Here is a 144179-nt window from a genome sequence, read left to right as displayed (position 1 = left end):
TCACAGTGGGATGGAAGGGTCACCAAAGAGAGTCCAGATGAAATGGTGAGGCAGGGAGATGGAAGCCAAGCAGGCAAGTCACAGAGGTGCCCATTGAAGGGTGAGGGCAGCTGCATTTGGAGGGCAGCCTCTTGCAGTAGAGGTGGCTGTCCTCTCCCCTGTGCCTGTCCCTGGTCCTGAGTGCTGCATGCAGGTTACTGTGTGCCAGGTGTCCACAGGATCAGGGTATGCAGACCCTGAAATTGTGCAGACACTCTACTTGCTGTGTGGTACTCGCTTATCTGGGTACCTCCAATGGCCCACAGGCAGTTCACAAATCAGGCAAGATTCCCTGTGTTGGAATCAGTAGAGGCAGCTGTAACAAAGAACCAACAGCTGGGTGAACTTTACACTACAGAAACTTATTTCTCACAGATCTGGAGGCTGGAAGGCCAAGATCAGGGAGCCAGGATGACAGGGTCTGGCTAGGGCTCTCCCCAGGTGGAAGAGAGACTGCTTCTCATTGTATACTCACCCTGTTATTTTTCCACAGCAACTCGGCACTCCTCCCTGGTGCTGGGGAGATCACAGTGAGCACGAGAAAGGACTCTGTCCTCCTGGAGTTCATGGTGTAGAAGGAGGGACTGAGAGAGGACAAGTGAACAGATGAAGAACTAGGATGAATTTAGAAATGGGAGGGAGCTACAGGCCTTGGACACCAGGATGCTGTGGTCTTGGGATCCCTTGCTGTGTACCCACATCATACAATGGGAAGAGACATTGGGACAATCCTGAATCTCACAGGAACCATTGGCAGTCTATGGCAAAGAGAAGGCTCTCTCTGAAATTCACATTAGAGCTTTCCAGTGGAGCAGAGTAGGAACAGTGTGCAGGGGAGGAGTTGACTTTCCCTCTCTCACTGTGGGACTAGGTCATGGTAGAGCAGCATGTCATCCTTTGTCCATCTGTATGTTTGTGCATTACAGACACATGACACATTAGGGTTTCTCAGGGAATCCATGTATATAAGGACACATACACCTAATGCCAACCTCAATAGCAGATGCTAAAATGATCCCTAGGGAACATGGTGGGAAGTCATGGAGGCCCTGCAAGGCACAATTACATCTTCATGGTCACACACATAACCAGCAGGAGGGGATGGGTCTGAAACAAGGTTTGTCTCCCCAATTGGGTGTGCTGACTATCCCAGGGCCTGTCTGGGCCCCTGATTCAGGGTGTGTTGAGGTAACTGAATCCACTTGTGCATATGTCATTAGAAGAAGGGCACATCCTGCATCCCAGTGGACCTTTGGCACCATCCTGTATGAGATAAGGAGTCCACAAGGAAGTGCCCTCACTTCCTTGGCAATGGAACACACAGAACGTGGAACCCTCGTAGCTAGGCACCCCCATCCACACACAGTCTCAGGCTGTTCTCTGATGTTGAGACAGGAAGCCCACAGCCCTGACTTCTAGTGGTCTACTAATCTGTGGATACTCAGGACTCAGGAAAGAACAGAGTAGGAGACTTTCTGGAGTGGAGTTGCTGGCTCAGGACTGGGTCCCAATGACTGGCAATTGTTCCCAAGCAGACATGAGGTGATACAGGACAGATCGCTACAAGTGAAGACACTCTTAACCTACCACTTAGAATCCCCTTTTGATAGCCCCAGACCCTCACCAGGTTTGTTGTTATTGTTGTGTGTATGTGTGTCTCATATCCCCTGAGAATATAGAGGGAAAATCTTTTGTTTTCATTTGGCATATGGCAGTGATTCATTTTGCAGATTGCTACTGTTTCTATCTTGAAATGTCCCTCTTTGACACCCCAACCTAGGGAGAAGATGACCAATTTCATCAGTCTAGTGTCCTCACTAGGGGAAAACTTGACAGCACTCATTCTACAGAGCCCTGTAGAAGGTGAACACCTCCTATATCCATGAATTTCTGTATTCCTAACAAAATTCATCCAGTACCCAGAGGGTATTGCAGCTGCTGTGTAATAGGTATTTATCACCTCCAATCCCTGGCACATGGCCATCTCCTGGATAGGTGTTGGGAATGGCAGGCATCCCTCTGAATATCAGTCAGCTCTGTGGAAAGTAGGGTTTTCAGAGGAGAGCCCTGCTAGTTGTTTAGGAAACCAAGTAGGATGAGCCCCAGGTCTGTTTGCCTCAGGCTGGGTCCTGTGGAGCAGGCCGCCAAGGGTCCAGGCCTTCCCCTTTTGTCCTGTCCCTCCCTGTGAGGAAGTTCTCTTCCTCAGGTCTCACGAATCTGAGGCCTCATGAAAATTAGTTTTCACATTTGGGAAGGCTCCTGACCTGCATGTAGCTAGAACAGAGCCCTGGGAGGATGGAAGGGGCCCAGGCCTGAGGCAGCTAGGCAGTAGGTATTGGGTTGATTCATGACTCAAATGTATGTGAAGCAACTACCATTGGCAGGAACTTGGCCCATCACTTAGGAACAAGTACAGACAAACCTCAAGCCCTCATGAAGCTTCCAAGATTTTCAGGTAGCTAGTTTTGCCCGATGGGCATCTAGGTAGATGAGGGTCAAAGGATGTTAGAGGTGACAGCCTCCTGGCCTTCTCTAGGCCTGGAAACCTCCAGCCAGAAGCTGAGGGGGACCACGTTCAAGGAAAGGAGTGACTGGTCTTTGGGCCAAGAGGGAGGGCCCCTGTCTCCAGAGATGTCACTTGGGGGTTTGTTGGAGAGGATGAATGAGTGAACCCCAGATTCCACCCTGTGTGGTTCCCAGAAGAGGACTGAGGTAATCTGGGGCTTACCCTGTAGAGGGATCATAGCAAGCTCAGTGGGATTCTGGGAACCCAAAGAACAGAAGAGTGACTAGGGCCTCAGAGCCAGGCCCTGTGAGGATCGCTCTCCAACACAGTCAATCCCAGTCAGAATGCCCACGCTTTTCTGTGTAGAGACTGGGCAGCAAGTACGGGGAGCCCTTTACCCACAAATGTACCTCACAGTTTTCCCCTTTGCTCTGCTGCATGTGACCTGCTTGGGCACCCTTTGGGAAGCCCACAATGTAGGGAGTCTTGGGAGGTTCCAGTTAAAGGAGACCTGGCCCCTCATCGCTCCCTACCTCACCCCAAACTCCACAGCACCCTCTACTCCATCATTGAAGTGTGACTACACCTCAATCTAGAAGATATTTTGAGGTCCTGGGACCTGGACAGCCTGAAGCTTCTCAGGACCTTCTTGTCACTCACCATGCCTGAATCAGAGGTGACCCTCCATGTTGAGACTCCTTACACAGCTGGAGAACTGAGATCCCAGTGAGTCTGAGCCCTCTGATGATGGGGTCTGTGGTGGTGACTGAAGTGTGTGCAGAGGAATCTGCTGGTGCCAGTGGGATCTGGCTTTGGTTCCAAGCCAGACAAATCTGACGTCCTGCAGCTGGTGAACCCTCGTCTGGGAAGACATCCTGTTGTGGGGAGAGGGGCCGGGCTGTTCTCAGAAGCTGGGTTCTAGTGTGAATTGGGATAAGGCCCAGGGAAAAGCAGTCCTGTTGGGGTGCTTCTCCTGCAGCTCTAGCACCACTTCAAGTGATAGAACAGCCTCCAACAGCAGTGGCCCAGGTCACCTGCTTACACTTCAGACAGCATATCACCAAAGTCCCTGTGATGGAGGAAGGATAGCCCTCAAACCTGGAGGATGGCCCAACTCTAGCACCATCCACACAGGGAGAGACTGAGCCACCAGCAGCCACTGTGACCCTTCAGGAAGAGGAGGCAACTCAGCTGTCACTAAGCAACCCAGAGGACACTGCACATTGTCTTCCAGTTGGTATAGATGGTGATCCAAGCTGCCATCCCACCCTTTCCATGAGAACCACCTCTCCTGGCAGCAACATAATTTTCAGACACCAAAACACCAGAAGCAGGAGGTCAAGAAACTATCAGGTCAGCAGCCTTCCTTCTCCTGGAAGGTTTTCCCCCTGCCCTAGTCCTGAAGTCCCCTATGACACCCCCACCTGTGAACTCTGAGCTCCCAGTCCCAGATCCACGACCATTGCCATCCTTCCTCTCCCCTCTGAAAATTTCTTTTAATTTTTGTGATGGTAATTATTTTATTTGTTCAGGATGGCATTGTGGAATTTTAGTAACTTTACATTGATATAAAACTGCTCAGTCCATTCACCAGGCTGTGCCACCACCACCACTGTGTAGCTGAAGATGGACCCCTGAAGAGCACAGGGGTCCTGTGGGGGAAGATGCACACAGGCCATCCTGGAGGAGGTGAGCTGGAGGCCCCTGGGTATGGGGCACAGGTGACTGCATAAGGGGTGGTGAGGATCTCAGGCCTTCAGATCTCTTATTGAGACCTGTGATGTTAACTATGTTAACTGTCACGTGCCACTACACACCCTGTTCACATCAGACAGCAAAGTTAGTATGTGTGTTCCTGTTGCTCCACAGAACATGTTTCGCCATCCTCTTATTGCCTACGACCCAACATTGAAATTGGGCCAGGTGATAACTCAGTAATGGCCTGTACTGTTTGAATCAAGGGAAGAGTCTCATGTTTTGTACACTAAATGACAAGCTATACCACTTGCACTAGTCAGTCCACTGAGGATGCAAAGGAAATGTTCCTGAAGGAAATTCAAGTGATGCTCCAGGCAATATGTGAGTGATAAGAAAGCTAAAGAGTCCTATGGCTGATATGGAAACTGTTTTCATCGTCTGGAGAAAAGATGAAACAAGGCACATTCCCTTAATCCAAGGCCAAATCCAGGTAAGACACTAACTGAGATTGTTCTATGCTTAGAGAAGAGTGAAAGCTCCAGAGGGAATTTGAAGGGGGCAGAGTTTGGTTCATGATGTTTAAGGCAAGAGGCCATCTCCATAAGATAAAAGTGCAAGGTGAAGCAGCAGGTGCTGAAGGAGAAGCTATGCTCTTGCTCAGTTGTTTGATGAAGTCGTGCTGTGGTTCAGGTACTAGGAGTCTCCCAAAAGCTCGTGGGTGAGACAGTGCAAGAAGGGGTAGAGGTGAAACGATTTGGTTATGAGAGACTGAACCCAATCAGTGAATTACTCCCCTGGCAGGGATGAGCAGGCGGCACGCATGGAAGGGGACGCCCTCGACCCTCTCCAAGCATGGAGATGTAGGTGGCACCTGTGGAGGCATCCAGTGACTGTGAAAGAAGTCCAGTTGCAGGTTCTGAAGTGCATAGTGGCCATCCTCAGCTCCACAACAGTTTCACAGCAGGGTTCCATATTGGAGGTGCCAGCAACCATGGGTGGTGTCAGGATCCAGCAGCAAGGGCATCCATCTGCAGGAAAGGCACTGATCAGCGAGCCTCGGTGTCTAAAGGCAGTTTGGGGAGTCCTGTTGTATCTTTGGTGGCAGGAGACTCACCTCAGGCTGGGAGGAGGACCACAGGAAACTGCAAAGGGTAGTGCAGCCTTGGCTTTGGGCATACATGGAGGCATCAGTGTCTGGAGTCTGGCTATGGCAGTGTTGGCAAGGCAAGTGAGGAGTATGGAGGCAGCAATGGCAGGCGAGGTGTCCAGCTGGGAGCGTCCTCCACCTTTGCCAATGGAGGGAGTCTGGTTACAGTGCAGCGGGGGTGGGGGTGGCATTGTGGGTGGCCATGTGGTGACTCCTGTGGCTGCATTGTGGAGCACTGGTGGTGGTGGTGGGGACAGCTTCGGGCAGAGGGCCTCAGAGTCAGAGGTTGACTGGAGGCTGGGGTGGACTCTGCTTTGCTGCTCCAGCCACTGGTCTTGCTCCTGGCAGAACCTGTGTGCTCGGGAGGATGGACGCAGGAGGCAGTGGTACCCAGACAGCCTCTGCGGACCTTATGCTGCCCAGTCTAACTGTGCCTGGCACTGACCTGGAGCCCAATGGGTGGTCGCTTGCCCCACCCCCGGGTCCACCCTGCCCTTCCCGCGGTTTCGGCCTCTGCAGGGGGAGTAGGTTGACTGCCAACTGGTGCAGCCCCCCTTTTTTATTTTTGAGCAATGCTTTTATTTTTATTTTTACAGATTGAATTCTGATTAATTGTACACAAATAGGGTACAATTTTCATTTCTCTGGTTGTACACGATGTGCAGCCACACTATGTGTGTAATCATACATGTACACAGGGCAATGATGTTTGTCTCATTCCACCATCTTTTCTTCCCCCACCCACTCCCTCCCCTCATTTCCCTCTACACAATTCAGTGTTCCTCCTTTCTTCCCTTACCTCCTCTGTGCCCCGCTTCTTGTATCAGCATCCACTTATTCATTTGTCCTTTGGTTTTGGGGGATTGGCTTCTTTCACTTAGCATATTTTCCAACTCTATTTACCTGCAAATGCCATAGTCTTATTATTATATTTGAAATTCATTTTTATTGTAAACAAATGGGATACACCTTGTTTCTCTGTTTGTACATGAAGTAGAGGCATACCATTTGTGTAATCATACATTTACATAGGGTAATAGGTTGTGATTCATTCTTTATTTCCCCCCCAACCCCTCGCACCATATTTTCCCTCTATACATTCCCTCAATCCTCCATTCTTGCTCCCCTCCCACCCCCATTATGTGTCATTATCACTTAGCATTGCACAAGAAGCATTTCCCCTGCCTAATAATTTCAGTGGAAGTCATGGGATTGGGTGTGACTGGACCATCCTGGGTCAGTGCTCCTTTGTGTCCATCACACGGGATAGATTGCTCTGGAGGGTCAAGTCTGGAGGGTCAGAGTCATCCTGTGAGAGAAAGAAGGGACACCAAAGAGAGTCCAGATGAAATGGTGAGGCAGGGAGATGGAAGCCAAGCAGACAAGCCACAGAGGCACCCACTGAAGTGTGAGGGCAGCCTCTTGCAGTAGAGGTGGCTGTCCTCTCCCCTGTGCTTGCCCTGGTCCTGAGTGCTGCCTTCAGGTTACTGTGTGACAGGTGTCCACAGGATCAGGGTGTGCAGACCCTGAAATTGTGCAGACATTCTACTTACTGTGTGGTACTCAGCTTTCCTGGGTACCTCCAATGGCCCACAGTCAGTTCCCAAATCTGGCTCAGATGCCCTGTGTTGGAATCAGTAGAGAGTTGTGAAAAATAACCATCAGCTGGGTGACCTCTACACTACAGAAACTTATATTTCACAGATCTAGAGGCTGGAAGGCCAAGATCAGGGAGCCAGGATGACAGGGTCTGGCTAGGGCCCTCCCCAGGTGGAAGAGAGAGTGCTTCTCATTGTATCCTCACCCTGTTATTTTTCCACAGCAACTCAGTCTTCCTCCCTGGTGCTGGGGAGACCACAGTGAGCACGAGAAAGGACATTGTCCTCCTGGAGTTCATGGTGTAGAGGAGGGACTGAGAGAGGACAAGTGAAAGATGAAGAACTAGTATGAATTTAGAAATGGGAGGGAGCTACAGGCCTTGGGCACCAGGATGCTGTGGTCTTGGGATCCCTTGCTGTGTACCCACATCATACAATGGGAAGAGACATTGGGACAATCCTAAATCTCACAAGAGTCATTGGCAGTCTATGGCAAAGGGAAGGCTCTCTCTGAAATTCACATTAGAGCTTTCCAGTGGAGCAGAGTAGGAACCGTGGGCAGGAGAGGAGTTGACTTTCCCTCTCTCACTGTGGGACTAGGTCATGGTAGAGCAGCATGTCATCCTTTGTCCATCTGTATGTTTGTGCATTACAGACACATGACACATTAGGGTTTCTCAGGGAATCCATGTATATAAGGACACATACAACTAATGCCAACTGTAAAAGCAGATGCTAAAATGATCCCTAGGGAACATGGTGGGAAGTCATGGAGGCCCTGCAAGGCACAATTACATCTTCATGGTCACACACATAACCAGCAGGAGGGGATGGGTCTGAAACAAGGTTTGTCTCCCCAGTTGGGTGTGCTGACTATCCCAGGGCCTGTCTGGGCCCCTGATTCAGGTGTGTTGAGGTAACTGAATCCACTTGTGCATATGTCATTAGAAGAAGGGCACATCCTGCATCCCAGTGGACCTTTGGCGCCATCCTGTATGAGATAAGGAGTCCACAAGGAAGTGACCTCACTTCCTTGGCAATAGAACACACAGAATGTGGAACCCTCGTAGCTAGGCACCTCCATCCACATACAGTCTCAGTCTGCTGTCTGGTGTTGAGACAGCAAGTCCACAGCCCTGACTTCTAGTGGTCTACCAATCTGTAGATACTCAGGACTCAGGAAAGAACAGAGTAGGAGACTTTCTGGAGTGGAGTTGCTGGCTCAGGACTGGGTCCCAATGACTGGCAATTGTTCCCAAGCAGACATGAAGTGATACAGGACAGATCGCAGCAAGTGAAGACACTCTTAACCTAACACTTAGAATCCCCTTTTGATAGCCCCAGACCCTCACCAGGTTTGTTGTTATTGTTGTGTGTATGTGTGTCTCATATCACCTGAGTATATTGAGGGAAAATCTTTTGTTTTCATTTGGCATATGGCAGTGATTCATTTTGCAGATTGCTACTGTTTCCATGTTGAAATGTCCCTCTTTGACCCCCCAACCTAGGGAGAAGAAGACCAATTTCGTCAGTCTAGTATCCTCACTAGGGGAAAACTTGACAGCACTCATTCTACAGAGCCCTGTAGAAGGTGAACACCTCCTATATCTATGAATTTCTGTATTCCTATCAAAATTCATCCAGTACCCAGAGGGTATTGCAGCTGCTGTGTAATAGGTATTTATCACTTCCAATCCCTGGCACATGGCCATCTCCTGGATAGGTGTTGGGAATGGCAGGCATCCCTCTGAATATCAGTCAGCTCTGTGGAAAGTAGGGTTTTCAGAGGAGAGCCCTGCTGGTTGTTTAGGAAACCAAGTCGGATGAGCCCCAGGTCTGTTTGCCTCAGGCTGGGTCCTGTGGAGCAGGCCGCCAAGGGTCCAGGCCTTCCCCTTTTGTCCTGTCCCTCACTGTGAGGAAGTTCTCTTCCTCAGGTCTCACGAATCTGAGGCCTCATGAAAATTAGTTTTCACATTTGGGAAGGCTCCTGACCTGCATGTAGCTAGAACAGAGCCCTGGGAGGACGGAAGGGGCCCAGGCCTGAGGCAGCTAGGCAGTAGGTATTGGGTTGATTCATGACTCAAATGTATGTGAAGCAACTACCATTGGCAGGAACTTGGCCCATCACTTAGGAACAAGTACAGACAAACCTCAAGCCCTCATGAAGCTTCCAAGATTTTCAGGTAGCTAGTTTTGCCCGATGGGCATCTAGGTAGATGAGGGTCAAAGGATGTTAGAGGTGACAGCCTCCTGGCCTTCTCTAGGCCTGGAAACCTCCAGCCAGACGCTGAGGGGGACCACGTTCAAGGAAAGGAGTGACTGGTCTTTGGGCCAAGAGGGAGGGCCCCTGTCTCCAGAGAGGTCACTTGGGGGTCTGTATGAGGTATGGCTGGGTGAACCCCAGGTTCCACCCTGTGTGGGCCCAGAAGAGGACTGAGGTATATGGGGCTTACCATATAGAATCAAGTTGTGGTGGGATTCTGGGAACCCAAAGAACAGAAGAGTGACTAGGGCCTCAGAGCCAGGCCCTGTGAGGATCCTCCCCAACACAGTCAATCCCAGTCAGAATGCCCACGCTTTTCTGTACAGAGACTGGGCAGCAAGTGTAGGGAGCCCTTTACCCATAAATGTACCTCACATTTTTCCCTCCTTTGCTCTGCTGCATGTGACCTACTTGGTCACTCTTTGGGAAACCCACCATGCAGGGGGTCTGTGGAGGTTACAGTTAAAGGAGACCAAGCCCCTCATTGCTCCTTGTCTCACTCCAAACTCCACAGCACCCACTGCTCCATCATTGAAATGTTGCTACACCTCAATCCAGATTTTTTGAAGTCCTGGGACTTGGAAAACATAAAGCTTCGCAGGACCTTCCTGTTGCTCACCATGCCTGAATCAGAGGTGACCCTCCATGTCCAGAGACTCCTTAAAGAGCTGGAGAACTGAGATCCCAGTGAGTCTGAGCCCTCTGATGATGGGGCCTGTGGTGGTGACTGAGGTGTGTGCAGAGGAATCTGATGGTACCAGTGGGATCTGGCATTTGGTCCCCAGCCAGACAAGACTGACATCCTGTAGCTGGTGGACACTAGTCTGGGAAGATGTCCTGTTGTGGGGAGAGGAGATGCGCTGTTCTCAGAAGCAGGGTTCTAGTGTGAATTGGGAAACACCCAGGAAAGGCAGTCCTATTGGGGTGCTTCTCCTGCAGCTCTAGCACCACTTCAAGTGATAGAACGGCCTCCAGCAGCAGTGGCCAGTTCACCTGCTGACACCTCAGACAGCATATCACCAAAGTCCCTGTGATGGAGGAAGGATAGCCCTCAAACCTGGAGGATGGCCCAGCACCATCCACACAGGGAGAGACTGAGCCACCAGTGGCCACTGTGACCCTTCAGGAAGAGGAGGTAGCTCAGCTGCCACTAAGCAACCCAGAGGACACTGCACATTGTCTTCCAATTGGTATAGATGGTGATCCAAGCTGCCATCCCACCCTTTCCAAGAGAACCACCTCTCCTGGCAGCAACATAATTTTCAGGCACCAAAACACCAGAGGCTGGACGTCAAGAAACTATCAGGTCAGCAGCCGTCCTTCTCCTGGAAGGTTTTCCTGCTGCCCTAGTCCTGAAGTCCCCTGTGACACCCCCCACCTTTGAATCCCTGAGCTCCCAGTCCCAGATCCCCCACAAGAGCTATCCTTCCTCTCCCCTCTGAAATTCTCTTTTATTTTTTGTGATGTTAATTATTTTATTTGTTCAGGATGGCATTGTGGAATTTTAGTAAATTTTCTATTGACATAAAAATTCTCAGTCCATTCCCCAGGCTGTGCCACCACCAGCACCGTGTAGCTGAAGATGGACCCCTGAAGAGCACAGGGGTTCTGTGGGGGAAGATGCACACAGGCCATCCTGGAGGAGGTGAGCTGGAGGCCCCTGGGTATGGGGCACAGGTGACTGCGTAAGGGGTGGTGAGGATCTCAGGCCTTCAGATCTCTTATTGAGACCTGTGATGTTAACTATGTTAACTGTCATGTGCGACTACACACCCAGTCCACATCAGACAGCAAAGTTAGTATGTGTGTTCTTACTGCTCCACAAACCATGTCTCACCATCCTCTTATTGCCTAAGGCACAATGTTGAATTTCGACCAGTTTATAACTCAGTAATGGCCTGTACCATTTGAATCAAAGAATGAGTCTCATGTTTTGCATGGTGTATGACAAGCTGTGCCTCTTGCACTAGTCAGTCCACTGAAAGTGCAAAGGAAATTCAAGTGCTGCACCAGGGCATATGTGAGTGATAATAAAGCTAAAGACCTTTATGGCTGATATGGAAAAGGTTTTCATCATCTGGAGAAAAGATGAAACAAGGCACATTCCGTTAATCCAAAGCCAAATCCAGATGAGACCCTAACTCAGATTGTTCTAATGCCTAGAGAAGTGAGAAAGCTCCAGAAGGAATTTGAAGGTGCCAGAGTTTGGTTCATGGTGTTTAAGGCAAGAGGCAATCTCCATAAAATAAACATGCAAGGTGAAGCAACAGGTGCCGAGGAGAAGCTACGCTCTTGCTCAGCTGTTTGATGGAGACGTGCTGTGGTTCAGGTACTAGGAGTCCCCCAAAATCATGGGTAAGACAGTGCAAGAAGGGGTAGAGGTGAAATGATTTGGTTATGAGAGGCTGAACCCAATCAATGCATTACTCCCATGGCAGGGATGAACAGACAGCACGCATGGAAGGCGACGCCCTGGACACTCTCCAAGCCTGGAGGTGTAGGTGGCACCTGTGGAGGTGTCCAGTGGCTGTGAAAGAAGTCCGGTTGCAGGATCTGAAGTGCCTATTGGCCATCCTCAGCTCCACAACGGTTCCACAGCAGGGTTCCACATTGGAGGTGCCCAGCAACCATGGGTGGTGTCAGGATTCAGCAGCAGTAGCATCCATCTGCAGGAAAGGCACTGATCAGCGAGCCTCGGTGTCTAAAGGCAGTTTGGGGAGTCCTGTTGTATCTTTGGTGGCAGGAGACTCACCTCAGGCTGGAAGGACAACCACAGGAAGCTGCAAAGGGCAGTGCAGCCTTGGTGTTGGGCATCCATGGAGGCATCGGTGTCCGGAGTCTGGTTATGGCCATGGTGGCCAAGGCAAGTGAGGAGTCTGGAGGCAGCAATGGCAGGCGAGGTGTCCAGGTTGGAGTGTCCTCCTCCTTTGCCAGTGGAGTGAGTCTGGTTACAGTGCAGCGGGGGTGGGGGTGGCATTGTGGGTGGCCATGTGGTGACTCCTGTGGCTGCATTGTGGAGCTCTGGTGGTGGTGGCGGGGACAGCTTGAGGCAGAGGGCCTCAGAGTCAGAGGTTGACTGGAGGCTGGGGTGGCCTCTGCTTTGCTGCTCCAGGCCAATGGTCTTGCCCCTGGCAGAGCCTGTGTGTTCTGGAGGCAGGACACAGGAGGCAGCGGTACCCAGACAGCCTCTGAGGACCTTATGCTGCCCAGGCTAACTGTGCCTGGCACTGACCTGGAGCCCAATGGGTGGTTGCTGGCCCCACCCCCGGGTTCACCCTGCCTTTCCCTGGGTTTCGGCCTCTGCAGGGGGAGTAGGTTGACTGCCAGCTGGGGCAGCCCCCCCTCTTTTTCATTTTGAGCAACCTTTTTTTATTTCTACAGATTGAATTCTGATTCATTGTACACAAATAGGGTACAATTTTCATTTCTCTGGTTGTACACGATGTGCAGCCACACTATATATGTAATCATACATGTACACAGGGCAATGATGTTTGTCTCATTCCACCATCTTTTCTTCCCCCACCCACTCCCTCCCCTCATTTCCATCTACACAATTCAGTGTTCCTCCTTTCTTCCCTTACCTCCTCTGTGCCCCCCTTCTTGTATCAGCATTCACTTATTCATTTGTCCTTTGGTTTTTGAGGATTGGCTTCTTTCACATAGCATGATATTCTCCAACTCTATTTACATGCAAATGCCATAGTCTTATTATTATTTTTTAAATTCATTTTTATCATAAACAAATGGGATACATCTTGTTTCTCTGTTTGTACATGAACTAGAGGCATACCATTTGCATAAGCATACATTTACGTAGGGTAATAGGTTTTGATTCATTCTGTTATTTTTTCCTCCCCCCCACTCCTTGCACCATATTTTCCCTCTATACATTCCCTCAATCCTCCATTCTTACTCCCCTCCCACCCCCCATTATGTGTCATCATCCACTTAGCATTGCAGGAGAAGTGTTTCCCCTGCCTAATAATTTCAGTGGAAGTCATGGGATTGGGTGTGACTGGACCATCCTGGGTCAGTGCTCCTTTGTGTCCATCACACGGGATAGATTGCTGTGGAGAGTCAAGTCTGGAGGGTCAGAGTCATCCTGTGAGAGAAAGGAAGGGACACCAAAGAGAGTCCAGATGAAATGGTGAGGCAGGGAGATGGAAGCCAAGCAGGCAAGTCACAGGCGCCCACTGAAGGGTGAGGCAGCTGCATTTGGAGGGCAGCCTCTTGCAGAAGAGGTGGCTGTCCTCTCCCCTGTGCTTGCCCTGGTCCTGAGTGCTGCCTGCAGGTTACTGTGTGACAGGTGTCCACAGGATCAGGGTGTGCAGACCCTGAAATTGTGCACTCTACTTACTGTGTGGTACTCAGCTTTCCTGGGTACTTCCAATGGCCCACAGGCAGTTCCCAAATCTGGCTCAGATTCCCTGTGTTGGAATCAGTAGAGAGCTGTGAAAAATAATCATCAACAGGGTCGCATTCACACTACAGAAACTTATATTTCACAGATCTAGAGGCTGGAAGGCCAAGATAAGAGAGCCAGGATGACAGGGTCTGGCTAGGGTCCTCCCCAGGGGGAAGAGAGACTGCTTCTCATTGTATCCTCACCCTGTTATTTTTCCACAGCAACTCAGCCCTCCTCCCTGGTGCTGGGGAGACCACAGTGAGCATGAGAAAGGACCCTGTCCTCCTGGAGTTCATGGTGTAGAGGAGGGACTGAGAGAGGACAAGTGAAAGATGAAGAACTAGGATGAATTTAGAAATGGGAGGGAGCTACAGGCCTTGGGCACCAGGATGCTGTGGTCTTGGGATCCCTTATAGTGTACCCACATCATACAATGGGAAGAGACATTGGGAGAATCCTAAATCTCACAGGAGCCATTGGAAGTCTATGCAAAGGGAAGGCTCTCTCTGAAAACCATACTAGAGCCTTGTAGTGGAGCAGAGTAGGAACCGTGGGCAGGAGAGGAGTTGACTTTCCCTCTCTCACTATGGGACTGGGTCATGGTAGAGCAGCATGTCATCCTTTGTCCATCTGTATGTTTGTGCATTACAGACACATGACACATTAGGGTTTCTCAGGGAATCCATGTATATAAGGACACATACACCTAATGCCAACTGTAAAAGCAGATGCTAAAATGATCCCTAGGGAACATGGTGGGAAGTCATGGAGGCCCTGCAAGGCACAATTACATCTTCATGGTCACACACATAACCAGCAGGAGGGGATGGGTCTGAAACAAGGTTTGTCTCCCCAATTGGGTGTGCTGGCTATCCAAGGGCCTGTCTGGGCCCCTGATTCAGGGTGTGTTGAGGTAACTGAATCCACTTGTGCATATGTCATTAGAAGAAGGGCACATCCTGCTTCCCAGTGGACCTTTGGCGCCATCCTGTATGAGATAAGGAGTCCACAAGGAAGTGACCTTACTTCCTTGGCAATGGAACACACAGAACGTGGAACCTTCGTAGCTAGGCACCCCCAGTCCACATACACTCTCAGTCTGCTCTCTGGTATTGAGACAGCGAGGCCACAGCCCTGACTTGTGGTCTACCAATCTGTGGATACTCAGGACTCAGGAAAGACCTGACTAGGGGCCATTCTGGAGTGTAGTTGCTGGCTCAGGACTGGGTCCCAATGACTGGCAATTGTTCCCAAGGAGAAATGAGGTGATACAGGACAGATCACTGCAAGTGATGACACTCTTAACCTACCACTTAGAATCCCCTTTTGATAGCCCCAGACCCTCACCAGGTTTGTTGTTATTGTTGTGTGTATGTGTGTCTCATATCCCCTGAGAATATTGAGGGAAAATCTTTTGTTTTCATGTGGCATATGGCAGTGACTCATTTTTCAGTTGGCTACTGTATCTATGTTGAAATGTCCCTCTTTGACACCCAAACCTAGGGAGAAGATGGCCAATTTCATCAGTCTATTGTCCTCACTAGCGGAAAACTTGAGAGCGCTCACTCTACAGAGCCCTGTAGAAGGTGAACACCTCCTATATCCATGAATTTTTGTATTCCTTCCAAAATTCATCCAGTACCCAGAGGTTATTGCAGCTGCTGTGTAATAGGTATTTATCACTTCCAATCCCTGGCACATGGCCATCTCCTGGATAGGTGTTGGGAATGGCAGGCATCCCTCTGAATATCAGTCAGCTCTGTGGAAAGTAGGGTTTTCAGAGGACAGCCCTGCTGGGTGTTTAGGAAACCAAGTCGAATGAGCCCCAGATCTGTTTGCCTCAGGCTGGGTCCTGTGGAGCAGGCCACCAAGGGCCCAGGCCTTCCCCTTTTGTCCTGTCCTTCCCTGTGAGGAAGTTGTCTTCCTTAGGCCCCACTAATCTGAGGCCTCTTGAAAATTAGTTTTCACATTTGGGAAGGCTCCTGACATGCATGTAGCCAGAACAGAGCCCTGGGAGGACAGAAGGGGCCCAGGCCTGAGGCTGAAAAGCAGTAGGTAGCTGGGTTCTTTCATGGCTCAAATGTATGTGAAGCACCTATCATTGACAGACACTTGGCCTATCACTTAGGAACAGGTACAGACAAACCTCCCAACCCTCATGAAGCTTCCATGATTTTCAGGAAGCTAGTTGAGCCCAACGGGCATCTAGGTAGATGAGGGTCAAAGGATGTTAGAGGTGACAGCCTCCTGGCCTTCTCTAGGCCTGGAAACCTCCAGCCAGATGCTGATGGTGACCACCTTCAAGAAAAGGAGTGAGTGGTCTTTGGGCCAAGAGGGAGGGCCCCTGTCTCCAGAGAGGTCACTTGGGGGTCTGTTGTAGAGAATGGCTGGGTTAACCCAAGGTTCCACCCTGTGTGGTTCCCAGAAGAGGACTGAGGTAATCTGGTGCTTATCCTGTAGAGGGATCATAGCCAGCTGTAGTTGGATTCTGGGAACCCAAAGAACAGAAGAGTCATTAGGGCCTCAGAGCCAGGCCCTGTGAGGATCCCTCCCCAACATAGTCAGTCCCAGTCAGAATGCCCATGTTTTCTGTATAGAGACTGGGCAGCAAGTATGGGGAGCCCGTTACCCACAAATGTACTTCACAGTTTTCCCTCCTTTGCTCTGCTGCATGTGACCTGCTTGGCCACTCTTTGGGAAGGCCACCATGCAGGGTGTCTTGGGAGGTTCCAGTTAAAGGAGACCCAGCCCCTCATTTCTCCCTGTCTCACTCCAACTCCACAGCATCCTCTGCTCCATCATTGAAATGTTGCTACACCTCAATCCAGAAGATTTTTTGAAGTCCTGGGACTTGGAAAACCTAAAGCTTCGCAGGACCTTCCTGTTGCTCACCATGCCTGAATCAGAGGTGACCCTCCATGTCCAGAGACTCCTTAAACAGCTGGAGAACTGAGATCCCAGTGAGTCTGAGCCCTCTGATGATGGGGCCTGGGGTGGTGACTGAGGTGTGTGCAGAGGAATCTGCTGGTACCAGTGGGATCTGGCATTTGGTCCCAAGTCAGAAAATCCTGACATCCTGCAGCTTGTGGGCCCTCATCTGGGAAGATTTCCTGTTGTGGGGAGAGGGGCCGGGCTGTTCTCAGAAGCAGGGTTCTAGTGTGAATTGGGAAACACCCAGGAAAGTCAGTCCTATTGGGTTCCTTCTCCTGCAGCTCTAGCACCACCTCAAGTGATAGAGCAGCCTCCAGCAGCTGTGGCCCAGGTCACCTGCTTACACTTCAGACAGCATATCACCAAAGTCCCTGTGATGGAGGAAGGATAGCCCTCAAACCTGGAGGATGGCCCAACTCCAGCACCATCCACACAGGGAGAGACTGAGCCACCAGTGGCCACTGTGACCCTTCAGGAAGAGTGACTTAGCTCAGCTGCCACTAAGCAACCCAGAGGACACTGCACATTGTCTTCCAGTTGGTATAGATGGTGATCCAAGCTGCCATCCCACCCTTTCCAAGAGAACCACCTCTCCTGGCAGCAACATAATTTTCAGGCACCAAAACACCAGAGGCTGGACGTCAAGAAACTATCAGGTCAGCAGCCGTCCTTCTCCTGGAAGGTTTTCCCGCTGCCCTAGTCCTGAAGTCCCCTGTGACACCCCCCACCTTTGAATCCCTGAGCTCCCAGTCCCAGATCCCCCACCACAGCCATCCTTCCTCTCCTCTCTGAAATTCTCTTTTAATTTTTGTGATGGTAATTATTTTATTTGTTCAGGATGGCATTGTGGAATTTTAGTAACTTTACATTGATATAAAAGTTCTCAGTCCATTGCCCAGGCTGTGCCACCACCAGCACCGTGTAGCTGAAGATGGACCCCTGAAGGGCACAGGGGTCCTGTGGGGGAAGATGCACACAGGCCATCCTGGAGGAGGTGTGCTGGAGGCCCCTGGGTATGGGGCACAGGTGACTGCATAAGGGGTGGTGAGGATCTCAGGCCTTCAGATCTCTTATTGAGACCTGTGATGTTAACTATGTTAACTGTCACGTGCCACTACACACCCTGTCCACTTGAGACAGCAAACTTAGTATGTGTGTTCTTACTGCTCCACAGATAATGTCTCGCCATCCTCTTGTTCCCCAAGACACAACATTTAAGTTGGACCAGTTGATAACTCAGTAATGGCCTGTACTCTTAAATCAAGGGAAGAGTCTCATATTTTGTACACTAAATGACAAGCTGTGATTCTTGCACTAGTCAGTTCACTGAGTATGCAAAGGAAATGTTCCTGAAGGAAATTCAAGTGCTGCTCCAGGGCATATGTGAGTGATAAGAAAGCTAAAGAGTCCTAGGTCTGATATGGAAACAGTTTTCATCATCCGGAGAAAAGATGAAACAAGGCACATTCCCTTAAGCCAAGGCCAAATCCAGGTAAGACCCTAACTCAGATTGTTCTATGCCTAGAGAAGAGAGAAAGCTCAAGAAGGAATTTGAAGGTGCCAGAGTTTGGTTCATGATGTTTAAGGCAAGAGGCCATCTCCGTAAAGTAAAAGTGCAAGGTGAAGCAGCAAGTGCTGAGGAGAAGCTTCGCTCTTGCTCAGCTGTTTAATGAAGACGTACTGTGGTTAGGGGACTAAGAGTCCCCCAAAAGCTCATGGGTGAGACAGTGCAAGAAGGGGTAGAGGTGAAACGATTTGGTTATGAGAGACTGAACCCAATCAGTGCATTACTCCCCGGCAGGGATGAACAGACGGTACGCATGGAAGAAGATGCCCTCGACCCTCTCCAAGCCTGGAGATGTAGGTGGCACCTGTGGAGGTGTCCAGTGGCTGTGAAAGAAGTCTGTTTGCAGGATCTGAAGTGCATAGTGGCCATCCTCAGCTCCACAGGGGTTCCACAGCAGGGTTCCACATTGGAGCTGTCCACAAACCATGGACAGTGTCAGGATCCAGCAGCAGGGGCATCCATCTGCAGGAAAGGCACTGATCAGCGAGCCTCGGTGTCTAAAGGCAGTTTAGGGAATCCTGTTGTATCCTTGGTGGCAGGAGACTCACCTCAGGCTGGGAGGATGACCACAGGAAGCTGCAAAGAGCAGTGCAGCCTTGGCTTTGGGCATACATGGAGGCATCAGTGTCTGGAGTCTGGCTATGGCAGTGTTGGCAAGGCAAGTGAGGAGTATGGAGGCAGCAATGGCAGGCAAGGTGTCCAGCTGGGAGTGTCCTCCTTCTTCGCCAGTGGCCGGAGACTGGTTAAGTGCAGCGGGGGTGGGGGTGGCATTGTGGGTGGCCATGTGGTGACTCCTGTGGCTGCATTGTGGAGCTCTGGTGGTGGTGGCGGGGACAGGCTTGAGGCAGAGGGCCTCAGAGTCAGAGGTTGACTGGAGGCTGGTGTGGCCTCTGCTTTGCTGCTCCAGGCCAACGGTCTTGCCCCTGGCAGAGCCTGTGTGCTTGGGAGGCAGGACGCAGGAGGCAGAGGTACCCAGACAGCCTCTGAGGACCTTATGCTGCCCAGGCTAACTGTGCCTGGCACTGACCTGGAACCCAATGGGTGGTCGCTTGCCCCACCCCCGGGTTCACCCTGCCTTTCCCTGGGTTTCAGCCTCTGCAAGGGGAGTAGGTTGAATGCCAGCTGGGGCAGCCCCCCCTCTTTTTCATTTTGAGCAATCTTTTTTTTAAATTTCTACAGATTGAATTCTGATTCATTGTACACAATAGGGTACAATGTTCATTTCTTTGGTTGTACACGATGTGCAGCCACACTATATGTGTAATCATACATGTACACAGGGCAATGATGTTTGTCTCATTCCACCATCATTTCTTCCCCCACCCACTCCCTCCCCTCATTTCCATCTACACAATTCAGTGTTCCTCCTTTCTTCCCTTACCTCCTCTGTGCCCCCCTTCTTGTATCAGCATTCACTTATTCATTTGTCCTTTGGATATTCGGGATTGGCTTCTTTCACTTAGCATGATATTCTCCAACTCTATTTACATGCAAATGCCATAGTCTTATTATTATTTTTTAAATTCATTTTTATTGTAAACAAATGGGATACATCTTGTTTCTCTGTTTGTACATGAAGTAGAGGCATACCATTTGCGTAATCATACATTTACATAGGGTAATAGGTTTTTATTCATTCTGTTATATCCCCCCCATCCCCTCGCACCATATTTTCCCTCTATACATTCCCTCAATCCTCCATTCTTGCTCCCCTCCCACCCCCCATTATGTGTCATCATCCACTTAGCATTGCACGAGAAGCATTTCCCCTGCCTAATAATTTCAGTGGAAGTCATGGGATTGGGTGTGACTGGACCATCCTGGGTCAGTGCTCCTTTGCGTCCATCACAGGAGATAGATTGCTCTGGAGGGTCAAGTCTGGAGGGTCAGAGACATCCTGTGAGAGAAAGGAAGGGACACCAAAGAGAGTCCAGATGAAATGGTGAGGCAGGGAGATGGAAGCCAAGCAGGCAATCCACAGAGGCGCCCACTGAAGGGTGATGGCAGCTGCATTTGGAGGGCAGCCTCTTGCAGTAGAGGTGGCTGTCCTCTCCCCTGTGCCTGTCCCTGGTTCTGAGTGCTGCCTGCAGGTTACTGTGTGACTGGTGTCCACAGGATCAGGGTGTGCAGGCCCTGAAATTGTGCAGACTCTCTACTTGTTGTGTGGTACTCAGCTTTCCTGGGTACTTCCAATGGCCCACAGGCAGTTCCCAAATCTGGCTCAGATTCCCTGTGTTGGAATCAGTAGAGGGTTGTGAAAAATAACCATCAGCTGGGTGACCTTTACACTATAGAAACTTATATTTCACAGATCTAGAGGCTGGAAGGCCAAGATAAGAGAGCCAGGATGACAGGGTCTGGCTAGGGTCCTCCCCAGGGGGAAGAGAGACTGCTTCTCATTGTATCCTCACCCTGTTATTTTTCCACAGCAACTCAGTCCTCCTCCCTGGTGCTGGGGAGACCACAGTGAGCACGAGAAAGGACCCCGTCCTCCTGGAGTTCATGGTGTAGAAGGAGGGACTGAGAGAGGACAAGTGAAAGATGAAGAACTAGTATGAATTTAGAAATGGGAGGGAGCTATAGGCCTTGGGCACCAGGATGCTGTGGTCTTGGGATCCCTGTTGTGTACCCACATCATACAATGGGAAGAGACATTGGGACAATCCTAAATATCACAGGAGCCATTGGAAGTCTATGGCAAAGGGAAGACTCTCTCTGAAATTCACACTAGAGCTTTCCAGTGGAGCAGAGTAGGAACAGTGTTCAGGAGAGGAGTTGACTTTCCCTCTCTCACTGTGGGACTAGGTCATGGTAGAGCAGCATGTCATTCTTTGTCCATCTGTATGTTTGTGCATTACAGACACATGACACATTAGGGTTTCTCAGGGAATCCATGTGTATATGGACACATACAACTAATGCCAACCTCAAAAGCAGATGCTACAATGATCCCTAGGGAACATGGTGGGAAGTCATGGAGGCCCTGCAAGGCACAATTACATCTTCATGGTCACACACATAACCAGCAGGAGGGGATGGGTCTGAAACAAGGTTTGTCTCCCCAGTTGGGTGTGCTGACTATCCCAGGGCCTGTCTGGGCCCCTGATTCAGGGTGTGTTGAGGTAACTGCATCCACTTGTGCATATGTCATTAGAAGAAGGGCACATCCTGCATCCCAGTGGGCCTTTGGTGCCATCCTGTATGAGATAAGGAGTCCGCAAGGAAGTGACATCACTTCCTTGGCAATGGAACACACAGAACGTGGAACCCTCGTATCTAGGCACCGCCAGTCCACATACACTCTCAATCTGCTCTCTGGTGTTGAGATAGCAAGCCAACAGCCCTGACTTCTTGTGGTCTACCAATCTGTGGATACTCAGGACTCAGGAAAGACCTGAGTATGAGACCTTCTGGAGTGGAGTTGGTAGCTCAGGACTGGGTCCCAATGACTGGCAATGTTTCCCAAGGAGACATGAGGTGACAGATCACTGCAAGTGATGACACTCTTAACCTACCACTTAGAATCCCTTTTTGACAGCCCCAGACCCTCACCAGGTTTGTTGTTATTGTTGTGTGTATGTGTGTCTCATATCCCCTGAGAATATAGAGGGAAAATCTTTTGTTTTCATTTGGCATATGGCAGTGATTCACTTTGCAGATTGCTACTGTTTCCATGATGAAATGTCCCTCTTTGACTCCCCAACCTAGGAAGAAGATGACCAATTTCATCAGTCTAGTGTCCTGACTAGGGGAATACTCGACAGCACTCATTCTACAGAGCCCTGTAGAAGGTGAACACCTCCTATATCCATGAATTTTTGTATTTCTACCAAAATTCATCCAGTACCCAGAGGGTATTGCAGCTGCTGTGTAAAAGGTATTTATCACCTCCAATCCCTGGCACATGGCAATCTCCTGGATAGGTGTTGGGAATGGCAGGCATCCCTCTGAATATCAGTCACATCTGTGGAAAGTAGGGTTTCAGAGGAGAGCCCTGCTGGGTGTTTAGGAGACCAAGTAGGATGAGCCCCAGGTCTGTTTGCCTCAGGCTGGGTCCTGTGGAGCAGGCCGCCAAGGTCCCAGGCCTTCCCCTTTTTTCCTGTCCTGCCCTGTGAGGATTTTTTTCCTCATGCCTCACTAATCTGACGTCTCATGAAAATCAGTTTTTACATTTGGGAAGGCTCCTGACCTGCATGTAGCTAGAACAGAGCCCTGGGAGAACTGAAGGGGCTGAGGCCTGAGGCTGCTAGGCAGTAGGTAGTGGGGTTGATTCATGGTTCAAATATATGTGAAGCAACTACCATTGGCAGGAACTTGGCCCATCACTTAGGAACAAGTACAGACAAACCTCCCATCCCTCATGAAGCTTCCATGATTTTCAGGAAGCCAGTTGAGCCCAACGGGCATCTAGGTTGATGAGGGTCAAAGGATGTTAGAGGTGACAACCTCCTGGCCTTCTCTAGGCCTGGAAACCTCCAGTCAGATGCTGAGGCAGAGCACCTTCAAGGAAAGGAGTGAGCGGTCTTTGGGCCAGAGGGAGGGCCCCTGTCTCCAGAGAGGTCACTTGGGGGTCTGTTGGAGAGAATGGGTGGGTGAACCCCAGTCTCCACCCTGTGTGGTTCCCAGAAGAGGACGGAGATAATGTGGGGCTTATCCTGTAGAGGGATCATAGCAAGCTGTGGTGGGATTCTGGGAACCCAAAGAACAAAGAGTGACTAGGGCCTCAGACCCGGCCCTGTGAGGATCCCTCCCCAACACAGCCAATCCCACTCAGAATGCCCATGCTTTTTTGTATAGAGACTGGGCAGCAAGTATGGGGAGTCCTTTACCCAGAAATGTACCACACAGTTTTCCCCTTTGCTCTGCTGCATGTGACCTGCTTGGCCACTCTTTGGGAAGGCCACCATGCAGGGGGTCTTGGGAGGTTCCAGTTAAAGGAGTTCTCCCGTCATTGCTCCCTATCGCACCCCAAACTCCACAGCACCCTCTGCTCCATCATTGAAATATGGCTACACCTCAATCCAGAAGAGTTTTTGAGATCCTGGGATTTGGACAACCTGAAGCTTCTCAGGATCTTCCTGTTGCTCACCATGCCTGAATCAGAGGTGACCCTCCATGTCCAGAGACTCCTTAAACAGCTGGAGAACTGAGATCCCAGTGAGTCTGAGCCCTCTGATGATAGGGACTGGGGTGGTGACTGAGGTGTGTGCAGAGGAATCTGTGCTGGTGCCAGTGGGATCTGGCATTTGGTCTCCAGTCAGACAAGCCTGACGTCTTGCAGCTGGTGGACACTAGTCTGGGAAGATGTCCTGTTGTGGGGAGAGGGGCCGGGCTGTTCTCAGAAGCAGGGTTCTAGTGTGAATTGGGATAAGGCCCAGGGAAAGGCAGTCCTGTTGGGGTGCTTCTCCTGCAGCTCTAGCACCACCTCAAGTGATAGAACGGCCTCCAGCAGCTGTGGCCCAGGTCACCTGCTTACACTTCAGACAGCATATCACCAAAGTCCCTGTGATGGAGGAAGGATAGCCCTCAAACCTGGAGGATGGCCCAGCACCATCCACACAGGGAGAGACTGAGCCACCAGTGGCCACTGTGACCCTTCAGGAAGAGGAGGCAACTCAGCTGCCACTAAGCAACCCAGAGGACACTGCACATTGTCTTCCAGTTGGTATAGATGGTGATCCAAGCTGCCATCCCACCCTTTCCAAGAGAACCACCTCTCCTGGCAGCAACATAATTTTCAGGCACCAAAACACCAGAGGCTGGACGTCAAGAAACTATCAGGTCAGCAGCCGTCCTTCTCCTGGAAGGTTTTCCCGCTGCCCTAGTCCTGAAGTCCCCTGTGACACCCCCCACCTTTGAATCCCTGAGCTCCCAGTCCCAGATCCCCCACCACAGCCATCCTTCCTCTCCCCTCTGAAATTCTCTTTTAATTTTTGTGATGGTAATTATTTTATTTGTTCAGGATGGCATTGTGGAATTTTAGTAACTTTTACATTGATATAAAAGTTCTCAGTCCATTGCCCAGGCTGTGCCACCACCAGCACCGTGTAGCTGAAGATGGACCCCTGAAGGGCACAGGGGTCCTGTGGGGGAAGATGCACACAGGCCATCCTGGAGGAGGTGAGCTGGAGGCCCCTGGGTATGGGGCACAGGTGACTGCGTAAGGGGTGGTGAGGATCTCAGGCCTTCAGATCTCTTATTGAGACCTGTGATGTTAACTATGTTAACTGTCACGTGCCACTACACACCCTGTCCACTTGAGACAGCAAACTTAGTATGTGTGTTCTTACTGCTCCACAGATAATGTCTCGCCATCCTCTTGTTCCCCAAGACACAACATTTAAGTTGGACCAGTTGATAACTCAGTAATGGCCTGTACTATTTGAATCAAGGGAAGTGTCTCATGTTTTGCATGGTACATGACAAGCTGTGCCTCTTGCACTAGTCAGTCCACTAAAAATTCAAAGGAAATTCAAGTGCTGCTCCAGGGCATATGTGAGTGATAAGAAAGCCAAAGAGTCCTATGGCTGATATGGAAAAAGTTTTCATCATCTGGAGAAAAGATGAAACAAGGCACATTCCCTTAAGCCAAGGCCAAATCCAGATTAGACCCTAACTCAGATTGTCCTATGCCTAGAGTAGAGAGAAAGCTCCAGAAGGAATTTGAAGGTGCCAGAATTTGGTTCATGATGTTTAAGGCAAGAGGCCATCTCCATAAGATAAAAGTGCAAGGTGAAGCAGCAAGTGCTGAGGAGAAGCTACGCTCTTGCTCAGCTGTTTGATGAAGACATGCTGTGGTTCTGGTACTAGGAGTCTCCCAAAACTCGTGGGTGAGACAGTGCAAGAAGGGGTAGAGGTGAAATGATTTGGTTATGAGAGGCTGATCCCAATCTGTGCATTACTCCCCTGGCAGGGATGAGCAGGTTGCACTCATGGAAGGGGACGCCCTCGACCCTCTCCAAGCCTGGAGGTGTAGATGCCACCTGTGGAGGCATCCAGTGACTGTGAAAGAAGTCTGGTTGCAGGATCTGAAGTGCATAGTGGCCATCCTCAGCTCCACAGGGGTTCCACAGCAGGGTTCCACATTGGAGGTGCCCAGCAACCATGGGCAGTGTCAGGATCCAGCAGCAGGGACATCCATCTGCAGGAAAGGCACTGATCAGCGAGCCTCGGCATCTAAAGGCCATTTGGGGAGTCCTGTTGTATCTGTGTCAGCAAGGAGACTCACCTCAGACTGGAAGGACGATCACAGGAAGCTGCAAAGGGCAGTGCAAAGGGCAGTGCAGCCTTGGCTCTGGGCATCCATGGAGGCATCGGTGTCCAGAGTCTGGTTATGGCAGTGGTGGCCAAGGCAAGTGAGGAGTCTGGAGGGAGCAATGGCAGGCAAGGTTTCCAGCTGGGAGCGTCCTCATCCTTTGCCAGTGGTGGGAGTCTGGTTACAGTGCAGCGGGGGTGGGGGTGGCATTGTGGGTGGGCATGTCCGGACTCCTGTGGCTGCAGTGTGGAGCTCTGGTGGTGGTGGTGGGGACAGCTTGGGGCAGAGGGCCTCAGAGTCAGAGGTTGACTGGAGGCTGGGGTGGCCTCTGCTTTGCTGCTCCAGGTCACTGGTCTTGCTCCTGGCAGAGCCTGTGTGCTCGGGAGGCAGGACACAGGAGGCAGTGGTACCCAGACAGCCTCTGCGGACCTTATGCTGCCCAGGCTAACTGTGCCTGGCACTGGCCTTGAGACCACTGGGTGGTGGCTTGTCCAGCCCCCGGGTTCACCCTGCCCTTCCCTGGGTTGCAGCCTCTGAGGGGGAGTAGGTTGGCTGCCAGCTGGGGCAGCCCCTCTTTTTTATTTTTGAGCAATGTTTTTTATTTTTACAGATTGCATTTTGATTCATTGTACACAAATAGGGTACAATTTTCATTTCTCTGGTTGTACACGATGTGCAGCCATACTATGTGTGTAATCATACATGTACACAGGGCAATGATGTTTGTCTCATTCCACCATCTTTTCTTCCCCCACCCACTCCCTCCCCTCATTTCCCTTTACACATCCAATGTTCCTCCTTTTTCCCTTACCTCCTTTGTGCCCCCCTTCTTGTATCAGCATCCACTTATTCATACGTCCTTTGTTTTTTGGGGATTGGCTTCTTTCACTTAGCATGATATTCTCCAACTCTGTTTACCTGCAAATGCCATAGTCTTATTATTATTTTTTAAATTCATTTTTATTGTAAACAAATGGGATACATCTTGTTTCTCTGTTTGTACACGAAGTAGAGGCATACCATTTGCATAAGCATACATTTACATAGGGTAATAGTTTTTGATTCATTCTGTTATTTTTTTCTGCCCCCACCCCTCCCACCCCTATTTTCCCTCTATATTGTCCCTCATTCCTCCATTCTTGTTCCCCTCCCAACCCCCATTATCCGCTTATCACCAAGATCATTCGTCCTTTGGTTTTTTGAGATTGGCTTATCTCACTTAACATGATATTCTCCAATTTCATCCATTTGCCTGCAAATGCCATAATTTTATCATTCTTTATGGCTGAGTAATATTCCATTGTGTATATATATCACAGTTTCTTTATCCATTCATCAATTGAAGAACATCTACATTGGTTCCACAGTCTGGATATTGTGAATTGAACAGCTATGAACATTGATGTGGCTGTATCTCTGTAGTATGCTGATTTTAAGTTCTTTCGGTATAGGCCAAGGAGTGGGATAGCTGGGTCAAATGGTGGGTCCATTCCAAGTTTTCTAAGGAATCTCCACACTGCTTTCCAGAGTGTCTGCACTAATTTGCAACCCACCAGCAATGTATGAGTGTACCTTTTTCCCCACATCTTCTCCAACACCTATTGTTGCTTGTGTTCTTGATAATCACCATTCTAATTGTGGTGAAATGGAATCTCAGTGTAGTTTTGATTTGAATTTCTCTTATTACTAAAGATGGTGAACATTTTTTCATATGTCTGTTGATTGCTTGTAGATCTTCTGTGAAGTGTCTTTTCATATCCTTAGCCCATTTGTTGATTGGGTTATTTGTATTCTTCATGTAGAGTTTTTTGAGTTCTTTTTTTTTTTTTTTTGGGGTGCTGGGGATCGAACCCAGGGCCTTGTGCTTATAAGGCAAGCACTCTACCGACTGGGCTATCTCTCCAGCCCTGGGCTATCTCCCCAGCCCGAGTTCTTTATATATTCCGGAAATTAGTGCTCTATCTGAAGTATGAGTGTCAAAGATTTTCTCCCACTCTGTAGTCTCTCTCTTCACATTGCTGATAGTTTTCTTTGTTGAGAGAAAGCTATTTAGTTTTAATCTATACCAGTTATTGATTCTTGCTTTTATTTCTTGTGCTATGGGAGTCCTGTTAAGGAAGTCTGATCCTAAGCCAACAAGTTGAAGATTTGGACCTACTTTTTCTTCTCTAAAATGCCGGGTCTCTGGCCTGATTTCAAGGCCCTTGATCCATTGTGAGTTGAGTTTTGTGCAGGGTGAGAGATAGGGGTGTAGTTTCATTCTGTTGCATATGGATTTCCAGTTTTCCCAGTTCCATTTATTGAAGAGGCTATCTTTTCTCCATTGCATATTTTTGGCACCCTTGTCTAGTATGAGAAAATTGTATTTATTTGGGTTTGTGTCCGTGTCTTCTATTCTGTACCATTGAGCTACCTGTCTATTTTGGTGCCAATACCATGCTGTTTTTATCACTATTGCTTTGTAGTATAGTTGAAGTTCTGGTATTGCGATACCCCCTGTTTCATTCTTCCTGCTAAGGATTGCTTAACTATTTTGGGTTTCTTATTCTTCCAGATGAATTTCATGATTGCTTACTCTATAAAGTATTTCATAAGGTACATCATTGGGATTTTAATTGGAATTGCATTGAATCTGTATAGTACTTTTGGTAGTATGGCCATTTTGACAATATTAATTCTGCCTATCCAAGAACATGGGAGATCTTTCAATCTTCTAAGGTCTTCCTCAGTTTCTTTCTTCAATGCTTTGTAGTTTTCATTGTAGAGATCTTTTACCTCTTTGGTTAGATTGATTCCCAAGTATTTTGTTTTTTGAGACTATTGCAAATGGAGTTGTTTTTCTCATTTCCCTTTCAGGTGTTTCATTACTTGCATATAAAAATGCTTTAGATTTATGCGTGTTGATTTATAGCCTGCTATTTTGCTGAATTTCTTGATGAGGTCTAGAAGTTTTCTGGAGGAGGTTTTTGGATCCTCTAAATATAGAATCATGTCATCAGGAAATAGTGACAGCTTAAGTTCATCTTTTCCTATTCATATCCCTTTAATTTCTTTAGTCTCCCTAATTGCTCTGGCTAGAGTTTCGAGGACAATGTTGAATAGAAGTGGTGAAAGAGGACAACGCTGTCTTGTTCCCATTTTTAAAGGGAAAGTTCTCAGTTTTTCTCCATTAAGAATGATGTTGGCCATGGGCTTAGCTTAAATAGCCTTTACAATATTCAGGTATTTTCTTTCTATCCCTATTTTTTCTAGTGTTTTGAGTATGAAAGGGTGTTGTATTTTGTCGAATGCTTTTTCTGCGTCAATTGAAATAAACATATGATTCTTATCCTAAAGTCTATTGACATGATGGATTATGTTTATTGATTTATGGATGTTAAACCATCCTTGTATTCCAGGGATGAACCCCACTTGATCATGGTGCACAATTTTCTTAATATGTTTTTGGATATGGTTTGCCAATATTTTGTTAAGGATCTTTGCATCTATATTCATCAAGGATATTGGTCTAAAATTTTCTTTCCTTGATGTGTCTTTGCCTGGTTTTTCAAAGAACCAACTTTTTGTTTTGTCAATATTTTGAATTGTTTCTTTTGTTTCAATTTCATTGACTTCAGCTCTGATTTTAATTATTTCCTGTCTTCTACTACTTTTGCTGTTATTCTGTTCTTTTTCTTGGGTTTTGAGCTGTAATGTTAGTTCATTTAGTTGTTGACTTTTTATTCTTTTCTGGAATGCACTCCATGCAATGAATTTTCCTCTTAGTACTGCTTTCTTAGTGTCCCAGAGATTTTGATATGTTGTATCCTCATTCTCATTGACCTCTAAGAATTTTTGCATCTCCTCCCTGATGTTTTCTGTTATCCATGTTTCATTCAATAGCATATTATTTAGTCTCCAATTGTTGGAATAATTCTGTTTTTTATTTTGTCATCAATTTCTACTCTCAATCCATTATGATCTGATAGAACATAAGACAGTATCTCTATTTTTTTGCATTTCCTAAGGGCTGCTTTGTGGCATAACATATGGTCCATTTTTGAGAAGGTTCCATGTGCTGCTGAGAAGAAAGTGAACCCGCTCATTGATGGATGGAATATTATTTATATGTCTATTAAGTCTAAGTTATTGATTGTGTTGTTGAGTTCTATGGTTTCTTTGGTTGGTTTTTGTTTAGAAGATCTATCTAGTGGTGACAGTGGTGCGTTAAAGTCACCTGAATTATTGTGTTGTGGTCTATGTGATTCTTGAAATTGAGAAGGATTTCTTTGATGTACAGGGATGCACCATTGTTTGGGGCATAAATATTTACTATCGTTATGTCTTCCTGATTTATGGTTCCCTTAAGCAGTATGAAATGTCCTTCTTTATCCCTTCTGACTAACTTTGGCTTGAAGTCCACTTTATCTGATATAAGGATGGAAACCCCTGCTTTTTTACTGAGTCCATATGCATGGTAGGTTTTTTTCCCATCCTTTCACCTTTAGTCTGTGGATGTCTTTTTCTATGAGATGAGTCTCTTGCAGGCAGCATACTGTTGAGTGCTTCTTTTTAGTCCATTCTCCCAGTCTATGTCTTTTGATTGATGAGTTTAGGCCATTAACATTCAGGTTATTATTGAGATATGATTTGTATTCCCAGTCATTTGGCTTATTTTTGGTTTTTAATTTGACTTGGTTTCTCCTTTGAGTGTTTTCTTCCTTAAGGTAGTTCCTCCCTGTGCTGACCTCCATTGTTGTTTCTCATTTCCTCCTCATGGAATATTTTGTTGAGAACATTCTGTTCTGCAGGCTTTCTATTTGTAAATTCTTTTAACTTTTGTTTATCATGGAAGGATTTTATTTCATTTTGAAATCTGAAGGTTAGTTTTGCTGGGTATAGGATTCTTGGTTGGCAACCATGTTCTTTCAGAGCTTGAAATATGTTGTTGCAGGACCTTTTAGGTTTTAGAGTCTGGGTTGAGAAGTGGGCTGCTATCCGTATTGGTTTCCCCCTATATGTAATTTTTTTTTGAAGGCCGCTTTTCTCTCATCTTTATTTTGAATGTTAGACATTTTCATTATAATATGCCTTGGTGTGGATCTGTTGTGATTTTGTGCATTTGGTGTTCTGTAAGCCTCTTGTATTTGATTTTCCATTTCATTCTGCAGGTTTGGGAAATTTTCTGATATTATTTTATTGAATATGTTGTTCATTCCTTTGGTTTGTATTTCTGTGCTTTCCTCAATCCCAATAATTCTTAAATTTGGTCTTTTCATGATGTCCCATAGTTCTTGGGACATGATTCTGTTCATGATTTCTTACCATCTTCTGTGTTTGGACAACTTTATTTTCAATATTAAATATTTTTTCTTCATTGTCTGAGGTTCTGTCTTCCAAGTGGTCTGGTCTTTTGGTGATGCTTTCCATTGAGTTTTTTATTTGGTTTATTGTTTCCTTCATTTCAAGAATTTCCATTTGCTGTTTTTTGAGAATCTCTATCTCTTTTTTGAAATGATCTTTTGCTTCCTGCAAGTGCTCTTTCAGCTTATTTGTATTATCATTCATTGTCTGCATTTGCTCTCTTATCTCATCCTTTGCTTCATGAATCATCTTAATCATGTATAATCTGAAGTCCTTTTCTGACATTTCTTCTAACATACTGTCATTGGATTCTACTAATATAGAATCTAGATTTGTTTGGATCATTTTCTTCCCTTGTTTTTTCATGTTGTTCATGTATCTTCCCCTCTAGCAGTGCAGATCCGGGGTATTGCAGTTTTCCCCCATAGACTTATAGTGGCCCTATAGGTTCCCCATACCTTTTCTTTAAGGGGAGATCAATATTAGCAGTGCCCAATTCAGACACTATGCAATCCTAGATCAAATAGCCCCTTTGAGGACAATAACACAATTGTCATAATAAACAGAATGAGTTCAAATATTATCTTCAGTAAAACAAACAGATTTGCTATAAGATCTGCAGTTTCTTATGGAGGACAAAGAGGATGCAGAGGGATGTAGAATGTGGCTGTAAATGGGATAAGAAATGAATATACAGAGGTTCTAGATAATAGAAAGGGTGAGGGTATAATCAAAAGAAATTGAATGTTAGCAAGTAAAAAAAGGAGAAAGGGACTCTGAGGGAACAGGTAAACAAAAGGAAAAGAGAGCAAGACAAGTAAAGAAATAAAAACTTAAAATTTTTCAATAAGGAGAAAAAAGAAAATCTACAGTATAACACTTGTATAGTAATGAAACTTCCCAGTCTTCAGTCGCCTGATGCATGAGAGGTACCTGTCAATGAGCTTCAAGTCTCCAGCAGGCGTCTCAGGATGGGATTTGCCCCACCTAAAGATCGGAGCTACGGCTTCCAGGATTATTTAAGATGGCCGCTCTGGCTTCCAAATGTGTTGGTAAATTGGGAGCTGCAGCTCAGTGTGTGGACGTGGTCAACTGAAGGTTCTGGAGGTGGGATAAGGTTGGTCAGGCAGGGGTCCTGGAGGTTGGGTGTGTTTGGTGTGGTTGCGGGATCCTGGAAGCCTGGTGTAATCAGTCAGTCTGGCGTCTCGGTATCCTGGAGATGGGGCTCAGTCAGTCTGGCCAGAGGTCCTACGGGGCTTGGCTGTTGTCTTAAAATGGCGGCAGCCACGCGTAATCAAACCTGCAGGTACTGTAACAGTGAACTTCCAGGCAACAGCAGGCAGCTGGCGCTCCACTGGCGGTCGGCGATCAGTTTGCTGACTGTTGTCGGATGATTGGGTGGTGAGCCTTGTGCATTGGGTGATGGATAGGTTTAAGGCAGGTGATGGGCAGGCCAGGGGCAGGCAAATGGCAGATGATAGGCGCCTGACAGTGAGCAATCTGCACTCAAAAAAGACGTTGATATGCTAGCAGACTGCAGGTGATCACAGCAGACAAATGGGGTAAACAGCAGGGGATCGATAAGCAGCAAAAACTGCCTCACCAAGAAACAGATATCCTCTGCTTGAAATCAGTTACGGAGTGACAAGGAACACAGTCTCCCTGTAGTCCGCCATGTTGGATTTGCCAGTATGGCCATTTTGACAATATTAGTTCTGCCTATTGAAGAACATGGGAGATCTTTCCATCTTCTAAGGTTTTCTTTAATTTCTTTCTTTAGTGTTTTGTAGTTGTCATTGTAGAGGTCTTTCACCTCTTTTGTTAGATTGATTCCCAAGTATTTTATTTTTTTCAAAGTTAGTTTTCCTAACTTCTCTTTCTGAAGATTCATCACTTATGTATAAAACTGCATTAGATTTATGAGCACTGATCTTATATCCTGCTACTTTACTGAATTCACTTGTGAATTCTAAAAGTTTTCTGGTGGAATTTCCCAGTACCTCTTAATATATAATCATGTAATCAGCAAATAGGGATAGTTTGAGTTCTTCTTTTCCTATTCATATCCCTTTAATTTTTGGTCTGTCTACTTGTTCTGACTAGAGTTTCAAGGACAATGTTGAATAGAAGTGGTGAAAGAGGGCATCCCCAACTTGTTCCAGTTTTTAGGGGGAATGCTTTCAGTTTTTCACCATTTAGAATGATATTGGCCATGGGCTTAGCATAGATGGCCTTTACAATGTCAAGGAATGTTCCCACTATCCCTATTTTTTCTAGTGTTTTGAGCATGAAGGGATGTTGTATTTTATCAAATGCTTTTTCTGCATCTATCAAAATAATCATGTGATTCTTGAATTTAAGTTTGTGAATTACTTTTACTGATTTCCGAATGTTGAACCAACCTTGCATCCCTGGGATAAAACCCACTTGATCATTGTGCAGTATCTTTTTAATATATTTTTGTATGCATTTTGCTAAGATTTTTTTGAGAATTTTTGCATCAATATTCATTAAGGATATTGGTCTGAAATTTTGTTTCCTCCATGTGTCTCTGTCTGGTTTAGGTATCAGGGTGATATTGTCTTCATAGAATGAGTTTGGGATTGTTCCCTCCTCTTCTATTTCATGGAATACTTTTAGAAGTATTGGAATGAGCTCTTCTTTAAAGGTTATGTAGAACTCGGCTGAGAATCCATCTGGTCCTGGACTTTTCTTTGTTAGTAGGCTTTGATGACTTATTTTCATTACTTGAAATTGATCTATTTGAATTGTGTATGTCTTCCTGGTTCAGTTTAGGTATTTCATATGTCTCTAGAAGTCTGTTGATGTCTTCGAGATTTTCTATTTTGTTGGAGTATAGATTTTCAAAATAGCTTCTGATTATGTTTTGTATTTCAATCGTGTCTGTTGTGATATTTCCTTGTTCATTCTGAATTTTAGTAATTTGGGTTTTCTCTCTCCTTCTCTTTGTTAGTGTGGCTAAGGGTTTATCAATTTTGTTTATTTTTTCAAAGAACCAACTATTTATTTTGTTAATTTTTCAGTTGTTTCTTTTGTTTCAATTTTGTTGATTTCAGTTCTGATTTTAACTATTTCCTGTCTTCTACTACTTTTGGTGTTGCTCTATTCTTCTTTTTCTAGGACTTTGAGCTATAGTGTTAGCTCATTTATGGTTGATTTTTTCTTCTTCTATTGAATGCACTCTACAAAATAAATTTTCCTCTAAGAACTGCTTTCATAGTGTCCCAGAGATTTTGATATGATGTTTCTTTGTTCTCATTTACCTCTAAGAATTTTTCAATCTCCTTCCTGATGTCTTCTGTTATTCATTCATCATACAATAGCATATTATTTAATCTCCAGGTGTTGGAGTTGTTTCTGTTTTTTATTCTGTCATTTATTTCTAACTTCAATCCATTATGATCTGATAGAATACAAGGTAGTGTCTCTATCTTCTTGTACTTGCTAACATTAGCTTTGTGGCATAAAATATGGTCTATTTTAGAGAAGGATTCATGTGCTGCTGAGAAGAAAGTGTATTCGTTCTTTATTGGATGGTATATTCTATAAATGTCCATTAAGTAAATGACTGATTTTGTTGAGATCTATGGTTTCTTTGTTCAAGTTTTGTCAGGAAGATCTGTCCAGTGGTGAGCGAGGTGTGTTAAAATCACCTAGTATTATTGTGGTGTGCTCTATTTGATTTCTGGAATTGAGAAGGATTTGTTTGATGTACATGGTTGAGCCACTGTTTGGGCATAGATAATTATGATTGTTATGTCTTGCTGATTTATGCTTCCCTTAAGCAGTATGAAATGTCCTTCTTTATTCCTTCTGACTAACTTTGGCTTGAAGTCCACATTATCTGATATTAGGATGGATACTCTGGCTTTTTTGCTGTGTCCATGTGCATAGTATGTTTTTTCCCATCCTTTCACCTTTAGTGGGAAATCCCTTTCTGTGAGATGAGTCTTGTAGGCAGCAAATTGTTGGATCTTTCTTTTTAATCCAATCTGCCAGTCTATGTCTTTTGATGAAGGTGTTTAGGCCAGTAACATTCAGGGTTTTTATTGAGATATGATTTGTATTCCTGGTCATTTGGCTCTTTTTTTTTTTTTTTTTTTTGACACAACTTGGTTTCTCCTTTATTTGGCTTGTCTTTCGGGTAGTTCCTCCAGTGTGGTTCCTCCCTTTGCTGATTTACATCATTGTTTTTCATCTCTTCCTCATGGAATATTTTGTTGAGAATGCTCTGTAATGGTGGCTTTCTTTTTGTAAATTCTTTCAGCTTTTGTTTATCACAGAAAGATTTTATTTCATCGTCAAATCTGAAGTAAGTTTTGCTGGGTATAAGATTCTTGGTTGGCATCCGTTTTATTTCAGGACTTGAAAAATGTTGTTCCATGCCCTTCTAGCTTTTAGGGTCTGGATTGAAAAATCTGCTGATATCTGTATTGGTTTCCCTCTGAATGTAATTTGATTCTTTTCTCTCACAGCCTTTAAAATTCTGTCTTTATTTTGTATGTTAGGTATTTTCATTATAATGTGCCCTGGTGTGGGTCTGTTGTAATTTTGTGTATTTGGCATCCTATAAGCCTCTTGTTCTTGATTTTCTATTTCATTCTTCAAATTTGGGAAATTTTCTGATATTATTTCATTAAATAGATTGTTCATTCCTTTGGTTTGTTTCTCTAAGCCTTCCTCAATCCCAATAATTCTCAAATTTGGCCTTTTCATGATATCCCATAATTCTTGTAGATTCTGTTCATGATTTCTTACCATCTTCTCTGTTTGGTCAACTTTGTTTGCAAGATTAAATATTTTGTCTTCAATATCTGAGGTTCTGTCTTCCAGATGTTCTATCCTATTGGTTATGCTTTCTATGGAGTTTTTGATTTGATTTATTGTTTCCTTCATTTCAAGGATTTCTGTTTGTTTCTTTTTCAATATCTCTAACTCTTTATTGAAATGATCTTTTGCTTCCTGCATTTGCTCTTTTAACTATCAATTGGTGTAATCATTCAATGCCAGCATTTGTTCTTTCATCTCATCATTCAATGCCTGCATTTGCTCTTTCATGTCCTCGTTTGCTTCTCTGATCATTTTAATTATGTACATTCTGAACTCCCTTTCTGACGTTTCTTCTGCCATGCTGTCATTGGATTTTATTGCTATACCATCTAGGTTTGTTTGGGACATTTTCTTCCCTGTTTTCTCATATTGGTCAGGTATCTTCCCCTCTAGTAGAGAAACTCTGGGATATTGTAGATTTCCTCTATTGACTAATATTGTCTCTGTAGATTTCCAATAACTCACCTCTTAGCCTTTAGTAGCCTGCAGTCTTGGAGGAACTTGATAATGTGGTGCTCCACTAGGAAGCTGCCCCTCTAGGGGTGGTGGCCTTCAGGTGGGGTATATTCCCTGTCAGTGGGCAGAGGCGCCTCCACTTGTTGACTGATGGTCAGTCAAAGGGGGACTAGACTGCAGAGTCGGGCACGTCTGATCTGGGTCTGTGTCTCTGGTTCTACTGCCCTGGTGGGAAAGCCTTGCCCTGCGGGGATGAGTAACCAATGGGGAGGTTTTGCTGGGCAGCTCTCCTCTGAGAAGTTCCCTTCAGTCCAGAACTACCAACTGGACTGGGAAGCCTTCCTCTGTGATGTTCCCAGGGGTCCTGACCTACCGCCTGGGCTGGGGAATCTGTCCCTGTGAGGGACTCCCTCTCTGAGCGGCCCTCCTCTGCTACATTCCCTGGGGACCGGAGCTACCACCTTGACCTCTGACCCTCTGTGTCAAAGCCTCTCACTGTGTGGCCCTCCTCTGCAATGCTCCTGGTTGACTGGGTTCTCGGCTCCAGCATGGGAGTCTCACTGGGCCACTCTACTCCATGAAGTTCCCTGCATTTCGGGACTACTGCCCCATCAGGGGAGCCTGACCAGTGGGAGAGACTCACCTGGTCTGAGTTGGTCCCGAGTCTCTCAATACCTCCTCTTCTTGACTCCTGGGTCTTGTCAAAGGTCCTCTAATCTCCTGTAGGTGTCTCAGGAAGGGAGCTGCCCTTCCAATGATGATGGCCACGCCCTCAGGAATAATTCAAAATGCCTGCACCAGCCTATAAAGAAGCCTCTGGCTAGCTCCGCAATGTAGGTGGGCTGGCTCATCTGCCAGCTTGCTCCGTGATGGCAACAGACCTTGGTGTGGTGGCTGGGTGGGTTTGCTCAGTGATGGTGTCTGTCTTCACCTGGTGGTTAGGTGGGTTGGCTGCCTGCTCCCTAGCTCCACAAGGCAGGCGGGTTGGGTTGCCCGCTTGCTACTTCTGCTATGCAGGTGGCCTGACTCACCCGCCAGCTCGCTCTGTGACTGCCATAGTCTTTTTATTCTTTATGACTGGGAAATATTCCATTTTGTGAATGTACCAGTTTCTTTATCCATTCATCTATTGAAGGGTATCTGGGTTGGTTCCACAATCTCTTGCTATTGTGAATTGAGCTGCTATAAACATTGATTTGGCTGTGTCACTGTAATATGTTGATTGTAAGTCTTTTGGCTATAAACAAAGGAGTGGGATAGCTGGGTGAAATGGTGGGTCTATTCCAAATTTTCTGAGGAATCTCCGTACTGCTTTCCAGAGTGGTTGCACCAATCTGCAGGCCCACCAGAAATATATGAGTGTACCTTTCTCCCCACATCCTCAGCTATTGGTGTTTCTGCCAAGTCCGCATGTCTGAGAAGAGGGTTACCTGCCAGAGGATGATGTTGGCTATAAATAAATTGACTACCCATAAACTTATCTAATCAATAAATACACAAGAGCCAATATTCTTTTTAAATGAGAGGGGCGTGATGGGTCTGGCCATGCCAGTTCTGGCTTCTAACAACCTGGAGTAGCCCAACTCTCTCTTATTTATAAAAGACACAGGTAAAGGGGTCCAGAATGGGAGGGGCTTCTTCTGTGATGGACAGGATGGGGTGGAGTTAGGGGATCCATTTTCTCAGGGAAACTATCTCAGGACCAGAGAAGGAACCACTCCCACACAGCGCCACATACATCCCAGCAATCTGGGACAGACCTCTGTGGCTGCCAGTTCCTAGAAGCCAGGCCTCTGTGTCCCATGGCTCAACCTTGTCTGATTCTGCTAGAGAAGGATGGCTCCCCACACTTATTGTTGCTTGTATTCTTGATAATTGCCATTCTGACTGGAGTGAGATGGAATCTTAGGGTAGTTTTAATTTGCATTTCTCTATTTACTAGAGATGTTGAATGTTTTTTCATATATTTGCTGATCACTTGTATAATGTGAAGTGTCTGTGTAGTCCTTTAACCCATTTATTGATTGGGTTCTTTGTAATGTTTTAGTTTTTTTTTAATTAAGCAGAGAGACAATGTTTGCATCAACATGTTACTTATAAAAAATGAAATTTGCCTGTGAATTTTTTTGACAGTGATACTTTTAAAAAATTTTATATTTGTATATAGGGTAATAATGTCTGTCTCAATCTATTGTCCTTTCCAATCCCACCCACCCCACACCTCCCCTCACTCCCCTCTGCATGATCCACAGTTCCTTTATTCTTCCCTACCCACTCCCCACTATGGATTAGCATCTGCTTGTCCGAGAAAACATTTGCCTTCGATTTTGGGGATTGGCTTATTTCACTTAGCTTGTTATTCTCCAGTTCCATCTGTTTACCTGCAAAGGCCATAATTTCTTTCTTCCTTAATGCTGAGTAATATTCCACTGTGTGTGTGTACCACAATTTCTTTATCCATTCATCTGTTTAAGGGCATCTAAGTTAGTTCCACAATTTGGCCATCATGAATTGAGTTGCTATAAACATTGATGTGACTATGTCACTGTAGTATGCCCATTTTAAGTCCTTTGAATATAAACCGAAAAGTGGGATAGGTGGGTCTATTCCAAGTTCTCTTAGGAATCTCCATACTGCTGTCCAAAATGGTTGCACCAATCTGCAGTCCCACCAGCAGTGTATGAGTGTACCTTTCTCCCCAGATCCTCAGAAACACTTATTGTTGCTGTATTCTTGATAATTGCCATTCTGAATGGAGTGAGATGAAATCTTTGGGTAGTTTTGATTTGCATTTCTTTAATTGCTAGAGATGTGGACATTATTTCATATATTTGTTAATCGTTTGTATATCTTCTTCTGTGAAGGGTCTGCTCAGTTCCTTAGTCCACCTATTGGTTGAATTCTTTATATTTTTTATTATAAAGAATTTAAAAAACTTTACACCAAAAATACAAGGACCCAATCAATACATGGGCTAAGGAACTGGGGCAGCCTTTGGGGGGGACACCCACCTCCCCAACCCCATTTCCCCTGGGCTGTGGTGGAGAGCAGTAGTTGGGGGGGGAGGTGCCTAGCAAACCCTCACCCTCAAAGCGCATCCCTGTGGCGGGAGGAGGGTGGAGGGCAGAGGCGGCAGAGGGAGAGTGAGGCTCAGAGTCCTTGGTCTTGGTCTTCTGCCACCCTCAGCCACAGAAATGCGCTTTGAGGATGAAGATGTCCTAGGTCCTCGGGGCTCTGCCCCACAGCCCACGTGGGATGTGGCTGGGGAGGGAGGGGGTCCTCTCCCAAGGTGCCACACCTGGCAGATGGCCTAGCTCCCCTGCAGAGGTCGTAGCGGGGGTGGGGCGAGCAGCCACCCAGTGGGCTCAAGGCCAGTGCGAGGCACAGATGTGTGGGCAGCATAAGGTCCTGGGCAGCTGTCTGGGCACCTCCGCCTCCTGTCCTGCTTCCTGAGCAGGCAGGCTCTGCCAGGAGCAAGGCCAAGGCCCTAGAGCAGCCACCTCGAAGGCCGCCCCAGCTACTGGTGGCTGTCTGACTCTGACGCCCACGGCCCCTCGCCCTCGTCGCTGCCACTAGCCTGGAGTTCCTCGCCGCAGCCACTGGACTCCCCACAAGGCCGCCGGATGCCGCCTTCACCGCCACTGCAGCCGGACTCCTGTCGCCACAGCAGGATGAAGACGCTCAGGGCTGGATGCCTCTGTGACCGCTGCCCCTGCTTCCAAACTCTTCTGGGACCCCCACCCTGCCCAGTACCAGACTCCCAAACCCCAGCTGGACGCCGATGCTGCCCACCAAAGCCCAATGTCAATGCACGTCACCCCACGGCCACATCTAGCGCCCTGCAACTGACCAGACCCCGATGCAGCTGCGTGTGGCTGCCACTCTGGAGCTCCAGGCTGCTGCCACCGGACCAACAGGGACACCAGACAGCGGCACTCAGCACTGGACACTGACATCATCACAACTGCAGCCAGACGCCTGTCAGCACTACAGGACAAAAACGCTCCTGTCTGGACACCTCCGTTGTCCCCACTGTGACTTCCATACCCCTCTGCTGCCATTGCCACGTAACCACACGGCCACCACACTCCCATACAGCAGCTGGACGCACCTCCACAGACGCCCTGAGCCAACACTCAACTCCTGACCTTGGGCACAGGACACCTTATGCCCAAAGCAGCTGCGTGTTGCTGCCGCTGCCACTAGAGGCCGCCATTCCACGATGCTGTTGCTGTAGCCACTCGACCCCAAGGCTGCTGCTGTGCTGCCCAAGAAGGCAGGAGCTGGAAGCTGGGCATTCTCCATCACAGTCGCCTCAGCAGCATCCACTGCATGTCACCTGCCTTTCATCCCCCAGGACCAGAACCCATCCTTCTGGCTCCTTGAGGAGTTGGGGCACTAACTCAGGGAACTCATCCAAGAAAAACAAGTGAGTACTTTAAATAGAGGCTGCAGTGCACACAGCAGGCAGTAGGCGGGGCTAGGTGGGTCCAGCCCAGTGGTGAGGGGGAGGAGCCGGGCCTGAGGGCTGCTGGCCAGGTCTGGACCTTGACCCAGTGGGGCAGGCTGGAGAGGGATCTCTGGCTGCTTTGGGAGCCCAGCCCTGGGAGCACCTTCTGGTTCTGGTCTTTTCTCCTGAGCTTCCCACCCATCCCCTTCCCCACCACCCCCACTCTTCCCTGAGCAGGACTCTGGGTTCTGGAGACAGGGCCATCTGGGCACTGGGCTTCTGGGCAGCAATGCGAGGCCCAAGTACATTGCTCAAGACTGGGGACGCCAGACTTGCCGGACTCCACACACCTGAACTTGAGGAAAAGCTGCCACTTGGGAAAATACGCTCTTAGATCTACCAAATTTAGCCTGATATGGCTTCTTCCAAGAGATTATCTAGGAAGAAAAAAATATGTTAGCAAATTTTGTCATGCTGAAGGGTAGTGTGAGGAGAGGCAAAGACTTCGGGGTTCATAGAGCTGGATTCAAATCCCTCTTAATTGGGTGACCTTGACCAGGGCACAGAACTAGGTACAGTCTTGGTTTTACATCTTGTAAAATAAAGATGGTGAGGATGATAAGCCAGGTGTAAATTAAGCTGTTGTGCTCTACCTGAACTTGGAAGCAAGATAGGCATTCAGCATTATTTCCATGCAAAAATATGCTGAGATTAAAGGTGACACATTTAGAAATGTACTTTTGGAAGACAACTGACCTGTGAGGTAGGGAGTCAAAATTCACTTTACAATTTTAGATGAAATAATAATATGTGGAAGATCATAAGATAAAGCAGGAAATGTTGGGTCAGGCTCATGAAATGATAAACTGTTTTCAAATTTGTTGAAAGTTACATTGAGATAAATCTGTGTAGTTTAAGCCTCCTGGGTTATCCCCCTGCTCTGCCACACACACTGCCCACAATTTTTTACTTTCCTTTACAGTGTCACCGAATATATGAATATGTGTATATACATGTACACAGATATACATTCTGTATTTTGCTCCCTTTTGGCCTGTTTTGGGACCTTTTGAAAACAGAATCTCTTATTTGCATATATGTTCTTTTTCAGCTTTGCCCCTTAATTTGCACCCCTTCAGCTGACCATCAGGAAGAAGGAAACAGCAGACAAGCTTGAGAATCAGAAGGACACCAACCCTGCTCTAGTCACTCTGGAAGCTGACCAGCCTGTGCTCGCCCAAAGCTTGAGGAAACACCAGCCCTTCTTCAGCTTGGGGGCTGGCTGCCCAATGCAAGGTGGAAGATAAAGTAAGCAGCAGAACAAATGGACTGATTTGTCCTCTAAGATGGCTCTCATACTGTGACCATTGACACCCATTGCTTCTATCATCTACATTGTCCTTTCCTCCGTCTTCACTACAGGACTGAGAACAATCAAACACAAGGCTGACAATGTCAGGAAACAAGCACGTGTACCAGTTCAAACCTGAAAGGCCATCGAGGCTTGGGGTCCAAGCTCACTATGTGGAGGATGGTTTCCTGTTCTTGGTGGATTCAAAAGCTGAATTGACATAATAGAGATTATGCTATTGTTTTTACTTTGTCTCCTCTAACATTAAAACTATTGAGATTACTGTGGGAAGCAGCTATTTAAAGAGAGAGAAGAGAAAAAGAGAGAGAGAGAGAGACAGCACCTAAGATATGACATGATGTAAAACTTTCAGCCAAGAAGATAATGATGCTCTTTGGTTTGAGCACCTCTTTGTTGTTAAGGCCAGGTTTCTCTCTCTTGTAAAGTTAGGGCTGGTATTTTGGTTCATTGCTAGAACACTTGCCTATCATGTGTGAGGCACTGGGTTCAATTCTCAGAACCACATAAAAATAAATGAATAAAATAAAGGTATTGAGCTCTTTTACAGCAAAAAAAAAAGAAAAGAAAAGAAAAGTTAGTCATCAATCAAGCTTGTTGTTAGTGTTTCTCTTTTCTTAGTAAAATCTTGTGAAACCTTCTAAGAATGTGGAACGAAGAGTAACTGTTATGTTAACCATCCTGTTGTGTAACCACCTACACAGTGTAAATCTCAGAGAATTTCCAGATCTGGGGTCCAGAGACTTTTTGGCTTTAGCCATGCTGGATTGCTGAAGCCTAAATAAACCTGCTTCCTGCAAGTTTCTCAGATGTCCAGCCTCACCTATTCTACATCAATGCCTGCTTGAAATGCTAAAGTGTCCCCATTTTCCACAGGCACACAGAGACCATCTCTCTCACTCTGCCACAGTATAAATTCTATGCAAGTCATTAATCACAAAAAAAAACTCATAGGAGTTTACACTATAGTGACCTCCTGGAAGTAAATTCAATGTTGCATGATAAAACTTGTATACATATATTGAATTGCCTTGTTAAACCCGCTAAAGATATACAAATGATATATCTGAATAAACATTTTTTAATCTGGGGGAAAATGTGTTTTGTGAGAAATCAGAATGCCATGTTTGCATTTTGTATTTTTCTAATATCATGCTGTAATAATATTTAATGATATAATTCCATTTTTAACAGGAAAACCTTAAATCATATTTAAGGCAAGTGGGTAATCAGATAATGCAGTAAAACAACAGGTGTAGAAACAGAACAATGAGATCCAATTAAGATATACATCAAGAAAGACTAGTGAGGCTATTACTAACTCTTGACAGGGTCAGTTGTGGTCATTGTGAAGCTAGAATTTATGGCCATGGGTGTCTCAATATATTTTGGAAGAGAAATTTTCTTAGTGCAGGAGCACAAAAGTAAATTCTGTCTGGTCATTGACACCAATACATCAACATAAGATTAACTTGTAAATGAAGCCCCCTCACTAAATAAGATGGGCACCATGACAGTTCTGGAGAGGACCAACTAGGATCAAAAGTCTTCCTGATTGAAGGAGTTGACACCTAATTGGCAAAGAATGCTGAAGGTGGACCACAGTTCTCAAGGCAACCCCAAAACCATAAATTGGGAGACAGCAAATTTGTCATTCTCTGCCAGGAGATGACCCACTCTCAAAGGGTGTTCCTTGTTTGAGCCTCACTTTACTTTTACTTATAATAAAGTTCTCCTGCATGGCTTGCAGTGTCTGTCTTTAAAGTTTCTCCCTTTGGAACACAATAACTGAGGTTTGGAGCTCCAACTCCCCAATGTCCTGTTACATCTAACCCAGTGCCTCCACTCAGATCAACAGTCATCTACAGGACAGGTATTTGAACTTCACCTTGTTACTCTCCCAGCTTTGGTTGAGATGATGTCTATCTCAGCCTCTGATATCTTGCCTTTTGCTTTGGACTTCTCTGTGTTCTTTCCTCTTCCAAAAGCTCTTCCATATGTCACAGCTGTGCTCTGATGTCATCTGTGTTGTCTTTGTTCATCTTTTCTTCCAGTCAATAAAGGCAGTGACACCTTTATTTTTCCTGCTGACAGGCAGATGTACACCCTCTCATTTTTTGTGGCATCTTTTTGAGCAAGGCCACCAGAGAGGCAATGAGACTCCACTGTTTTGGCTGTTGCCTTACTGTGTCCCCCTGACTCTCTTCAGTAATGAGCATCATACACCTTCTTTAGAGGCTGTGTCCAGATCTGGAGGGCAGTGAGTTCTCCATCTTTACCTACTTACAAATCACCTCACGGGGCATTTGTTAGTTTAAGATTTCTCACAGCTGATTTCTTTTCTTAACCAAAATGGCAGGTTTTATCCTTACTATGTAGTGACTCTGTATGGACACTCTGCCCCCAACAGGTCATATTCCAAGGGAAAACCAAGCAATACAATGGTGCTTGTTCTTTGTCACTTATCATGTTATTATTTTTGGGACTTGCTATGTTTCCAGCAGAGTGGCACAAAAGCCTCTTTTCAGCATCAGGCCCATCCTATTCTACCAATTCTCTGCAAAAAAATTAAGGGTCACTTCCCTAAGAGATGTCAATTGGGTGGCACATGTTTCTTCAATAAGACTACAGGCTTGAGCAATAGAGTTCAGCAAATAAGGCATGAGTTGCTCAATTTGGACAGGCATGCTACACCGAGTCCTGGGGAATCACAGAGGGATGCCTCCTGGTTCTGTGTGTGAAATGAAATGTATGGGTGGATTGCCTTCCTATATTCCTCTCTCTTGCATGTCAGTCCTGCTGAGAGACTCCTGGTGTATTGATAGGCTCTGTCATCCATCCATTCATCCACCCATCCATTTATTTATTCTCTCTTTCCCTCCCTCTGTGTGTGTGTGTGTGTGTGTGTGTGTGTGTGTGTGTGTGTGTGTGTGTTTTGTATCAGGGTTTGAATCCAGGGGTACTTAACCATGAGCCACATCCCAAGCACTTTTAATTTCCTTAATTTGAGGCAGGTCTTGCTAAGTTTATTCAGACCCTGCTATGTTGCTGAAACTGGCCTTGAACTAACAATCCTCCTGCCTCTCCCTCCCTTGACCCTGAGATTACAGGAGTGTGTCACCACATGTGACTGGCTTTATTTTACACACAGGAAATCAACCATTGATATAACTGCCACCTCCTTGGGGTACATTATGTAAAACTGGGACCATTTTTGCCTGGAGACCCTAAAGAAGAGATTAATGTTCTTTTGTAATATTGATTGGCCTCAATATAAATTAGGGGATAAAAAGAAATGACCACTAATGGAAGTCTAAACTATATTTTTCTTTCCCCATGACATTAGTTGCAGAAAGGAAGGAAAATGGCCAGAAGTCCCTACATACAGGCTTTCATTTTAGTAAGGGATCAAAAAGATTTACGTGCTAAGTGCAGCATTGATGATGCCCTTCTAGCAATGAAGAGTCACAACATTGCTTGTTGCCGCCCGCAGCAACAATTCCGCAGGAATTTATCGGAGGTGGACTGGGAATGAACTACTTCTATTATCTTTCTCTAGGCTACTTCCTTGCTTACTTGCTTGTTCGCTAGTTTATAGAGGAAGAGAGGCTTTGCTTAGAGGAAGAGAGGCTTTGAGAGGAAGAGAGGCTTTGCTTAATTTTAGAGGTGCTACGCTTTCAGAGGTCTGCTTCTTAGAGGTGAGTTGCTTCTTGGAGGTGTGGGGTGTGGTGTATGGAATATGGCCTGTGGCCTGCAGCCTGGAGCCTGCAACCTAGAGGTGTCTGCTTAGACCTGCATTCTGCGATCTGCAACCCAGAGGTGCGTTCTTAGTGGTGCGTCCTGCGTACTGCCAACTCCTCCCAGGTGAAGAGAATGTCTTATATACCCTAAGGCAGCGAATCACCTTAGGATTAAGTAGCATGGTTGGAGCATGCACCATGGTACCAATCAAGAAAGAATGAGGAACATCTGTTGACCACTAGCACAAAGGAGACATTAACTAATTAGGCAAAAGGTCATAAGAGATCGCGCCATATTAACACTAATTATGCGCCACCTCTTGGCTCAATGCCAGCCGCCATCTTAGAGTTGCTTAAACATGTCTCTGCAATTGCTGGCCTAGGGGATCCCTCAGAGCTACACCTTCCTTCCTCTCAACAATGTACTCCACGCTCAGGTCTGCCAAAACCTCATTCTCCCACTCTCCTCTGTAGGCACCATAACTATTTCTCCCATTTCCCACCTCCTGGTTTTCCTCAACATAAGCCTATCTCTACTGAACCCATTGCCACATCACACCCATGACAAGAGACAAATGGGGAATCAGAATACAGGTGCCTTTTTCTATGCAAGATCAAAAACAAATCCAACAGGATTTGGGAAGTTTTTCTCATGACCCTAACAAATATACAGAGGGATTCCAACATTTAACCCAGGTTTTGAGGTAATCTGGAGAGATATAACAGTAATTTTGTTGGAAGCAAGCCCTGGGACTTCTCTTGAAGGTAGGCACTCAGGGTTTTTATGATTACACCAGAAGAAAACGTTATGGGACCAAAGAAAGGATAAAAGAGGGACAAGAGACCAGAGTACTTACTGACTGCAGCTCTTAATGGCCATGCCTTTCCTCCTCTGCAGAACCCCTGAGCCTTGAAGATGTTTGTTATCATTCCAGAAAGAAAGGACATTAGAAGAAAGATCACCTAATTAAGGGCAGGCTTCTAAAAATTTCTTTCCCTTGTGTGGTAGGAGAGGCCACTGGATAATTCACCACTCTGAGGGTAGAAGCAGCCTCAGATCAGACACTCTCAAAATGATGACCCAAGAGACAGGAAGACTTTGGAATCAGCCAGCACCCTCGTCACCATCACAGGGTCTGAACAAAGGCTAACTCTGGAGGTGGGAAATAGGGTCATTCAATTCCTTTAGGATACTGGTACCACCTACAATGCTTCAACCTTGTTCCCTGGACGCCTTTCCGCTGATTCCTGCTTGGTAGTAGGAGTTGATGGAATACCCAATGTAAGACATTTTAGTTCTTTTCCATGTTGCAATTGGAAAGAAAGAATATTCTCTTATATTTTTTGCTAATGGCTAAATATCCACCTCCATTAGTGGATCATGATATCTTAACAAAATTAGAAGTTTCTCTAAGTTTTCCATCAAGGCACCAAGTTCTTTTCTTTTGATGTCTGGAGTCAAACAGTCAGAACAACTGGTTGACCCTATGTTGTTGGGTGTCTCCCTACAAGGGAATGAGTAGGGTGGAATTATGGTCTCTAATGCTAGAACAAAAGGGAATGATGGACTCACTATGAAACACTTCTTCTGCAGATGTTAAATCATGAGTGTCACTCTGTCATGGAAAATCTTCACTTTAGAGCAAACCAATTTCCAAGCTTTTGCAGTCATTAAGCCACATTTGAGTTCATTTTCACATTATCTTCCACTCTTAAGGCCAGAATAGCATAGATATAAGGATGGTTACCATGAAATTTTGGATGAATGCATATGACTTAAATCCACCACAGGACATCTAAATCAGAAGACCCCAATCTGTTCCAAGCAACATAACCAAACTTAGAATAAGTGACCTAGCTCCATTTGGGAGTCAGACTAGACCCCCAAATCTCAATGTCAACATATTGTGATTTTACATGCTGATGATTGAATTGGGACTAGTTGGTTCTTCAGATCTGGAATTAGATGACCAGCACCAAATGGGACCGAACTTATGGGTGGGACTAACTTACCGGCCTGGCTTCCTCTAGGCTGCAAGAGAGGATATACTATGGTGTACCCATGGATGCAAGTGAGGTGAACACAATAAACAGGTCACCCTGCACAGTTCTCCAGTCTCAAGAGAGCATTGATGGGGATGATCTGTTTTTCACTGGTAGGATTGTAGAGATATGTTTGAGTAGCCCTAAGATGGCGGCTGGCGTTGGGCCAAGAGGTGGCGCATAATTAGTGTTAACACGGCGTGATCTCTCATGACCTTTTGCCTGATTGGTTGATGTCTCTTCTGCACTAGTGGTCAACAGATGTTCCTCATTCTTAATTGGTACCATGGTGCATGCTCCAACCATGCTACTTAATCCTAAGCTGATTGGCTTAGTATATAAGACATTCTCTTCACCTGGGAGGAGATTGCAGATTGCAGAATGAAGATCACAGAACGCAGGATGAAGGACACACCTCTAGGTCGCAGATCGCAGATTGCAGAACGCAGGACTAAGCACACACCTCTAGGTCACAGGTTGCAGGTTGCAGGACGCAGGCTGCAGGCTGCAGGCTGCAGGCCGCACGCCGCACCCTGCACCTCCAAGAAGTGACTCACCTTTAAGAAGCAGACCTCTGAAAGCGTAGCACCTCTAAAATTAAGCAAAGCCTTTCTTCCTCTGAAAGCCTCTCTTCCTCTAAGCAAAGCCTCTCTTCCTCTATAAACTAGTGAACAAGCAAGTAAGCAAGGAAGCAGCTCAGAAATAGAAGTAGTTCATTCCCAGTCCACCTCTGATTCCTTCCCGCGGGATTGTTGCTGTGGGTGGCAACATAGGATCATTAACTTCACTGTTTATCCCAACAACTGGTCTAGAGGATGTAACCTGGAATGTGGAAACCCTGGCCAATTACACTCAGAAAGCTCTTGATGTCACTGAGAAAGGTATTTCTCTTCTTATTGCAGAGATGGCACTCATAAAAAAGCTGTTTTACAACACTGAATGGCCTTGGATGTTCTCACAGCAGCTCAGGGTGACACAAGTGCCATCAATCAGACTGAGTGTTGTGTTTACATTCTTGACAAATCTGGCACCGTGACTCAAATCCTCAGTGGTGCATGCCTCTAATCCCAGCAGCTGGAGAAGCTCAGGCAGGAGGACTGCAAGTTCAAAGCCAGCCTCAGCATCTTAGTGAGACCCCAAGCACCTTATCAAGACCCTGTCTCTAAATAAAATATAAAAATGGGGTAGGGTTGTTGCTCAGCGGTTAAGTGCCCCTGGGTTCAATCCCCAGTACAAAAGAAAAGAAAAGACTTGCATTCCCCACTAGATGCTATGTTCTCAGCAGCCTTGCCATGGGGACAACTTTTTAGTTGGATTTATGGCACTTCCAGTGGAGGAAATTGCTAGTGTCTAGATACAATTCATTATAGCTAATCAATCTTATTCTGATACTTATGTCTTCTCATTTTTCTTGTAGAACATTTGCCTCTAAGTTGGGTTTAAATTGTTTCTCCTGTATCAGATATCATGGCCCCCTGGATAGACCTTAACTCAAAATGTAGAGCACTTCACTGACAACAAGTATTGGAGATACCTACCCTGATCAGCAGGAAGTAGATAATAATTTGATTTCATCACCCCTTATTCCCTATATTATTGAGGGTTTCCGACCTTGGTCAGGGGTGTGGTTACTAATGAGCATTGAAATGCAAACCAACAATATGGTAAGGTCATGGGTTTTCTTGAAGTTACTTTTAAGGCAGTGGATGATCGGATAACATAGAAAAACAACAGGTGGGCAAACTTTGTGAATAAATAGCACCAAAGAGAGTCAAATAATAAAACATGCAGAAAGAAAGATTAATGGGGCTATTACTAACCCTTGGCAGGGTCAACTGGGGTTGTTGTAAAGCTAGAGTATATGACCACAGGTGTCTCTATATATTTCAGAAATTGTCTTAGTAGTGAAACTGTGCTAAGGTCAATTCCTTGTGGTCAGTGACCCCAATACTCATGTTAACATAGGATTGACTTATAAATGAAGCCCCCCAAACAGAATGACCACCATGACAAGCCTGGAGAGGAACAACGAGGGTCAAAAACTCCACCGATCAATGTAAATTAGAAGTTGAACCCCTGATTGGCAAAGAGTGGTGAAGTTAGACCCAGTTCTCAAGGCAACCATAAAACATCAATAAATTTGGAGACAGCACTGTTTTCTTTGTTGTTCTCTGCTGGGAGACAACCCACTCTCCTGAGAGTGCTCTTTGTTTGAGCCTTACTTTACTTTTACTTAAAATAAAGTTCTCTTGCGTGGTTTTTGTTTTGTGTTTCCTTGGAACAAAGAACAAAGGTTTGGAATTTCAGCTGCCCATTCCTGTGACAGGTTATAACCTTAACCTAATCAGTGAATTAATTCCTAATGGGATTAACTGAGTGGTACCTGGAGGCAGGTGGGGCATGCCTGGAGGAATTAGTACATTGGTTTTGGGGTATATATTTTGTATCTGAGAGTGCAGTCTCTCTCTCTGCTGCCTGATCATCATGTGAGCCACTTCCCACTGCTAGACTCTTCCTCTATGATACTTTGCTTCATCATCAGCCCTGAGGAATGAAGCTGACCTTCTATGGACTGACCTCCAAAACCATGAGCCCTCAAATAAACTTTTCCTCCTCTGTAATTGTTCTGGTCGGGTCTGCCAGTTGCAGCAGCAAAAAAGTTGACTAAAACAATGTATGTTTTCTTTTATTTTATATACCATGATTTTAGAAAATGTTGCATTTAATTCTTTGCATTCAATAGTTGCATAACACTTAGTCTTAACTGTGAGCCTATAGTATACATTTAGTTTTAATCAGCAATTTTGGGTATAGAATATTATGAATGGTGTTAAATTTTAGTTAGTTTTTTGTGATATAGTACTAGAAGTGGAAATTGTGAGACAATGAATACAAGGTTTTGGAACTTCTCGAAACCTAATGGTGTATTTTATTTACTATGTTGTATTATCTTGAGTAATTAAGTCCTGAAGACTCATCAGGAAGATGGGCCAAACTCTTTAAACTGATTTGTTGGTGTATTATTATCCATGTGGAAGATTTATAGCTGGATGAAATGAAGCATGAAAAAGGTAAAGATTCATTGGAATAAAAAAGAGTAAAAAATCAGGGCTTGACCGCATCCCTTATGGAAATTATCAATTCGGACCTTTGGGAGACACCATAAAAATCGTAAGAAATATCAAATTCATTTTAAATCCACTCATCTTTGCTTTCACAGTATAGACAATAGTTATAAGGAGTTTGTTCCCTTACTGTATGTTAGGAGAAGGCAAGGTAAGAAATGTAGCTTTGTAAGCAGAAAGTGAAGTCAAAGTAATTCAATTTAATTACCTTGTGATAGATATGAGTAAATTTACTTCAAAGCAATTCTTCAGAAACACTGGTTCTATGGGGCCTGAGTTTCCAGCCATATTCAAAAGAGCAATTCAGGTTTACATTGCATTTTTAAGGTTTTTTTTTTAACGTCAAACTAGAGTTACAATATTAATTTTATAACAAATTTTTATTATTTAAATTATTACTAAGTTGTTGCATAAATCTGGCCAAAATAAAATATAGTTAAATGCAAATCCATTTATTCCTACCTAACAGGAAAAACACGTCTTTCAAGTTTGTGTATTTACATTAAAAAATCAAAAACCAATAAAACTGAGACCTTGGAATAATTATAAATCTTACTGAACCTTTTGCAGTTCTAAATCCAAGTTTAATTTTAGACAATGCTATTGTTCTCATATTGTATTGCATTGGTACTATTTATAGTGAATATTAAATTTGTAGGGTTTTGGTAGTGTTTCTTCAAATTTGGAAATTAAAAATAAATGTATTGGAGTACTTTAACTAAAAAGAAGCATGTATTGATAAGGAAAAATATGATTCTCACGTTAGAAAATACCAAATTTATCAAAGCTTATTTTCATTATTCAAGTATCCATCATAATAATGAAATATGCCTAAATTCAAAACTGGGCAAGTCTTTCTACAGGACAGTGACCCTGGAATCCTAGCCTGGATCATTATAGCCTCTTCCTCCAGAATAAAACTGAAAGGGATGCACATTCTTTGTGGCTTGCACTGTCTGACTCAGGCACTGACCTGGCTTCTTAATTCTGAGGTACATTTATCAGTTGTTCCCATCCAGTAGTTATTGCTGCCACCAGAATGCTTCGCCTGGTGGATTATTCAGTATAACAGAGCAAATCATAGAACACTTTCCCAGCCTGGGTTCCATGAAAGTTGAGGCTGAGATGGAGATTATTAGCATGCAAGAAGTTTTGTAGGAAGCTTTAAAGGCCAACACCTGTGGAAAGGATGTGGTAGAAGCAGGACTGGACAGAAGTTGAAGTTTGACAAGGTCTCAGTGGATGCTGAGGCCGAACTATTCATTCAAAATTATCCTCAGTGGGGGTTAAAGGCCAGGGCTTGACAAAACACATTGATCCAGCATTGTTCATTGTCTGCCTAACTTGGGGGTCTGACATAAAATAGTGCTTCTCGAACTAGTCAAGCCTCAAAGGTGACAATACTTCCACAGGGGGAGAACAAATCCTTAATTTCTGAAGGGGAATCTATAGTGTATCATAGTGTGCATCCTAAATACTATGAATTCATTCACAACTGGTTCTGCAGAAAAAAATTTTAAAAACCCTTCTGCATTTGTTCAGAATGGCTTCACTAAGAGAAATCAATTTGCTGTTCTCCTATTTTGAGACTAGTTATTGTCCCCCCCCCTTTCATTTTGGTAATGAAAAGAAGCATCTGTGTATTATTGACTTTCCTGCTATAGGGCTTAAATTGTGTATTTTTTGCATATGTGCTTTCTGAATATTTTTGCATAGGTAAAAACTTACTAATACGATAAAATTTTCTCAAAATATGTAATAAAGAAAGTATTTGTATATTCAAAGCATTTCACTTTCTTACTGTATCAAACTGTACACTTTTTATTGTGCTCAGTATTATAGAAGATTATAAAATTTTAGAAAGTAAAAAAATAAAATAAAATAAAAAGTAAACATATTTTTGGGTGACTAAAAAAGTAACTCTTGATAATCATTGTGGAACATATAAGAAATAGTCCTGGGAAAAAAAATGGAAAACTCTGAGGTACAAATTATACAATGAAATTTTTTGAATTAACAAGTATTTTAGGATTGTATAATTAAAACTATTTCCATTGATGTAAAATCCCCAAAGTATGTAGTATAACATACTATAGCTAGATGTTTTATTGATTTAAAAAATGGCTGACTATCATGTCTTTAGTCACTGTCTTAGAAAATTTTTAATATTTTTACATGAAATTACTAATACCTGCCTTTTCCATGAGTGATAATGACTTGTCAATGGTAAAATGAAGGTAATAAATAGTAGCAATCTCATAGGATTATCATGAGATTCAATAAATAATAAATGTAACATACTGAATACCATCCCTTATGCATTGTTACTCTCCAATAAGGGTTAATTCTTGTTTTTATTTGTGTTTTATTACATTACAAATATAGTTAAAATGTATTGAAGCATTCCTATGTATTTGTCAATAATGAGTGACACTCACATACTCCAAAGTTTAAATGTTAATTAAAAAACATTTTAAAATGCTTGTATTTACTTTTGTTTCTGGATATGAAAATACTTCATAAAATGTGTATTGTTGTCACAATTCACTAGGCACATTCTACATATGACATTTGCAGTGCTTTTTGATGTAACTTATCTTTTTAAATTATGGACATTATATTTCTAAATCAGCTATTTAAGTAAACAAGACGTTTATTTGCTGAATAAACATGGGAATTTCAATACCTCAGTTACTGCTATTGATTTTGTTATGTTGTCTTTCCCTCTTCCTACCAGTTGATGTACTCCCTCGATGACATCTCATCTGCTCTCATAATTTGGCTTCATATTTGGTTATAATCACATGCTATCTACATCTTAGGTGGGACTGACTTCCTTTGTGTCTTCCAGCCTGAGTCTGTTGGCAATATTTCCACTGCCATTTGGTACGGGAGAATAGCAACTCATTCTGCTTCTCTTCAATATTTCATCGATAAATCTAAAAAACATTTCATCCTCTCACATCAAGAGTCAGACAAAGCATATGAAGTCAGGGAACACCAGGTCTTTTAAAAACTTGCCTTGGAGAATTCAGTAATTTTGATATCAACAAGGTGCTCACTGACTCTACCCCAACTGGCATTCTCTGGCATAAGATATGGAGACCAGACAATATGCCAATCTGCACCTCATACAAACTGTACGCCATAAAGTCGTCATACATGAGGAAGTATATAATGAAGGGAGAAGGTTGTTAATTAGTGTAAAATTGTATAGTGGCCAGAAAAAAAACAATGAATTTGGAGGTAACTTGAAAGAGAGAGGACCCAGTCAGAAAACTCCGATTCAGAGGCATTCATTCCTTCATCCAAACATATCTTCTTTTGTTTTTTCAACAGTTATTCTTTGAGCTCTTATTGTATATAAGGTACTATGATAGGAGTATGGAGGTTATAGGACATACTCTCTTTTAATCAACAAATGTCCAGAAATGGACAATCCTGCATTAGTTTTGGAACAAACTTTCAGCATGAAGAAAAGAATATAAAAACCCCTGTAGAAGATGTCCCTGTAGAAAGATCATTTATCCTGCCACTGTTTAATGGTAACTTGGAAACATAAACCTTTTATTGCTCATTTTCTTTGGAGGAATTTCCTGAACATATATAGCAAATGTGTGTAATGTGTGGTGTGTGTGTGTATGTGTACATTAAGTTAATGCAAACATACCAACTAATATCCTGTGAGAGTAATTTTTATGTCCACACTATGGAATATTTAAAGAGATTAGAAAATAGTCACATACTAGACATATTTAATAAGTATTTTAAATATAATTTGTAAGCCTGTAGTAATGCTGAAATATTTAATACACCTAAATTTTATAAATTGTAATACTCTACATAAGACAAAATATGAATTAATTAAATTAAATTAAATCCTTCGCATATATTTTAGTTTTTATCACACATACAAAAGTCCAGTTTGCAATGTGATATGTATTTTCAAATGATGTTATTGCTATTAACTACCAAAATCTAAAAACCAATAGAAAATTCTACAAAGCAACCGAAGGATACAAAGGACACACTACCTTTGAGTGAGCCCTAGTAAAACAAAACAAAGATATTTGCAGCTAATAAATGCTAAAAGATTAATGCACCAGAAGAACTTTAGTAAAAGGTATTATAAAATGGAGTTTTTAGTTCATTCCTTTCAGTGGAAGGAATATAATCTTTAGAAGAAACACAGAACTCCAAGATGCGATCAGGACAGCCAAAGGACAAATATGTAGATAAATAAAAGCAGATATCACTTATACAAAATGTCAGTAGCATCTTGTGCTATTTAAAATACATGTACAGTCAAGGTACATGAAACAATAACAATCAAGGTGGGCATACTGTAATTAAGGGTTTCAAATTTTATAACATTTGATTGGAGAGGAGATAAACTTTGTATTCAATTAAAATAAATCTAAGGATAATATTATGATCTCTAGATAATCCACAAAGGAAAAGAGGATAAAAACAATTTTAGATGATGTTGAATAAAGCAGGAAGGAGAAAAGAAATTTATTTCATTTTTGAGTAAAGAAATAAATAATAAACAGATAAGATGTATTCTGTTCATTCTTTATTCAACAACAAAAAAGTAATTGATGTCTTGATAGGTCCAAGAGAAAATAAATAGAAAAATTGTTTTGATAATAAATTTTAGGTTTAGACTATATAGTTTGTTTAGAATCTAGAATTCTAAGTTTGGATTAAACATAAAATGCACACATATGTTACTTACAAAAAATACAAGAACACAAAAATGTTAAAGGATAGGAAAATATAATTAGCATCAACCTAGTCAATGAAAGGTGGCATAGTTATAATACCATCAGACTAAAGAGACTTGGGGACAAACAAAATTTTTTAAAAGGCAAGGATGAACCTTTCATGAAATGATCCTCCAGCAAAATACAATGATTCTAAGTCTATATGAATGGAAGCTCTTAAGGTTAAACTAAAATAGGGAAAAACCTAACAAATAGAGAAGAAATAGGCAAATCCAAAATCCTAGCAAAACTCTCAATAGGTGATAAAATAAGCAGAAAACCCAGTGAGGACTTGGCGGGCTCAGTATTGCAATTACCAAAGGACCGTTTTGATGTTGTTCATGCACACCTGTAGCCAATGGTGGCAGAGCAGGTTGTCTGCGTGGAGCTTCTCATGGAGCTTCATAGAGAACCACATATGTGGCGATTACTAAAATATTGTAGCATTGTAATCTATCAGTCTCTATTCATTGGCAACAGTTCAAAAAGCTAATGATATTGGAAGATAACAGGAAAATGGAGTGGCATAGCGAAATACATACAGATTCTATGATAAAAAAGTATACTTAGGGGGAGAGAGGAGATACAAGAAAAGAGAATGGTGGAATGAAATTGCTCAAACTGTGCTGTGTGCATATAAAAATACACCACAGTGAACTTTACCTTCATGCATATCTATAAAGCAATGATTTTAAGAAAGTATAAATAAACCAGTAGTATAGAGAAAAGGGAACAGAGGGAGAGAGAATGGGAGGGAAAAGGAGGAGTATTGAGGTCTGATGTAGAAATTATATTCCATGAATGTACAATTGTATCAAATATGAATCCCAATATTATGTATAACTATAATTCAATAATAAAAAACAAGAAGTTGCTTTTCTAAAATTTCTGAATAGACATCTAATCAAATTTAAAATCAATACCTGCCATATATAAAATTTTCTAAAAGGTTTTAAAACATCAGCTTTTATGAAGTAACTTCATTCAACTTGAAGTTTCCTATTCCTCTTACTCAGAGTCAGAATTGGACAGTAGGTAAGCAAAGAAAGTAAGTGTGACTGACATTTTGGCATAGCTGCTTGCTGACCAGGTGATCTTAGGCAAATTACTTAACCTTGCTAAATGCCAATAAACTCATCTCCAATATGGGATAGTGATGGTACTTATTTGATAGCCTGAAGATTTAAAAGGTAATGCTTATGAAATGTTTTGCACAAAGTACAAAATAATATTTCCAGATTATTTACTCCATTATTTATCATATTTTACATGATTTATCTTAAAGTATTATAAAACTGACATTAAACAGGGTCTACTATATATACACAAATGTTATCTGTGTTTCTCAATGTATGATCCTAACATTGGCTTTCTTCTTTCTGTTCTTTTCCATTTATTTAACCTAAGATAATCAGCTAATCAAATCTCAGTTTATTATGTGATTAACAAATTCTTTAATTTTCTTTACTTCTCTTTCAGGAAAATGCAGTCAGAATAGCTAAACATTGATTAAATACATAATAAAATGTACATAAATAGCCTATCAATAAGGGGCCAACTACCTTTTTTTCCTCAAGGGCCAGAGGGTAAAGGTTTTAGGTTTTACAGGCCATTAGATATTTGCTACAGTTTCTTCTTCCTTCCTTCCTTCCTTCCTTCCTTCCTTCCCCCCTTCCTTCCTTCCTTCCTTCCTTCCTTCCTTCCTTCCTTCCTTCCTCCCTTCCTTCCCTTCCTTTTTTTCTTCCTCTCTCTCTCTCTTTCTTTCACCACCCTGTAAAAAACATAAAGAATATTATTGTGTCCTGAGTCATATCAAGTCAGATTTTGAATAGAATATGGCCTGGGGAAAAGATTCATATTTGTCCAAAAAGGTAAAAGAAAGAGTGAAGAATCAACTGGAAATCTGAACATCATCATCATACTATTACTTAAAATCGATTTAGTATTTATTTATGACAGTTCTGATTTACTTGTAGTATATCAAAATGAAGGCATGGATTTTATGCATGTAATACAAATAAGAAAAGTTAGTCTTAGAGAATGAATTGCTGTGTCATCATCCACTTATTAGCGATATCATTCGTCCTTTGGTTTTTTTGAGATTGGCTTATCTCACTTAGCATGATATTCTCCAATTTCATCCATTTGCCTGCAAATGCCATAATTTTATCATTCTTTATGGCTAAGTAACATTCCATTGTATATATATACCACAGTTTCTTTATCCATTCATCAATTGAAGGGCATCTAGGTTGGTTCCACAATCTGGCTATGGTGAATTGAGCAGCTATGAACATTGATGTGGCTGTATCTCTGTAGTATGCTGATTTTAAGTCCTTTGGGTATAGGCCAAGGAGTGGGATAGCTGGGTCAACTGGTGGTTCCATTCCAAGCTTTCTGAGGAATTTCCATACTGCTTTCCAGAGTGGCTGCACTAATTTGCAACCCCACCAGCAATGTACAAGTGTTCCTTTTTCCCCACATCCTCTCCAACACTTATTGTTGCTTGTGTTCTTGATAATCACCATTCTAATTGGGGTGAGGTGGAATCTTAGGGTAGTTTTGATTTGCATTTCTCTTATTACTAGAGATGATGAACATTGTTTCATATATCTGTTGATTGCTTGTGCATTTTCTTCTGTGAAGTGTCTGTTCATTTCCTTAGCCCATTTGTTGATTGGATTATTTGTATTCTTGGTGTAGAGTTTTTTGAGTTCTTTATAGATTCTGGAAATTAGTGCTCTACCTGAAGTATGATTGGCAAAGATTTTCTCCCACTCTGTAGACTCTTTCTTTGCATTGCTGATAGTTTCCTTTGCTGAGAGAAAGTTTTTTAGTTTGAATCTATCCCAGTTATTTATTCTTGCTTTTATTTCTTGTGCTATGGGAGTCCTGTTGAGGAAGTCTGGTCCTAAGCCAACATGTTGAAGATCTGGACCTACTTTTTCTTCTATAATCTGCAGGGTCTCTGGTCTGATTCCAAGGTCCTTAATCCATTTTGAGTTTAGTTTCATGCATGGTGAGAGATATGGCTTTAGTTTCATTCTGTTGCATATGAATTTCTAATTATCCCAGCACCATTTGTTGAAGAGGCTATCTTTTCTCCATTGCATATTTTTGGCCCCCTTGCCTAGTATGAGAAAATTGTATTTATTTGTGTTTGTGTCCGTGTCCTCTATTCTGTACCATTGATCTACCTTTCTATTTTGGTACCAATACCATGCCATTTTTGTTACTATTGCTTTGTAATAGAGTTGAAGATCTGGTATTGCGATACCCCCTGCTTCACTCTTTCTGCTAAGGATTGCTTTAGCTATTCTGGGTTTCTTATTCTTCCAGATGAATTTCATAATTGCTTGCTCTATTTCTGTAAGGTACATCATTGGGATTTTAATTGGAATTGCATTGAATCTGTATAGCACTTTTGGTAGTATGGCCATTTTGAAAATATTAATTCTTCCTATCCAAGAACATGGGAGATCTTTTCATCTTCTAAGGTTTTCTTTAATTTCTTTCTTTAGTGTTCTGTAGTTCTCATTGTAGAGGTCTTTCACCTCTTTTGTTAGATTGATTCCCAAGTATTTCTTTTTTTCGATGCTATTGTGAATGGGGTAGTTTTCCTAACTTCACTTTCTGAAGATTCTTTACTTATGTATAAAAACACATTAGATTTATGTCATTGATCTTATATCCCGCTACTTTACTGAATTCACTTATGAGTTCTAAAAGTTTTCTGGTGGAATTTCCTGGTTCCTCTAAGTATATAATCATATCATCAGCAAATAGGGATAGTTTGAGTTCTTCTTTTCCTATTCTTATCCCTTTAATTTCTTTGATCTGTCTAATTGCTCTGGCTAGAGTTTCAAGGAGGATATTGAATAGAAGCAGTGAAAGAGGGCATACCTGCCTTGTTCCAGTTTTTAGGGGGAATGCTTTCAGTTTTTCACCATTTAGAATGATATTAGCCATGGGCTTAGCATAGAATGATATTTCTAATAAGTGGGTGATGACACATAATGGAGGGTGGGAGGGGTTAGTGTTAGGGTTAGAGTTAGGGTTAGGGAGGGGAGCAAGAATGGAGGAAGGAAGGACTGTATAGAGGGAAAAGAGAGGTAGGAGGGGAGGGGGGAAGAGAAAAAATAACAGAATGAATCAAACAACATTACCCTATGTAAATTTATGATTACACAAATGGTATACCTTTATGCCATGTACAAACAGAGAAACAACATGTATCCCATTTGTTTACAATAAAAAAAAGAGAGAATGAATTGCTGAATTGCTAAGGACACAAAACTCTACTGAATAGCAATTTCAGTACTTGACAACAGACTCCATATTCTCAACCTTACCATGGAACTGAAATTTTAATAAGCATAAGGAAATACATTATGATTTAAATAACAAGAAAAGTAACAAAATAATCAAATAATCCCCCAAACAGATCTTACACAAATCTTGAAAAAAATTAATTAACTTAGGATTTTTGGTTATAGAAAGTTTCATTTTTCTGAGGCTGTTGTATAGCTCTGAAGCCCAGAATAAAATTTTCTCTTTCGACCATGAAAAAATACAGGATTTCAAAGACTAAATGTTTGTGTTAAAAAATAACTTGTATTATTATTTTACTCTGCTTATTAGCTCCTCTTTGAAAAGTATTAATCAACTGTTTTTTGATGCCTTGAAAAAGGGCTAGTGCCCTTAATTTGCCTTCAAAATAATAAAATGTAGAACTCGTCCAGGTGTGGGTACTATGAAATAGTAAGATTTTCTTTTCTCTCAGGATTTTCTAAATAATTCTTATACACCTAACAAAAATAAATGGTCTATGTATTTCTTCACATAAAAGATCATTTATATTACTGACAAAATGAGCATGCAATGATCATGTCTTTTAGACATAAATGCTTTACAAGGAGAATTATTGAAAATTTATTGAAACTATTGGGAAAATTCCTAGAACAACTTGGTTCAGAGAGAAACAAGGTATATACTTATTGATGCTCTAAAATAGCATGGTAGAAAAATCAGCCAATTTTAAAAAATTCCTTTGAGTATCTGAGTTGGAGAACTCAAAGACTGGAGTGGAGCTAGATTAGAGTTCTTATAAATTATAAGTTACATAATGTATACAATAAGTTCTACAACAGATTAAATAAATAAATTTAATAAAAATACTAAAAAACTGAAACAAAAATGAATAGAAAATTCAATGCCATAAAGAAAGAAAATTTTAACTGAAAGTCCATCTTATGAATGAAAACTCCAAGTGGAGTTCCCTTTATTGGTGAAGTTTCTTAAACACTTAATATTACAAAATCTTGTTAATAAAATAAGGATATTAGAAACATTTCTAAATTTTGGGGTCACTGTTACTTGATATTAAAACTTTAAAAATTCATTAAAGATGTTTAAGAAACCTGACAGACCCATATGCTAAAGGAATGTAGAAAGAAAAATTCTCCAAAAATACTAGAAATTATACCCAACTACAGCTAAGAACAGAACCTTATAAGCAGGAAGACTATCCTAGGAACATCAAGTAGTTGAAAAATCTAAAAACAAAACAGTTAATATGACTTATTTTAGCATAAAGTACAGTAAGTACCTGAAAACAAATTTTAAAATGTTAACACCATTCATGGTGAAAACTTTAGCAAAATGGTAATAGAACAAAACTCTGAGTTTTCAAATATTTTATGTGAAACCAGAAACTGTCATCAGACTTAAATGATATCCACATAAGTAAGATCAGGAAAAAATACCATTTCAATTTCACTCCTTCTATTTGGTATTTATTTGGAGGCCTATCTGTGTAGCAAGTAAAAAAAGTAAAAAACAGATAAATAAGCATTCAAGATGACCACATATACATAGACTTAAAGTCTCCAATAACTACCAACACTATTAAGGAGACAGGATAAAAGCATAAAATTTAATTGAATGTCTGAACACTAGCAATCAGCAACAAGAAAATAAATATAAGTGTTTCACTTACAAGAGCATTAAAACATTAAATTCTTAGGGGTAAATTTAATAAAAGATGTATGCAAAAAGTCACAAAAATAAAAGAAGTGAAAGAATTAAGTGGGTGGAAAGATACATGAAATTTATATATTAGAAAAGTCAGTGTTATAAAAATCATTTCTTCAAATGGATCTGAAGCATTCTCAGTCAAAAACTCATCAGACTTTTTTTCCCCACAAGAGGGGGTTGGTAAATCATTTCAGAAATGTAGAAGAATATTCAGAGATTAAAAAGAGCCAAAACAAATTTGAAAGAGGACACAGTTGGAGGGCTTACATGGCATGATGTTAGGACTTCCTATAAAGCTGTAGTAATCAAGGCTACTGGTAAACATAAGGGTAGATGAATAGACCAAGTGAATATAATAGTGAGTACAGGTATAAAACTGCCTATTTGCTTAAGTAAAACACATACGTATGTCCTCCAATTGTATATCAGCATTCATAACCAAAGATTGTAAATCATACAAATACCTTTCACCATTGAATAGATGAGCAAATTGTGACACAGCCAACTATTGGAATACTAATCAGCAACAGACTGATTCATGCAACAAAAACCTAATTCTGAAAACAAAATTGCTGAGAAAAATAAGCAAGGCACAAAGAGTATTTATTGTATGCTCTTGTTTATATGAAGTTTTAGGAAAGGCAGAGTTGATATCTAATTGCATAAAGCAGATCAGTGGTTTCTTCAGCACAGTAATGTATTTGGTTCACAGCAAGTGAGGCACAGGGATCTGGTGTGAGTGTAGTCATTTTCATTTTGATTGTGATGGTTGAAATGTTGGTGAATACACCTGTTCAACATGATCAAACTGCACATGTAGCCGCTGTATCATATTGTCTGTAAATGATACATTAGTATAAGTGGAGTAAGGAAATTTTCAGAAATATCTTATAAATATAACCTCTGCCTTATTTGCTCCTCTGTATAACATTTATTCAAAACTTTTAGGTTACCATTTGTCTCCATACTTTCTATAATTTTTTGTGTCACTCTTTTATCATAATTAAAGGGTTTTCTCGTAATGCTGATCAGTCCTTTTATTTTTTGTTATTTAATAGATCACATCTTCATTCTCCAGAAAAAAAGTTTACATCTAAATCTGATGTTCTTTATCTAAACTTCATATATTTGTTTTTACCTTTCTTTGCATGCAGTGTGCAGTGTAGATGACTATGATTTCTACTAACTTAGCTTGTTTGGAGCATGACAGAAAAAAGGAGCCTAAAAATCAGAAACTACAGTGCAATGATATATATGTGTGTGTGCCTTATATACTTGTATATATGTATATGTACTTTTTATTCAGTATACATTATACTGAAATCTGTAAACACTTGAACTGTTATTTTAATTAGTTTGAAATATGATTAAACAAACCATATTATATCTTCTTCCCTACCAAACCTAAATCACCGAATTAATTGATAATTTATCTTCTTGTTTTCTCTCAGATATTTAACTTTAGTAATTAGCATTACCATCATTACCATCATCACCATCATAGCTAATATCACCCTCTTGCTATGTCAGGATCTCTGCAAAGAGACTTCTTGTGCATTCCTTAGCCCCTTCACACTCACTCTTTATTTCTTAGTAATTGTTAAATTTAGTGACACCTCAATGTACTTTCTTCTTTCATGAAGGAATTTCCTTGTTATGGCTACTTTCTAAACAGGGATTATGGGATTAGTATCAAATTCCTTAATCCTAATAATAATAGGATGCTCTGGTTTAAATCCTTATGTCATGTTTGAACATGGTTAGAATTCACTGCATGAAGTAGAAGGTTCCCACTCCAAACCCATCCCCAGGGCCTAGGAAACCTTTTTTGTGAAGTGGAGTTGTTTGAACAGCATTCTGAAAAAATTCAAGTAAATCACGTTCTTTATAAAGGCCTCATGACATGCCTTTTTACAGTTCCTCTTGTATTGCTCTCCTCTAAGTTGACTTAAAAGACATGTTGTGAAAATGTTGAGAAATTAGTTTTAGACTCAATGCTGTGATTTTGATGAATAAGCTCTCACAAAAGCATTTGTGTGTTTGTGCCCCAGCCTCAAAATTTCATCTAAAAAGTCAGCCAAAGTTCTTGTTAGCCAGCAAAATAAAATGTAATTTTTGTTTACTGTTATCCAGAGTAGATTGTGCTGATTCTCAGTGCTGTTCTATGAGTGGGAGTGTGTATATCCTAATGTATCTTAAGCCATCTCAGAGAGAATTAGCCGCTTTTCCATATGAGACACTGTACAGCTGACAGCTGCAAACAGAATGGGGAAATATCAGGCTGTTTACTCAGAAGAATGGATGCGCAAGAGAAACCATCAAAGTACATAGATGCTGTCAAGGGTTCTGAAAATTCTGGAAGAAATTCAGGTCTGTGTCTAAAAACAAAAACTCAAAAGGAGAGATATAACCAAATGTCTTCACACCTTCAGCCCTTCAGGTGTTTAAAAATAAAGACAAACAAATATAAAAAGCTGACTTACTGTAAACAATTTAATTTTACTGAGCACTGAGCAGGGACTTTCTGTAAAATATATAGCATTTAATTCATAATTTAATGTACAAAATGATGATAGTCACCATAGGAGAAACAGCTGTGGCTTGAAACATAATTTTCAAATATTTTATTCAAATTATAGTGGCTTCTGACACTGGGAGATTGCTTTATAATGGATCTTGAGAGATCTTGAGTTTGATCTCTATATACTGCAATCATATTATTGAGTGGGCATTTTATTACTATAGTCTTAGTGTCTGCTGTGAGCCCAGGAGGTGATGAAATTGTTAAGGGGCAAAATGGAGGGCAGCACCAAGGTAGTTGGGCTTCCAGAGAAAACCATACCATACAAACAAAATGAAACAAATCATGCCACATTATGTCACATGCCTACGTGAGAATGAAATTATGAATGGGCAAAACTGCAGGCTGGTGGAAATGGAGAGGTTGACAAGAAGTGGTGTGTGGTAAAGGAAAATCCCCTACCCTAGGGTACTGTTTGTCAAAGCGTTTTCTTTGAAACACATTTCCGAAAAGACATTCTGTAAACAGGGTTTTATCTATTTAAATATGTTTGGTATACATATTGCAGTGTGTGTCCTTCTTGCTGATTCAAATGATCTTTAGGCTACATAAGATTTTGAGAATTTAGAAAGTAATCTGTTTTATGCTTCATTTTCTATATCAGAGTATATTTTTGGGCACGTTATTATAGAACATTTCTTATCTGAGCAAGAAAGTTGTTCTCTGAGGGTATCTTCAACCTGAGTGTTTTAAAAATCTATGCTATTTATGAAATCTATAAATTTGTAAATACATATAAATATCCTTAAATATTTATAAATAAATGGGTTAATTATCACAAAATTCAGAATAATGGTTATCTGTGGGGCAAAAAAGAGAGGCATGTGCCAGAGTTACACAGAGTAGAGGACACAGGGGCTTATAAGGTTCTGGAAATGCTCCAGTCTTAGCCTGGATGGTCGTGATGTGGGATGGCTGCTCATGATTGTATTTCACACTCTACATACATAATCGTATCAGCTTTAGTCTGTAAACATACTTGTGAGTACATGGGCATACACAGACATAAAAACACACACATGCAACTGCACAGCAGCAATAAGGCATTCCTTAGCTTGCACGAGGTGCACTTTTGGAGTATATAAAGGAGAATGGTGAACTTCCTTAGAAATATTTCCTGTATTTTTATAGAAGGTTTTCAGAACAAAAAGAGCCTCAGTTGCTGTAATATAAACACTGTAATTTGCTGTCTAAATTTGAACAGTTGCAAAGGCGATTTAACTGGTTAGTTTATGTTAAGTGATATGTAAAATGACATGTATGAAATACAGATCTGCATGTGTCATAGAAGATCATGCAATGAAATCTGGCCAGAATAATGAGAGAAGAATACTTTAGTGTGGAATTAGGGCAGAAATGTGAGCCTTTTACTAATTACATAATGAAGAAGTGTTTGATTTAATATTAAAAATTCCCTATCAGTATGTGAATATTATTATTCACATTTATGCACATGTAAATTGATGTTTTATCATGATTTTTCTGAAGCAATACAAATGCAATACAAATTTAGGCAAAATGGGAGAAATTTTGGCTTCTGAAATTAATATGTGGGAGGAATGGGGTGGAGTCAACCATAGGGGTTCTTGAATGAGGAACTCAAAACATCATCAAATTTTTCCATACATACTTTTTCTTTCTCTCTCATTGTTTTGGTTTTCTTTGATTTTTCTCTCTTTAAACATCTCTTTTGTTATTTGTAAAAGAGGAATGAGTCAAGAATTGATGATAAATAAAACATATTGGGTGCTTATGAAATAGTAGTTTGGGATGTCTTTCAAGAACCTGTAAACTGATTTCTCTGTGCCCAGTTTGCTTGCCTATCTGCTCACACTGTTCTCTGGGAATCTCCCGCTCCTTCTGCTTTCCTCTACGTAGCACACTCATCCCCTGCCACTTATATTTAGCCTGGGCCAGACAGTGTGCTGAGGAATTTTACCTCTGTCAGTGACAACTCTGTTCTCAAATTACTTGCTCAAGTCATAGATCTTGGTGAACTTTTCTTGACTTTTATATTTAGTACTCTGATTCATTAGCAAATTCTTTTAGTTCCACTTTCACATCAAAAATTACCACTCTTGGCCATGGTCCAGGCCATCATCTTCTTTCACCTCAATTGTTTGCATAGCCTTCTAACTTGGCTCCCTTCCTCTGCCACCCTGTCCTGTGATAAAATAAAACAAGGTGAAGATCAAATCAAGATATAGGTCGAATGATGTCATTCCTCTTCACAAAACCCCTTCATGTCTTTTTACCTACTTCTGAGTAAAGTCACAACCTGTACTAGGCTAGGACTGTAGGCCCTATAAGATATGGAAGTTCTGTTTCTCTGAATTCTTTTTGTGTGCCTTTCACGTGGGTTATTATCACCATGTCACACCAGCCTTCTTTTGGATTTTGGAAAATTACGGACAAAACTTTGCATGTGATGTTTCCTCTGCCTGGCCAGATTTTTCTCCTCCCACATACTCAGGGCAAACTCTCTCACTTCTTTTGGGGCTTTTGATTAAAAGTCAATACATTTAAGTGTGTCTTGCTTTCCTTATTGTAAAGGTACTCCTTCAGTTCTTTATTTTGTCTCTTTCTGGCCGAGTTTTTCCATTGTGAGTTATCTTAGGCACATGTTATGTTTATTTATCTTTATTTTTTGTCTCTTCAAAAAAGAAAGGTAAGGTTCATGATGTGGCAGGGTTTTTACATGCTTTGTTTCATGACATATCCTGAGTGCCCAGAAGAGTCCCTGACACCATAAGCATTTGATGGGGAACAGATATTGAATTTCAGATCATTTTTGAATATAGCTGATGGATAAGTAGATTAGTTTTAAAAGAAGCATAATTAAGATTTATCTAAATCTAAAACTGAATGTATCCTAGTCTAATTATAAGCATCCTTTGTATTCGATCTTTAAAGAAACCTATTTTTAGAAACTTTTTCTATTTTCAGTGATCATTTTTATAATTAAAGTGAAATATGTGATTAAAATTCTGAACATGTTGAAAGAACTTGAAATATTGAAGTAACTTTGATTACTAAATAATATTTATGTAGTATATTTTAAATGAAATTTAAAATTTTCTGTTTAAAAATCTTTATTTTCTTAGATGGATAGACTTTTATTCATTGTGTATATTATGTAGAAGCACTTTGTCATAAAAAGTAATTTTTTTGTACCAATACTGCTCATCTTCCCACATTTGCACACCTTTTAAGTAATTAAATAGCAGCAATGTTAAGTAATGTCACTTGCATTAATTTAACTTGCGTATCTTTTCCTTTACTCCTTAGATGAGGTTTAGTTATTATATGAAAATCCCATCAGGGGACAGCTCTAGGATTCATATATTCTACTCTCTTGAGCCTTAAAAATTAATATCCTAAATAAGACTAATTTTCCTCTGTTAATATATTGCTTAGTACAAACCCTAGGTACGTCAAGATAGCTTTCAAACTATTTTGATTTGTTGTAATTGTTATAGCTAAATTTAACTTCATACTTCAGATGACCCTGGTGAATAATTCCACTTCTTTTTAGTTAATTTAGCAAAAGCTGGCCTCAAAGACTGAGTTAATTCAACATAAGAATAAAATCATTCCTGCCACATAAACTCCAATGTTATTTTTTACACAAGGCTATTTCCTAGATCCCTTGCTAGCAAAATTTTAGTATACAATACAATATTATTAGCTATGACCTCATGCTGTATATTACATCTCTAGATTTATTCATCCTATATAACCAAAACATTTTATTATTTGACCTACTTCTCATTTCCTCCAATTCCCCATCCTGGTAACCATTGTTCTACTCTAAGTGTCTATACATTATTATTATTTTTAGATTCCACATGTAGATAACATAATTAAGTATTTGTCTTTTTGTATCTGACTTATTTCACTTAACATATTCTTCCAGGTTCATCCATGCTCTTAAAAATAGAAGTGTCACCTTTTTCAAGCCTAAGTATCCTACTCTACATTGTCCATTTATCCTTTGATGAACATTTAGGTTGTCTCCAAACACTGGATATTGTCAATCATGCTGCCATGATCAAGGAAGTGCAGATATCTCTGTGAGATGTTAATTTCCTTTGATTTCATACACAACAGAGGGATTGCTACAAATATGCCAAATAAAATACTAGTACACTGGACACAACAAACAAAAAGATTATACATCATGACCAGGTTTGATTTATCCCTGAGAGTGCAAGTGTGCTTTGGCATGCATCAATCAATATGATGATGTAATGTATATCACATTAGCAGAATAAAGATTTAAACCACATGGTCTTCTAAACAGATGAAGAGAAAGTGTCTGAAAAAATCCAGCATCTTTCCATGTTGAAATCTACCAACAAAATATGTATAGGTGGACATTTCTGCAACATAATAAGGACCATGTATTCGAAGCCCACAATGAATATTTTAAGCAATGGAGAAAGCTTTTTCTCTAAGATCTGGTTCAAGGTAAGGCTGCCCACTCTTGCCATTTGTAGGCAACACGGTACTGGAAATATTAGCAAGGAAGAAAAAGGCATTCACATCAGAAAAGAAGTAAAATTTTTCCTGTTTGCAGAATACATAATCCTTTACATAGCAAACACTAAAGACTCCACCCAACAAACAACTGTTAGAAAAATTGAATCTACTAAAGCTGCACAACACAAAATCAACATAAAAAGCAATTTCATTGCTTTTCATCAATAATGATCTAACTAAAAATAATAATAAAGAAAATAATGACACATAGGTTCCAAAAGAATAAAATATTTATGGGTCAATTTAACCAAGGAAACTAGTTGGGAACACTGAAATCTATAAAACTTTAATGAAAGAAACTGAAGACACAAATATATGGAAAGATATCCTATGTTTATGGATCAGAAAAATAATAATATATCCTCTACTGATGGTAGAGGATAGACTTTGTATTTTCCTATCAATGTGAAATTTACAGGAGATAAAAGTCATCATGGAAACAATTCAAATCCATAAGGAGGGACAGTGCGGGAATGAGAGTAGTCACAATGAAATGAGAAGCTATAATATCAATAGGGGTGAGGAAGAGCTGCAAAGTGCCAACCCAAGAATACTGCCATCTGTCAACACATTGAAATGTTTCCAGGCTGGTTCCCAAAGTCCTGGAAAAAACATGCTCAAGACCATAACCTCTGTTTAGAGAGAGTCATATTAAAACATCCTCCAGAGGCAGAGATAAGAAACGCTAGGACTCCTTTGTATCTTTTCCATTCTTCAACCCTGGGGGAACTGGAGACTCTGATGAGATGGAGAAAAACCATGAAGTCAAACTGGGAATGGAAATGGAAACAGTGGCTCATGATTTTTCTGCCTCAGGCTTCCCACCTAATGCAGGCTCAAGTAGGGAGAGGGAAGACACATGCACATTTTTCTTTCTTTTCTTTAAATAAAATAGAAAAGATTAGGTGCCCAGAGTCTCAGGTGCGCTAGACAATCATTCTATCCCTCGGTTACATGCCCAGTCCAAGGCATATTTACTTAAAAAATAAAATGAGGCATGACTATTGTCTTACAAGAAATGAAAAATATTTTTAAAAAACTTAATAGAGCTCTTTGATAGCCATCAAATATGAGTATCAATAGTAACTGGAAAACGTGGGAGGTGCTATTACAAAAGAAAGACAGGGAGAGTGAGGAAGAAAGGAAAGAAGGAAGGAAGGAAGGATGGAGGGAAGCAAAGAAGGAAGGAAATTTAAAAGAGTCATGAAAAGTGTAAAAATCTCTGCAGGTCCTCAGGGTATTAAAACTTTGGACAGTTGTGGTGATTTCTATATTAATAAAAATTAATTGCTTATCCTGATTTATTGAGATTATTATATTTTGAGGAAGAGTTAAGATTAAGTTACTAAATAAAATGAATCCAACTTTGGAATATTTATATTTTTCCTCCCAAAGTATTTTTGTGATATCTTAATCCTGCTAAAATGCTAAGAGCTATATTCAAACTACCTAATTATTAGCACAAATAAAGTGTTATTTGATTTTTAATTATGCAAATTCTCTTTATGACTCAATTTACATTAAACCCCAATTTAAAATTTTCATTATGTTCATATTTCCAGTAAGTGATTTCCTCAGTTATTTCTGAGGTTTAACTTAAGCCTTCAGAATATAAACCCTTTCCAAAAGACTGCATACAAATCCAATTAAATCATGGGGAAATGTGAAGTTGGTAGAAAAAAGAAAGAAGTAAACAAATAGGAAATAAGAAATGGCTGGTATACCATTTGTTTAGTTAAACCAAGTTCAGCTTTAGTTGCCATGTTTTTCTATAAAGCACATAGAAAACATCTTCAATATTTTAATTACAGTCTTCCTTATGGGAACCATTAGGAAAGCCCTTAGACTTTGAGCATTTCAGCACAGTAAGATAAAGTGTATTATTTAAAATTGTGAAGGCCATTATCATCTTGACTTTGCCTACTGATAGAAGCAGGCAGTTTCTTGAATAGGTATTTTTTTTTCTTCTCAGGACATTTCATTAACTTGGAACAAGATTATTTGGTTGAAGCACAAAGTGATGAATGATTCTATTTGTATTTTTCCATTTTACTATATTTCTAGGAGTTGGATGCCTTCAACAAATAAATCATTAGACCTTCTCTACACTGTTAAAATGCCAGAATTACACAATGTTAGCTCTTTTCCATTAGATTGTACACTGAGTGAAGAGCATGTCAACTTTTCCCCATAACACGTTAATAAAAGTAACCAGAATGCCTACTATTTACATTTTATTAAATGTGCACAAATTCTAGAAGAAGAGAATATTTATCATCAGGTCAGTACTTCCAGAAATGTTATAATTTTCTCTATTGTACAGGGACACTACCCAAACTTATAGTTAATATAGGAATCAGCTGAGAATTTTGCTTTTATCCATCATTGCTTTTGATAATACCTAAAAATAAAGAGTGTTGTGGCATGAGGAGGAAAACTTTAAGCAATATGGCCATATAATATGTCACAGCAATTTATTTATCTTTTGGTCACAAAGTAGAAGTAATGTGAAATATATACTTGCAACTTGTAAAAATTAATTAGAATAACTATAGCCAAAGATGTCACTTAAGAAAGTAGCTTCAGATATTTGAAGGAATTCAGGATTATTTTTTCTGAATCACAAAGGATAAACAGAAGCAGTCTGTGGCTGTCCAATTGCTTATCCTTCACTATTGACAGGCATACAATATAAGGAATAATTTATGTTTTGCGTGGTACTGAGTCTAGTCAGGGTATTCTGAAGCAAGATTTCAATCTAGAATCTGATATCAGTTACTTATTGAAACAACTAGTATGCCTACTCTTGGAGATTCCATTTTGTCCTCCTTGCTAGCTTCTAAGAAATTCATTCTTTTCTTTATAACAGTGGAAAATCTCAAGCTATTCAAAGCAGAAAATACAATGCTTATTTTAACCAACAATATGTTTATTACCTCACTTGTATATTATTTTTCTCTCTCATTCCATGACCTATTAGGACCCATCTGAATATACCACCTGTGACTTTTCCTAAAAGGTAACTAGAGCAAGCATGTAAGAAATAGATATAAACTGTATAAAATGTTTTTTTTTTGCTTGTATTCTTGATAATCACCATTCTAATTGGGGTGAGATGTAATCTTAGGGTAGTTTTGATTTGAATTTCTTTTATCACTAGAGATGTTGGACATTTTTCATCTATCTATTGATTTCTTGTAAATCTTCTTCTGTGCAGTGTCTGATCAGTTCCTTAGCCCATTTATTGATTGGGTTATTTGTATTCTTGGTGTAAAGTTTTCGAGTTCTTTATAGATTCTGGAGATTAGTGCTCTATCTGAAGTATGTGTGGCAAGTATTTTCTCTATCTCACCCCAAATAGAATGACAATTATCAAGAATACAGGTAACAATAGGGGTTGGCAAGGATGTGGGGAAAAGGTACACTCATACACTGTTGGTGAGATTGCAAATTGGTGCAGCCACACTGAAAAGTAGTATGGAAAGTCCTCAGGAAACTTGGAATGGAACTACCATTTGACCCAGTTATCCTACTCCTTGGCCTACACCCAACATACTATACCAAAATAATACAGTGACACAGCCACATCAATGTTTATAGAAGCTGAATTCACAGTAACTATATTGTGGAACCAACATAGATGCCCTTCAATAGATTAATAGGTAAAGAAACTGTGATATACATACACAATGGAATACTACTCAGTCATAAAGAAGAATAAAATTATGGCATTTATAGGTAAATGGATGGAGTTGGAGTATATCATGCTAAGTGAGATAAGCCAGTCCCCAAAATCCAATGGCAGAATGTTTTCTCTGGTAAATGGAGGATGATAAATAATGGAGGAGAGGGGATAAGGGAAGAATGGGGAAAGGATGGAGAGAGGGCAGGGGGAAGGTAACATAATGGAATGAGACAAACACCACCCATGTGCATGTATGATTACACAAATGGTGTGACTCTACTTCATGTATAACCAGAGAAATGAAAAGTTGTATCCCATTTGTGTACAATGCATCAAAAAATATGATTTTTTGCCCTGCTGGTGCTGGAACCCAGGGTCTTTTGCATAAGAGGCAAGCACTCTACAAATGGAACTATATCGCCAGCCTTGTGTAAAAATTTTGTTACAGAATATATGGATACCTAAATAAGAAAAATCAAAACTATAACAATTAGACAGTCAAAATCATACAAAGATTAAGGAGAGGTATAAGTAATTTGTTCTTTTATAAAGATATCAACCGTATGTTCAGTATGTTATAGAGTAGGATCTCTCAGGTAGTAAAATGTGATAAATATATAGTAATATATATATCACTATTGTGTCTCATCTCGAATCCCACGGAATGGAGTCAGCCTTAAGGACTAAGACCTCTGAAACTGTAATTACTGAAATAAACCTTTCCTCTTCTATAATTGTGCTGGTCAGATCATTTAGTCACAGCAGTGAGAAAGTGAACTATGCCTTTACAAAGGTGAAAAAATATAGCCCAATACCAAGTAATTCAGACTCTATTGAAAAGGATACACTTTTAAACAAATATTACAATATGGCAAACAATATGATGAATGGTATTCTCAGAGTTTAATACGGGTTCCTTAAATAGTGTCATTAACTTTTCTTCTTGGAAGAATATATTAGAGACTTAAACATATAAGTAAGTCATTTTCACATAGAGGAAAGAGGATATTTGAGAACAAGAACTTGATAGCAATATGAATTTAAGTGGGTCATGGTCTACACAGGCCACATCGCACACAGTGAGCAGAAGGAAGGGATGACAGGAGAAAAGATAGGTCCAGATGTTGTTAGACCATGGAAGCCCTAAAAGAAGGCTAAAGTTCTCATCTCATTTTATGATATAGGTAATACTAAATATAATAACTGGACTTTTTGAAGTTTTATAGACATTTGTCCTATGATTGTGGGTTTCTCTTAATCTTTGCATTCCCAGCACTGAGCAAATCCTTCAATCACATGCTGATTATCTGGTTCTCTTTGAACTGCATTAGTAAAATGTCATATGATTGTGTGGAAACCACAAAAAGTTATGTTTCATGTTTCTGGAGACTGGAAATCTAAATTCAACGTACGAGCAATTTCAGTGTCTGATGAGGGCCCTTTTCCTGCTTCATACACAGCCATATTTTGCTGTGTCCTCACATGACTGACAGTGGTAAGGAGCTCCCTTGGGCCTCTTTTATCATGAACCTAACCCATTCTTCAGGTCTCCACCTTCATGACCGAATCACCTCCCAAAGGTGCTACCTCCTAATAACATCACCTTGGGTGGTTCAATTTCAACATACAAATTTTAGGGTCACACATACTAATGATGTATTATGGTTGTTTTTAATACAATACCTTGATGACAACCATAATGAGTTTGGTGGGCAGACTTAAAGTTTTCTCAGCTGACCCAAATGTGTGTCTTGTAACACTTTCTCACCATAAATTCTCCATTGATCTCTTCTTACAGTGCAGCTGAATTTACCTGTTACAATGCTACACTAGTCATCTCATTCCTCAGCTCCAGTGTGCACACGGCCTGCTGTCTTGTTCAGAGGGGAAGTTAAAGTGCTCATGAAGACCTACCTGGTCACACATGATTTGTTCCTTTCCTTCTTGTCTCCCCCTACCTGCTGTTCCTCTCCTTTCCCTTCCCTTTGCTATAGCCTCACTGGATGCCCTACTCTTCTTCCACTAGCCTGGTGTACATTTTTTCTTGAGAGTGTGTGAACTTACAAATCCCTCTGCCTGGAATCCTTTTCCTATACATCAACTCAGATTTTTACCCACATTTCAGGTCTTTACATGAGTGTTATTACCTCAGGGCTACCATTATGATTTCACCATTATCTATCTGCAGGCCCATTCTTTCATTCCATCTCTGCCCAAAATTCTTCCTGTGCTTAATTATGGTTTAGATCTTGTTCCTCCATTGTATTTTTACTCTCTAACATACAAGAAAATTTAATAATGTACTTTTCCCCCTTTATTTACCTTACTAGATTGTCAGTTTAGAAAACTAAAAAAAAATTTTTAAAAATTGGTTTGCATTGTTTTCACGGCTGTAGCCATAGCAACAATGACACATAATTAGAATTTAGTAAACATATACCGAATAAATAAGGAAACTCTTTAATAATCGATATCCTCAAATATTTATTGAGAATCCTTTTATAATTACATTTAAAATTTTATTTTCTACAGTTAGAAAAAACATTATTCTTTCCATGAGGTAAAATGAAGAATGAGATACAAAGCATCATTATGTGTCCATAAATTATTTTTAGGTGGATGAAAATAAAAATTCATATTTTGTAGGAACCCACAGAAACAGCAAGGTACCCACTGGGAGCATACTGGTCAACAATCTGAAAGAGTGAAATAAAACAGGACTGTGGAGCATATGATGTTAGTGACTGACCCCGTCCTCAGCACCAGAGGGTGTGTGTGCATGTGTGTGCTCATAAGGGAGAAAGGGACGAGGAGAAAGTGAGTGACAAAGCTGTGGCACACCCTGGAGTCTGGCCAAGGGCACCTGCAATTCAATACCCTTTTGCACTACCTGATTCTTCCGTAGAGACTGTAAAGCTGTAACCACTGCAAAGCAAAATCTAAGCATCTGGATCTGAGCTTTGGTTGAACCCAGTGTAGGAAGTTAGATACAAGTGATAGTTTATGGGACAATGACGCTTCCTTCTTAAAGAAAAAGCCATGAGTTCAGCTAGGAGGGATTAACTTTTGTGCATTAACCTTCACTTCTTTTCTTGCTGGGAATATATTCGTGCTATGCAGACAGCTTGCAAACTTGAAGACAAAAGCAATATGATTAAATCTATGCAGGAGGTAGAGAGAAATCAACCATGGGCCTTTTATGATGATCTTGAACAGCTGTAGAGTCTCTGTGCAGCTATAATGTGGAGATCTTCCACCATTTAGAAATATACCTTTATCATTTTAAGTCTTTAGAGTATATTTTCCCCCATCATTTGATGCCTCTTCCCTCTAGTTTTGCCACTGAAAAGCATAGTTTTCCTTTACTAAAATCGGATACACCTGTCATTCACTGGCAATTACAATCAGAATATTTTTTTTAGCTTAGAATCTCATCTGTACCCTTCAGATGAGAAAAGGTAAGCCTGACTGAGTTAATTTGAATGCCTTTGGTAAGAGGAAAAACAAAATATAGATAATACGTTTAAAATGTGGAATGCTACAATCACTTTTTCCATTTCATGGCTGATGATGTATAAATATAAATAGATATTGAATAAATATTGCAAAATGTCTTTTATGAAGAATATATTAGACTGAATCATTTCTCCATAGCAGGCTAATATAGGCACAGATTCTTTTTGTTTTTGACAGACACAGATACTAAAACAGTTTGAGGGCTTCAAAGCCAGGGAAACAGAGACTTTGAACTCTTTTCCTTAATTAACTTTTTAAATATATAGCTGTTGCAAAAGCATGAAATTTAATTTCCCAATGTGTCTTCAATTGCAGTTTATCCCTTTATGGATATTTTATGCCAAATATATACATATATATATTTCAATTGTACATAGCTTAGAGAATGTTTTAAGAGCAGATATGAATTATATCAGTAGGTTGGTCCATCATGAAAGATTTTCAAAATATGCACTCTTGATATGCTCCACGTTAGACTTTCAATTTTTTCTAAATATTTTGCACATAAATGTTGTATAGTAAGTACTTAAATGAGTTAGTTGTGATATATTTTTTGACCACCAGGAGAAAAAAATGAGTAAAAAGAATTGGTTCTAATTTTAAACTCTTAAACTACACTCAGAGAAAATATAGTATGTAATCCATCATATGTTGGAGCTAGAGGGGAAAAAACCAAGAAAAATGCCATAAAAGTAGAAGGGAGACCATCAGGGTAGAGAGAAGGGTTGGGGGGTGGGAGGTGAGAAGGGTGGGGATTTGGTGGATTGCAGTTAATAAACCACATTTTTATTTATGTGCAAATATGCCACAATGAAACCTATTGTTCTGAATAATTAAGATGCAAAAATAAAAAGTCAGTGAAGTCCTAACAATGAAAAAAAATTATATTAATTGAGCTAGTAAAGATACATTAAACTCTTCTCACTTCTTACTTTGTTAAAAAAATACAGGAGAAATGCAACACTTGTATAGAGGCTGGCAGAACTGTATATTAATATACAGAATTAATATTGTATATTAATTGTATATTGACTTTCATTCCATAATATTTTTTGTATACATTCTTGGCTATAGATGGACAAAATAACTTTATTTTATTTATATATTTTTATATGTTGCTGAGGATCCATACTATTTTATAGGTGCTTATTTCAGTACTTAGATCCTGAATTTTTAACAAACAAAGCTTTCTAGTTCATCTACCTTCTGTATCCTCATGAGTTCATAAATAAATAAAAAATTCTACTAATATTGAAATTTCAATTATGATCCACTGTGCAAGTGGGAGGTGCAGATCAGCATTCCTTCATCTAAGTTACGTCCCCAGCCTCTGATGAAATCTTATGCAGTATTTGTATAAACCTTCTTTTTTCTGCTACTGGGGATGGAACCCAGGGGCACATAACTACTGGGTCACATCCCCAGCTCCTTTAACTTTTTATATTATATTTTGAGACAGGGTTCTGCTAAATTGCTTAGGGCCTCACTCAATTGGCTGGCCTTTAACTCCCAATTCTCCTGCCTCGGCCTGCTGAACTGCTGAGATTAGAGGCATGTGCCACCACACCGTGCACACCTTCTTTTGACTGTGACCCATCACATGAGGGCGCATGTGGAATTTTCCCCTTCTGTGATATTGGCACTCAAGAAATGGCAGATTTATGAGTATTTCAGGATTTTTTGTTAGGAATGGTCAAACTGCATGACATATTCCGGAGAGGAACATCTATTGAAAACTTAAAGTAATATACTCTTGATTCACCTTCACTTGTCTGTAGAAATCTCAATGCAAACCTTTAACTTCACAGTTAGTATGCTACATAATGTTCAACTATTTCTCTTATAATAATACATGAATGAATGCCCTAAAAGACCTTTGATATTAGTATACTTGGGTGTTAGATTTGATTGTACTAAAGCATACATGATTTCACAGATCGAATACAGAGTTTCACATCAAAGCCATCGGCGCTGTCAAAAGTTTCAGTTTCATGGAGACCGAATTGCAAAAGCTCCCCAACTATGGACTATCTCCCTACCGAGAATTTCTGGCATTGAAGGTAAAATGTACACTTTGGGATGATTGAGGGATTGTTTTAAATAACTGTTGTATGTTTTTTTACTTACCAAAAAATTCATCTAACTTTTATTGAGTACTTCTTATGGACACTTGTTAGGTATCATAGCGTAATCCTGAGGACTAACCCGTGAACATAAGTATCCTTGTGCAATTCCCATTTTTCTGTAGAAAATTGCTAAGCCTGACCATCAAATAATTGGTTAAGGCAGAATTCAAGCTGACATACTATGACTGCAAAGCTTGTATTCTTAATCAGTATACCATCTGCTTTCTCCATCAGTGTTTCTTGTGAGCTTCATTCATTCACTAAGTGCCTCATTAGACCACATAGTAAGCAGTGACGATACCATGGAAGGTGCAGCCTCACTTTCTTTCCTCAGAGACATTATAGTATAATGGAGAGGGCAGAAAAGCAAACAAGATACTGTGCAAATAGGAAAATAAATTTAAAATAGCCTCCCCCGACTCCCATGTTTCATAAGGGAAAAAAAAATCTGCATTGATCTGTCCATTTATGGATTCCATCTTCCTTTGAAAGCAAGGGCTAAGAGATGTTGGGCATAAAGCAGTGTTGTAGTGAAGTCTCAGACTTCAGGCATCTGCATGGATGAAAGCACCAATGATAAGCTATCACAACGTGAGGAAGGAGTGAACCTCTGCCTCTGTTCTATCAAGGAACATCCACTTAGTCCCGTTTTATATTTTGAGTTACAATATATGATCATATTTACAGAAGGGGAAAAAAAGGTTCCTCTTACCTTCCCAAAATAAAAGAAAAAGGTATAGAAGCCATTGCTAGAGACAGGTCACATACGTAAGGCTAGGTCTTTCTCTTCAGTTGCTGGACCTAATCCCTTCAGCCCACACAGGAAAAAATAAAAATAAATTACCTAAGTTTAGTAAGAGCCATGAATCACATTCTCTCACAACCCCTTTCTCTCTCTCTCTCTCTCTCTCTCTCTCTCTCTCTCTCTCTCTCTCTCAATCACACACACACACACACATGCAATCAGAGATATCATCACCACCACAAATTCATCAAAAACTGGCCTTTCCTCTCAGGGAAATGTACATTTAACATTTAGAGCAACTATGGTGAGTGGGTTTCTCATTTCCAAGGCCATGTGTTAAAGATTTTTGCATGATCCAGAATTTTTCTTCTTTAAACTGTAGCCAAATACTTCATAATCTTACTATCTCTATTTTAAGAACCATTTCCAGAAAGTATTCAGGATGTTCCCATGTATCTGAGTTGCAGGGGACTCTACCCTATTGGGCAGCCATGGATCTCTATTTGCTATGGATGTATTCCTGGGTATAATTCTAGGAGGTACTCACCAGCCCTTACTCTAAGCAAAACTATAGACCAAGCAGATGATTATGCACACGCTAAAGCATCCAGCACTTATATTTGAACAAGAAAGGATTAGGGAAAGGATACCCTGGGCTAAGGTGGAAAGATCAGGAACTCTAATGTCAGGCAGATGCAAAATGGAGAAGTGGCTGAGGAACAACACAACAACAACAAAATGTAAGATAATGACATATGTCCTTGGATCCTTTCTCTTCATCAGTAAGAGAAGACTCATGATAGCCAAGTTGCAGTGTTCTTGAATAAAAAACAATTCAGAGACGACCACCAAAGATACATCATAGATATCCGCCATTCAGCCCATAGTGAGGTGTGGTTCATGGTCCTCAGGATGACTTTTTGACCAGTGGCATAATCATTGTGGACTGCCATTCCTGTGTGCCCTAAGCAACTGTCATTCTTGTGGCAATAGAACTTACCATCTTGCAAAACAGCACTGCTTTGTGGACCTAGCCCTGGGTCTTGCACACGTTTGAGCTTAAATCCTGGAAGGAGGGACCTGAGCTCGTCCACAAGTATTGATACAATGAGTACCTTGAATGCCAACCTCCAGTTCTCATTTTATTGGTTAGACTGTGCCACCATCAAACAGGAGAAGAACATTGCCCTCCTACTGGCAAATGAGACACAACAGACTGACTTTTCCAATAATCTTTAATAACGTAACATCCAAGTGGGCCCTCTGGTTCCACATGAGTGCCGTGAGGTTAGCTCCAGCTTCTAATCGTACCCTTGGTACATAAAGCTCCCACCTTCAGTGAGTGGAGGCTACAGGTATGAAGCCAAAGCTTCGCATTGAAACAATTCATTCCAGGGTCAGTGTGGGAAGGGAATGGTAGTGGACATTCCTTTTAGAATAGATGTCCAACAGGTAGGAGACAGTGTGTTCCAACATGGGAGGCATTTTGTGGAGGGGTGGGGCAAAGGGTATCTCCAGAAAGATGGGAATCATGAATGGGGGTGTGGTGTGGCGCTGTGGCATGCGATTAGACACAGGTTTCCCTGAGACGTCCAGAGCAGCTTTCATAGCTCCAGGGGTCTCTGCCCTGTGCATGCTGCCTCTGAGTCCATAACCCCTGGCTTCAGGGGTGTCTGACTTCCGCATACTATCTGGAATATGGTGTTTCATCTCACTGATGGTAACAGCTGTGGGAGGGCCTATTTGAATATTTGCATTGAGACCATGGCGTTTCTGCGTATTGATCCAGTACGAGAGTGGACTGTAAACGAAGGTGGAAGCGTTCATCACTTCAACCCACTGCTGGGCATGCCTCTCCCGCCGCAGCTTCTTCCTCCAGTGAATTAATATAATGCAGCCGCCGGTTACTACACAACACAGTCCCACGAGTCCAAAGAATAGCGAGACCCAGGCTGAGGCAATAAAAGAAAGAAAAGAGGCAGCTGACTGACAACTCTGGCTGGTTCCTGAATTATTTCTCATTCCTCTCCTTGATTTTTCTCATTCATCCATCCATTCCCACCCTCCCTCCTTACAAACCTACCTCATCATTTTATTATTAGTTAAAGCTAGGTCTGCAGGGAGCCTAAGAGTCCATGTTCCCCTTTCAGAGATAAGGGAGACTAGGTCTAGAGGAAACATGACCTACTGAGACTCAATCAGGCCTTCTGGCTCCCAGTCCAAGACCCACACCATCCCTCAGACTGATAAATTGAACTTAAGAGCGAGGCCCTCAAGGAACCACTTGACAGGGCACCAGTGTATTTTTCTGGTTGGTCACAACATGGTTTCTGACTTCTAATACTCCTTAGTATCTTAGAGGAGTCTGTCAAGGGATGTGACCACCATGCGGGACCCAGATGCCTCCCCTTCCCAGGTCTCCCATCCCTGTGCTCAGGGCTGGACCAGGTTTCACACCCTCTCCTCACAGGCTGTGTGACTTTGTGCAACTGTCCTGACCTCTCTGAGCTTGGTTCCCACACCAGAAATGTTCTACTGATCCCAGTCCTACAGATCCCTGCCCTGCAGGGGGCTTGGGAGGAATAAGTGAGCGACCAGTTGGAAAGCCTCCCGCATGGCCCCTGGGTCACAGCTTGCTTTCAACACAGACCATGTGCGTCCAAACTTCCCTGTTTCCCTTTAAGCCATCTTAGGACCATGGTCAGCCTCATGCCACTGAAATCTCCTTCCCAGCCCCTCCCTCTCTTCCCCTGTTAGGTAGATGGGGAATATGTACATAGTTTGAAAAAGGCTCAGATTCCTGCAGTAGCCAGGTCCAGTTATCCAAGGTGAGATGCCTGCCCGGGCTCTTGGTGGGCTTCTGGGCCTTGCATCAGTATTGCTGGCACTGGGAGAGTGGGCCCTGGTGTGGCCACCCAGCCGAAGGCCTTCACCAGCACCAGGGTTAATAGAAGCAAGTTTCTTCATTACGTTTTTCTTTTTGTTTCAAAACTGAGTTCTTCAAAATGCAGAAAGTGTTGTAATGCTCAGGAACACAGTGCATGCCTGTGTGGACAAGTAAGTGTTTACATGCACACATGCATGTATACATGCATACATGCACTCACATTTATTCCATATGTTTTTGGGGGGCTTGGGTACCAGGGATTGAATTCAGGGGCCCCAACCACTGAGCCACATCCCAGCCCTTTTTATATTCTATTTAGAGACAGGGTCTTGCTGAATCACTGAGGCCTTACGAAGTCACTGAGGCTGGCCTCCAAATTACCATTCTCCTGCCTCAGCCTCCTCAGCTGCCAGACCTTCAAGTCTGGCCATCATGCCTGCCTCCTTTCTTTTCTTTGTCTTCTCTTACCTCTCCGGTTTCCTCTTCTCCAGAACTTACGTTTTCCCCTCTCTTCTGTCCTGTTCAGTTTCTTTCCTTCTTTCTTATCTCTCAGGCTCCCCCTCCCCTACCCGGGCTCTTTTGCTCCTCTGTCTCATTTTTTCTCCTTTATTCTCTGTTCTCTTCCCTTTCCATGATTCTTGCTCTTCGCTTTGCCTTCTTTTCCTGCCTCCTCAGCTCTCTCTCTCTCTCATGTACATGCTTCCTTGAGGACGCAGCAGCAGCAGATGAGGGATCAGACACTTGGTGACTTTGCTCCGTATTGAAGGCACAGTGTCCTTAGCAACCTGAGAGTGGGCAGGCACGATGGCCAGACTCAGAGGCCTGGCAACTGGGGAGGCTGAGGCAGGAGAATGGTAATTTGGAGGCCAGCCTCACTAACTTCTTTAGTCCTTCAGTGACTCAGAAAGACCCTGTCTCTAAATAAAATATAAAAAGGGCTCATATGTGTCTCAGTTGTTGGGGCCCCTGAGTTCAATACTTGGTACCCACCACCCCAAAAACCATATGGCATAAATGTGAGCGCATGCATGGGTGTATACATGCATGTGTGCGTGTAAACACTTATGTGTCCACAAGGGCATGCACTGTGTTCCTGAGCATTATGACCCTGTGTGCATTTTGAAGAACTCAATTTTGAAACAAAAAGAAAAATGTAATGAAGAAAGTTTCTTCTACCATAACTCCTGGTGCTGGTGAAGTCCTTGGGCTGGGTGGACACACCAGGGCCCACTCTCCTGGTACCAGCCAGGTTGATGCGGGCCCAGAAGCCCACCAAGAGCCTAGGCAGGCATCTCACCTTGGATAACTGCACCCGGCTTCTGCAGGAAACTGTCCGAGCATTTTTCAAACTATGTATACATTCAGCATCTACCTAATTGGTAAGAGAGTGAGGGACTAGGAAGGAGATTTCAGTGGCATGAGGCTGACCATTGTCCTAAGATGGCTTGAAGGGAAACAGGGCGGTTTGGAGGCACATGGTCTGTATCGAAAGCAAGCTGTGGTCCAGGGACCACTCAGAGCCTTCCTAACTGGCTGCTTATTTAATCCTCCCAACCCCCCCACAGGGCAGGGATCTGCAGGACAGGGATCAGCAGAACATGTCTGGCTGCAGGAACCAGGCTCAGAGAGGTCAGGACAGTTGCCCAAGGTCACACAGCCTGTGCAGAGAAGGTATGAAACCTGGTCTGTCCTGTCCAAGCCCAGGGCCCTTCACAAGTGGCTAGCTCTTCCCTGATTGCCAAAGGCCACTTCAAGCCACCACATCCTGGTAATCACCCGGTGGGAGCCCACGTGCCAGGTGCAGAACGCCAGCTCAGGTGGCCCTCCCCTCCCCGGGGTGGCTGCGGCCTCCCTGCTCGCTGCCCTCCTCTGTCCCACACTCCCACAGGTGGCTGTCCTGGAGTTGCAAAGTTGCTGAAGGAAGGTGGACATGTATAGGGTCTCTGGGGCTGAGAGTCTGTGAAATAGCCCAGAAGCCACGGGACTTTCATAAAAAGCAATTTCTGAGTGTGCAGAGGGCATGAGAGGCCTGATGTTTTCCATTCCTTTTCTTTGCTCTTGATGAAAACACACCACCATCCACAGGCAGGAAGCCCACAATGATCACTGGGCAGCAGGGGGTCATAAGCCTGCACACAGCATGCGCTGGGTGGGAGGGGCACGGACTGGGGCCTCTGTGGGGGGTGGGTGGTCTTTCCGTAGTGGTCTCCCCTATCCCCACGACGGACCCGCTCAGATGTCCAAAGCTCCGCTGGGCATGAAGAGGAGGCTGGGCTGTGGTGCCCCGCTCAGGGCAATCACCTGAGCTTCACCTTATCCCAGGCTCTGGCTTTTGCAATAGATGGTTCCTCAAAAGAAGTTAGTGTGACAGACTTGGGGAGAAGGGAACAGGACTGGAATGCCCCGCTGTGTGACCTTCAGTTAATGACTTAACCATCTCTGTTTCTTCTACCGGATGGGAATAGGAATGGTTCTACTGCATGTGGCTGTTACAGCAATAGGGACTGAGGACAGAGCAGTCCAGGACGATGTGACTGGCCCAGAATGCCACCAGATGGGTTAAGCCAACTGCCATTTGTGAAGGTGACGGGAAGCTCGGCTGGGCTGCTTTTGCTGAGATTTAAAGGGAGCTGGAGGAGCGATGGAGACTGGGGGAGGGGGAGGGGCAACTCAGGAGGAGAGGGGCACCCAGGCTGGTCCTGCCTTTGAGCTCCTGTGGGCCCAGAGAGCAGGGCCAGCTCCCTGGGTGTGTGACCTCTGCCCTTTCCCACATGCTGTGTGGTCTGTGGTCATGAAATTCTCACCACTGGGGACGAGGCTCACACTGCCATTTGGCGCTGACTTGTGATTGTAGCCTCCTGGTGGCTCTTCAGGCTCCACCCTGCAGAGTTGGGTACTCGGGTGGTGACCCAGGGTGGCTGGTGGCACTGCCCAGGCCCTTCTGTGGAGGTGACCAGCACTTTGCTGAGCCTCACAGCAAATAAATAAATGGTGCTAAATAAATGCACGGCTGACATGTGAGGGGGTTGGGGACTCCGTGCTCAAGGTGGAAGAGGGAGGGGTGGGTCCCAGGGATCAGGAGCCTGGTGACCTGGGTTCAGATCCTAATCCACCACTCTCCAGTCCTGGGTCCTCACATGACTCCCTGCATCCTCCGCGACACACTGATGCTGTCCCTGGAGTGGGTACAGTCGATGATAGCACCGCCTCTCTTCTGGGCTCTGGATGATCAGGTGGGATTGTGTGTGAAGCACCGTGCCAGACGCTTCAACCGTGAGTGTTGAAATTCACGGACAACCGACCATGTGGATCCCAGGGTTCTCTGCAGAGTCAGCCAACATCAGACCAAAACTACTCAAAAAAAAAAGTTCCAGAAAGTTCCAAAGAGCAAACCTCAAAAGCACACCAAGGCAGTGCTGCGTGGGAGCCCCCTGCCTGCCCTCCTGGGCTCTCAGGCCTCAGCCTCCTGTGCTGGCCTGGCTTCTGGGTGCCAGGTTATCAGCCCTGGGACAGCTGTGTCTGTCCTGGACATGTACAGACGTCCTTCTTGCCCTTGTTCCCTGAACGACACAGCACAGCAACTGCGTACCCAGCTTTAGACTGTGTGAGGGGTTTTCAGTCCTCTAGAGAAGCCACCAAGTCCAAGGAGGCTCGTGTGGTTACAGGCTCCATGTTATGTGAGGAGCTTGCTGGCTCTGTCTTGCTGTGGTGAGGGGTGGTGGCTGGGACCGTGTCCCTGGGAGACATCACGGGGACTGTCTGCATTCATTGAGCATCTACAGTGTACCAGGCACTGGGCTAGACCCTGAGCACCCCACGATGAGCCAGATGGACAGGTGACCACCGCGGCTCACAGCCCAGACTCTCAGGCAGAGGATGAGCAAGGAGGTGGGCAGAGGCCAGGTCCCTTCAGGGGTGACCTTCACTCTGAGCAGCCTGGGGGGCCAAGGGCCTGGGAGTGGGGACTGGGCTGTCCATCGTGAGGAGGTTCCTTCCCTCCCCGAACCCCAAACTCTTTGTGAACTGAAGGCTGCGGATTTCAGTCCTGCCCCCCACCAACCCATCACTATCAGGGAAGGGAGTTCTTTTCCAGAAATTTCCAGATGATTCCCCCAACTTCATGCCTGGACCTGGCCCTGGGCCTCTCCCACCACCGGGAGGGGGACATCTCCCTGAGAACAGCAGTCAGGGGCCCTGACCAGAAGCTCATGAGCCCAAAGAACAAATTTGAAAGGAAAATGAACAAATTATCCTGAAAATAAGAAAGGGTGGGGGAGTCACCCAAGAAAAAAGATAGCCAAAACGAAACCCAAGTGGGCTCCTAATGAATGTGCGGGTAATGAATAAACCCATTTAGGTCTCACTTGGCCCTGATCCTCCCAGGCCTAGATTAAAAAATGGAACATCTGTGATGATTTAATTGACATCTTAATAACAAACAGGCCTCGAGAAACCCACGGATAAATGCCTTTTATTGCCGGTGTATCTTTTTCACTGCAACTTGAATGAAAACGCTGGTCTTTAATTGTTTTAAGTGATTCTATTAAAAAGTGTCTGTAAGTGTTGCATTCTGAATGTTTATGTGACTGGGCTGGTGGCAGGAATACAGATGAGCCCGGAGAGCAGGCTGCGGCAAGCACCTCTGGATTTCCTCACCCCCCCCACACTCTGCCAGAGATGCCCCATCCTTTTATCTAATTTTTTAGAAGAGATCTTTGGGAGGATTGCTCACCTCTCTTCCATCTTCCCCCCAAATCTTTGCTGTCAACCTCAGATGGATGGAAGGATGGGTGGTGACCTCCCGACTGTGGGGTTTACTGGCTGTGCTCCTCCGTGCCCAGCTGGGGAGGGTCCCAAGTTGCTTCCCGTCCCTAACCCTCTTGCTTTCTTGTCTGGAAAATGGGAGTAATATTCCAACCCATTCATTGCGGGTTCCAGCCACTGGGAACCTCTGGATAATTTTCAGATGCAGATTGTCCAGCGGTTGAGTTGGGCCAACTGGTTCCCTGGATTTGGCATCGCTGATGTGCCAGGCTGTGAAGGGGACCATGGCTTCCGCCCTGTGTGGACCCTCTTGGGTGACTGTGAAGTTGGTACTGTGGCACTGGGCTACCTCCAGGTCTCAGCCAGTATGTGTGTTATCTCCCGTGGGGGCTCTCCCAGCCTACTGGACCCTCCAGTCCTGGAGGTGCAGATTTCATCAGCAGGGGCAGGACCCAGCCAGCTGTGTGTTTCCAAGCTTCCCAGGGCAGGGGTGCTCCCCACAGCAGCCACGGGGAGAACCAACTGCAGGCAGAAGAGCCAAGCCGCTCAGAGGTGGCACGGAGGGGAAAAATAGGGTCTCTGGAGGGAGAACCTGTGGAGCAACCAGGGATGGCTTCCTGGAGGCAGTGATGTTCCTCTGTGCCCATGCGGGAAAAGCATTCCAAGCAGTGAACAGCATGTGTAGAGTGTGCCAGAAGAGGGAGGCAGTGGGGAGGCGGACCAGCTCGAGAAGCGAGTGCGCCTGCCCAGGAGAGGGGGCAGGGCCAGGACACAGTGCATGTGGCTCGGATAAGATGGCTGAGGTACCCCTGGGGAAGCTCCCCTGGCATCCCAGAGAGCCATGGTGCAGCCAGGCTGCCTCCCCAGAGGGGCCCCAACCCAGCCCAGTTCCCAGAGCAAGACCAGCCCAGCCCAGAGCACGGGGGCACCAGACCTGGGGAGGGAGAGGTCTGGGTCCCAGATGGTGGTCCCGTCCCTTGATGGTTCTGGCCTCTCACCCAACTGGGAGCATCTGTGTGAGGACCCCCACTCACGTCTGAGTCTTAGACCCGGCACCCACCCGAGCGCTTCCAGACCTGCTGTGTCTGAAGAATGCAGTCATCGCAGTGTTTGCAGAAAACATCTAAAAATAGAACATCATCTGGAAACGTGGTTGTAACGTAAGTGACCACAGAGGAGAAAAGATGCATGATCACAGCCCATGTGGTGTCAAGCGCTGAAGAAAAACAGGTGCTGGAGAGACTGAAAAGGGCAAGGGGCCCTCCGGTGATGTCGATGGCCATGGAAACGTAGGCTCCTCTCGGCGTCCCTTGTGGGTCCCCTTCCCACCCCCCTCCATTTTTTTAAATTAAAATCTCTTTTATTTTTATTCTTCGTATGAAATTGTGATTCCCCTGAGTGCTGAGCCCTGCAGTGCAGAGGTCGGCCTGCGGGTGGGTCTTTGGTCCTCCTGACCACCAGCCTGTGCTTTGGACAAATGGCCTCCTTCTCTGAGCCTTGGTTTCCTCATCTGTAAAATGGGCCTAATCTTCCTCGTAGGCCACCATGGGTAAATCAGAGCTGAATGAAGGTGTCAGTTCCCCAGGCCAGCCTGAGCATTGCAGGTAACACCTGATCTGCAGCCTTACCATTTTCTAAAATTAGACATTCCTCATGTGCCATCTGGCTTTCTGTTACTGTAACAATACCCAAGCTAATCAACTTATAAAGACGGGAGGTTCATTTGGCTTTGAGGTGTGGAGGCTGCAGTGCATGTTCAGTTGGTCCTATTGCACATCAGGGTGGGGAGCCTGTGGAGGAACAAGTTGGTGTTCAGCTTGTGGTCAGTGTGTAAAAGAGGGGAGTAGGCAGAGCGTGGTCTACACACCTGCCATCCAGACAGCTCAGGAGGCTGAGGCAGGAAGATTGCATGTTGGAGGCCAGCCTCAGCAACTTAGTGAGAATTTGTCTCAGAATAAAAAAATTAAAAAGGGCTGGGGAACAGGGCTCAGTGGTAGGAAGTCTTTGGGTACAATCCCTGGAACCACAAAAATAGAAATAAATAAGGACCAGGGTCCCCAAAGGGCACAACACCAATGATCTGAGAACTCCCAAAACACTCCACCTATTAAAGCGCCCTCCATCTCCCCACAGCTCCACGGGTGGGACCAAGTCTGTCATCAGGGGCCTTTGGGGTCCTTAGCCCAACCATAGCACTCATTCAATTTTGTGCATTAAAAAAATAATAATAATAGCAAATCTTTCTTAAATATCCATAGACTAGTGAAGGGGAGCCCCTGGAGCCAGGGTCCACACCCAGCTCCTCCAGGCCTCCCCACATGCCCAGGAGGGTCCCTCTCCTCCCCCAGCCCTAAGCACCAGCCTGGTGGCTTTAAGAAGCACTCTGAGCTGGGGCCTGGAGCAGAAGGGTGGGTGTGCAGGGCCAGGTGGGAGCACTCCAGGGGTCAGAAGTCAGACCAGCAAGCCAAGACCAGGACCCCCGGTTTCCTGATCTGAAAAATGGGCACTCAGTTCTAGGCTGACCTTCCCCAGGCTTGAAGCCCTGAATTCAAGTCTTGTGCCCCGAACCTGAGACCAGCCCTTCCTAAAGAAGTGGGTCATTACTAACCAACTCTGATGGATGGGGCGGACCAACACTCGAGAGTCACCACTGTTTTGTGTTAATGATCATGACCAACGACCTGTGAGAAGGTAAGAGTGAGGACATCGAGGTGACCTTACCTGCATCTGTGGACCAGGGCATGGAGAAGGCTGCATTCTCCATGCTGAGTTGAGTTAGGAACTGGGAAGGTGAAGGCCCCAGCCTTTAAGGAGGAAGACAAAAGAGACAAAGTGACCTCCTCAAAGGGGACGTTTTTAATTTTTTTACTGGAGTTTGACAGGAAATGAAGGAGGCTATGGGGGAGAATGAAAAAGAGCTGGTGGAAGGCAGGAGGGGTGGTGGTGTTCAACAGGGTCCTCTGGAGGAGAAGGGGACACTTGGGCAGCATATTTGATGAGGAGAGGGCGTGGTCATGTTTCTACGCTTCTGGCAGAGGGACAGAGCCTGTGCAAAGGCCCTGAGGCAGGCACGTGCCTGGCTTGTGAGAGGCCAGAAGCTGGAGCTGGGGGAGGGATAGTGGGAGAGTGGAAAGGACAGGGACAGAGTGGTCCCAGGGTCTCTGTAAGGGTATCAGCCAATGTCCTGGAGGACTCTAACTCAAGGTTTAATAATAATGTCCCCTAACCATCTTTGACTCCCACGTGTATTGGTGAAGTGCAGTTGCGCCAAAGCCCAGGTTGATGGAGAAGCTTCCCCTCCTCCAAACCTTCACAGCGTCCCTCAGTAGAGCCCCTGTGTCCTGCAGAACCTGGGTCCTTGGTCCCCATTAACAGAGAAAATTGAGGCTCAGTCCACTGAGGTCTCCTGTGCGCGACCTCACGCCCAGCACCAGGGAGACGGTGCATGCAGGTCCGTGGCTCCAATGCCAGTCGGCCATGCGCACTGGGCACCTGCCTCTTCCCAGGGAGGCTGAGGCTCCAATGGGGGGCAGGCAAGGAGGCAGGTGAGGGAGAAGCTGAAGAAACTTCCCTCCTCTCCCTGACATCTCCCAGGGACACTCAAAGGCATCTGGGAAAATCAAAGTGCTCTAGTGCTTTATTCAGTCGGAAGCAGAGGTGCCAGCATCATTATCCCTAGAAGTGGCATGGGCTCAGGGTCCGAGTTGGTTCTCCAGCATTTCCGTGAACAGCAGGGATGGCGGTTCAGACAGCATCGTGGAGGAAAAGCACCGTAAGGTCTGGAGGAAGACAGGGTCACCAAGGGCTGCAGGGCCACCTCCAGATCCCTGCTCTCAGAGAACCCTCCAGAGGCAGCCCAGGGAGACCTTGCAGGACTCCAGTCCCACAATTAAGGATAGGAGCCCCAGCTGATGCGGGCATGCCCTGGGCAAGGATCCAAATCTCTCTGACCTCAGGCTCTTCTTCTGTGAAATGAACTGACCGTAGTAAACTTGCTTCCTGGAGCCAACAGGGCAATCAGATGAGACCAGGCCTGTAACCAACCAGCACAGGGCGAATGAGAGCATGTGATTTGTCAGCTTCTCTCCTGAAGACAGAGCCGTGGTGTCTACCCACAGCCCAGCACATGTAGGAGATGCCCAGCATATTTGTAGACCTCCTTATCAGCTTCCTCATGGTGCTTCCCTCTTGGAGCCATTGTGAGGGATAGATAAAATGATGACAGGTGCATGATCCTGTGAGCTCCCCAGTGTCATGGGAAACTAAAGCTCAGGGAGGTCGAGTTGCCTCCCCAAGGTCACACAGCTTCCTGCAGGGAGATGATGTCTTCATCCACTGCACCTTTGGATTCTGTCTGCGGACTGGGGATCCACCACCTCAAGCTGGGGTGCTCAAGATTCCCTGCGAAGAGTGAGAGGGAGATGCTGATGAGGAAGGAGGTGGGCAGGGCGGGGGACCCTCTTCACCCAGGTGCAAAGAGAGGAAGGCCAAGCTCCACTTGAGTGGAGACCTTCTGCACATGACTTCCCGACCATTCTGTGGACTGCAGGAAAGGGGCCTAGTCAACTTCAGGACCAGTCGTGTTTCAGACACTCATGTGGATGGGCCAAGGGGCTCTTCAACAGGATGCTAATGAGAAGGTTTTAATACTGCATATAATCATTTTCTTCAGTGCTCCTTGGAAACAAAACCACTAGATTATTCTGTTTGAATTCTTCTGCCAGAGTCAGGTTTTGTTTTCTTTCCCGGAAGTAAATCTGTTTGTTTCTTCCCACTGAACTAACTGACTCTCCAATACTCAACCATAATTAGTTCTGACTCTAGAACTATGGTTCTCAATGGGAGGCAGGCAGAAGACATCTGGCCTTTTGGGCGCTCATAGCTGGGGTGGGTGCCATTGGCCCCAAGTGGGCATGGGTCAGGCCTGCTGCTTGACATCCTGCCACACATGGGACAGTCCCATGGCAGAGATTTCCCCAGACCCTGTGCTAACTTTGCCCAGGGCAAGCAGCCTGCTTTAGAAGAGCCCATTATGATAGGTCAATTTGGCCAGAGAGAAAAAATTATAAATATCTACAGCAATGTTTTCTCCTATTTTTAGCTAGTTAAATATGCAACAACTGATCTACTCAAATATGCTGTGGCCTCCAATAAAAACCATGTTTTTGGGCTTTGGAAACTCAAACCTCAGATGCAGTAGAATATGAATCACTTGCCCATCTACCATCTCTTGACAAATCTGGTGTGAATGAGGAGCAGCAGGCATGCACTGTATTTTTTTTAATTCATTTTTTGCTGAAATTATTGAAATAGTTCCTTTTATAATGAGCCATTTTGTGTCCAAAAACATTTTGAATCACATTTATAACCCTTTAAAATGCTCATTCCTTTCTGGACTTGATGATGCAAGTCTGTAATTCCAGCATCTGGGGAGGCTGAGGGAGGAAGATCACAAGTTCAAGGTCAGCCCCAGGAACTAAGCAAGACTGTCTCAAAATAAGAATTCAAAGGGCTGGGAATGTGGCTTATTGGTTGAAGACCCCTGGATTCAATTCCCTGTGACCTCTCCCCCAAATGAAATGAAAAAAAAAATAAGAAAATATAAAAGGAACAGAGAGTCACTTGCTGTGTGACCTAAGACAGGAACCTGATTTCTCTGAGGCTTAGTTTCACGTCAGCATGGGTGATAAGGCCCACCTTTCCATTTTAGTTACTCTCTTGGCTTCTTGTGTTTATTAGATCTTTTAAAATACTTAATGCAGGGTGTTCACATCCACCATGATTACAGGCGTCCTCGGCCCTCAATGCTGGGACACTCCACACTTCAGCTCTTCTGTTTCTGAAACCACAATGCGTCTCACCACCGTCCTGCTCAGTTGAGACACCCACATCTCCCGTTTTCTTCAACAAAACAAATGTAGGGCTTAGATCTATGGCATCTTGGACAGAAGAGAAAGAATGACAAGAGTTCACATTCACTGGACCCGTGGTCTGCTCCGCCAGCTGCAGTGGAGGGTCATAAACCTCACATCTGTTTCCAGGACTGTTTTCCTCCCTAGACGACTGAGCCTCTGGCTGTTGCTCTGGCTCAGGGCCTGGGCAGGGGGGCACAGAACGGGAGTCTGCACTTGGCCTTCCCACATGCAACTTGCTCTCTCCATCAGCTCCTTCTCTCTGCCTCTCCTAAACATGAACAGGAGAGGCTGCAGGTGGCCCTCTGCTCATTTCCAGGAGCAAAAGCCAATGTCAGGAACCAGGAGGTGACTCCATCCTCAGGTCACTTAAAGGAAGAGTGATGGATCCCGGGACTCGGCATGGAAGAGGAAGCCATCCTGGGCAGGGAACACGTGGACGTTAATCTGCCATTGACTACTGGCTCTGAAGCTTGAGGATGCCTTCTCCTCCCCGAGTTTTAAGAGGCCCAGGGGAGCTGCTGGAAGAGACACTGCAACTCAGTAGAAAGTTGAAAAGGATGTATTTTCCCAGGGAGATTCCAGCAGATGGTATGTGACATTCATTCATTCAATACACAGTTATTCAAAGTCCCCTAATGTCTGGTTGGTTCAGGATACTTGGTTAAATTCTGGGTGTGGGTGCCCAGGGTCCTGGCCCTCCTGGGGCAGCAGCCCACCTGTCCTGGGCTGCACGGCTGTGGTCAGGAGGACCTTGGAGACAGGAGAACCCCATTCTCAGCTGGGATGGGAGGCCCTGCAGGGTTCCCCCATGGTCCATGCCAGCTGGACACCAAGCGTCCCAAAAGGCCATACCTTCCACCTCTGGCCAGATGGTGGCCACCTCTTTCCACCCACAGGAAGTCCCGTGCCCTCTGTCCCCCTCAGAGGCAGAAACTGAATTTGAAACCTTCATTTTGGCTGTGGTGCTGTGGCCAGGGCTCCAGCCTGCTGCCCTTGGGGACCCTGCTCCCTGGGCTGGCGTGGCAAGGGCCCCCTGGGACCTGCAGCTCTCGGGTTTTCCTATTCCTGTCACGTCATGCCCACACCTGTCCGCTGTCTGCCGCTGCCACTCTCCTTTTACCAGACCCAGTCTGGGGTGAAAGCTTTGCTTATTAGTCAACCTGGGTCTCCTCACTGACATGCAGGAGTGGATTCATCTGAAACCCCAGGCAGCCTCATGCCCATGTCCCCACCTCAGGAGGCTGGTCTGAGGATGCTGGGACTGTGTGACCTGGCACAGGGTGTGAGTCCTCAGAGAGGGACCTCCCAGTGCCCTGGGTGTGGTCCCTGCCTGGCGGCTCTCCTTCCTTGCAGGCCCAGAAGGGGTAGGTGACAGAGAAGGAGCTGGGGTGGCCACAGCTACAGGCTGGCACACTTCAGCTCTTCTGTTTCTGAAACCACAATGCGTCTCACCACCGTCCTGCTCAGTTGAGACACCCACATCTCCCGTTTTCAGGCTCCCACTGGTTCCTGGCAGTGCCCACTGCAGGGAATGTGTCTCCTCTTCAGCCAGAATATTCTCCTGCAGCTTCCTCACCCCTCCTTCCTGGCACACGGCCCTGCCCTGCCCTGCCCGGACCACAGTCTCACGGCTGCTCTGGAGGAGTCCACGGGGCTGGACCTTTAGCCCTGACTTGCCAGCCTGGTGTTGGACAGCGATCAGCAAGTCTTAGTGACGAGGGGTTCAAATGCCTCCCATGGACCTCAGCACATGTCCCCAGGGTCTGGTAGTGGCCCTGGGAGGGTCAGTCTCATCCCCATGAGGAGGCAGGTGCAGATTTACGGAAACCCAGAGAGCAGAATCCAGGCAGGGGGCTTCTTGCCTGTGCTTCTGGTGCAAGGGTGGAATTTGACCTCTCACCCATGGGGACTTGGGGTTCTTAGGGGTGACCTTGTCTTGAGAGTTGCTGGCTTTGTCTCTAGAAGCTGAGATTCTCAGAGGAGATGTGACCGAAGTACCTGGAGGGTAAAGGACCTTTCCCCTGGAAGACATAGGAAATCAGATGAGAAGGAGCTTGATGAATTCTGGAGGATATTAAATGTGGTTTAGGAAAAGCATCTGCTTATAAAGTTTACCTTGGATAGTGAATGAGATTTAGGAGAGGGAAAATCAATTTTTGTGAGTGTTGTATTAGATAATTTATATAGGCCACCTCATTTAATCTGCAGAGTGATTCAGTAAAGAAGATCTTGAGCCCCTCATACCACTGATGAAGAAATGGAGACAGGACGTTCAATAAATAGCCCAACATTACTTTTACCTTAAAAGAATTTAGTTCCTGAGTTGGATTGAAACTCATGTCTGTATGAAAAAAGACCCCAAACTATTTCCACTACATATCCCACTGAAGAGAAAAAACAATAAAACTTCTCCAATGGAATGAATATTTCCTCTAGTATGTGCACATGATCAGATCACATTGAGTGTGGGGGTTAGTGGAAAAACTCTTTCCTAGTTCTCTAGGAAAATTAAATTAAATTAGGACATGACTAAGATAGGCACTCTTCTACTCTTACATTACCTGAGAACTAAGAATATCTAATAAAAAGAGGTATAAATTATGGTAAATCTTTTTTTAGTGCATTTTATGGTTGATGTGTAGGGCAGGACTATTGTTTTTAACTCTTTGATCTAACCCTATAATAGGAAAATACATTTGTGCTCATTTTCATAAATCTTGCCTATACCTCGAGGTAGGTAGAGTATATATATCCATCACCACACTGTGGACCTTGAACTTGGCGCTGTGAATTAATTGCTTTGACCAAAGATCTGTGACTGGAAGTGTTAGTGTGCCAGTTTTGAGCAGAGGCCTCTCTTACTCTTCCTGGATGTCTGCCCTCCTTCCCAGGGACAGCATGCAGTAGAGTACAGCTGACCCTTTAGCCTGGTTGGTAGAATGAGAAGGTACATGGAGCAGATATGAACCCAACCTACAGCCAAGAGGCAATTCCAGCTGAGCCCTATCAAGCCCACAGAGCTGCAGCTGACTTATTCAACTGGGAGTGAGAAATAAGTGTTTATTGTGGTAAGTGGTTGAGATTTTGAGGTTGGTTTTTACCACAGAAAACCCTGGCTGTGATAGTCTGTTAAGTATGGCTTCAAGATTTTTGTAGCCAACCAAGAGTCTCAGCCTCACCAAAGAAACTCTAATGACATCAGGGAAAATTCCTGAACCAACATTCGAAGTATTTTAGGCAATTGAATCTTTTGCTGCAGTCTTTTTAAGGGGTGAACAAATCATAATGAAGAGCAGCAGTCATTATCTCTGCACCTGTAATGCTGTGTAAAAACTTTGTATTGTGAGTCAACATTTTATTTGTCTTTATATTTTTGGTAGAAAGGTTGACTTTTTTATAATCTTACTCAGTAATACTCATTTGTTCATTAGAAAACTATGAAGAATAAAGAAACAGGAATGTTAAGCGGGGAATGTGGTGGTACATGGCATAAACATCTATTTGGCTCAAGCAAAATGGAAACCATTTTTCAACGAGAATTTATTTAGCTTTCTGTAGCCAATATATCATGAAATCTGTCCACCCAACCTTGAAAATGAGCCATACTAACCTATTGCATAATTAGAACCCTCAAAAACTAGAAAGCACAGGTCGATATTCTTAGTATTGCTATGTATGAAGTTATTAAAACTGGAGAAAATTCTACTTCAGAATACCATTTAGGTTTTATATTAAAAGTTCAGATCACCATATCTAAAGGTGCTTCTTAGTGAAATGATGTAGAATTGTTGCATTCCAAAGGTTTTTCCCTTTAATTTCCATTTATCTATGTCATACAAAATATACTTTGTGAAATATACAATGGAAATGAACAACAACAACAAAAAATACCTTGAAATTAAAGGCACTGATGATTCTTACCAGGGTCTGAAGAGAGAAATTATTTGCAAGAAACAAAATATTTTTCTTTGAAATTCTTTTATTGCAAGTTCTTTTATGGAAAAATTGGAATCTATATTTACTACATTGTCAGAAGGTATTACATAATATAAAGGTATACATGCAATACCTTTTTCTTAAACCGAGGCTTAAAAGAGGTGGATGGCTGAAACTATTTTTCCTCTAAACAATTTTTTAGAGTGTTTTCCTTTTAAAATTCATGTATTTATGTGTTCCTATTTAGTTAAGCAGTAGTATAAATGTTTGTTGCTAAATATAGTGTTTCTCAGAATTTGGTTAAGCAGTGAAAAACCATCTAATCATGTAAGTGTTTTCAAAATACTGTGTGTAAATTACTGCATCTTATAGGGTTTGGTACCTATCTGAATCTGTGCTTTTGTTTCACTATTATTCAAAACAGTTTTAGACCATATCTAAAGAGAAATTAATTTTATTGGGAGCAGAGGCAAAAACAGATTTGTAAATATTATCTTTGTTTCACACACACACCACCTTTTTAAAAATAACTAGGTATTTTTCATTGAAAACTTGTAAGACTTTGAAATTAAATTTTCAAATAAATTTAATGTTAATGCTTTCAGAGCACTTTGACTCAATAGTAGCACCTCTAACAGTTGAGCAGTTTTGCTATATTCCTGGAACACATTTTGGAGTTATGAATTATTAAGAACTTTTCCTCCTCTTTTCACCTCAGAATTACAAGTTAAACTTCTAAATCCAAGTGCCATTTTTATGTGGTATAGAGGCACTTTTGTTTATCTTACCTTCCCAACTCTCTCTGAGGGTACTTTGCAAATATCTGAGTTCAAACAAAGATACCAGATAAATGTTCTATGAATTCTATACTTAGCAAATCTATTAAACTGGCATAACTTTATATGCATTTTATTTTTATTTAGAATTAGTGTAAAATATTTTTCCTTGGGATGTAATGTTTTTCTCTACTCCCCAGTGGGTATTGGCTGTAGTTTTTTGTTTTTGTAGGAATGAATTCAAATCCTAATTAATAGTAAACTTTTTAAAATTTACCTGCTTTTCTTACAATATGGACTTTTGTTGTTGTTGTTGTTGTACTTGGTTAGTGTTCAGTACATCTTAAGCTCAGATAAATAAACACTATGTTGAATCTTCAGAGAATTTTTTGTATGGGATGGTGTCAGCCTATGTACATTAAATTTTAAAAAATTTAAGAATTATCAGATTATTTGCACATTTTAGTTTAATAAAGCCTGAATCAGCTGTTCCAGAGTTTGCTTTATCTGTATTTGGAAATAATTTTGTAAAATCAGTGCCTTGCCTTTCTGATACAATAGATCATGTTTTGTTTTAATAAAACAACAAATGCTTTTATCTTTGTTTTCAGGGAAGGGATTAACATTTAATTCTGTTTGTTTACATTTTTTATCACTGTTACCCAATACCCATTTTATGTTATTACTTTATAAGTAAGCTTGTATATAACAGAATAAGTATCTGTTTCTGTAATCTACATGTGACTATTACATGTGCTGTCTTTTAAGATTATGCTGCAATATGCCACTGTGGGAATGAATGATCACTATTCAACAAACATGTTTGAACATGTAAATGTTTAAGAAATAAGCAAAATAATGACATAGTTTGGATTAATAGGATTATTGTTTTTTTCTCCCCTAGGAAACATAAATAATGATGTTTGTGTATTTCTTATGGAATATACTCATAAAAAGAACTTTTAAGAAATTGTGGATGTGAATACATTTCTCAAATAAAATTTAAATTGTAAAATAGTTTTATAATAAAGTATTTACATTAATTGGTATTCTAATATGGCTGGAATTTGCATAGATTCAAATAAATTAAAATCCATGATAAATACTAAAAAAAAAAGTACAAATGGCCAATAAATATATGAAAAAATGCTCAACCTCTTCGGCAATCAGGGAAATATGCAAATCAAAACAACATTGAGATTCCATCTCAGCCCAGTCATATTGGCTATTATCAAAAAAACAAAACAAAAAAATAACAAATGCTGTAAGGATAAGGGAAAGAGGAACCCCTATACATTGTTGGTGGGAATGCAAATTAATACAGCCTCTGTAGAAAACAGTATGGAGGTCCCTCAAAAAAAAAAATAGAATTACCAATGGAACTGAAGACCATTGTGCTAAGTAAACTAAGTCAAATTCACATGTTTTACTTCACATGTGAAATCTGAAATTTAAAAAAAGCAAAAAAGGTATGAAACTAGAAGCAGAATATTTAGGGAAGGGCAAGGGACTAGAGGGAGGAGGAACTGGTAGTAAGAGGGGAGTAGAGAGGGTAGATATAATCAAAGCACTTTAAATACATATATGGAAAATCACAATGAAACCTATTAATTTGTACAATTAATATGCACTAAGCATTAAATTTTTACAAGAGAATAGACAGCAGACCTCCTCACAACTCTTTTAGCAGTAAGGAGAATGGGGCTCCAATGGTGATTCACACTTTTACTGTTCAATGTGAAAAAATTTGGGGATATTGATGAACATCTGGAGAATTAGCCAACACAGTAAGCTTGAAACTAAAGGTTGGGAAACCATAAATTCCATGTTGTTAAGCACTAAATTTAGTCCCTGGTTTCATGTTAGATGTGATTTATCCTGAATTCCTTATTTTTCATCTCCCACAAATCAAATCATGCTACAGTACAGTACAGTACTTAATTGGTGTTGAAATCCTTCCAAACACGTTTGGTGCTTGCTAGCTTCCTCTCTATTTGAGGTTAATCCAAAGACAAAGATGAAAATCACCACCACCAGCCATCTAAGGGGAAACAGATAAAGTGCTAAAACAATAACACCCAGTGTTAGGACTGTAACAAGTATCATTAATCAGGCCACTGGCAGGCTGGCCACATCTCCATCTATTAGGCTGTCAGGCCTAATGATCTTAGTAGGGCTGGGCTGGAGCAGAGGCTCAAAAGAAGGCTTCCCTGGAGAGCCACACCACTGACTCACTGGTTGACCCTCTTCCTCTTCAATTAAACTTCAGAACATGTATGACCAGGAGGTTCGAGTTGTTGGTGTGGTCTCACCCTGCTGACTGTCTTTCTGCCTGCACAGGAGAGAGATTCCACATTGGTGGGTGGGCGGTAGTTGGGTGGGCATGGGTGAGCCAAAGGGGAAAGAGCCTGAAGGATGTTGGAATCAGCCACTTCAGAGCTGTGTGACTGAATCTCCCTGAGCCTCTGTTTCCCTAACTCTAAAGTGTGATAGTAATAGTTACCTTGCAGAGTTGCTCAGAGGAGAAAATAAGATAAAGAAAACAAACACTTAGGGTCACAGTCAACATCAAAGCTCCTTAAAGTATTGAAGAGTCTATGAGTGGAAGTCAAGCATGGTCCAGTAAATCAATAGCTAGAAAAAGAAGCATGTGCTGAGAGAAGCAGAACCCTGGCATTGACTGGGGCACACCTGGAGTCAAATTTTGATTTTTCACTTAGAAGCTCCATGAGCATAATAAAGAACCTTAAGGTACCACTGTACATGTTTGGGCATGCTCACACCCATCTCTCCCCCACACATAGCTGATTACCTCATCTATAAAGGAGAAATAACAGTGGCACCTACCTGGAAGAGTTGATGCAGAATTAATGAGATCATACTGTAGAGTGCTTTGTGTAACACCTGACAAGACTGCTTTGTGGCTTGCTTTCTATCCCAACTTCCAGAAAGAGAGGAGGACAAGGAGAAGGAGGAAGAGGAGGATAAAGGAGAAGGAAGAGGAGGATAAAGGAGAAGGAAGAGGAGGAGAAGAAGATGAAGAAGAGGAGGGGGAGGAAGAGGAGGTAGATGAAGAAGAGGAAGAGGGAAGAGGAGGAAGAAAAAGAAGAAGTCAAAATTCTGTATTTATTAGAAATACTTCCCAGTTTGAACAAAAGCAGCCTATGGGCGAGAGTGGGTCACTTGGGGAGAAGCCAAGGGGGAAAAAAACGTCTTCTAGTATAGAAATTCATGTTCCCTTGAAGAATCCAACACTGAGGTTAAAAATGCTGCTTGGGCTCTGGGCTAATTGAACAGTCCAAAGCACCGGGAGTGGGATGTGCTTCTGCAGAAGTGAGACCTCTTCTAGGGCATTTAAGGACTGTTGAAACAGGATTCATATGCTCTGACAAAGACTGCATTCAATCCCATATAAACTTTCCCTCTCTCCCCAGTGCCTTCAGACTACAAAAAAAGAAGAGAGAAATCTAAATGCATACCTTTAACTTTAGCTGAGAGAGGAAGAAAGTTAGATTTAGAAAAAGAAGTAAGTGTGGCAAGGAGCGTACACTCACAGACTCTTAAAGTAGAGAGAAGACTGGTTAGTGCTTCCCACATCATGCATTAAAATATAAACAAGAAGAGAAGAGGCATAGCAACTATGCAAACAGACACAGAATAAGAAAAGAAGCAAAGGAATTTAGCAGGCAAAGACAGACGATGAACCTAGTCTCAATGAAAATCCATCCTAAGAAACAGAAAGATACTCCTCAAAAATGATTTGATATAAAACATTTTTTAAAATATCTGAATATCCTAATTCTGCACACGATGATAATGAAACTACAGAGTTGAAATGCACACTGAAAAGATAAGGAAATTAACTGATTACCAAAACAAGATCATATCAATAAGTAATTAATAACAAAGAAAAAAAAGAATTACTAGAATTTATGACAGTGAATGTAGATGTTTTCAAAGTGATAATAGCAAATAGAGAAGAGATGGTGCATGCATACATAGAAAATACATAAAATGATTCACAAGGATAAGTCAGATCAAGAAATAATTCACTTGGTACATTAGGATGTCTTTTACTTTAAAACAAAAAACAAGGGTAAAAGGATATGGGAAAAGCAAAATCTTTGTATACTTCTGGGGGCAATGTAAAATGATGTTGCAACCTTAGAAAATGGCATGACAGTTCCTAAAATAATTAAAGATAGAATCATCATATTATCCAGCAGTTCAACTTGTTATATATTCCAAAGAATTGAAAGTGGGAAATGAAATAGATATTTGTATCCATGTCACAACAGTATTATTCCTAATAGCTAAAAGGTAGTAGAAACCCAAAAGCCCACTGAAAAATGAACAAACAAAATATACACACACAGTTGAATAGTATTACTCAGCCTTAAAGAGGAAGAACATTCTGACACATATTATAACATGGATGAACCCTGAAAATGTTATGTTAAGCAAAAAAAAAAAAAAAAAAAAAAAAGCCAGTAATAATGTCACAAGTAACTTAGAGGAGTCAAATTCATAGAGAGTAGAATGGTGGTTGCCCAGGTGTGGGTGGAGGGATGAATGGGGAACTGCTTAAGGTTAGAAAGTTTCAGTTTTACAAAATGAAAAAAGTTCTGGAGATGGATAGTGGATGTGGTTGCAAAACAATGTGAATGGTCTGAACACCTGCACACTTAAAAATGGATGAAATGGTAAATTTTGCTATGCTTATTATACCAGGTTTTTTAAATTAAAAGAAATAAATGAGTCACTATATGGGTAATTTAGTATTGATTCAGCAGAGAATCCAATAAGTAAAATAGAAACAGATACTCAGAATCATAATTTTAAAAATTCCATGAAATGAAAAATTAGATATAAAAAAGATTCTGAAAAATTGATATATAATGATGCATATAGATCTCTACATCCTGGCTTCTTTATTGAACTTCAAACAAATAAGCACAGAACACATCAGAAATGTAGGCAAAAGAAAAAATTACTTGTAAGGGAAAAAAATCAGACTGGTCCTTGAATTTTTCTATAGCACAATTTACCTAACTTTCTATTTTTTAATTTTTTTTGTCAAAACTTTAATATAAAGGAACTAAAATTCAAGAATACTGTACCTGGACAAGTTGGTATTCAAGTAGAGATAGCCCCCAAGAATGTATTCACAAAATTGAAAAACTTTTCAAAACGTAGCAGCCAATTATGAAACTTTCTGGACAAACCCACTTGATGATGAAATTTAGCTAATCAAGAGATGAATCAAAATAAATCATTTGGAAATGGAGAAGCCACAGTAAAATATTGGTGCTAAACAATAAATACATTTAAATATAAAACTAAGTCTAAACAATTGAAGAAATTATGTTTATAGGACAGAATATAAATATATGAAGTTTAAAACTACTGCTGCTTTTGATGCTATAATAAAATCAATATCCTACTGGATTACAATAAATATTCTTAGCTTGCTCATATTAGGAAATTAGCTGTGGTTTTCTTGGGTTCATCCCCACACATTTTCTCCTTGCTTAAGTCAGACTGAAAGAATAGCCCCTCTTTAGAACATGCTATTTTCATTGTGGAAGGACAAACCAGTTGGTACCAAGCTGAAGCATACATTTACATTAAATACTTTTGCTTAGAAGAGGCAAACATCATGTCCAATCATGGTTCATTGACCCAAGTAGGAAACATGATCAAGTCTACAGTCATTGAGATGGGACTAAATATGGGATTTGGGAAAAATGTAATGGGAGGAAGTACAAAAATATTAATCTCATTTTTTTTCTACAGGGAATCAATTCATACTTTATAAAGTCAAAAACATTGTAATGAACAAATTTTAATAAAATGATTAACTCATATAATATACCTAATGTGACCAGAGAACAGATTGTAGGGGGGGTGGAATTTAGGTGTATAAAACAAGAGCATCAGGCATCTAATTCCACAACTGTGTAAGAGTAGAGTTTCTAAGGGATTACCTAACATAAACTAGGTATTTAACTACCAGTACTTTTTAATGCTGAGCTGCAGAGGTGAAATCTTCACCTCTGAAACCCAACACATGTATTCTTCCTCTCACTCCCTGAAATATTCATGCAAGCAGACATACATTCATACTCTGAACAAAATCCTACATGGTAGGCAATAAATAGTAAGAATAGAAGCTATTAGGGTGGCAAATACTTATAAAAGTAACATGATACAAAAAGTAAGAGCCTGCTCCAGGAAGCTTCGAGGTGGATCTGGATCCCAAATTTTCTAAATTAAGACAAGGTTCTCAGTTATGAACATCCTTTGAACTCCTACAAAATACAAAAATCCTTTCTTAAGGAAAATACACACTTATTGAGCTGGCTATGCCCCAATTCCATGGGTTTATATTAAGTAAATATGAGCTCACAATGTAAACAAACAAGTCAACAAAGAAGGCAGAGATGATACATCTGTCTCTGAATTATTTCAGATGGAAATTTTCAGAGATAGAAAATTACTTCATATAAAATGTATAAGGAAACATGAAATTCAATTACAAATATGAAAAAATATTTTAAAAATGGAAGAAACTGAACACAGTGCAAATAAAATTAACAGCATCTTTTAAATTAAAAGTTACGTGTTAAAATAGAAATTTGAAGGCTTTGTAAAACATCTAATTAGATGTAGCCAGAGAGACAGAGAGAGACAGAGAGAGACAGAGACAGAGAGAGAGAAACGGAAGACGAGTTGCTTGAATGAAACATGAAAAAATGAAGATATGGAGAAAAGAATAAGACTACATATCAGAGTTATTTGGAACCCAAGATTAGGACAGATGGAATTAATAACAAAATTTGAAATAACAGAATGAAAAACAAATGGGAATTTTCCAGAATTGCTGACTGATAATAAGTAGATATAAGAATCACAATATATCCCAAACAGGATCAATAAAAATAAATCTATCCACATTAAGGCACACTTTTCATGAAACTACATTATATGGGAGACAAAGGGGGGATCTTAATAGACTAAGAAAAACAGGTCACCAAAGAATCTACAACTAAAGAGACTACAATTCTCAGTAGCAAAATCCAGAAGACAAAGCAATGACATTAGAAATACTGAAAGAAAATAACTGTCAAGCTAAAATTGGTATGTACAAAACTGTATTTCCAAAATGAGGGCATATTTAGGAAATGTCCATAAATATTAAATAAAAAAGTTAACACTAAATAAAAACTTTAAAGAATATAAAAACGGCATGGTATCGGCACCAAAATAGACAGGTAGATCAACGGTACAGAATAGAGGACATGGACACAAACCCAAATAAATACAATTTTCTCATACTAGACAAAGGGGCCAAAAATATGCAATGGAGAAAAGATAGCCTCTTCAACAAATGGTGCTGGGAAAACTGGAAAACTATATGCAATAGAATGAAATTAAACCCCTATCTCTCACCCTACACAAAACTCAACTCAAAATGGATCAAGGACCTCGGAATCAGACCAGAGACCCTGCATCTTATAGAAGAAAAAGTAGGTCCAAATCTTCAACTTGTTGGCTTAGGATCAGATTTCCTTAACAGGACTCCCATAGCACAAGAAATAAAAGCAAGAATCAACAACTGGGATAGATTCAAACTAAAAAGCTTTCTCTCAGCAAAGGAAACTATCAGAAATGTGAAGAGAGAGCCTACAGAGTGGGAGAATATCTTTGCCAACCATACCTCAGATAGAGCGCTAATTTCCAGAATCTATAAAGAACTCAAAAAACTCTACACGAAGAATACAAATAATCCAATCAACAAATGGGCTAAGGAAATGAACAGACACTTCACAGAAGAAGATGTACAAGTAATCACCAGATATATGAAAAAATGTTCAACATCCCTAGTAATAAGGGAAATGCAAATCAAAACTACCCTAAGATTTCATCTCACCCCAATTAGAATGGCGATTATCAAGAATACAAGCAACAATAGGTGTTGGCGAGGATGTGGTGAAAAAGGAACACTCATACATTGCTGGTGGGGTTGCAAATTAGTGCAGCCACTCTGGAAAGCAGTGTGGAGATTCCTCAGAAAGCTTGGAATGGAAACACCATTTGACCCAGCTATCCCACTCCTTGGCCTATACCCAAAGGACTTAAAATCAGCATACTACAGAGATACAGCCACATCAATGTTCATTGCTGCTCAATTCACCATAGCCAGATTGTGGAACCAACCTAGATGCCCTTCAGTTGATGAATGGATAAAGAAACTGTGGCATATTTATACAATGGAATATTACTCCGCAATGAAGAATGATAAAATTATGGCATTTGTAGGCAAATGGTCGAAATTGGAGAATATCATGCTAAGTGAGATAAGCCAATCTCAAAAAACTAAAGGACGAATGATCTCGCTGATAAGCGGATGAGGACATATAATGGGGGGTGGGACGGGCTAGCATTAGGTTTAGGGTTAGGTTTAGAGTTAGGCTAAGGAGAGCGGTAAGAATGAAGGAAAGAAGGACTGTGTAGAGGGAAAAGAGGGGTGGGAGGGGTGGGAGGGGTGGGGGGGAGGGGAAAAATAAAATAAACATCATTACCCTATGTAAACGTAAAAAAATAAAAAAATAAAAAAATAAAAAAAATAAAAAAAAATAAAAAAAAATAAATCAGGAAAAAAGAAAAGGGATTTCGGAAGCAAGTTTAAGAAGAAAGAAGGAATTATGACCATGCATTTTTAAAATTAAGGCATAAAATGGTTTTGAAAATGATCCCCTTCCTCCTAACACCATTCGACCAAAACTGGCCAAAGAACCACAGGATAAAGAGCAACCATGGAGCCTCCCCCAAACACGGGCTTTTCTTCAAATCATGCACAGACGTTGTCCTATTTATAAACAGTGAGTCACACTGCCGCTCAACGTCTGTTTCCTCCTCCCTATGAATGAGGTGATCCCCTTCCATACGAAGTAAATGAAGGGCTGTGGGTAACGCCCAGAGAGAACCAGGGGTTACCTGGACAATTGGGGTGCTAATTCTTCCCGCACTGGAATAACCACCAGACCGCAGGGGCGTCGCTGGAAAGCAGCCAGGAGGGAGCCCTAATCCAGTGGAGCCTCCGAAACCCCTCTGAGTGCTGCGCGCGGCTGGCAGGCGCTCAGGGAACCCGGGCGGCGGGGCGCCACCCCCGGACCAGGGGCCCTTGGCGGCTAGTCCCTGGGGTCGCCGCCCGCTCTTCCGGCGGCCCGACCTCGGCGCTGCTACCCGCGCCGTTTCCTGTGGGCAACAAGTGTCCGCCCTCCGCCCGGCCCAGCCCTCACCGGCACAGGCCGTCCACGAACACGCGCGGGTCCAGGTGGCAGGCCATGGTGGCGCTGGGCAGTCCTGCAGGTTCACCTCTTTCTCACAGCAGATGAAGCTCCAGTCGCCGCTGCCCCGGAGAAGAGCACGAAGGGCCGCAGCGTCACCGCGGGCCGCTCCTGCACCTCGGCCGCTTCCGCCACCTCTCTGGGCCGGCCGGCCACGCGTCCTCCATCCGCGCGCTCGCGCCCGCGGCCCTGTACTCCCAGCGGGCTGCGCCGGGCTCGCGCGCCACAGCCTAGCACTCTCCCCTCCTCGCCGCCGCCGTGAGACCCGGTTAACCACCTCGGGATTTCGCGGTTGTTCGCCGCCCGCGGTCACCACATTTCCAGAAGCGCGGACTCCTAACGCCCGACCCGCACGCCTGCGCCCAACGCGGGAGGGGCAGAAAGCCTGCGCGGCGCCCGCCCAGCCCCGAGGGCGGAGCTCCGGAGGGGTCTGTCTCTACTACCTCTTTTGCCCATTTCCTAATTGGATATTTTTGGTTCTGTATACTACTGAGTTTTGAGAGATGTTAATATATTCTACGTACTCATTCTTGGTCAAATATGTTGTTTGTAAATGTTACATAGAAGTCTGTAGCTGTCTTTTTATTTTCTCATGGGTGTTTTGCAGAGCAAATGTGTTAAATTTGGATTTGGTACAATTTACTAGTGTTTTAAATGGGATTATATTTTGGTGTTAAATCTAAGAATTATCTATTGCTAGATCCAAGAGATTTTCTCCTACTTTTATTCTAAACCCTTTATAGTTTGATGTTTATGTAGTCTAACTGTAATTATTTGGGGTTAATTTTTTATAGGTATGCAGTTTAGATCAAGGTTTATATTTTTTGCCTATGAACGTCCCGTTGCGCTAACGTCATTTGTTGTAAAGACGTCCTTCCTCAATTTAGGGACCCCTTTGTCAAAGATCAAGTGGGTGTATTCATGTGTATCTGTTTCTGAGTTCTCTACTCTGTTCAATGGTCTATGTATTTGTCCCCGCTAGCACCAGACTGACTTGATTACTATAGCTACAGAGTAAGTTTTGGACTCAGTTTAAACAATCCTTGATATCTATTCTTCATTTTCAAAATTGTCTAGCCATTCTATTTCTTTTGTCTTTTCGTTTAAATTTTAAAATAAGTTTGCCTATATGTACAAACATCTTTGCTAGGATTTGGATAGAAATTGCTTTAAAACTATAGATCAATTTTGGAAGAATTGACAGCTCTTCTCTGTTGAGGCTTTTGATCTGTGAATATGGTAGTTCATCATTTTCTTGGGTTAATTTATTTCATCAACATTTTCTAATAATCAGCATGCTTATTATTTATGTGTTTTGCATTGTTTTTTTCTTGTTTTGCTACAGATTGAACCTAGGCCAAGACTCTACTGCTGAGATTTACTCACAGCCCCTGTGTACATGTTTGTTAAGTTTATAACTATTTACATTTCTAGTGCCCAGGCTGGGTCTGTGTCCGACCTGGGGTTTATAAAGATATCTTATACTTCTTTAGCATCAAGACACAGAGCCAACTAACATCTAAGGTCATTGAGTTTATACACCTGGCTTGGAAGGATCATCCCATCAGAATTGATCAAAACTGAAGTGTAAATGGCTGTACTGAACAGATGGGGCATCTAGTGTGAAACTAGCAAAATGGGGCCCAAAGAAAAACCACCTGAAAGACTTAAGCGCACCAAGGAATCTTGTTGGCTCAACAAGCAATTTAAAATTTTCCCACTTAGCTAAGCCCACTAATATTAAGAGCTTTAATAGATTAACTGGCTTCTGGTGGAATTTTCAAGGCTCAGCCTGTTTAGCACTCTTCCTCAGCAAAACATTCTTCTGTGAAAATGGTTTGTTTTTGTGTTTCTTCAACTCCACAGATACCTGCAGTTCTAAGAAAGGTGAGGTACCTGTCAATAAATATAGTTTTCAGAAGGGTGAGCTTCTTGTGAAGAGGACAACAACCTGGTGTTTAGTCCTCTACCTTGTGGCTCTTCCTAAATGAGCTTGGGAACCCAGATGGGCCTTTATGCAAAGAAAGGGTTCTACTTGAAACACACCTGATTACACTCAACCTGGATTCAAAGAGCCCTGTGCCATTTCAGAGGAATTGTTCTATCATAAATCTCCATAAATGGAAAAGGTCAAAGTCACTCCTGGTAATTAGCCTGCTGAAATACAATGGCTCTGCTTTTTCTTTAACCTTTTAAGAAAAGGGCTTCACTCCCACAAGACTCAACAAGCAGTCTTTCATTAGGCACATCCTTGACACTCCCACCCCTCTTTTTAACTCCTTCCCCCACCTGGTGCCCCAGTAGGTCATGATTTTGGTTTGTTGGTTAAACTTCCTAATTTTGTATGGATTCTTGTTTTCTTCTCATGGTGTTCTATGCACTCCTAACCACTTGATATTCATGGAGTGGTACCATTTCGCAGCGTGTAAGTAAATTGCATATAGCTTGACCTCTCCAAAAAAGCATCATTTTAAGCATCCAGAAAAGTCTATAGGTATGCACTGACAGTTAAAAATTTTTTTTTGGCCAAGCAGTTTAGCAATAAACATGTACATATTGGTGTTTTGTTACTGTGTAGAAACGCTCTGCCCAATTCAGTAGCTACTAGCTATGTAAGCTCTTGTCATCTAGTCTGAACTGAGATATGCTATAGGTGTAAAATATACTGGATTTAGAAGACTTAGTATAAAGAAAAACATGTAGAAACTTATTAATTTTCATGTTGGTTATGTGTCAAAATAATATTTTGTGTATACTGGATTAGATAAAGATGTTACTAGGCTTGATTTCATCAGACCTTTAACTTTTTATAAAGTGATTGTAAAAAATTCAAGATTGCAAACATGGGTGGCTTTGTATTTGTATTGGACAGTGCTGATGCAGTAGAACAGTATTATTTTTTGTGTTGAGGAAAAGGAGAAATGTGATATATTTTATTTGGGAATCAATGGGTTTGTCATAATTTTGACCCACCATGTATTATATATTTTTTTTGTTTTTCCAATGATCTTCTACTTACATTGGAATATTCTGGAATATAAATAAAACATTTTATACATTTTTTTTGCCTTCTATTATACCTAGTACAGTGCTGGGCACACAGTGTGGGTTTAATCAATGCTTGTTAATGGGGTACAACTAATACAACATGCATATTTGAATATAGGTTGGCTTCTAGGCTATTTGTGGCTCTAGCTTTGAAAACCTTGTATTTTAGTAATGTTTATTCTTATTAACCAAAAATAGAGGGTCAGTATTACACTTACCTCTTGAACCAATGGTGATCTTTGCTTTCAATGTTGGAATAAGAGTGTCAGCCAGGCTGGGCATGGTGATGCACTACTGTAATCCTAGTGGTAGCTGCCACAGCATCCACACTCTACACTCTAGAATCACCTGGGCTCCCCTTCAGCCTCCTACACAACCCTGGGACCAGTCAAACCGGTTCCTGTTTGGGAATTTTTTTTTTTTTTTTGGTACCAGGGATTGAACTTGGGCACTTGACCACTGAGCCACCTCCCCAGCCCTATTCTTTATTATTTTTAGAGACAGGGTCTCACTGAGTTGCTTAGCGCCTTGCTTTTGCTGAGGCTGGCTTTGAACTCGAGATCCTCCTTCCTCTGCCTCCTGTTGGGGCTTTCCCACTGCCTGGGATGCTCTTCCAAACTGGAACTTCAGCCCCGTTTCTCTCCTAAGGACACCACTCAGTAGCCCTTCTTGGCCACCTGACCCACCCCAGGGCCTCACTCTCTGCCCCATCTCACCTGAGGGTTTCCTCCCGGGCACTTGTTGCTCTGACCTGGCCCTGTGCCCCCACACCTGCTTCCTCCTTGCATCTACCCCAGACACAGCTCTTGGCTCAGGGAGGTTTTCCATCTTGTGTTCAGTGAGTGGGTGGGACTGTGGCTCCCAGGCCTGCTGCTCCTCAGAAATTCCCTGAGGGTGTACTTTGGCCTTCACTCTGGGACACTAAGCTCCCCTTCCACAGGTGTTATTTGCATTTATGCGGCACATACAGGCAGCGGCCAGGGCTTGGTGCAGTGTCTCACACTGAGGATGGAGTCTTGGTTTCTGTCCCTCACACTCCAGCTCTGTCACTTGCAGGCCCAGCAGGCCCCACATTGTGGGTTGCCCTCACCAAGGCTCTCCAGACCTGAGTTGATTTTCCTGCCTTGCCCTGGGGACTCATGGGCCCCAGGAAGTGTGAGTGTGTTGTGGGTTTCTGTGTGTGTGTGAGTAGGAGTGAGTGAGCATGTGTGAGTGCACGTGTGAGTGTGTACCTGATGGTGTATGTGGTGCATGTTTGCGTGTGTGTGTGAGCATGTGCATATGAGGCACAAGGAGTGACTCCACTGAGTCAGTGGGGCTGCTGTGACTGCCCCCAGGGAGGTCAGATGGGCTAGAAGCGGGAGCCTGTTTTCAAGCCTGGCACCTGCATGCAGAGTTCACTGCTTAGGGTGGGCAGGAGGGGTGCCTGGCCCTCCACAAATTCACTGAACACCTAGCAGGAGCTGACAGCTGAGGACTAGCTGGACCAATCACATGTCCCTGTGCCATGGAGGGAGAGGACTGGAGCAGAATGCAGACTCCCTCCATCTCCAGGAATCTTCTCCCAGAGGCAGCCCATGGGAGCCTCCCTCGGCACAGCCTGCTCTTGGAAGCTGACTGGAGGCTTGATCAAAGCTCACCTGACCTCCCTAGAGATCTGTCCCTCCCAAGAATGCTCAGCTCCCCATCCTAAGACCTGTGCCAGCAGCAGTGTCTCAAGTGTGACTCAATTAGACTCCAAGGCATTGAATCCCAGCAGGAATTTTTGTCCCTGCCTGTCCCCAGCCCACAGTGCTTACGCTATCTTCAGGCTGTCCACAGTGCCTCCTGAGGTGTCTGTTACTCTCCATTTCACATTTGGAGGAAATCGAGGCACACAGAACTTTTGATGGTACCCAGCCCCGATGCACACATGAGACCCCATCTGTCTGACTTCAAAGTCTCTCTGTTTCCCCATGGCCTCTATGAGACCATGAGAGTGCCAGGGAACTAGCTTCTGCCCCTGAACATCCAATTCCTCCTGCCTGGAGGGTCAGGGGACAGAGCTACCAACCCATTATGCAACTGGCATGGCTTCATGTTCATTTCTTCTTCTGTAAAATGGGTTAATAATAGCAGGGGTTTTGTGAGCTGGACTACCTACTGTTTGGATGAGTTCTTTGAGATCTCCTGGATGAAATGCCAGGTGAGAGGGAATGCCAAGGTCATTAACATGCAGGCATCTGCTGGGCCTAATTTAGGATTCCCCTCCAGCCTCAGCAGAGACTGCTAACTCAGGAAATGGTTACAAGGGCAGGCAACAGAGGGATGGATGAAGAGGAATACATTCTAGGGGTGGAGTCATGGTGCCTCCTACAAATGACTCTTTCTTCCTGAGTTTCTTATGATCAGAGGAAGGCAATTATCCCAAATTTGGCTTCTACCTTACAACTGTTCTGTGATTTTGAGCCAGCCAGCTCACCTCCTGTTTCCTTGCACATACAGGGATGATAACGGTGCCTTCTGGGGGGCTGGTGGGGCAGTGGGTGTTGAGAAAATTAATTGCACAGTGGTTAACAGCCCTGGGATCTACAGATGAAAGGGGCCACCAGGTGAGCCATTATTACCTTCTCTACCTGGGGTTTCCTGCACTGCTTCTGCCTTCCTCAAGGCTTCCTCCTTTCAGCCCCACTGGGGTTCCTGGTTCCCCAGAAGTGAGTTTTGCTTGGAGAGGGAGCCTGCCTTTCCTTGCATGGGCTCTTCCCCAGGTCATTTAATAGTGGGAGAGGGATCACTCCTAGAACCTGGCTGAGCTGCCTCATTTCCCTCCAGGAGGGCTGTTTTCACCAAGGGTCAGCCAGGCCTGCAGTATCCAGTGGCTTGGAACCTAACTCTTCCCTCCCATCCTGAAGTGACAAAACAAGGAATCCTTCCAGATTGGCTATTTTGGTGGTCTCACCCTCAGCAAGACCTGGGTTTAGAATTAAAGACCAGGTATCTACCACCTTGTGACCAAAGAGACCCTGGATTCACTCTCATCCATGACCAGGCCGCAGCCTCCCTGCATCAAAGGCTGGGGTGTATATATCTTTCCCTTCATGCATTTCTTTCTTTCTTTCTTTCTTTCTTTCTTTCTTTCTTTCTTTCTTTCTTTCTTTCTTTCTTTCTTCCTTCCTTCCTTCCTTCCTTCTTCCTTCCTTCCTTCCTTCCTTCCTTCCTTTTGTACTGGGGATTGAACCCAGAGTTTCTTAACAACTGAACCACATTCTTAGCCCTTTTTATTTTTTTATTTTGAAACAGGGTCTTGCTGAGTGGCTTAGGGTCTCACTAAGTTGCTATACCTGGCCTCCAATTTGCAATCCTCCTGCTTCACCCTCCTGAGTCACTGGGATTACAGGTATGCACCACCATGCCTGGCTAGTTTGTAAATTTCTGAATAAGAAAAAGTATCACCACTATTGAAGCTAGAAGATGGCTTGGGTTGCTGACAGTGTGCCGGTGGACAAATGCTCAACCTCTAGGATGTTTGGAGCTGATGGCAGAATTGCATGGGATGGCACGTGTCCAGGACCCAGAAGCTCCGCTCCCTGCCCTCTGCTGTTCCCTTCCTCTCCTTCCAAGACTTCTCCTGGGATCTTCTGCACCTACAATGATTCTTGCTTGGTTTCTCATTGTCACATCAGCAGACAAATTCCTGGGTCTGGAGACAGAGGTGCAAGTATGACCTCATCCTCACTCCCGTAGCCCATCACTGTCCCAGGGAAGACATTCCCCGGGCCCTCTCTGTTCTGCCCATTTTCATCATTCTCTCCAGATGATGACAAGGGCCTCCCACCATTCTCACCTTACCCCCTTTGGTCAGTCCTCCCCATGGAAGGCAGAGAGTTTTACAACATGACGGAACCACCTAGGTCCCTGCTGAGCCACCCCAATTATGTCCCAAAGCCACAGGTCCTGGGCAACCCCTCACTCTCTCCCCACCTGAGGACTTTGCAGACAAAGGTGAAAGCAATTGCCAGACCCCCTCCCCTTGCTTCCCCCTCTGCCCTCCTCATCTGCCCACTCCTCCTCTCCCCTATCCTTTTCTGTGTTCTCTTTCTCCTCCCACTCTTCTCCTTCTCCCTCTTCCTTATCCTCTTCTCTTGGATCATTTTTCTCTTCCCTTCAAACTCTTTCCTCATCTGTCTCCTGGCCTCCTGCTCTTTGCTCCTTCTCCATCTCTCTGGGAGAGCCTCTTCCCTGGGCTGGGATGGGAGACAATCCCATGCCTGTTGCTACCACCTCTCCATACAGGAGAGAAGGACATTGGGAGAAGAAATCCAACATCATCCTTCCCAGGGGACGTGGCAATGCTTCAGGGAAGCCCCTGTATCTATCAAAGGCTGTTGGACCACAGGGTTCTGATTGGAGGGTGACGTGGGTCTGACCCTTATTTTCTCCATCCATTGCTGCTCTCTTTGCCGGGAATATGCTCAAAGTCTATCACTTCTCTCGAGAAAGTTTGAGAACTTCATTTTGTCTATCACTGCAGCACTTTATTATAAAGTGATCATAACATTTCCGATTTCATTTGCTTTCTGGTGCTTGGGAGGAATCCCAGGCCCTTGTGCATGCTGGGCAAGGGCTGTACCCCTGTGCCACACCCTCAAACTCCTATTGCTCCTTAACTCTGTATTTCTGAAGGGCAGAGACCATACTTCATACATTTTTACAACTTTGACTGGGCATGCATAGGGTATGAGACCAAGTTAGAGATCAACTGGTGTTTGCGGAATTGGAGTGGAGAAATAATGTCCCCATATTTGGAATCTTTCTGATTAAATCCTCTTTGTTCCCAACCATTGCTAGATGGATCAGATTGTCCTATAGTCATGAGGAGGCTTAGAGCCCCTTTTTCCTGGGACAGGAAAATTACAGCTAGTCAGTTGAGCAGGTGACATTCCTTACAGACTGACTCAGCTGTCCCTTCAAGCCTGTTACCCTGGACCCTGAGTGCATCATCTGTCCATTTGGACTCTGCTGCTAGTCCCCTTGGGCAGGTTGTTCTCCTTCTACTGGCCAGTTCCCTCATGCATGAAGTGAAAGGCAGAATTTGCTCTGCTGCTTGGTTTTGTAAATAAAGTTTTATTAGAACACAGCCTAATGCATTTTTTTACATCTGACCTATTGCTGATTTTGCACAAGGACAGAGTTAAAGAATTGTTATACAAACTGTACGGTTGGAAAAGCCTAGAAACTTCAACATTATGTCTTTGAACAGGTGTGCTGAGTCTTGAAATAGACAGTTTAAGTGTCTTTTGGTGTGAACATTTGTGTTGTAATGTATAGCTGGCTCTGTGTTCCATGTTCAAACCCACATTCTTTGTAAAGAGGTGTCACCCCCCATGTGGGATTCTTGGCTCTCAGATTTTGGGATGTGACTACAGGGGCCAGCTCTCTGGCATCAACCCACCATAAAATCCATCCTGAGTAAGGTGTTGTCTTCCCATTGCTCCTCCATACCTTCCAATTGCATCTGGGGGAGAGAGGCTCAAGTTGGTGCTAGAATGTCAGAACATGCTTCTCCCTGGTGCATCTCCCTAGCCTGCCCCCATGTCCAGCTGGAGTGGAATCCTCCAGCTTGCTCTCCTTCCCATTTCCTCCAATTGACTGAGTCCAGCCCAAGACCAAAGGAAAGATCCATTGTGATCTCTCAAGACCAGTCTCCAGGGGCAGGGGCAGAATTCAGGATGGAGATCGGGTTCCTGGCAACAGTGGAAGGTGTTGGATGTGGTGTTGAGGACAGGTCTTATTTCAACAGAGAAGTGCATTCCACTGTCCCTGAAACAGGTGGTTGCTTTTGTCTACCGTAACTTCTCTGTGTCTTAGTTTCCCATTCTCAACAATGGAATAATAAGGGGCTGGGGATACAGCTCAGTTGGCAGAGTGCTTGCCTTGCATGCACAAGGCCCTGGGTTCAATCCCCAGCACCAAAAAAAAAAAAAAAGGATTAATAGTAATCATGATGATAAAACAGTGTCTATTACCAAAACCTGAGGATTAAATAAATTAATTCATTTAATGAATTAACAAATCCCCCAGGTAAGGATCAACTTTTATTTTTGGGTTGACACCATTTTGACACTTTGCTTCTTTCTCCACTGTGGAAAAGAGACACAGGAACAAGACCAATTTGACCGTCTGTTTAATTCTTCTATAAGAAAAATAATAGTGAGAATTACATGATAAAGGGTAACTAGTCTGATACGCAGTGTAAGGAGACTGCAGGGCTGGCTAGAGACTATGGCAAAATGCAGTCTCATCTCAAGGGACCATGTGCCACTCAACTCCAGCAGGTTAGAGCCTTATAGAAATGTAGATTTTGTGTTGCCAGAACTTTTAAGTAAGTTTTCAAGAGAAGCTGGAAAACCAGAATTTTTGTGTGAAAGTTTCTGATTTTTAAATGTTGGCCAAAGAATGATATTTGAAAAATGTTATCTTGGGCACCAACACTTGGTGAGCCAAATAAAATGAGTGTGGATGAGGGTCCAGCTCACGAGCAGCCATTGGTGCTCTTTAGTTTAGCTGAAGCCTACAGGGGCTGGAGGAAGCTGCCGGCTTCTCAAGGGAGAAAGAACATGACCTTGACCCCTGGTGGAAGCCTTAGTTAGACCAGAGATGAGATAATGCAAACTTGACCTAAAACCCAAGTGTCTGGACAACACAGAGGAAGGGAAAATGCTTAGTGGGCAGGGGGATAGGATGAGAGATGGCAAGCTTTCGCATTGAAAGGAGGCATGCAGCCAGGCAGGGTGGCACATGCCTGGAATCCCAGTGGCTCGGGAGGCTGAGGCAGGAGGATCAAGAGTTCAAAGCCAGCCTCAGCCACTTAGTGAGGTTCAAATCAACTCAGTGAGACCCTGTCTCTAAATAAAATATAAAAAGGGCTGGGGAGGCGGTTCAGTGGTTCAGTGCTTCTGAGTTCAATCCCTGGTACCAAAAGAGAGAGAGAGAGAGAGAGAGAGAGAGAGAGAGAGAGAGAGAGAGAGAGAGAGAGAGAGAAAGAAGACAGGAAGTGGAATTTACAGAGGCAAGGAACAGTTCTAATGAACCAAAGGTGGCCAGAATCCTAGTCTTGTCTTCATGGGGCCTTGAAGTGGCTTTTGCATTGTAAAAAGATTTTTTTTCTCTTTTGAAAGTATTTAATAAGCCCAACCTGTGATTTGAGGAATCAGTGTCAGCAAGGAGACTTCTCTGGCGCAGCCCAGCTGGGGCCAACGCCCAGTCACCCTGGCTCTTGTTGTCCAGCACAGGGCACCCTCCAACCCCACTGCCTTCCCCTCCATGCAGAGCAGGACCTCGATGGCGCTTAGTGACCCCAGACCTCAGTGGCGTTTAGTGACCCCGCCCCATGCACATCTGCTCCACACATTGCCACAGTGTCCTCTACTTGTTCAACAATGAGCAGGATTATTTCCTCTCATTACTCCCCATGTCGCTTCAAAACTGTACTTGTAAAAATAAAACCACGGAAGGGGTGTCAGCCAGTGCAGTGCGGGCAGAGGGCGCCAAGGGGTGCAGGGGTGGTAGCGGCGGGGTCCTACGGCTGCTGGCTGCAGACTTCTGTCCGTGGGTCAGTCTGCTTTCCCGTCAGTGTCTGTCTGGATGTCTGTCTGTCTGTTCATGTGTCTGTGCGCAGCACCTGCTCCCAGTCATGCTCCGTTGCACTGGTCTTCCCAGGAGTCTTGACAGCAACCTGGTTCAGCAGGAACGCTGACCTTTGTAAATTTTTCAATTGACTTTTTAAATCCTTTTTAAATCGACTTTTTTCATCCTTTTATGTTGATGCATAATAGTTGTCCGTGGCGGTGGGGTTTGTGTCACCTATGTGCACGTGTGCACGACTTGACACTGTGACCTGGCCAATGTCCTTCTCCAGTGTTCCCCCTTCCCCTCCCTCCGGCCGCTGGCCATTGCCCTCACCTCCCTTAGATTTTCCTGAGAACACCTGCACCCCACCTTTCCTTGCCCTTTCCCTCTGTAGCCTCCATGTGTGAGAGGAGACAAAGGACCCTCTGAGTGTGACATTTTTTGCTTAACTAATGGCCTCATGTTCCAGCCATCTTCCTGCAAATGATGGAATTTCATTTTTTATGGCTGCATAAAACTCCACTGTGGGCATGTACCACATTTTCTTGATCCATTGGTTCACTGATGAACACCTAGGCTGGCTCTTTGTCTGACTGTTGTGAACGGTACTGCTACAACCTGGACATGCAGGTGTCACTGTGTCACGATGGCTTTGGCTCTGCAGGATAAACACTGAGCAGTGGTGTAGCTGGGTCACAGGGTGGAGTTATGCTGATCTTAATTCAATAGATGACCAAGCTGAGGCTTGCTTGTCCATCCATCCATCCACTTAAGTACATGTCGTTGCCCCTGGTGTACATGAGATTGGATCCAGCACCCTCCTGGTTACCAACATCCACAGATGCTCAGCCCGTGGTATAAAATGGTGTAATACTTGCATATAATCTATTCATATTCTCCTATGTCTAGATGACTTTCAATACTTCATATGACAAACATGCTGTGGAAATAATTTAAATGAAACAGTAATGACAGGAAAGATGTCTATACACATCCAGCACAGACACAGTTATTTTTTTACCTGCAGTTGGCTGAATCCTCTGCTGCTGAATCTGTGGCTATGGAGGATGATAGGGTTATATTACACCCCTGTGTGCCAGGCATCATTCCATGCACCGGAAAATGGCAACCAAGGGAACCACAAAGCCCCTGCCAGTTAGGCACTCACGGCTGAATGGGGAGAGACCCAGTATCCAGGAGGAATCATATTAATATTATTTAGGTAAATAATATTTACCTCCTAAATAATATTAAGTGGTGGAGCTGTGTGCTCCCAGACAGTTGCCAGCCACCTCCAGTCACCAGCTTGATTCAAGACACCTGGAGAGGTTCTGTGATTAGCTTGACCCCCTGCAAAAGACACATGTAGGCCAGGTAACAAAAATAAAAAGGGGCCCAGTATGGACACCTTCCTTCAAAGTTCACCTCCTTGTTTGCTTGTAGGAATGATGCACCCTTCAGAGTTTTGGGTCTTGCAAGATGACGCCCGTCAGTGGGTGAGTGGACTAGGTGAGACCCCTCTGTGTCTCTTCCAGCAGGGACTGTGGCTGTGCAGCTGGAGTGGCAGACCTCTCTCCATCCTGAATTAAATCGGGGTCCCCTGCGGGGAGGTGTGGACAGCATCTCATGCTTGGGTCTGAACACTGACTCAGCCACCTCTGGGGTGGAAGTCCAAGAGCTGGCTTGGGGGACTGCAGATGGGGGTGAGGTGGGTGGCCTGGCAAGGGGGAGCTATGTTTCTGGTTGAGCCACACCAGACCTAGTATCCAGCTCTCGCGGGCCTGGTACGCAGCCACGAACTCATCACCACAGAGAAAAACAGCTGTGTTTCCACGGCGAGTAGCTGCTGGTATTTTTGGAGCCTCTCTCTGTACTAGGACTGTAGGGTAATGCCTCGCCTTGTCTGTTTGCCTTAGGCAGGCATTACCAAGTCTGTTTTATGAACGGAACAGCCGAGGCTCAGAAGAGCTAAGAAGCTGGTCCAAGGCCACGCAGCCAATGACTAACCACAGGCTTGGGATGCAGACACAGGTCTCTCTGGCTTCAAGGATGTGAGCTCTCACTGCAGAAGCTTCACCTGAGCTGGCTTATGGGTACTAGGGTGTGTGTGTGGGGGGGGACACAGGAGAAGAGAAGGAGAGTACTGAACATTGGGATGGTGGCTTGGTAACTTGCCATATGCCTGAGTGTGGAGGGACAGGGCAAGATGCTCTGATGCTACTGGGAGAGGACCAAGGGGCACAGAGGGACTTGGAGGCCAATTGCATGTCTCCTTGGTGCTTTTGAGAACTCCATCTCCTGGGAATCCACCACAGGTGCCATCTAGCTGCTTCTTGAATTGGGGGTGTGACGAACAGTAGAATACAGAATCCTGGGCTGGTGGGAACCTCCACGGGCTCTGGCAATGTCCCTCTTCTCCACGTTCACCTGGGTGAATGGATCTACATTTCTCCTGAAGGGCCAGGAATTCAGCATCCAGTTCTGGCTCAGATCCACAAGTTGGGGAAGGGGGTCTCCTCACCCTAGGACTACATGAGGTTCTTGAGGGAGTGAGCCTCCCATCCTGGAGGCATGCAAGCAGAAGCCACACTTCTCCAGGGAAGGGGATCCTCCCTTGGGTAAGGGGCTAGACCCAATAATATCTGCAGCTGTTTTCAATGCCCAGTTCCTAGACTCATGACCCTGAGGAGGTGCTGGACAGGAGACGTACTACATCCATTACTTTCTCTGAGTCCCAAACCCTCAAGACTCACTGGCAAGACCCCACCTGCCAGTAGGTCTCAACCATTCTTTCCTGGTTCCACTCAGGCACGAAGGTTGGCATCTTCTCAGTCAATGGGCATTGGGTTTACAGACAGTCTGAGAGATCAATCCTGCTCTATCAGTCACTAGCTGAGTGACATGAACAAGGGACTCAATTTCTATGGACCCCCATTTTCCTTTCCATGAAGTGGGGCCAGTTATTGAATGTATTTGCTATCACCAACATGATGGGTGAATGGGGTGTTCCCTGAAAAGCAGCTGCAACAGTCCCTGAGGAACAAGGGCTTCATGCATATTCTTATTCTTTATTCAACAGGAGATAATTGCAGGTGAGTGAAGTGTCCCACCTGGGGAAACATGGGTAATACATGTGAAGAAGAAAGACCCTTCCATTACAAAAAGCGCTGTCTTTCTCCCCGGGGTACCTCAGTATGGATAGAGGAAATGCCAAGCAACAGGCTCCTCCCACCTCCCCATCTTCTAAGTCTTCCCATTAGGCCACATTTGAATGGAACCCAAGGCTGGGGCGATGGTTGGACCTTGACTTTATCAGAACTGGCTTTTCCCAACCTGATCACACATGCCATTGATATGTGATCTAGCATTATTTATTACTTGTTGAATAACCATGGTCTCTTCAACCCTCTGCAAGAGATAAAGACCTTGGGGGTTTGCAATTGCAATTGTTCAAGACTCTGAGTGTGCTGGCTGAGAAGGTTCGGATTCTCAGGGCACATCGACTCTGAACTCATTTCTTCCTCTCATAAAGAAGACAACTTAGTGTGAGGCTGAGCTTGGATCTCTGCAGAGTTGAGTCTCAAGACAGAAAGAGTAATAACAGCACATGCTATTAAAATTAATTTAAAAAGAAGTCTTTCTAAACTCCCTTGGAGCAGTAAATCATTACCAACCATGAAACCAGGGAAGTGTTGATTTCCCCTTCTCTTTACAAGTCTCCAACTTCTAAACTTTACCATCCAAGTTATTTACCATATGGGAATAGGGGAGGTAGGAGGATAACTTTTTAAAGGCAGAGAAAGAAATAGAGATTGCCTGGAGGATTGGTGCCCCTAGGACCTTGGGATTCTCCTCTGTTCTGACAACTGAAGTCAAGATCCTGTCGAGCTCTGTCACCATGGGACTTGTTTAATGAAACCATGAAGGTACATTTGTAAGAGGACACTAATTTATTACCATTCTGTTTCAAGAAAGAGGACAGAGGTATAGACCCAGTTAAAGAAGTACTTGATAATAGCCATTCTAATTGGAGTAAGATGAGATCTTAAGAGTTATTTTAATTTGCATTTCTTTAATTACTAGAGATGTTGAACATTTTTTCATATATTTATTAATCACCTGTATATCTTGTGTAAAGTGTCCAGTTCTTTGGCCCATTTTTTGATTGGGTTCTTTTTATTTCTGTTGTAAAGTTTTATAAGTTCTTAATAAATTTTAGAGATAATAGATGTTGGCGAAGATGTGGGGAAAAAGGCACACTTTTACATTGCTGATGGAGTTGCAAATTGGTGCAGCCACTCTGGAAAGCAGTGTGGAGATGCCTCAGAAAACTTGGAATGGACCCACCTTTTGACCCAGCTATCCAACTCCTTGGTTTATACCCAAAGGACTTAAAATTAACATCCTACAATGACACAGTCACATCAAGGTTTATAACAGCTCAATTCATAATAGCTAGATAGTGGAACCAACCTAGATGCCCTTCAACAGATGAATGGATAAAGAAACTGTGGTACATATACATAATGGAATATTATTCAGCCATAAAGAAGAATAATATTATGGTATTTGCAGATTAAATGGATGGAATTGGAGAATATCATGCTAAGTGAAATAAGCCAATCCCAAAAAACCAAAGGCCAAATGTTTTCGCTGATAATCAAATGATGATACATAATAGGAGTGGGGGTTGGGGGTGAGAGAAGAATAGAGGAACTTTAGATAATGTAGAGGGAAATGAGAGGGAGGAGGGGGCAGTGGTATGAAGGATGGTGGAGTGAGACTGATATCATTACCCCATGTACATGTATGATTACACAAATGGTGTGAATCTACATCATGCACAACCATAGAAATGAAAAGTTGTACCCCATTTGTGTCCAATGAACCAAAATGCAGTCTGTAAAAATAAAAAATAATAATAAAATAGTATTTCCTCAAAAAAAAAGTATTTGGATGCTCTTAGTCATGCAGTGAACTTGCCCTAGATGGTCAGCTCTGCCCAAAAGATGCTGGGAGATTGGACAGGTGAGCCACTAAGAGGCTCATTTCTAATGGAAGCGTCCCTGCTGTGGTCAGCCTGATCCCCCACCCAAGAGAGAAAGAAACTGAGAACTGAGTTTCATTAACCACTTTTCTTCATATCCATCGAATCATGGTGTTCTGCATTCTAGGCTGCTTTTAGTCCAAAATCAGCTGCTCCATCCTCTGCTCACACCTGGTTGAGGCCACCATTTCTTTTGAGTTATGAGACAGGAACAATTTGACCACTAGTCTCCATCCCTGTTGCTTGTCTTCAGTCAGATTCTGTCTTTATCAGTTGTGTGTAGCAAATGCCTTACTGAGGTTTAACATGTGGAGGGCAAATTGCATGCTTGGCCAGGGGCATGGCACCCGAAAATTTTTACAAAATGAAACCAGATCCAGAAACAACATTCCAGGCTCCCCGACACTCCTAAGCCTCCTTCCCAGTCATTACCTGGCTCCTCCTCAGGGTAACTGCAATTGTTACCCGCAGGGGACCTGCAATTGTGCAGCTGGGGAGAGGCAGGTGCCCCAAAGGAGACCCCGGCTCTCCCTCAGCCAGCTGCCCGTGCTCCTAGCGTGGTCTCAGAAGCCAGTGTTGCAAGCACATGTGTGTTTGCATAGTCAAACTCCCTTTACCAGTTTGGTTCCAAAGGAACTCAGTGTTTGCCACTACAATTGAAGTTGGTTGGATTTCTTTTTACCCTCTGAGGTCAGGGAAACCGGGAGCTAACAGCTAGTCTGTTTTTCCACTGAGCATTTGAATCCCTCCTCTGATGTAGAAATGGTCCAGGCTTTCTCCAGCTCCTCTCATCCGATCCGGATTCCCACCCCTGGCCAACCTGAGGAGCCCGTACCATGCAGGGGAGGTTCCCATGGTGGGATCTCCTTAGAGAAGACCGGTCAGCCAGGTGCTTCTGCTTCCGGGGCCTTCCACAGGGGACATCCCCATCTTTCTTCTGCTACTATCGTGCACAAGCAAAATGTAGGATTTTTTTTTTCTTTTTGAAAGAATTTTGTTACCTCCCATCAGCTAAAATGCATGAGGGCCTGTTTTCATGAATACTTTGGGATGGACACATTTATCAATGAATTCACACCAGGGAAGGGGATGCTTTCAGAAGACGGTGGGGTGAGAAGCACTTCATGATGTAAGGAAATAAGAATTATGGTCCTGGGATCAAAACTAAATATTGCCCAACAGAGGAATTATTTCTCTCTCTAAAAACTTTCAACAAAGGGTGGGATATTGAGTAACAGGTGCAGAGATGGCGATTCCGCCTTCACCCCCCACCCTGCACAGAGGTCTCTTCTCTGAAGGACCCACATCAACTGCTGGGTGTCCTGTTTCTGTGCTGGATCTCCTCCATGAGCATGCTTCTCTGTTTTCTTTTTGAATTTAATTTGACTTATTTTTATCTTGATGGGATTTACTGCTGCATAGTCATCCATGCATGCCACATAACCATGTAGTCTGGCCCATGTCACTGTCCCACGCTCTCTATTTTTATTTTTGCCTTGGTAACCAACACTGGCCCACACACATTGTGTAGATGGATCTCCTCACTTCTGAGATGAAGTCTCACTAAGTGACCCAGGCAGGTCTCTTCACTCCCTCCCCACCTCCCAAGTGCTGGGATTACAGATGGTACCTGGTACCATAAAAGCACTTTGATAGGCGGGACATCGAGAGGTGGACTTGCAGATGTGGTATTTTGATAGAAAAATGTCATTTGCATTCTAAAATGGTGTTTCCCGTTTAAACATCTAGTAGCATTTGGAAGGAACTCAGAAGCTTCCCTGTACCTTCTCAAACACTGGATGTTACCAATTTAGAAAAAAAAAGTCTGCCCCTTGAGCAAAGAAGATGGTGCATGATTATTATTTTTGAACACCAAGTTTATTGAACTATATTAATGCATAATGAAATGTCCCCCTTTAAGGATGCGGTTGAATGAATTCGACATGCATCCATCGTTGCAATCAAGGAACAAAATATTTCCACCATCTACCAGTGTTCCTCTGCAATCAATTTCCCCCTCTCATCTCTCGCTCCTGAGAACCAATGATGTGTGTTCTGTTCCTTTAGATTTAACTTTTCCAGGATGTCATATAAATGGAAATTATATTTTGTGATCTTTGGCATGTGGCTTCTTCTGCTAGTACAGTAGATGTGTTGAGATGCTTCCATGTGTCTGTAGATGCCAGTGGTTTCTCTTTTCATTGTTGTATAGTATTCCATCATGAATACACCACAATTTGTTTATTCATTCATCAGTTGATGAGTTGCTTCAAGAGTTTGGGCTATTGTGAATAGTTATGCTATAAATATTCCTATTTAGGTCTTTGTGAGACAAAGTTTCAATTTCATTTGAGTAAATTTAAGTAGAGATGGGATTTCTGGATTATATTTTTTAGACTAGAGTTAACTTTATTAAAAAAAACAACAAACTTCTTTCCAAAGCAGTTATCCCTATTGTCTCAGTTACCTAGGGCTGCTGTAATGAAGCTCCCTGATTGGGAGATTTAAACAATGGAAATTAATTTCCCCAGCATTCTGGAGACTGGAAGTCTGAGGCAAAGGTGTTGGTGGGGTGGGCTTCTTCTGAGTCCTGTCTCCTCAGCTTTGGTTGGCTGCATTCTCCACATGGCTTGAACACATATCCCTCTATGTCTATGTTTAAATATCCTTTTTTCTTCCTTCCCCACCCCTTTTTTGGGGAACTGGGATTGAAACCAAGGGTGCTCTACCACTGAGCCACATCCCCAACCCTTCTTCAATCTTTTACTTAGAAACAAGTTCTCACTAAGTTGCTGAGTCTGGCCTCGAAATTGTGATCCTCTTGCCTCAGCCTCCAGAGTAGCTGGGATGATGTGCATGAGCCATGGCACCCTGAAAAATATCCTTCTTTTTGAGGATATTGGTCGTATTGGATTATATCCTATGCATATGACCTTTTAATCCAGTCCACTCTTTAAAGATACCATCTCCAAATGCAGATACAGTCAGAGGTGCTAGGAGTTAGTACTGGAAGATAGAGACCTTTTTTGTGCCTGGCTGTGTTGTGGGGATGACCCATTGCAGCCAAGGACACCTGCCAATGAGACCCCAGGGCTGCAGCTGTCCCACATCCTCACACACACTTTGGGTGGTCAACCTTTTAAATTTAGTCTGCAGTTTTAATCTTTTATCTTTTATTATTATTATTTGGTACCAGAGATTGAACTCAGGGCCACTTTACCATGGAGCCCCATCCCCAGCACTTTTATATTCTATTTAGAGAAAGGGTCTCACTGAGTTTCTTAGGGCCTCACCTATTTGCTGAGGCTTGCTTTGAACTCTCGATCCTCCTGCCTCAGCCTCCAGAGCTGCTGGGATTATAGGTGTGCACCACCCCGCCTGGCAACTTTTATCTTTCTGAGCAAAGAGCACCAGGCTCTGTCAGTTAGCTCAGTCCCAGTTACTGAGAAGGCCAATGTCATCATGTCCCCAAAGTGAGCAGTCAGTGTGCCAGCCCTTCCAAAGGCCGTGTCCCATCCAGAGCCCAAGCAAATGTGGATGGATCCATGCGCCCCTTTCCCTGCTCCTTCCAAAATGACGTTGGCCTTGCTGGTGGTGAGAAGCCTCCATGCATTCCTGGAATGCATGAGGAATTAGGAGAGCCCACAGCAGGCTTCTGATGCAGCCTCCTGTGTGGGGGCCAATTAGGTTCCTACTCTCAAGGTCAAGTGTGCATTTGAGATGATGGAGGACCCAGGAAAAGGGTAAGATGTGGGTGGGGATTTATGCTATGAAGAGCAGATGCTTCTCTTGGCATTGGGGGTGGGGTAACTCCATCTCTCATGATCCAGTTTGCTTCACCCAAGGCCAGTGGCCATGAGGATAGAGTCGGATGTTATCCTTGGACACGATCAAGCAGAACAAGTGGAGGATCCCAGGACTCTTAATAATTTCCCCAGAGAAAAAACATGTATCCCATTTGTTTACAATAAAAAAAAATAATTTCCCTCCCACGTGGTAGGGTGAGAGACAAGCAGAGGTAAAGATCTGGACACATAGGCAAGGATTTTTATTTATTTATTTATTTATTTATTTATTTATTTATTTATTTATTTATTTTGCAATGCAATCTGTTCTTTATCTGGTTGCTGCTTCCATTTCAGGATGGATGCACGAGAATTCAGACTTACCATTCTTCTTTGCATTTCTCTCCCTCCCCCAGCTGCCCCCCAAGCCTTGCCCACAAAAGTGACTCTGATAGATGTGGAGTGATATTAGGATTGGGTGGCTGGTGACCGAGGGCATGGACATGTTTTGTTCTCAGGGGGCAGACCGACAGGGCCCGGGAAACCAAACGCTCTGGCTGGCAAGACAGCTCCCCGAGACGAACCATCAGACATGAACATCGATAGCAATTGGATTGTCTGCAAGCTACAGTCACTTAGGACTCCCTAAATCTGTCCAGAGAGCCGAGGTCGAAACCCTCAGCCTCCTCAACTCCAAGTCAGCTTTGGCACCAGGAATGAAAAGCCATTGGTGATAATAGCATTAGATGGCTGTTGGTGAAAGTTGTGCGAAGGGCTGGGAGGGAGGCTCAGTCTTCCTGAGTCCCGGGGCAGGGGAGGCTGCATGGAAGGGACAGGAAAGGGGGAGCAACTTGGGGCTGGGCCCCAGCAGGATCTGGGGATGAGGGAGGCTGACAGGGCCCCAGCCTGGAGTCTTGAGTCTGGGCCCTGCCATTTTCCAGCTGTGGTGCCTCAGTCTCTGCCTGTGAATTAGGAATGTCATGGGACCTGGATCTTATACTCTTTAGTTCTAAATAACCATAAAAACAAATGATTCTTGTTTTTTGATGGTGAGGATTGAACCCAGGCGTGCTTAACCACAGAACCATATCCCCAGCCCTTTTAATATTTAAATTTAGAGACAGGGTCTCATTAAGTTGCTTAGGGTCTTTCTAAGTAGTGGAGGTTGGCCTCAAACTTATGATCCTCCTGTCTCAGCCTCCTGAGCCACTGGAATTACAGACATGAGTGTCACTACCACTGCAACAGGTTATTCTTCTTGGAATTGTAGCTGGTGGTCTGTGACATTGCTGCTGGCTGTCTGGCATGAGGTGTTTTAAATGTGCAGCAGTTCGCTGAGTCTCCACAGAGGCCCCATTTTATTTCAAAGTCGAGTGGACACATCATGTTTGATCGATGCCTGGCATTTAGTCCATCACTATCATTTTTACAAAATATCTCTCTGGGGGGTGCTGGGCATACTTGTAAATGAGGTAAAGCAACATCGTCCCAAACATTAAAAGCTCCTTGTTTTCTCGATTCCTCACTCGGTGACGCTCCTGGTCTCTCAGACAGGAGGGAGGGAGGCATGGAGGTGTCCTGGTCTGGTGAGATACTTCCTCAGCATCTCCTCTGTGTGCCTGAAGGAGAGAAGTTGGGGAGAGGACAGGCAGGACGGGTGGGATTTCCCAAGACCCCTTCCCTGTTGAGGAGGGTGGAGGCTGAAGAGTCACTGGCCGCCCCCTCCTCAGCCCTCTGCCTTGGGTGTGAACTGCGGAGCCCTGGTTCCCTCTGGCCTGGGCGTGCAGGGCAGCCCTAGCTGACCCAGGTTGGAGGGTGGCCTCGGCAGCTCCATCTCTGTGGCACCTGGGCGTACTCCTTCCAGCTCCTCTGGTTCTTACTCTGAGCTCACTCTGGCCCAGGCCTCTCGGGATGTGTCCTGTGCTTTTCGAATTCAAACACTCAGCCCCTCCACACAGTGGGTTCTCGGGTTGGGCCGACTTCAGACAAGCTCAGGCTCTCTTCTGTGTTGCCTGAGTGGTGAGGGACAAGTGGCTTTGCCTTGTCACCAAACCTGAGCTTTCTGATCTGTGAATGGGAAGTGCGAACTTTCCTTTGGGGTCCCAGTGTTTCGGGGGGCTCTGCTGGGGGTTTTCTATGGCTACCTAGGAACAGGCCTGAGTCTTCATGGTTGCAACGGTGGCTACACTGCTTTAGCTCATAAATCTGTAACTTGGGTAGGACTTCCACGGGGACCCCAGGGCCCCAGGACCCCACTCCATGAAGGCTGGAACGCTCCAGGGCTGGTACTGGAATCGCCTAGAAGCTCACTGGCTGGTGTCTGGAGATTGGTGATGGTCACCTGACCTGCTCACACACGCTGTCTCCACGGGGCTCCCCGGCTTCCTTCTAGAGGGTGGCTGGCTTCCCAGGTGAGCAACACAGACCGAGAACACCGGCCAAACAAAACACTGCTTTGATGATTTCACCTGGAAGTGGCCAAAGGTCACCTCTGCTCTTTCTAGTCATCGAGAAGTTAAAAATTTGGCCCAGTTTCAGGGGACTGCAGTATTCTGGAAGTGCACATGGGGCTGGTGACAATACCTCTGTGGCTATTTCTTGGAAAATTGAACAGATCACAGTTCATGTTCAAACAGCTCTTAGTTGTCTTTTCTTTTTTTCTTTTGTTTTTGAGCCCAGGGGCACTTAACCACTGAGCCGCATCTCCAGTCCATTTTACTCATTGATTCATTGATTCATTCATTCATTCATTTATATTCTCAAATATTTTTATGCATTATTAACAGTAGTTAACACTGGGACTATGCATTCTTTTACTTTTTACTTTTTAATCCACTTATCTAGTACCTTGAGTGTCCATGGGATATTAGTTAAAGGAATAGAGATGAATATTTATGAAACACTTTATGGTATATGATGCATTTTACGTATACCATTTGATGTTTCATCTAATCTTTTTAATTTTTTTTTATTTTCACAGACTGCATTTTGATTCATTGTACACAAAAGGGGTACTTTTCATTTCTGTGGTTGTACACAATGTAGATTCACACCATTCATGGAATCATACGTATACATAGGGTAGTACTGTCTGTCTCAGTCTACTGTCTTTCCTTCCTCACCCCCTCCCAGCCCATTTTCCTCTACACCATCCAAAGTTCCTTCATTCTTACCCCCACCACCACCACCCCTCCCTGTTATATATTGTCATTCATTTATCAGAGAAATATTTTGCCTTTGGTTTTTTTGGATTGGCCTATTTCACATAGCATGGTATTTTCCAAATTCACCCATTTACCAGCAAATGCCATACTTGTATTCTTCTTTATGACTGAGTAATATTCCATTGTGTACATAAACCACAATTTTTTTTATCCATTCATCAATTGAAGGGCATCTAGGTTGGTTCCACTATCTAGCTATTGTGAATTGAGCTGCTATGAACATTGATGTGGCTGCATCTCTGTAGTATGCTGATTTTCAGTCCTTTGGGTATAAACCCAGGAATGGGAGAGCTAGATCAAATGGTGGGTCCACTCCAAGTTTTCTGAGGCATCTCCACACTGCTTTCCAGAGTGGCTGCACCAATTTGCAACTCTACCAGCAATGTAAGAGTGTGCCCTTTTACCCACATCCACGCCAACACTTATTTCTTGTGCTGTTGATAATAGCCATTGTAATTAGAGTAAGAGGAAATCCTAGGGTTGTCATCTAATATTTAAAATATAAAATCAATATTATTTTTCCCACATTGCAGATAATGAGGCTGAAACTCAAAGAGACCTACAGTCTGGCCCAAGGTCACAAAACTCTCAGGAGTCAAGGCAAAATCTGACTTCCTGCTAACTCCCAAACATTGAGATTTCCCATTTCACATCTCACATGAGAGTTTTCCAGAAACTCTTGACTTGAATTATTTCTTTTATTTTCTTTTTTTTATTAATTTTTATTCATTCTAATTGGTTATACATGATAATGGAATGCATTTTGACATGTTGTGCACAAATGGAGCATAGCTTCTCATTCCTCCAGCTGTACATGGTGCTGAGTCACACCGGTAGTGTAATCACACATGTATACAGGGTGAAAACGTCTGTCTCATTCTACTGGCCTTCCCATCCCCACCTCACCACCCCTCCCCTCATTCCCCTCTGCATAATCCAAAGTTCCTTCATTCTTCCCTACCACTCCCCACTGTGGATCAGTATCCACTTATCAGAGAAAACATTCAGCCTTTGTTTTTTGGGGATTGGCTTATTTCACTTAGCATGATAGTCTCTAGCTCCATCCATTTACATGCAAATGCCATAATTTCATTCTTCTTTATGGCTGAGTAATATTCCACTGGACTATTATCCAATTATCTGTTGAAGGGCACCTAGGTTGGTTCCATAGTTTAGCTACTGTGAATTCAGCTGCTATAAACATTGATGTGATTGTGTCACTGTACTATGCTGATTTTTAAGTACTTTGGGTATAGACAGAGGAGTGGGATAGCTGGGTCAAATGGTGGTTCCATTCCAAGTTTTCTGAGGAATCCCTATACTGCTTGCCACAGTGGTTGCACCAATCTGTAGTCCCACCAGCAATGTATTAGTGTACCTTTCCCCCCACATCCTCATCAACATTTATTGTTGCTTATATTCTTGATCATTGCCATTCTGACTGGAGTAAGATGGAATCTTCAAGTAGCTTTGATTTGCTTTTCACTAATTGCTAGAGATGTTGAACATTTTTTCATATGTTTGTTCCCAGCCCCCTTTTTATATTTTATTTAGAGACAGGGTCTTGCTGAGTTGCTTCGCGCCTTGCTAAGTTGTTGAGGCTAGCTTTGAACTCTCAATCCTCCTGCCTCAGCCTCCCAAGCTGCTGTGATCACAGGTGTGCACCACCATGACCAGCTACAAACAGCTCTTTGAACAACAACTGGTGCACAGGATACTGTCACCTTGTTCTTCCTGCAACCAGAAATGCAGGACCCTGCAATTTAAATTTTGTCACCCTGTGCTGTGCAAGACCCAGAGTGGATCTCCAGCAGATGTGTGTTGCTGAGGGATTTTTAACCCTGCAACTCTCTGGTTCTCAAAACTGACCACTGGCCACAATTACTGGGGGGATGAGATCTATGCCCAGAACTATCCCAAGGCTTCACCTCCAACCTGATGCATCAGAATCCCCTGTGCCACATCCTGGAGATGAGCATTTTTAATGACTTCACCAAGGGGCTCCGATGCAGCCAGGAGTGGAAGAGGGTAGGAAGGAGAGTGGGGGAGGGGGAAAGAAGGATGGAGCCAAAAGAGACAAGAGGGGAAAAAATTTAACGGGAATGTATAGAACCTTCAAAATAGTCTTAACATCCTTTTTGGCCTGGTTACTCTGTTACCTTCAGGTTGTTGCTAATATCTGGAAAAAACTTCTGGCTTCATGGATCAAAATCCAGGCCCACACGGTGCCTGGGACAGAGCTTCGCTGGGCTGTGTTCTTTGGGCTGGGTGTGCTGGGACACCGGTGACCACTTGGAAGGGCTGGTATTTCTTGCTGATTCTTAAATAGAGCCAGGCCAGTGTGGGGCATGACGTACCCCTGGCCAGGTGGGCTCTCACTGGGACAGGCCTCACCACAAGGTCCAGAACGTAGACTTCTGCTGCTTGGAAAGAAACCAGAGCAAGCTATTTTCAATTCGCCATGGAGATTCTGCAGGAAAATGGTGTTTGGTTGTCCAGGACACAGGCTCCTACAAAATCCGGCTTTGCTTATTTTTATCTGGCTCTCTCAGAGCTGAGCAGAAACAAGTACAGAAGCAAAACTTATCTTTTCCAAATGTTTCAGCTCAACAATTCCTTGAGACAGGAGCGGGGCTTTTGAATTAGGAGCATCATCGATTCTCAGCCAAGGATGGGATGGTCCAGGTGTCCCAGCATCATCCAGGTGTTTTGGAGAAATGATTAATTTTATATTCAACTTTAGGAGGTAGGTGTTTTATTTCCCATTTATAGAGATCTAAAGTGAAAGCAGGATTCTGATGGTGGAAAGGACTCTTTGTGGGGGCTGGAACTGAACTTCAAACCCCAATTCCCATAATGAACCCGGGATACTTTCTTTTCCTTAGTCCTTTTTTTGGGGGTACTGGGGATGGAACTCAGGGGTGCTCTACTGCTAAGCTCCATCCCCAGCCCTTTTTTTTGAGACAGTCTCCCTATGTTCCTGAGGCTAGCCTCAGATTTGGGGTCCTCCTGCCTCAGCCTCCCGAGCTATTGGGATTACGGGTATGCATCACCACACATCCTGCAGCCTTTTCCTTGATCTTGTCACATGGCTCTCATTCCCTGCTATATCCCTCAACAGCTCTTTCTTGGGCACCTACTATGTCCAGGCACTGCCTGAGGCACTGTGGATACAATGGTGATGAGAATCAGTTAGTTGTGTCCTTCATGACTTCATGAGCCTCTCAGGGCTTTCTTTTGTCTCCTTATTACATCAGTGCCATGGAATGGTAATTTGGACAGATTCCTCTTCTGCCTTTCTCTGTGGTAGTAGGCATCTGCTGGACTTCAGTTGTGTGTCAACTCACCTTTCTGCTCCATCATGAGGGGTACAAGAGTAATATCCCAGCCTGAGCCGAGCTTCCCTGAGTACCCCCTTCTTCTAGAAACATCGTTATCTCCCCTGCCTTTTGGAAATTGTTCCTCCCTGACTCTAAAGAAGGAACTCTAGCAGAGCAGCAAGTCAGAGGAGTCCACGATAATTGGTTCCGTCATGAGCATGTGACTTGAGCTCAAAGAGTTGAATGGCTTCCCTGGGATTTTTCTAGTGGAGCAGGTAGGTAAGACTCCTGCTATTTGTTCAAGGGCAGGCACAATCCCAGCTTCCTGATGGCCACAGTGTGGGAGAATTAACTTCAAAAGAAGAAGGGTGGATGGCAGGAAGAGGAGACAGGGACCTGTGGGGTCTGAGTCCTTGCTCATGAGCTTCCCTAAGGTCAGGTTCGCCAGGTCCCTTCCATGGTTCCAGAGGGGTGCTGCTATCCCCCTGGCTCTCTGCCTCTGATTAGTTTTAATTGACTCTGATGTTCTGTCACTGACACCCAAAGAGTCCCTTAAAGGGAACCATCATGATGATCATAAAAACCAGAGAGCCACTACCATTTATATCAACAGGGTGAGGTGTTGAGTCCTGTAATTAGGTGACCGGGTGTTGCTGGTGACACTGCGAGGGCTTGGGTATCACTGTGGGTCAGAGCCTGGGCTTTTAGAGACTATTAGCCATGGGTTCAAATCTCAGCTCTGGTCCCACTCGTTATAATATTGGGCAAATTTCTTAACCTCTCTGAGTTCCTTCTTATTGCAGACAGAAACCAGGAAGAGCACAGATGTAAATATGGGTCCAAATTCCTAGACCTGGTGTGTTCGTTTTGCTAGTAATTTGCCCCTGTCCCCTTTCACTCCACATTAATTCAACAACATGGGTTCAAAGTTTAGATAGTCTCCAGCTTATAACTGTCTGACACATGGTGGCTTGAGTCAGGATTTTCCCACTTCACAATGATGCAAAAGCCATGTGTGCTCAGTAGAAACCTTTGGTTTTTGAATTTGGGGCTTTTCCTGGGCTAGTCCTGTGTGGCAGGCTGCTCTGTTGAGACCCCGGGGAAAAGGACGGGTCAGAGTTCCTGGCCAGCCATGCTGTGACTTGGCCCAGCACTGTGAGGCTGCTGTGTTTTGGAGACACACATTCAACACATTACACGGGATATTCAGCACTTCATTTTAAAACAGGCTTCATGTCTGATGGTTCCGCCCAACAGTGGGCCAGCAGAAGTGTCCTGAGCATGTTCGAGGCTGGCCAGGCTAGGCTGTGACTTCAGCCCGGGGGGCCGATAGAGTGTGTTTTTGACTTCTGATGGCTTTGCTGGGATGTGACCACCATCACCAGAGGCACATCTGTATTTTCCATTTGTGAGCCATCAGGATGCAGTGCTGAACAACTTCGACCTTGACCCTGCCCTTTGGGAACTGGTGGGCTCGCTGGGGGGCAGACACATATATTGCAAAGCTGATCCAAGAGAGGAGGTGGTCAGGATGCTGGGGTGCCTTTGAGAGGACAGTCTGTCCTGGAGCTGAGAGTGAAGGTGGGCCTCCTGGGGACAAGGAAACATAAGTCTCAACAAGAACAATGCATAGGGTAGAGAAAGGCCAGGCAGCAGGGGAAGGGGGGCTCCTGGTGTGAAAAGGACAGTCCTTGCAGGGCACCCGGCAGGAACAAAGGGCCCATATGGGAAATTAACAAGACAGTAAGCTTGGCTGGAACCTGAGTCTGAAAGGATCAGGATGGCTGGGCACTGTGGCACATGCCTGTCATCCCAGTGGCTGGGGAGGCTGAGGCAGGAGGATCTCAAGTTCAAAGCCAGCCTCAGCAAAAGTGAGGTGCTCAGCAACTCAGTGAGACCCTATCTCTCAATAAAATACACAACAGGGTTGGGGATGTGACTCAGTGGTCAAGTGCCCCTGAGTTCAATTCCCAGTACCCCCTACCCACACTCCCTCCAAAAGGGGATCAGGATTGGGTTGAAGAGACCAGGACAGCAGATGCAGCTGGCTCTTGCGTTTCATGTTAAGCTGTTAGGATGTGAGTCAGAAAGGATCAGGATGGCCGGACACGGTGGCATATCCCTATAATCCCAGCCACTCGGGAGGCTGAGACAGGAGGATCCCAAATTCAAAGCCAGCCTCAGCAACTCAGCAAGGTCCTAAGCAACATAGAGAGGTTCCTGGCTCTAAATAAAAAAAATATAAAAGGGGCTGGAGATGTGGCTCAGTGGTTAAGCATCCCTGGGTTCAATCCCTGGCACCAAAAAAAAAAAAAAAGGATATTAGGACTTCCTCCTTCTGACCCAGGGCACCTTTGCAGAATAGCTACAAGACCACTTGAGATGTTGTCTGGAAGTTGAGCAGAGAAAGCCTCAGACTGGAGTCCTGGACCAAAGACAGGAAGTTCTTGTAGATTTCCACCTCCCACTTTTTCAGAGGAAAACCTAATTCCTGAGAAGAAAATTGGCATCCCCAAATACCACCACAGTCGTGGGCAGACAGGCTGGGACAGAGCCTGCGACTGCAGATCTCCAGCCCTGGGTATTCTCCCACTCCCTGTGCCTACCTGGCCAGACCTGGCGTCTGGCAGCTCTCCCAAGTGGAGTCAGCCCCGACCCCTCATGTACACGCAGCCACACGATCTCAGGAAGCTCGCAATAAATTTTTTTCCAGGCAGTACCTTGCTCCATCTCTGCAAAACAATGTATTTATTATTGCTAAGCCCTTTCCATTTTGGAGGAGAAAATGCATACCACATGACTCTCCAAAGCCGAGCTGCCCCAGTTTACAAATACAGACCATTAATAGCTTTGTGAACAGTTACTCAGGATGACAGCTGAGGGGAGCATGTGGCATTAATTGGAAGGCTCAGCACTGTGGCCTGTTAAGAGGGAGGTTAAATCTGAATTAGTTGGCTTCACCCAGACCAGAGGCTCTGGGGAGAGAAACTTTGCTGTAATAAGTTCTGACTGTTGATGTGGGGTGTGTTTGGGGGACGTGGGGGTCTCTGTACCTGGGGAGCCAGCCCGTGTCTTGGCAGGAGGGCTGCTCAGTCATGGGGCTGCAGAGCAGTCAGAGATGTCTTCCCCAAGGGCCCCTTCCCTGGTTGCTGTGGATGGTGGGGACAGCGAGTCCTGGGGTGCCTCAAGTTTGCAGGGCATCGTGTCTGGTCTTGGTCTGTGCCTCTCTGCTGTACCAGGCCCATCTGGTCTGTTCCTCCAACACAGACTGAACAGCCCCATTGTGTCTGCCCCTGGCACCCACAAGGCTCCCCAGAGCAGAGTCCAGGCCGAGGGGCTGTTTAATCGAGGCCCTGTGTTCATCAAGGGCCTTGAGTTTAGATGCCCAAGGTCATCCCCAAGGGTCACCCATCCACACCTGGAACGTCCCCATGGTCTGGGGAGGAGGCACTGGGGACACATCCCTTACAGAGCTGCACACACACACCATTTGATTTTCCATGAATCCTCCAACAACCATGGGAGCCACACCAGGGCCCTGCTTCCCTGCTCTTAGGGTGGAACGTGATGTCGGGAAGTGTGGATTTGTTACCTGGAGACACAAAAGGCCACCCTGGTGGGTGTGATCCCACTTCATCTTCTTTTATTTTTTCATTACTGGGAATTGAACACACAGTGCTCTACCTCTGAGCGACATCTCCAGTCTGTTTATTTACATTTTTAAGTTTTGAGACAGAGCCTTGCTAAGTTGCTGAGGCTGACCTTGTATGGGTGGGTCCACCTGCTTCCATCTCTGGAGTTGCTGGGATTATAGGCCCCGGCCACCATGCCTGGTTGTGATTGTGCTGTGACCTTTCTTTATCTGGTGATGCTCCCGGGAGCCTCTAAGTACAGAAGGAATCCAGGTGTCTCCTGGTGATCGGTGAATACAGTTGAGCGGGTGCATGAAAGAACGAGTGAGCTTGGGAAACTGTGAGCCTTCCTTGGGGCTCAGTTTTATCATCTGTAAAATGGGATGAGGGGCAGGGAAGGCCAACTGGCCAGTTGAGGTTGAGGATGCAGTGCACTGGCTGGAGGTGCTGTGCCGAGCTCTGGGTTCTGCTCCCTGTCCCTCTGGTCCCTCTGTGCTCTCCACCTTCTGGCCGAGCTGCTCTGCCACCTTCTTTCTGCTGAGATCAAAGCCCCACTTGGAGGTGGTGGCATGAGCAGGAGGCAGCCCGGCCTCCTCCCTTCTGGCACCATCTGCAAACCACTCTTCTCCACCCACTGAGGAGGCCCCAAAAGCTGGAGGCATCTTCTGGTTTAGTGGTTTCAGACGTGGTTCCTCTCCCCTTCAAGCAAACAAAATCATAATGCAGTTTTTAAAGTCAAGAGTGGCCCTGGATGAAATTGGGGTGGGAGGCCTTCCCTTCTGGAACCTTCCAGGAGGTAGTACATCCTTTTACGAAGGTTTGATCCAACGCCTTATTTGATGGATGGAGAACCTGCCCCCACGGAGCCAGACCCTGCCCGGCTGGGTAGGGCTGGGGCGAGGACTAGAATCCAGCTCTTCATGTTGATTCAAGGGTCCTCCCATTGGCAAGGGCCTCGGCAGGAGCTCTGCTGGCAGCCATTGTGGTGGGGTAGCCTGGAGGATTGGGGGAGTGGTGGCCACAAGGTGGTGGACTCCCTGGGTTCCAACCTATGGGGACTGTGGCCTTGGGCAAGTTCCCTTGCCTCTCTGTTTCTCAGCTTACTTACCAATGGGGGCAATAAGAGCTGCCTCATTGGGTTGTTTCAGGGTCAAATAAAATGGGTTACATGCCATGTACTTTGCGTGGGCATGTAGAAAGGGCAGCATAAGTGTCAGCTTCCTTGTGATTGGGACCCACTGGGGGTGGAAAGACTAGACTAGAATGTAGCACTTGGGCTCTAATCCAGCTCCCCACAGCCAGCTGTGTGACCTAGGCAGGTATCTTAACCTCTCTGAGGCCCGGTTGCTTCTTCTGGGATTAAAGGAGAATCTGCTTCTCAATGTTCTCAGAAGGACTTGGAGAAATAAGACACCGAAAGTCCTTGATTTGTCGTCTAGCATTGAGTCTGGTCCCCATATAATGGTGACTGTTATTCTCAGGGCTGAGATTTTAGGATTTCTTCTTCTTCTCATTATCATAATGATTGCCAGCTCTCTGGGTTCAACCATGGTTTTGGCCCCTAAATCTTCCTCTGTTTGAGGTGGCCTTTCCTACCTGTAGGCGGGGTTGAACACTGGACCTTCTTTGTGGCACTGAAACGTGCTTTAGAAGAGGGTGTGGCACATCATCAGATTTAGATAGCATGGGTTGCTGTGTGTCCTTATTAATATTTATGGTTGAAGAAATTGCTTCTAAAGTCTTTCGCACACTCTTGCGAATTTGTACCCTTTGGCAGAAGAGGAAACCAAGTCTCAAGACACCTGTCCTGGATCTCAGGGTCCATAAGAGGTTGAGATGGGACCTCGGCTCTGTGGCCTGTCCCACAGAGCATGGTGCCCTCATCCTCTGCCCCCAGCAGGGCCATGTGAAGCCGATCCCCATAGAAGACTCTGGATCAGGACATGTTTCTCCAGCGTGGCCTGTTGCTGAGGGAGGAGGTCGGGCAGGGCTGGACCAGTGCCCACACGGCCATCTCCAGCCTCTTCCTGTTCCCTGCAGACCTGTCCAGGCCTGGAGAGCTGCCTCCATGGGTGTGGACGTGTCAGTGAGCTCGGACTAGCTCCAGCGAGCACGTCCTGGTTATGGGGTGAGGCACAGGTGAGAGGGGAGGCTGTACCCTTCCCAGGACTGCTGAGCACCTCTTTCCCTGATGACCTGGTGTCCCTGTAGTGCATTCTGGGGGACTGGGCTGGTCTCAGGGGGCTGGGAGGGTGCCCTGGGGGAGTGAGGATCTGCCCCCAAAATGCTGTATAACCTTGAGGAGCTACTTTACTTTTCTGACCCTTGGTTTCCCCTCTGATACAACCATCAGTGATCTCTGAATGAATTTTCTGGAAAGTCTGGCTACGTCTCTTAATAGCCACTGTGTGTTGAGGATCTGACACATGCTGGACACCGTGCTAAGTTGTGGTCCCTCTTAGGAGAAAAGGAAAGTTCAAAGGGGAGTCACAATATCTGACCCAGCTGGGTCCGGTGCTCAGACTATGGGGCAACCCATGATAGAGCAGGGGTCCCCAAAAGCAGGCTTGTGTCTCAACCTACAAATGTGCACTAGCTGGCCACTCCATGCATTTGGGACTAAAGGTTATTGAAGTTGTGTCTGTTGAGTGGAATTTCCCATATAGATCAAACTCAATGAATTGTCCATCAAAAGAAGGAACACCCTTGACAATTCTATGGAGATAATAAGTGTTAAGTTAGGACCATCATGGGGAGATGAGGACAGCTCTTCAATCTGTGCATCATTTAGAAATTTTAGTTCATGAAAGAGTCTAGAAAGTTACTAAATTTCCCCATATATGTACATATATATTTTTAAATTTAAATTAATTTATTTTATTTTTTATTTTGAGACAGGGTCTTATGTAATTGCTTAGGCCTTCACTAACTTGCTGAGGCTGGCCTCAAGCTTGCAATCCTCCTGACTCAGCCTCCTGAAGTTGCTGGGATTACAGGTGTGGGCCATCATTCCCGGTTCTCCGAAGATTTTAAGCTTATCTCATCCACACCTAATTTTTTTTATTTTTAAAGTATGTTATTTTTAAAAAATATATTTTTATTTTTACAGCCTGCATTTTGATTCATTGGACACAAATGGGGTGCAGCTTTTCATTTCTATGATTGTACATGATATAGATTGGCACATTTGTGTAATCATACATGTACATAGGGTAATGATGTCTGTCTCGGTCCACTATCTTTCCTTCCCTCACTCCTCCCCCACCCCTGATTTCCCTCTACACCATCAAAAGTTCCTCTATTCTTCTCTTACCCCTGCCCCCTCCCACATTATGTATCATCGGCCACTTATCAGAGAGATCATTCAGCCTTTGGTTTTTGGGGATTGACTTATTTCACTTAGCATGATATTCTCCAATCCATTCATTTACCTGAAAATGCCATAGTTCTATTCTTCTTTATGACTGAATAATATTCCATTGTGTATACATACCACTGTTTCTTTATCCACTTATCTATTAAAGGGCATCTAGGTTTCTGCCACAAAAGTAATTTTTAAAAAGCAACTTACTTACATTAGGTATTCAATTTTATTTTTATTGAAATGATAATTCTCATTTTTGCACTAATATAATAATTTACATGGCAAATACTCAAATTATGTGGTGACTCTTCTGAGCATAGCTTGCATCCATGGGGTTGGGAACCAACATGAGTTCCATATAGCTCAGCTGGCCTGAGGTTCCATGGAGATTCCCAGCACGAGTGTCCAGGGTGCTGTGGAGGGTTGTTGAGGTGGTCCAGTGAGGCAGAGCTGTCAAGTGGGGGGAAGAGACTGGTTAAGAGGAACCAGGTAGAAAGGAAAGGGCTGGTAGGAAGGAAAGGGCTGGCTTCTTGAGTCCAGCAGCATATGACCCCAACTGTACAGATGAGAAAACCAAGACCCAGAAGGGAAGGAGCTCACTCCTATTCTCATAGCTGTTGGTGATGAAGCTTGAGAACTGTACAGCCCCTGTGCTGCTCCTGGGACTCACCAGGCACATGTCACCTAAAGACCCTGCTGTGTCCTGTTGTGACCAGTGCCACCAAACTCGCAGGTCCAGTGAGGGGCGAAGGGGGATTGGAAAATAAAGATTCACAGACACAGATTTTGAAGATGAAGCTGGGATCAGGTGGAGCTCTGCTCACTATGGAGATGCAGATTGAAAGTCAAGCCAGCAATCTTTATTTACATACATCTCATGATCAGGTTAAAGACTATGCTGCCATTATTCTCTGTATTCAGGAAAGTTGCAGAAACTAGGACATCATATGGAGCTTTTCCATAGTTCCAACCCACATTTGAAATGTTAGGAGCTTCATGTAGCTCTCAAGAAAGTCCAATGTTTAAAGTTACTGTAAAGCTGGCAGGAACCCAGCTGTAGAAACATGGTGGTTGTCTAGCATAAGAGTTCCTTCCTTCTTTCCAGAGCTGTGTGCCTGAGATCAGGGTCAGAGCTGACAGGACTCTTTCACAGAGCCTGCCCATGCAGGGCATTGCCACCGCAGCTGAGCATCCTGTGCCCTTGCACAGGAACATTCCCAGGCACCAGGCATGCCACAGCCTTGGGTCATCAGAGACCCCCAATCTCAGTCACTGCTGTCCCATCCTCTGTAACCACTCTCCAGTGTCTGATTACAAAAGATTCTGTTGGATTCGGTCCACCTCAAGTCTGGTCATCTTCTTTAACTACAGTGCTTCATGAATATCCTCCACTCCCTTGAAAAATGCAGAAAACCTTACCTCACTCAGAGGCTAGTGGTTCCTGGATACCACGAAGTGAAGCCCGGGACTTGTCAGCTTTTCATACCTGGACTGTGCATGTGACTGTCCGGGAGATCTTGTTCAAGCTCCGATTCTGCTTCACTGATTTGGGGTGGAGTTTGAGCTTCCAGGTGATGCTGAAGCTCCTGGTTCATCCCTAGAGAAGGTTGGGTCACAGATCTACATCATCTAGAAATATGTGTGCCATAGGAACAGTTTCAAATTTTCCATTTACCACATCAAAAAAAAAAAAAGAAGAAGAAGATGGACAGTGACATTTATTTTAATGGATTTTGTTTTGCCCAATAGAATGAAGCACAGGTAATCAACATAAAACATAAAATCAACATAAAAATATGGAACTAAATGTGGCAAAAAAGTGACATGTAGCCTTCTTTTTTTAAAATATGAAGGCTTGGAAACATGTTGTGTATGCCACCCTTGCAGTGTATCTCAATGGGACCAACCCCCTTTGGAGTGCTCAATAGTCACTATGGTAGCAGCTGGCCACCATGTTGGGTCACGTGGTTTGGTATTGGACTGCAGACTGGAAAGTCTGGCTCTGTCACTGCTATAGAGCAAAATTCAGGTCAATTGCTTCATTTCCCTCAGCCTCAGTTTTCTTATCAGGAAAATAAGACTATAATCAAGGTCACAGCTCCCGCAGCCACCAGGTGCCTCCAATCCGAGACATGACATGTGGCCGAGCTCTTAAGGAAGGTGGCGACTCTGTCGAAGACTCTGCAGGCATTTTCTGACCCATGTCTTCACGGTCACCTTGGCTCTGGGTAAAGAGGGTCCTCACTGGGTTCTTTCCTGTCAATTCTCATCCTCACCAGTGGTAGCACAAGTGACTATTTGCTTGCATTTTCAGAGTGTGCAGTTCCCTGTCCCTGGTCTGTGACAGGCAGGCAGGAAAGGGCCAGGGATGGGGCAGGAAGGAAAGGGCTGGCCTCTTGAGTCCAGCAGTCCCTTGCTGGGGCACTGCACACAACAAAGGCCCCAGTCCTGTTCTGGGAGGGCTGCTTTCAGGTGTGGATAATGAACATTAGGTAAATGCACAGGCAGAGGAGCCAATTAGTGGGGGACAAGGCCAATGGAATGACAGGACAATGACTGAGGGCAATGGATCACAGGGTCTGAAAGGCTGTCTTTAAAAACCTACCAACACTTTTGCTTCCTTTCCTCTTTCTCTTTCCTAAAGCAGGGAGGACAAGCTTGCTTTTATTTAGTCCCAGTGTTTAGGCAATGTCATGGGTCTTAAGACAGTGCCCCCCCTACTTGGCTCCTCGGCAGCACTGCATGGGGCACTGCAGATGGGGCTTAACGTCTGGAAGGCCCATCCCCACCACCTCAAAATTGGGGTGCTTCCAGAGCTAAGCTTGCTGCACCCACCAGAGCTCCCGACTTGGTGTCAGCTGGAGTCTCAGAGCAGAGCCCACCTGGGAAGCACTGGGAAGTTCCTGGAGCAGGAATGGGCCTCGTCCCACCTGCCACCTACTCCTGTTGCTTGGTGTGTGGCAGAGATGGACCAGTGCTGTTAAAACCCATTTCAAAAAACCGGGGAAAGGGTTGGGGTCATGGTTCAGTGGTAGGGCACTAGCCTAGCAGGTGTGAGGCTCTGGGTTTGATCCTCAGCACCACATAAAAAAATAATAAAATAAAGGTATTGTGACCATCTGCAACTCAAAAAAAACATTTTTTTAAAGTAAGGGAAGGAATCTTTCTCTGGACAATTCTTTGGGTTGGAGGAGAGGCAGGAGAGCATTTTCCTTCCATTTCTCTCAGCCCATCTTTGGCTGTAGGTCACATCAAGGTTCCCGTGAATGGCTGTGCTCTTTCAGTTCCCTGGTGCTAGAGAGGGAGGCTCATGTTTGGGGGGATGTGGAAAGCACAGGATCCCTGGAGGGAGGGCACCAGAATCCCCCACTCCTGTTCCCACCCTGCTGCTGACAGTGGAGTGACCAGCCCCAAGCTTCTCTCTCCACCCTGGGCTTGGTTTTCTTGTCCTTAAATCAGGATCAGTATTTCCCCTACCTGGCAAGATTTGAAAGGACGTCAGCAACCAAATCCATGTCTTTATGTGCACAGGCTGAATGTCCCCAATCTGAAAATCTAAAATTCTACAAAATTGGAAAAAGAATGACCTCCCACATGACACCAGAGGCAGACATTTCCAGGCCACGTGACCTTTCCTTATGCATAAAGCTATAAGAAATACTGCATAAAAATTGCCTTCAAGCTATGTGACATGAAACATAAATAAATTTTGTGTTTAGACTTGGGTGCTGTCCCCAAGATAGCTCATTATGGATATGCAAATTTCCCAAACAACTCTGAAATCCCCAACACTCTGTTTCCAAGCATCTCAGATAACAGATGCTCAACCTGGATTACCAAGCCCCATGCATCAAGAGACAGAGCACATTCCGCCATTAGTTACTTATTCCTCTATGATTTGGGAATGGAGGGACAGATGTAATGATCTTAAAAAGGGACCCTGGTTGAAGATGGCAGGGATGAGTGAAGTATTGCTCTCACTCCTAGCTCAGGTCGGGTTCATGGTCATGTTCATGGCCAAGTTCATGGCTGAGTTCATGGCAGGGTTCATGGAGGGGTTCATAGCTGGGTTCTGAAGTTGACTTCCCAGTTTTGTGCTTTAAAAAAAGAAATCATTATTGGAGCTGCCAAACCAATATTAAAACCAGTGGCTTATGAAAGGGCCTGGCAGGCAGCTCCAGGAATCTTTTTGTACCTCTTAATTTTGCAGAGAGAAGGGAGCATCTCATGTGGGCAGGTCTTTGAGGATCACCAAAACCAGGAGTGGACATGATTTTCCCTTCAGCTGGTGGTGTTTTCTAAAGTCCGAGAGGGTTTACATTAGAAATGTCCCAAGGAGCAGTGAGGGCAAGAATGGCCAAGTCCCAACGTCCCCGTGGGGAGAAATGCTCTCCAGAGTGAAAAGAGATAACCTTTGAGAATCCGGTGGTGCTCCGTAAACGAATCCTGAATGGTTCAGGTATTTCTGTTTTTCTCTCAAGATATTTCATTCCTGTCCATGAGGGAAACCCAGAACTCTGGGAGGCCAAGCCCATAAATATTTGGAGGGTTTGTGCCTTGATGGTAAGCCAACCATCCCCCCAGGATCTCTACCCAAGGTGCTTATCTTAAATGATGTATAAAGAGAAGCCCATTGTGGGAAGAGGACAAAGGAGACCACTTTGGCACTGTCCGTGGTGGTGAAGACTGGAGATGACCCCCTGTGGGTCAGCTTTCCATTGCTAGGACCAAAAG

This window comes from Sciurus carolinensis, unplaced genomic scaffold (genome assembly GCF_902686445.1).
Source record: "Sciurus carolinensis unplaced genomic scaffold, mSciCar1.2, whole genome shotgun sequence".
Taxonomy (NCBI): domain Eukaryota; kingdom Metazoa; phylum Chordata; class Mammalia; order Rodentia; family Sciuridae; genus Sciurus; species Sciurus carolinensis.
Note: the sequence above shows the minus strand (reverse complement) of the source record.